Source organism: Oncorhynchus mykiss, chromosome 11 (genome assembly GCF_013265735.2).
Source record: "Oncorhynchus mykiss isolate Arlee chromosome 11, USDA_OmykA_1.1, whole genome shotgun sequence".
Classification (NCBI taxonomy): Eukaryota; Metazoa; Chordata; class Actinopteri; order Salmoniformes; family Salmonidae; genus Oncorhynchus; species Oncorhynchus mykiss.
The window spans coordinates 47,015,832-47,137,727 of record NC_048575.1 but is presented as its reverse complement, the minus strand read 5'-3'; the positions used below and the strand labels follow the sequence as shown (position 1 = coordinate 47,137,727).

Genomic DNA, 121,896 nt, shown 5'->3' with positions numbered 1-121,896 from the left:
AAAGACCAGATATGTGCAATATACGACTGATTGTTGTCCTATGGACAGAGTCTCCCACCTCAGCTGTAGATCTCTGCAGTTCATCCAGAGTGATCATGGGCCTCTTGGCTGCATCTCTGGTCAGGCTTCTCCTTGTATGAGCTGAAAGTTTAGAGGGACGGCCAGGTCTTGGTAGATTTGCAGTGGTCTGATACTCCTTCCATTTCAATATTATCGCTTGCACAGTGCTCCTTGGAATGTTTAAAGCTTGGGAAATCTTTTTGTATCCAAATCCGGCTTTAAAGTTATTCACAACAGTATCTCGGACCTGCCTGGTGTGTTCCTTGTTCTTCATGATGCTCTCTGCGCTTTTGACGGACCTCTGAGGCTATCACAGTGCAGGTGCATTTATACGGAGACTTGATTACACACAGGTGGATTGTATTTATCATCATTAGTCATTTAGGTCAACATTGGATCATTAAGAGATCCTCACTGAACTTCTTGAGAGAGTTAGCTGCACTGAAAGTAAAGGGGCTGAATAATTTTGCACGCCCAATTTTTCAGTTTTTGATTTGTTAAAAAAGTTTGAAATATCCAATAAATTTCGTTCCACTTCATGATTGTGTCCCACTTGTTGTTGATTCTTCACAAAAAAATAGTTTTATATCTTTATGTTTGAAGCCTGAAATGTGGCAAAAGGTCGCAAAGTTCAAGGGGGCCGAATACTTTCGCAAGGCACTGTACTTAGGTTGGAGTCATTAAAACTATTTTTTTCAACCACTCCACAAATTTATTGTTAACAAACTATTGTTTTGGCAAGTCAGTTAGCACATCTATTTGTGCATGACACAAGTAATTTGTCCAACAATTGCTTACAAACAGATTATTTCCCTGTATCACAATTCTAGTGGGTCAGAAGTTTACATAAACTAAGTTGACTGTGCCTTTTAAACAGCTTGGAAAATTCCAGAAAATGTCATTGCTTGAGAAACTTCTGATAGGCCAATTGACACAATTTTAGTCAATTGGAGGTGTACCTGTGGATGTATTTCAAGGTCTACCTTCAAACTCAGTGCCTCTTTGCTTGACATCATTGGAAAATCTAAAGAAATCAGCCAAGATCTCAGAAAATAAATGATAGACCTCCACAAGTCTGGTTCATCCTTGGGAGCAATTTCCAAACGCCTGAAGGTACCACGTTCATCTGTACAAACAATAGTACACAAGTATAAACACCATGGGACCAAGCAGCCGTCATACCGCTCAGGAAGGAGACACGTTCTGTCTTCTAGAGATGAACGTACTTTGGTGCGAAAAGTGAAAATCAATCCCAGAACAACAGCAAAGGACTTGTGAAGATGCTGGAGGAAACGGGTACAAAAGTATCTATATCCACAGTAAAGCCAGTCCTATATCAACATAACCTGAAAGGCCGTTTAGCAAGGAAGAGGCCACTGCTACAAAACCTCCATAAAAAAGCCAGACTACTGTTTGCAACTGCACATGGGGACAAAGATCATACTTTTTGGAGAAATGTCTTCTGGTCTGATGAAACAAAATAGAACTGCCATAATGACCATCGTTATGTTTGGAGGAGAAAGGGGGAGGCTTGCAAGCCAAAGAACACTATTCCAACCATGAAGCACGCAGCATCATGTTGTGGGGGTGCTTTGCTGCAGGAGGGACTGGTGCATTTACAAAATAGATGGTATCATGAGAAGAACAATTATGTGGATATATTGAAGCAACATCTCAAGACATCAGTCAGGAAGTTAAAGCTTGGTCACAAATCGATCATCTAAATGGAAAATGACGCCAAGCATACTTCCAATGTTGTGGCAAAATGTCTCAAGGACAACAAAGTGAAGGTATTGGAGTGGCCATCACAAAGCCCTGACCTCAATCCTATAGAAAGTTTGTGGGCAGAACTGAAAAAGCGTGTGCGAGTAAGGAGGCCTATAAACCTGACTCAGTTACACCAGCTCTGTCAGGAGGAATGGGCAAAAATTCACCCAATTTATTGTGGGAAGTTTGTGGAAGGCTCCCTGAAACGTTTGACCCAAGTTAAACAATTTAAAGGCAATGCTACGAAATACTAATTGAGTGTATATAAACTTCTGACCCACTGGGAATGTAATGAAAGAAATAAAAGCTGAAATAAATAATTCTCTCTATTATTCTGACATTTCACATTCTTAAAATAAAGTGGTGATCCTAACTGACCTAAGAAAGGGATTTCTTACCAGGATTAAATGTCAGGAATTGTGAAAAACTGAGTTTAAATATATTTGGCTAAGGTGTATGTAAACTTCCGTCTTCAACTGTACATAGACGTACAGAGACCCATTATCAGCAACCATCATCCCCGTGTTCCAATAGCACGTTGTGTTAGCTAATCCAAGTTTATCATTTTAAAAGGCTAATTGATTATTAGAAAACACTTTTGCAATTATGTTAGCAAAGCTGAAAAATGTTGTCCTGATTTAGGAAAGCAATAAAACTGGCCTTCTTTAGACTAGTTGAGTATCTAGAATATCAGCATTTGTGGGTTTGATTACAGGCTCAAATGTCCAGAAACAAAGAACTTTCTTCTGATACTCGTCTGTTTATTCTTGATCTGAGAAATGAAGGCTATTCCATGCGAGAAATTGCTAAGAAACTGAAGATCTCGTACAACGATGTGTACTACTCCCTTCACAGAACAGCCAGCGCAAACTGGCTCTAACCAGAATAGAAAGAGGAGTGGGAGGCCCTGGTGCACAACTGAGCAAGAGGACAAATACATTCGAGTGTCTAGACCAAAAGGATGTTATTATAATATTTTTTTACTTACATGTTTTGCTAAAATAAAGGTTTAAGGAAATACAGCCATGCACCACAGTACTAGAAGACAAAACAGTTAAATCAAGCCAGATGGTATTGTAAGTATAAATCAAATCTTCCATTATTTTAATTTTAAAAAGCATGAAAAGGTAGTGTAATGGGATAATATCTTACTGTGGTGTGCGAAGAATCCAATACTTGTATGCGGTACAAATCAAATGATTGTGGAAGCATGTCCTCTAAGAGTATGAATTAGTCTGTTTAAGGAAGTTACTGTAGTTTGAAGTACAATACCAACATACAGTGCCTTGCGAAAGTATTCGGCCCCCTTGAACTTTGCGACCTTTTGCCACATTTCAGGCTTCAAACATAAAGATATAAAACTGTATTTTTTTTGTGAAGAATCAACAACAAGTGGGACACAATCATGAAGTGGAACGACATTTATTGGATATTTCAAACTTTTTTAACAAATCAAAAACTGAAAAATTGGGCGTGCAAAATTATTCAGCCCCCTTAAGTTAATACTTTGTAGCGCCACCTTTTGCTGCGATTACAGCTGTAAGTCGCTTGGGGTATGTCTCTCAGTTTTGCACATCGAGAGACTGACATTTTTTCCCATTCCTCCTTGCAAAACAGCTCGAGCTCAGTGAGGTTGGATGGAGAGCATTTGTGAACAGCAGTTTTCAGTTCTTTCCACAGATTCTCGATTGGATTCAGGTCTGGACTTTGACTTGGCCATTCTAACACCTGGATATGTTTATTTTTGAACCATTCCAATGTAGATTTTGCTTTATATTTTGGATCATTGTCTTGTTGGAAGACAAATCTCTGTCCCAGTCTCAGGTCTTTTGCAGACTCCATCAGGTTTTCTTCCAGAATGGTCCTGTATTTGGCTCCATCCATCTTCCCATCAATTTTAACCATCTTCCCTGTCCCTGCTGAAGAAAAGCAGGCCCAAACCATGATGCTGCCACCACCATGTTTGACAGTGGGGATGGTGTGTTCAGCTGTGTTGCTTTTACGCCAAACATAACGTTTTGCATTGTTGCCAAAACGTTACATTTTGGTTTCATCTGACCAGAGCACCTTCTTCCACATGTTTGGTGTGTCTCCCAGGTGGCTTGTGGCAAACTTTAAACAACACTTTTTATGGATATCTTTAAGAAATGGCTTTCTTCTTGCCACTCTTCCATAAAGGCCAGATTTGTGCAATATACGACTGATTGTTGTCCTATGGACAGAGTCTCCCACCTCAGCTGTAGATCTCTGCAGTTCATCCAGAGTGATCATGGGCCTCTTGGCTGCATCTCTGATCAGTCTTCTCCTTGTATGAGCTGAAAGTTTAGAGGGACAGCCAGGTCTTGGTAGATTTGCAGTGGTCTGATACTCCTTCCATTTCAATATTATCGCTTGCACAGTGCTCCTTGGGATGTTTAAAACTTGGGAAATCTTTTTGTATCCAAATCCGGCTTTAAACTTCTTCACAACAGTATCTCGGACCTGCCTGGTGTGTTCCTTGTTCTTCATGATGCTCTCTGCGCTTTTAACGGACCTCTGAGGCTATCACAGTGCAGGTGCATTTATACGGAGACTTGATTACACACAGGTGGATTGTATTTATCATCATTAGTCATTTAGGTCAACATTGGATCATTCAGAGATCCTCACTGAACTTCTGGAGAGAGTTTGCTGCACTGAAAGTAAAGGGGCTGAATAATTTTGCACGCCCAATTTTTCAGTTTTTGATTTGTTAAAAAAGTTTGAAATATCCAATAAATGTCGTTCCACTTCATGATTGTGTCCCACTTGTTGTTGATTCTTCACAAAAAAATACAGTTTTATATCTTTATGTTTGAAGCCTGAAATGTGGCAAAAGGTCGCAAAGTTCAAGGGGGCCGAATACTTTCGCAAGGCACTGTAGCTACTGCACTAGGTCAAAGCTGTGTGCTGGAAAACCTTGGTAGAGCATGGGTTTTTGTATATATATGTATTACTATGGGCTTATAAAGAAAAACAATAACTATTCTTTGTCCCGTAAAAGTGGGGTGGGGAGTACTCAGTAGGGTCTGTAGAATCTATATATGGTGTCAATTCACGAGGCTCTGAATAATACAGAGTATTGCGGGACTTTTTCTGTGGTCAAACAGCTTAAAACGGGGTGCCTGGACACTATATGATACAAATATAATTAGAAATGATTGATTTTGTGTCCATAAAACCAGAGTCCAGTCTACTCACTAGAGTCCCTAGAAAACAAAAACAGGTGAGTTTGAACAAAAGGTTAGGTCATAGGAAGCTTTATGGTGACAGTTGAACAGTGAGACACAGAACCATGGACAGTTAACATTTTAGAATGTTATGTTGTCGGCCTTTCTCCAAATATGTGGCCCAAAAGCATATTAATATGATGTTATATTTTAGTTATTGCAAGACCACACACTGGTTAAGAGAAAATATGACTTTCTGTCTTAAATAAACTGGGATGGAAAATAGTCAGTTGGGGGTTCTACTAACCAAATATGTTCAGTTTTTCAGGTGGGGTTGTGTAGAACAGCCTGCTGGGCAGAGTAAAAGTCCAGCAACACTCCATTGTTATTCAGAGCCCCATGAAATGACACCATACATGGATTCCGCAGACCCTACTGAGTATTCCCTACAATACCTTTACTGCGGCACCTAGTATAGTTTTTGCTCTATAAGCCAATATGTATTCCATATACAGTGCCTTGAGAAAGTACATTGCACCCCTTGACTTTTTCCTCATTTTGTTGTGTTACAGCCTGAATATTTTTATTTTATGCCACTGATCTACATGCACATCATACCCCACAATGACAAAGTAGAACATTTATAACAACTGTAACATTAAAGTATTCAACCCCTTTGTTATGGCAAGCCTTAATATGTTCAGTTGTAAAAATGTGCTTAATAAGTCATAATAAGTTGCGTGGACTCGGTATGTAAGGCCTGTTCAATGCTGTTCTGACCAATCGGAATCCATGCTTGAAGAATGTTTTAATGATTTTGATGTTCTGGGATGCCTCTGCTCTGAGAATAACATTGACTTGAACACTGACACAGTGACAGATTCCGCTTTCAAAACAACTGGGAACTCCCCAAAAAATATGAGGTCAAATCATGACATCAGTGATCTTCAGGTCGGTAAAATCAGAGCTCTTAAAAAGAGGCCCGAGTTCCCGAGTTGGATGATCGTTCAAATAGATTTTTCCCATTCGGAGTGTATTTTTTCCCCGAGTTCCCAGTTGTTTTGAACGCACTGAAGTCGGAGATTTGAGTTTCCAGTTGTTTTGAACACGGCAAAAGTTAAATCAGGAAGTGTCTAGGGGACGATTAAAACCTATCCAAACCAAAAAACGTGGATAGAAGGCAGCAATCGCGCAAAACTGAAAGCACCAACCACCACATTTAACCACATCAAGGTGACTAGGAATATGCTTGAGTACAAAAATTCCAGTTATGCCCTCCATAAGGAAATCAGCCAGGCAAAAAGTCAACTGGAAAGTGGAGTCGGAATTCACAATTCAACAGCTTTGATATGAGACGTATGTGGCAGGAGAAACCAGCCACATCCTGGACACCAACGTCTTGCTCCTGGACAAGCTAAACACCTTCTTCACCCGCTTCGAGGGAAACACATTGCCCACGACGCGGGCCAGCGCCGCATCATGAAGTGTTTTGAGAGGCTAGTTAAAGAGCATATCACCTCCACCTTACCCAACACCCTAGCACCACTGCAATTTGCAAACTGCCCCAATAGGTCCACGGGTGACGCAATCGCCATCGCAATGCCCTATCCCATCTGGACAAGAGGAATACCTATGTAAGAATTCTGTACATTGACTACATCTCAGCCTTCAACACCATAGTGCCCTCCAAGCTCATCATTAAGCTCAGGGCCCTGGGTCTGAACCCGCCCTATGCAACTGGGTCCTGGACTTCCTGACGGGCTGTCTCCAGGTGATGAAGGTAGGCAACAACACCTCCACTACGCTGATCCTCAACACATGGGCCCCACAAGGGTGCGTACTCAGCCCCATTCTGTATTCCCTGTTCACCCACGACTGTGTGGCCAACTCAATCAGATGACAAGTGGTAGACCTGATTACCAACAACGACAAGACAGCCTACAAGGAGAAGGGGAGGGCCCTGGTGGAGTGGTACAAGGAAAATAGCCACTCCCTCAACGTTAACATAACGAAGGAGCTGATCGTGGGCATTCAGGAGACAGCAAAAGGAGCACACCCCCATCCACAAAAGCTTCAAGTTCCTCGGTGTACACATCACTGACAATCTGAAATGGTCCAACCACACAGTGTGGTGATGAAGGCGCAACAGCTTGTTTGGCTTGGCCCCTAAGACCCTCATAAACTTTACAGATGCACCATTGAGAGCATCCTGTCAGGCTGTATCACCGTCTGGTACTGCAACTGCACCGTCTGCAGCCGCATGGCTCTCCAGAGGGTGGTGCGGTCTGCCCAACGCATTTACTAGGGGCACACTGCCTACCCTCCAGGACACCTACAGCATCCGATGTCACAGGAAGGCCAAGGAGATCATCAAGGACCCCAGCAACCTGAGCAACGGCCTGTTTAACCCGTTACCATTCAGAAAGCAAGGTCAGTACAGGTGCATCAAAGCTGGGACCGAGACACTGAAAAAACAGCTTCCATCTCAAGGCCATCAGACTTATATTTTTGTCACCTCTAACAGGCCTCCGCCCAGTACCCTGCCCTGAACTTTAGTCACTGTCACTATCCGGCTACCACAGTTACTCAAACCTGCATCTTAGAGGCTGCTGCCCTATGTCCATAGACATGGAACACTGGCCACTTTAATAATGTTTACATACGGTTTTGCCCACTTCATATGAATGTACTGTATTTCTTCATTCCATTCTTTAACTTTTTAGATTTGTGTGTATTGTGTCGACCCTCTCACTCTGTCTGCCAAATTCTTTCTCTTTGCTCTTGTTTTCCTTAATAGGATGTCGGTGGGTGGAGCCGGGAGGGTCGTCAGTGAAAAGGGACACACCTGGGCTCGGGTGTGTCCCAGGATAAATGCACCTCTTCCCCATCAATTGAGGAGACTTTCTCCACGCAGATACAGATTTTGGTTGTGGTATTTTTGTGGCTGTTTCTTGGTTGTTTGCGTTGGCACCTTTCAACACCCCTCATTATCACACTTATGCACGCAACCACTCACTTACACTACTGATTACTGACTACACACCATTGTTAATTATATTTAGTTATTCCTTATCTCCACGTTGTCTCCTTGTTTGTTATGCGCCTTGAGCGGGTTCTTGACAGTATTGTTGTGTATTGTTAAGAGATTACAGCACCGTAACACAAGCACTTCGATACTCCCGCAATCTGCTAAATATGTATATGCAACCAACATTTGATTTGATTTTGTGTGCAATAATAGTGGTTAACATGACTTTTTTTAATGATTAACCCATCTCTGTACCCCACAGATACAATTATCTGTCAGGTCTCTCAGTCGAGTAGTGAATTTCAAGCACAGATTCAACCACAAAGACCATAATGTAATGAGGTTTTTGTTGTATCATTTGAAATGTTTGCAGGGATCATTCGAGCTTTGACCATCTTGTGTCCTGCTCACAACATAACTATTTTAATATGGTTTATTTTTCTGAATTATGATGATTAAAAAAGTCACCTCTGTGCATCCTTGGTGTACCTGGCAGACCCACTACTATAAATGTTTCAAATACAAACGTTTTGTATATTTTTTTAGATAGCAGACTCATTCAAATGGAAATTATGGTTGAATATTTTTCACTTGTGGATAGGTTTTTAATTTTGTACAATGGACTTTTGTCGCCGTTAGATTGTTACAATGCATTTGTTGCTTACTGAACAGTCAATGAACACATTTTCTGAAAATGTTAAATAATCACACGTTTTTATTGAGGAAGTGTATGACAAAGATTACAAAAAAGAAATAATTGTAATACCATAGTCAAATTTGTTTTGGGAATTGTGGAGGAAGTAGTTTTGTCCGTCCTCTGGGATGTCTGGTATTTGTAGTCCTTTGTGGGTCAATGCCACAGAGGTAGAGGACTCTAGGGCCCAAAAGCCTTTTTTAGCAAGGGCAGTGCAACTGAGGACTTCCACCATTTTGAAGTAGTCAACTGGGTGAGACTTCCTATGGGTTAAGGAAGGATCACATAATTCCATCCAGGTCATCAGGAGGGATCAGCCAATGAATTATACTAGTCAGAAAACATTCCATAGCTGCAGGTGGCAGTAAATCTGGCTTTATACCCATTTAAACAACACACCATAGGTGGCAGTATGCAACCTTTAAGTTTGTTTACCAACTCATAGGAGTAGAAGATAATGGACTACTTCAAAATGGAGATGGCCATGATTTCAGGTGCCATAATGGGACATACAGTGCCTTGCGAAAGTATTCGGCCCCCTTGAACTTTGCGACCTTTTGCCACATTTCAGGCTTCAAACATAAAGATATAAAACTGTATTTTTTGTGAAGAATCAACAACAAGTGGGACACAATCATGAAGTGGAACGACATTTATTGGATATTTCAAACTTTTTTAACAAATCAAATTGGGCGTGCAAAATTATTCAGCCCCTTTACTTTCAGTGCAGCAAACTCTCTCCAGAAGTTCAGTGAGGATCTCTGAATGATCCAATGTTGACCTAAATGACTAATGACGATAAATACAATCCACCTGTGTGTAATCAAGTCTCCGTATAAATGCACCTGCACTGTGATAGTCTCAGAGGTCCGTTAAAAGCGCAGAGAGCATCATGAAGAACAAGGAACACACCAGGCAGGTCCGAGATACTGTTGTGAAGACGTTTAAAGCCGGATTTGGATACAAATAGATTTCCCAAGCTTTAAACATCCCAAGGAGCACTGTGCAAGCGATAATATTGAAATGGAAGGAGTATCAGAACACTGCAAATCTACCAAGACCTGGCCGTCCCTCTAAACTTTCAGCTCATACAAGGAGAAGACTGATCAGAGATGCAGCCAAGAGGCCCATGATCACTCTGGATGAACTGCAGAGATCTACAGCTGAGGTGGGAGACTCTGTCCATAGGACAACAATTAGTCGTATATTGCACAAATCTGGCCTTTATGGAAGAGTGGCAAGAAGAAAGCCATTTCTTAAAGATATCCATAAAAAGTGTTGTTTAAAGTTTGCCACAAGCCACCTGGGAGACACACCAAACATGTGGAAGAAGGTGCTCTGGTCAGATGAAACCAAAATTGAACTTTTTGGCAACAATGCAAAACGTTATGTTTGGCATAAAAGCAACACAGCTCATCACCCTAAACACACCATCCCCACTGTCAAACATGGTGGTGGCAGCACCATGGTTTGGGCCTGCTTTTCTTCAGCAGGGACAGGGAAGATGGTTAAAATTGATGGGAAGATGGATGGAGCCAAATACAGGACCATTCTGGAAGAAAACCTGATGGAGTCTGCAAAAGACCTGAGACTGGGACGGAGATTTGTCTTCCAACAAGACAATGATCCAAAACATAAAGCAAAATCTACAATGGAATGGTTCAAAAATAAACATATCCAGGTGTTAGAATGGCCAAGTCAAAGTCCAGACCTGAATCCAATCGAGAATCTGTGGAAAGAACTGAAAACTGCTGTTCACAAATGCTCTCCATCCAACCTCACTGAGCTCGAGCTGTTTTGCAAGGAGGAATGGGAAAAAATGTCAGTCTCTCGATGTGCAAAACTGATAGAGACATACCCCAAGCGACTTACAGCTGTAATCGCAGCAAAAGGTGGCGCTACAAAGTATTAACTTAAGGGGGCTGAATAATTTTGCACGCCCAATTTTTCAGTTTTTGATTTGTTAAAAAAGTTTGAAATATCCAATAAATGTCGTTCCACTTCATGATTGTGTCCCACTTGTTGTTGATTCTTCACAAAAAAATACAGTTTTATATCTTTATGTTTGAAGCCTGAAATGTGGCAAAAGGTCGCAAAGTTCAAGGGGGCCGAATACTTTATAACAATGTTGCTGTCTCTGTCCTACCAGAGTGACAGAGTAACACAGACGAGAATATTGTTGAGTTGGTCTCCGTTTTGGGCTCACACGCCACACTTGGGTCAGGGAGGAGGGTACTGGGTTTGAGTTGTCATAGTAATGCAGGGCTTGGATTCAGATGATCCTGACCACAGGGAAGTACTTGTGAGCAGAGAAATCAAACTCTGGTAGTACCTAGAGATGGGGAATACCATTTTCCTTATCACCAAACAACAATAATGCCCCAGAAATGTTTAAAATTCCCCAAATACTTTGTTTACGTTTTGCTCAGTGCATTATGATGTGTTGTTACCTTTGTCTCCTTGTGCCCCCCGGCAAGTAGCTTCATGACCACAATGTTGGGTTTGGCAACTTTTAAGATCCGATTCACCTGCAACAATCAGCAAATTAAAAGAGGCAATTCAGACCCACAAACAGGAGGCACAATCTATTGTACTACTGCTGGGTTTACTGACCTCTGGGTCGGGGGTGGGGACGTTCTCCAGGATGAGTTTGGCTTGCTGGAAGTGTTTGCTGGCCGCCATGTAGAGGTCAGCTGACTTGGGAGGAGGACTGTACTTCTTCAGATCGGACATCTCCTACAGCCGACACACACGGAGAGAAATAGGTCACGTTACAAATTATATATTTTTTTATATCTCCACTATAACATGTAATTCCTGATATTCGTTGCAGCGTGTCTTTAATTATGTTGACCTGGAATGCACCGCAGACACATGAAAATGCAAGCGCACAATCCTAGCTAGCGATGGTTGGTGACACACTACGTTACCTTGAACTGGATGTAATGGACTGGCGGTGGCGTGACCACGCTGTTGAAGGGGGCAAAGCGGTGCTCGTAGCGCACCTGCTCGCTGTCCAACTCAAACTGCGGCTTCCGCACCTTCCTGTCCATATCCAGGGCGATCATAGTCTGCACCAGAGACAGGAATTCAGTGTGTGTGTGTGTTTATGCTGTCTGGATAGAAAACGGGACTACAACTGAGCCAGGGCAGAGGACGCATAACATGTGTAGGACAAGTTTGTGTGTGTGCGCACACTTACCTTGTACATGCCAGCACACATGTTTTGGTAGGCTTGGCTCATGGTGATTTCTCTGCTGAGGGGGCGAGCTGCAGGCGCAAACACATTCTTATTGAGGTTAAGTTATGGATGGGGGCGGGCGGTGTACTCCCAGATGTATTCAGTGCAATGCAAATAAATGTACGACTTGATCCTGACCCCCTTGGCCTTTCTTCTTCTTCTTGGTTTTCTTGCTGCTGCGTCCTTTCTGCTGCTCCTCCAGGAGGCGCTCCTCAGCCACCTGAGAGCTGTCCGCCCGACTCAGAGTGGACATGAGCCACGCGTACAGGAACTCTGACAGATACCTACACACACACACACACACACACACACACACACCTCTCTCAGTCAAGTGTACACATGGAACACGCCCTTTGGAACACACCTGGGCGCCCACTCCTCACCAGTAGATGTAGTAGTACTCGTGCATGCTGTAGAGTTCCAGCTCGAAGCCGCTGAGCAGGTACTGGATCATGATGCGCAGGTTGTGGTAGAGGATCCAGGTGCCCAGGCAGGCCAGGTGCTGTCTCTGGGGCTCCAGCTTCATCAGCAGGCTGTGCAGCGCCGCGTCCACCTTCTCTGCCTGCAGGGGGCGCCGCCGCATCAGTCCCATAAGTCAACCGCAGGAGAACAGCGACATGCAGTCAAGCGCGCGCTCACTCACACACACACATTTTATGATCACTCACGTCACTAAACAGCAACGCGTACACAAACGCTGGCTCTCGCTCTCTCTCACACACACACACACACACACACACACACACACACACACACACACACCTCATCCTGCAGTGTGGCAAACTCCTCCAGGATGTGGCCTAGTTTGTCTCTCTGCCGAGCGCGGTTGTGTCCGTGGATTTGGATGAGACTGCAAAAGGGCTGCAGGGAAACCGAACAAGGTCGTTTCAGTCCATTGTTTGGAGAAAAAAAAAGAAGTGTAAGCCTATAATAGCTTCAGAATATGTTTAAAACTATCACGTTGATCTATGAATTTTGAGTGGTTACATTTTCCCCCAGCTCCACCCCTCAACTTCATAGCTAACCAAGTGGCAGGGGTGCCGTTTGGTCTGGGGGGGAAAAAAACACACAAATGAAGGATTGTGGCATTAATATAGAGAAAAGAGGTCTTGGAACGCAGCCAGGTGACTTACCCTTGAGCAGTGTGTGACAAAGGAGTCAATGTAGTCCTTGGCCTGGTGGTTATTATGCAGGCAGCACCTGCAGTGGCAACGCATGGATCAGTCAGGTCTAGAGATAGAGCTTGAACACAAACTCATAGGCCCTGTTCGAATACCTCAGACATACATATCCTTCCTTCCTTTGAGGTGTTTTGATAGGTGAAAGCAACATTGCGACCATTTTAAACACCACTCCAACCAATTCAGATCTCTTATGACTTCAAGGAAGGTAGGAAGGACGCATTTCTAAAGCATTTGAAGGTTGGGGTTCATAGAAAGAAACGCTCCCAATCCTCAATGACTTACTTGGAGGAGAGCACCGGCGGGCTGACAAAGTACCTCAGAGCGTCTTTGATCATGTCCTGCATTGGTTGGGTCCCAAACACTTTCTTATTATCTATCAGGAACGTTGTCTAGAGACAGGGAGGGGATTCATCAGAACAGGACCAATCAGAGGAGAGAATTGTCCAGATGCACCAATCACGAGGGAGAATGTTGCTTACCTGCAGCAGAGACCTGGAGAGGACGCAAGGGGACTGCTCACTGAACTCGCAGAAAAAGTCCTGAAAGCAGAACGTTAAAACATTACTATAAACCTTTAGCACATGTTCTAACAGGCAGACCATTACAGAAGTACTGTCAGAATGTAGTATTCTAATTATTATTGTAGTATTTACAGACGTAGTACCAGAATTCCATGTAGGTTAGTTGTGTTGATGACCTCGCACACAGTCTTGATGCGGTCGATGAGCTTGCTGAAGTAGTTGACCATCTCCTCCCTCTTGAGGATCTTGGCATAGCGGGGGAAGGTGGGGGGCAGAAGTCTCTGGTTCACCAGCGGTTCAAACCCCATCATGATCGGTTGATCTGGAACGCGGGGGGGGGGTGGGTGGGGGGCTCAATTGTGGTCAGAGGTTCTCCAACGAGTGTAACATTGCCTCTTACGGTAGTGACGGACACATTGGGCCTAGGTGCCATAGTGGAGTGTGTGTGCGCGTGTTACCTCCTTTAGTAGTATCGTTCTGGTACTGAATGCCATGCTCGATGCTAGAGTGGAGGGCTGGGAGGAGATCTGCTGCCTGCTGCATGAGTTTCTGGGCTTCGCTCACTGAGCTGGTCTGACAGAGCCAACATGACATCACACGCATCAGTCAACCAATTACACGTCCAATCAAAAATCAAATCGGCTTACCGGTATGCACATGATCCTCTTTCTTAGTGAAGCTGAGCTAAATGTGTGTGTTACCTCTTTCTTAGTGAAGCTAAGCTAAATGTGTGTGTTACCTCTTTCTTAGTGAAGCTAAGCTAAATGTGTGTGTTACCTCTTTCTTAGTGAAGCTAAGCTAAATGTGTGTGTTACCTCTTTCTTGGTGAAGCTAAGCTAAATGTGTGTGTTACCTCTTTCTTAGTGAAGGCGATCAGCGCTGTCAGTAGAAGACGTGTAAACTTGATCCTACTGAAAAGTGCTATCCATTGCTGATGCTGAGAAAGGCATAGGAAAAGGTTAAGTCACACACGCGCGCACACACGCAATCGCAAAAACACACAATATATCTTTGTCGACCCTGGGGACACACAGATTTAGCTCTGTCGTACAATGTTCATTCCTTTTATTTTGAGAAGCGGCTGCACATTCCAGGCTTGTCTCACTGAAAGGCTGCCTCACTCTTAGCTCTGGTGGACTGGGCATGGCAGAAGGCATGGGATATATGCCGAAGCCCAAATCAACCCCTAGACGCTACACTACACCCTATGCACGCTGAAATTATTTGATAGGTGTATAGATAAGGCTATAAGTTTCCCTCTGATAAACTAGGTGGGATTTTGACCATATTGCTTAGACCTATCAAAAGCCTCTTAGATCAACAGTACATAAGGCATGAGGGTTAGGGGTCGATTTAAAGCCATTAGACGGGAGAGACGATAAGGTGGACTGGTGGATATATCCATAGGGAGAGAGTGACAGTCTTACTTCCAACTCCACCCCTGGGTTCCGCTGCTCGCCCTGGCGACTGCGTGTGCTCTACCGGAGAGAAAGAGAGGGAATGAGAGGGAGAGGGAAAGGAGAGAGAGACAGAGAGGAAGAGGAGATAACTTGTGATGGATGAGCTGTGCAGCTCTGTTGGTGGTACTGTACACACTTGTGGTCATTGAAAGTTAAGGATGAGCGATATTATTCAGTAACGCGTTTGGCCATTCTGCCAGAGTGTAGTCGTGTTGTGTTGTCAGTTCACGGGAAGAAAGTAGTGTGAAAGTACTGTACCTTAACTCTCCTCTGTAACTCTTCCTCCACATCCTTTAGCATACCTGTCGGTAGAAGGTTCATTTGGTACACACACACACATTACGACATATATATATTGTATACCACCAATGCCATACATGAACCACAACACTGACTAAGCCCGTCGCATGAACATCACCTGTAACCCGTAAATCTGTCACATTGTTGGCCATCTTGAAGCCATACGTCATGGCCTGGAAATCCTCCTGGAGACAGAACACAGAACAGGATCGTGAATATTACACCTAGAACCAAACAAGGCGTTGTTTCGGGTCAGAAGACGTAGGAGGGAACAGCGGGTTGCAAAACTCCGGGAACTTTCAATAAATTCCCTTCTGATTCCAGGAAACCTCCAACCAGGACTTCTGGAAAACCAGGGAATTTATTGAACGTTCCTGGGAATTTTGCAAGCCTAACTGTGTCCCATAGACAGGATTATAGGAGATAGAGAGACAGTGTGCGTTATCCTAGTCCCAGATCGGTTGGTGCCGTTTTGCCAATTTTTATGGCCATTGGCGTGACTGTGTGTGTGCAAAAGCCCAAAGGGATCAAGTGGCTTACCTCCTCGAACACTGCGGCTTTGTTGACTTTCTCGCGGGCGATGTCACACACCTTGAGGATGCCCAGAGCGAAGGCCTTGAGGGCCGGGTCCTCGATGAGGTCGGGGTTGTGGACGTACAGGCAGGTGAACACTGTCTGGGCTAGGGAGTGACCCTCCAGCCAGGTGATCTACACACACACACACATTTTGATTGGTAATTAATTATGCATCCTTTGCTGATTCAGTTTGGTATTGATAAGGCAATAAAACTGACCAAGCAGCAGAAACAGGTGTCCATGATCCCAATCAGCTCTGGAAGACTGAGGTCCCTCACTCTGATGGAACCATCCTAGAGACAAGACAGGATGAGAGAGAGGATACGAAAGGGAGGGGGTTAGAGTCTTTGTGGACTACAATGCACCTCACTAAAGGTTCAACATAACACCACCGTTTTCATTTCACAGTCCGAAACTCTAGGAATCAGAGCCATACCTTGACTGCCTGTTCAAAGCTGAGGACTTTCCTGTTGACCTGGTTGCCAATCATCCCGGCGTCCATCTTGGGGTCCATCATCTCAATGGCGGACATAGCCTCAAACAGGCCAAACCTGCTGAAAAACGTGCCATTAGAAAGACCTAAAGTGTGTGTGTTGTCTAGTGATAGATACCCAGTATTCATTAATGAGACAGACTGCAAGCAATGAAGTATTTCACTAATGGTTGATTAGAACAGTGTCTGAAACAAACAAACACTCATACTCACAATTTGTCATGGAGCAACTCCCCAAGGCTGAGCTCTGTAAATACAGAGAACAAATGCAAATGTACTCAGTCATCTGAACTATAGGGATGAAAGCCAGAGCAGTATTTGTGTTACAGTAGTACAGTGTAACACCAGTCTGTACTGTCTGAAGAGGTACACAGGAACAAAGGGTGAATCTTAACTTCTACTTAAATTGAATTTTGAATTAGTCATGCATTGATGTCAGTGGGGTCAGCAGGGCATCTTAACCCGTGCCATCCAGCTTGCATTTCAGACTGGTGGCACCAAATTCCCACAGAGCTGAAAACACTGGGTATACATTAGGAATTGCTGTACTGTACAGGCCTTTATTTTACTGGTTGTGTGATTTACACCAATCTTTTGATGAGAAACCCAATTTACCAGGTATTTCAGAACTGTCTAACAAACAAATGAGGGGCAAGTATCAAAAGCCCCCAATAACTGACATCACTAGCACATCCTGAAATACGGTGTTAAAGCATGTAACACACACACACACACACACACACACACACCTTGTACCTTTGCATGCCTCTTTGAAGTCATGTGTAATGTCCACCCAGTTTGCATTGTTCCTCATCTTCTCTGGGACACCCAGTCCCCATCCCACATCATCATCCTCAACTGATGACTTCATCACCATGGTTAAAGCTGAAAGTAAACCCAGTAGATGTACATGACTCACTTCTCTTCTGACTTCAGTGTGGATGTTCAATAGGCCAGATAGTTCCACTCTGGTCTAGGAAATTGGCTGTGTTCTAGTGACAGATACCCAGTGGAACTGTGTTCTACTGACAGATACCCAGTGGAACTGTGTTCTAGTGACAGATACCCAGTGATAGCATTTAACAATTAGATTGTATTATTTCCTGGGCACTGCTCGACAATGCAAACAACGCATTCGTTATCAGAACCGTCCACAGGTCACAGATATACCCTCTGATGTGGTAAAAGCGTTGTCAAACAGGCACAAACACAGGTAGGTAAATAAGTAGCACGGCCGGTTCTAGCTCTTGATCATGTCTCTCAGTTCGATGACATTACACATAAGTCCCTGGATGAAGGAGTCTTCTGTAGGGGGGAGTTTTGTTAAGAGCCGCGACCCTCGGTCTGAACACTAACACTCATTGGTTTTGGAAGCATAAGGACCTTATCTTTCATAAAATGTTAAATTGATACACACCTTTTATAGGGTTAGGGTTCCCACACAGCCATATTTCCATATCACAACACTTGTTTACTGAAAAGACAGAGTGGACTACCTGTGCTATCTAAATCTCGTGTGTAAACGGAAGACCAACGCCACAAACGTGTTGTCACTAAAAAAAATACTGTCGGCTGCAACTGTGTTAAAACAGTGTGTATTTTCCATTTGTGAAATGATTTTGATGGGATATGAAAGTAGAGGGATTTATGTTTCTAGAACACGGCCTCCAGAGCCAATTCAGCCTTAAAACAAAACACGTAAGGTCCTTGGACTAAGGAATAACGTTAGGCTCCTTTAGTCCAAGATTGGGCTAGGTGGGTTCGTGTTAGACGGATATACATACTGTACAATCTCTGTTTAGAAACTGGCCTATATGCCAGAAAGCAAGTTATGTTAAGTTATGACATACTGTAAATAGCGTAACCTTATACCTGTGTCAAAGCAAATCTGAAGGCAACTATTAATGTATGACAGAGCTATTTTGGGGATTGAGGCTGGTCTGAAACTTCAACTAATAGGCCTCATAATTGAAGAGTAGGATGGTGTGTGAGAAATACACTAACACTTGTTAGGGTGTAATATCCACTTTACCAAACAGACAGGTCAAAGAAAGATCAGACTCCTTGAGGGATTAACATGCTGATGTGTAGAGTGTCTAAGCAGCTTGAGTTAATGCCTAAAATGGCCTTAATTGTGGGCGCTAGTGCAACGGAAACATTCTGAGACAGGGATCCAAGTGTCTGTCACTAGGGTCCAAGGCGAGGGGACTCAGCAGGCAATCCTTTTTCAAGTCTATGCTGACTGTCAGGTTAACCAACAGATCCGACCCGCTTGCTTACAGCTGCACTAGGGTTGGACAGGCTTCCTGTGTAGAGTACGACACCATGGAGCTTGCGTGAGATATGGCTTGGACAACGAATTGTCCCATTATCCCAACTGTTACACAGATGATTGAAAGACTGCTAGTTTTTCTGGAAAACTGTCCTTTTTGTCTCATGCTAGGTAGCAGAAGCCACACAGACATTTTGAAATGGCAGTGTCAGCCAATTAGCTCCTTTGTTGATCAACGCAACTTGCCATTCCATAACGGTAGTGATGTTCCGTTTGATATCGGAGCTCCGAGGCACACGTCGAAATCATTAAGCAGTCTGCTGACGTTATTCTGATAAAGTGAAACATACGTCATCATTTATGTACAAAGCTTTGTTTGATCACATGCTTTTTCAAAACGTGTTGCAAAATGCGAGATCCCACTGATTTGGCTGTGGTTCCAGTGCTTTCTTCGATTCCAAGCTACTTTCAAGTGTAGACCTCTACTGGACACTGTACTTACAAATATAGTATAGGATTTTGTACAGAAAGTTTCAACTGACCAGTAGGTAGAGTAGGGAACAATGGACCATTCAGGGACGTGAGGTTATGAGGTCGAATCCCTTTGAAGGCACACTATTTTGACAATTGTTTTATGTGAAACCAACTGTGAACTCAGATTTGTTTTTACTCCAACTGGGAAAATTTGTTTTCAACAGTCATCCAACTCGGAATTCCAAGTTGGGAACTCTGGCCTCTTTCTAGAGCTCCGACTTTACGACCAGAAGATCACTGACAACATGATACGACCTCGTTTTTTTCCTGAGTTTCCAGTTGTCTTGAAAGCACCATCAATGGAGAGGGATGATATGCTTACTAGCCTCATTCCATGAATATGCATAGCAATCGAGACAACTCTGGAATGTCACGTGTCATACTTATATCCATATATGTGTAACAACATAAGCATTAGAAACTTTGATCAAATAAACCTCACGTAGCAAATAAGCCATACATTTTTGTTGTTGACCAAATTCGACATTCTTATTGACCGCCATACAAAAACTCATTGCTTGGTGGGTGAAAAAAACACTACCTGCTGGAAGGAGACAGATTTCCCCCAAGTTGGGCCTCTCTCTTCCTCTCCAAGTTGATATAAAAACTAGCAGTCAATCAATCTTCTCGGTGTAACAGTAGGGATAATGGGACAATTCAGAGTGCAACACATTTCTCATTCCTAGATTGAGGTACATTTTCCGAGCCATATCTCCTGCCTGCTCAGTGGTCATTATCTACGCACAGGAAGCCTGTCTGGCCATAGTAGCGCAGCTGTAAGCAAGCGGGTCGGATCTGCTGGCTAACTATCAGGTCTATGAAGGTTTCATTCAATAAGATAACTAGCTAATTTGTAATGAAACACCGAGTTTGCTGTCTTTTCACGAGCTAGTCATTGTTAGAAGCTAATAGCTATGATAAATATATATAAACCCCGCCTATTTCTACAAATAATATTCTTAATGTGATGTTAAACCTTAACCAAACTGCTATCCTTGTGCCTAACCTTAAATTAAACCCAAAAAGCACATATTTTTGTTTCATTTCATTTTTACGATGAAGCCAATTTGACTTTATGACTGTGGTAACTAGTGGAATCCATAAACCAGACAAGCGGGCTAATAATGTCGGTGACGCTAACTAGCTAGCTTGGACTCTGTATCAACAAAAATGTTTCATCATGCATATCACACAATTAAAATATAATATATATTACGTAATTGCATGAAACATATTGCCAATTTTAACAATATTTGGCGTGATCTTTGATCACACATACCTTGCTAACTGCTAGCGTTACTAGCTAGTTGTCCGAGGCTCAGGAAGAAGAAGCACAAATATGACGTTAAGCGTTACATTGCACGTTGGGACATGTAGTCACAAAACATAGCTATGCAAATCCTTGGAGGGTCTTTCTGGGTCAGTAGGTGCTGGTTTCAGGTCAGTTTTATTTTTTTTACATTTCTTGGTTCTAGGTCAGTGTGGGGGGGTTTTGCCCTATATGTTATTGCTACATTATGTCTGATCTTTGATCCGCGTTTACAGTATGCGTTCATTCTGAGATGCTCGGTCGCATATTTTCGCGTCACATCTCAAAACTAAATTTGCATTCTCGCGTTATTCATGGACCCTGGCAGTTCTTCTTGACAGTTCTCCAAACCAGTAGGGGGTTTGTACATCGGGTCATCGTTTCAGGCAACACACTTACATCTAGGGATTGCCTCGTCCTAATGGGACAACACTAACTTTCCATATACCTAGGTTCGTAAAATGTTTATGTTTGAATATTTTTTAGCATATTAGTGCACGTCTCTGACATTATTTCCAAATGGCTAGCTAAGTTAGCAGGAACGCTAGCTAGCTACGCTAACGTTAGCTAGGAAACCGAATGGACATTGAGCAGGTGCAGTGGGGGCTGTGATGTCCTTATTACCCGCCAGCCAGTTATTTCGTAAACCAGTCGGTCACTGCTAGTTAGCTAGCTAGCCGTTGTGCTAACTCTAGTGATGTTGTTGTCAATGAAGATCTGAATAAGTGCATTTTGCAACAACACATTTGGCAGATCGCCAGTCTGGCCAGATGACGTTTAACGTTAGCTACATTGATTAGGCCCGTCTACAGCAGTTGGGGCATTTAGCTATTCACACGTTGATGTGAACGTTAGCTAGCTGAAGATAGCTAGCTGAACGTTAGCTAGCTGAAGATGCTTGCTGCAAAGGCAAATAACTGACAACAGGGCAGACTAGCCCAGGTCGACTGAGTGAAGAACAGGATTCTCTCGGTTTTTCATTTCAGTCCCCATGGCTAACAACAACTGTCTGTTACATGTAGGTTCACTAGTTACATCTTTGTTGAATTTTTCAAATGTGAATTATGGCCTCCAATTTTATATCCAGGAATGATGCTTACAGTATAGGCTACACACTGTTTTAAATCATCAATGACATAATGAATGGTAATAACTCATTAATGACCCAGGTCAAATGTCTGCATACATTTGTCTTCTCTCTTTACTAGTTTTTTTTCTCCTATTGGCTTGCAATGCTTTTGGTCTGATTTCCTTAGCTAAGTAGCTTAATGACATAGTTAGTCGCAGCTCTTTCGTTTCCTGACACTGGAGCCCGTTAATTCTACTGGACACCCTTTTGTTTTGGTTAAACAAGTTGAGCTTGATGGACAGCATGACCGGCCCTATTTTGTTACATTGGATTTATCGATACGGGTTGTTCATTTAGTACCATCTCTCTGCATGTTGCTGATCTCATCTTGCCACAGGATATAATAGAAATGATAGACTGGGATTTACAGGGGTGAACATTAAAGTCCAGACAGGGAATGACAACTGTGTTGCATTGCTGATTCTTGCTTTTCTTTATTTGCAGTTGATGTGAAATGTTGACGTGTGTGAGAAAAAATGAATAAGCCCAAAATGACCACTGAGAAAGGGTGAGTAACCATTGTCTCGGACACACACACAGTTCTTTCTGTCAGATTACTCTCTCATACACTGCCCCTTGCCCTCATATTATACACTGTAGTTTGCTCAATGTCTTGTGACATTGAGCAAACCTAGTGGTTAGAGTGTTGGACTAGTAACCGAAAGGTTGCAAGATCGAATCCCCGAGCTGACAAGGTACAAATCTGTCGTTCGGCCACTGAACAAGGCAGTTAACCCACTGTTCCTAGGCCGTCATTGAAAATAAGAATTTGTTCTCAACTGACTTGCCTAGTTAAATAAAGTACAAAAGATCAGTCTAAGGACAACACAACCACAGGTCATTAAACCAGCCAGGGCCAGTCATGATGCCATTGTGACCCTGGCTATTTTAGGTTCCTCTGTAAAACACTCACTGCTGGGGTCAATAACTGTTTGGGGCCTGTAATAACTAGCCTTTTGTTACTTTAGCATTAGTCTTACATTATTCTTGCATAGTGTTTGAAGGTGATTCTAACATGTATTGACTCGGGTGTGAATACTTATGTAAATTACATATTTCTGTATTTTATTTCAATAAATTAGCAAACATTTCTTAAGACATGTTTTCACTTTGCCATTATGGGTCGTTGTGTGTAGATGGGTGAGAAATACATCTATTTAATCCATTTTTACTTCAGGCAGTAACACAAACAAATGTGGAATAAGGGAAGGGGTATGACTCATTCCTGAAGGCAATGTACAGTATGTGAGATTTCAGTATTTCATTTTCAATAAATTAGCAAACATATTTTTAAAGCATTTTTTCACTTTGTCATTATGCGGTATTGTGTGTAGATGCGTGGGGGAAAAAGTCAATTGAATCAATTTAGAATTCAGGCTGTAACACAACAAAATGTGGAATAAGTCTAGGGGTATGAATACTTTCTGAAGGCACTGTATGTGTGTGGAAAACATTTCATCACAAGTAAGACATTTAACTTTAGTATAGTCCATGTGTAACTCCACTCACTACATGTAGCTGTATAGTCTGTTGGTTTTCTTGGTCTTGGTTAGCTTAATTTTCCTGGTCAGTACTATAGCTAGCTAGCACTCAGTGTGTGTGCATTGAGTTTGTGCAAAAAAGGGTCAACACAGGGTCCTGTTGGATCCAGACTTGGTTTATTGGTACCACTTGCCGTGCGGTAGCAGAGCGTGCTGTATTGTGGGGGGTTATTGCCAAGGCAACCAAAGACTTGTTTGCTACAACACCTTGCTTGTTTCAGCAAGGAGAAACAAAGTTTCATCACATTTTTAAGAGTCCATTTTACCACAGAAATGGACTCAACTGCACAAAGTCCGGCCATTCCATCTTCAGTCCGCTGTCACGCAACAGCGAAAATAATTTCTTATTGGACGAGTCCAGGTACTCTCCACTTTCTGTCCTTTTTCTTCCATTTCTTCCTGATTCCTGGGTATACGTTAAATACACTTTTTCAAACTGTTATGACTTTTATTTTATTTTCATGACATCCATAACTACACGGTTATGCAGTAATTGTGCCAGCCCCAGACCTAATATTTAAATGGCGTAGGCAGCTCAATTTATAGGCTAACTTTTGATAAACTCTGGGCTTGGTAGATTGTTTGACTTTCTTAGTGTGACTGTCTCTGCTGTTTAGTCTAGCTAATATGTCTGTGAGAATGTAAGTGCATGAAGGCGTGTGTGTGCATTTTGTCTTTTTGTGTTGTTTGAGCAGTATCTCACTCAGTTGCTCTTAGTGTATTTTGGTCTGTTTGTCTCTTTTTTCCCTCTCTCCCTTGGTCTCTCACTGTCTTTATAAGGGCATATGAAAGACATTTGGTCTATTTCTACATTTAGATTCTCTCTCGCATGGCTGTGACCTTTGGCCTCACTGCCCCACATCAGCGTAATATAACCAGAGCATAGTTTTGTTCATTAGGGCGCACTATGGAAAATTATTTTAAAATGTTTCACAACAGAAAGGGAAAATAAGCATTTCTTATTGGACGAGTCCAGGTAGTCGCTCTCTGTTTCTGTCCTTTTTTCCCCCTCTGTCTGGTGCCTAATGATCACGACCCTGGAGACTATTTGCTTTATGAGAGCATGACCTGATGCCAAGGTATATGTTAAGTATTAAACCTCTGTCTCTCTCTCCCAGCGTTCCCAGTAACTCCAGGGTGCTGATGTTGTTGGGCCAGCTGGAGAGGCTGAACAGGGAGGCCATGCTGGCGGACGCTGAGATTGGCAGGCAGATCACTGCCAAAATCCTCCACCTCATCCAGACTCAGGGTGAGAAGAGTACTAGCATATACTGGGTTACACAATGACCATATATTTGCTTGAACCATTCTGGAAAGGCCAATAGGAAAATAATAGCCTACAGTGCATTCGGAATTTATTCAGATCCCTTGACTTTTTCCACATTTTGTTCCGTTACAGCCTTATTCTAAAATGGATTACATTGTGTGTTTTTTTACTCATCAATCTACACACAACACATAATGACAAAGACAAAAAACGTTTTTTAGAAATGTGTCCAAATGTATTAAAAATTAACAACTGTAATATTACATTTACATTAGTATTCAGACCCTTTACTCAGTACTTTGTTGAAGCAGCCTTTGGCAGCGATTACAGCCTCAAGTTTTCTTGGGTATGACGCTACAAGCTTGGCACAGCTATATTTGGGGGGTTTCTCCCATTCATCTCTACAGATCCTCTCAAGCTCTGTCAGGTTGGATGGGGATCGTCGCTGCACAGCTATTTTCAGGTCTCTCCAGAGATGTTTGATCAGTGTTCAAGTCTGAGTTTATAGAAGCAGGTACCCACGTGCCATCTCCTCATTGGTTATACCCACGTGGGTGATTGAAAGATGAACTGTTATGCCGGTTGGCATCTACACTTTAACCAGACAATCACCATATAACTTCAAAGATGAAAAAGCCTGGACGGAGGAGAGATGACTAGAAACTATTCGGGTTGACCGTTTTATGTGTGGATTAATTGGTGGAGCAGAGGACCTTGTGCATTTCAGGTAAAATAACAACTCAATGTTTATATCCCAGGACAAATTAGCTAGCATCAGCAAGCTAGCTAAAAAGGAGAAATTAGCTAGCAAGTGTAAGCTAACTAGCTAAATTGCCATACATGTTTAATGCTTTTCGACCTGTCCCCAAATTAATGTAATTGGTTCAGAGTTTGTTTTGATATTTTAACCTGCGTGTCGTGATCGCTTTTGGTGTAGGGGGACAAAACAAATTTGTGCACGATGGCGCACGCGCGCAGCCGGTTTGGGTTCCGTGTTACGCTGAATAATTGCTGGCAGTACAGTCTTATCATAGCTGCACCCTATCACATCTGTATCATAGACATCTTACGCATGTCTTTGTTGAGGCACTTGTGTTGTGTCTCTGTTCAACATCTCCAGGCTTCTCCTCAAAGAATGTAAGAGTGGAGCTGCGCCACCTTGTGGATTGGCTGCGACACTCATTTAAGGCCAGGCATCACACCCTAATAGGGTATTTATTTTGCTCTAGATTGCAGGATATGGCCTCCACCCTTCCCGCCGTACTCAGCAGCACCGTCTTGTTTAAAAATGGAGACCCCTGATCTGTGGAGAACCCTGATCTCTACCCTCATATAGCATTGCCTTCTTTGTGGTTGCATTAATATTTCACCTGCACCAAACCTCTACCTCCAATCCAGCTCAAGCGGCATCTTTTGAGTATTGTGTCCGTAGCGTCCTGCTTTGTTTGTCTGAGGAAGGGGGAGTTCGATAGTGTTTCGGACAAAAGATGACATTCATGATTATTTGGCGCCAAGTTGTGTGGAGGATGGATGTTTTTTTTTTCAGGTTTAGTTCAACCATTTTTCAGTACTCGTAACCATGTAGGCATAGAAGTGTTATCGGTACACAGCTCTAGTGGGTTTAGAGTTCTCTTTGTGCTGAATTTTCTTGACCTCCAGATTTGTTTGAACTTTGAAGGTTGTTCGGGCTTTCTTGACCCTAGTGCAGATGTCTATGCGTGTACCCCTACTGTAGGTATAATGCAATGGTGCTCCCTAGGTATGTAAAACTGTGTGTAAATCCAAGTATTGCTACTTGATTGTTTTGGACTGCCTTTGCTGAGTTGATGGGAAAGAGCTGTCTTGCAGTTAAACAGTCCGACTTGCTTCTGTCCCTTTTTTTCTTCTTCTTGTACCCTGTGTGTGTGTGTGTGTGTGTGTGTGTGTGTGTGTGTGTGTGTGTGTTATAAAACCGCCAGATCATCGGCAAAGTCGAGGTCTTTTAGAGTTTAATACAAGGTCCATCGTATTTAGGGCCGGGAACCTCACGCTACAATATTATCATGATACTTAGGTGCTCATACGATATGTATTGCGATTCTACATGTATCACGATCAGTGGTGGAAAAGGTACTCAATTGTCATAGTTGAGTAGAAGTAAAGATAGGCAAATATAAAAAAAATACTCCAGTAAAAGTGAGACTCAGTAAAATACTACTACTACTTGAGTGAAAGTTTTAACATATTTGGTTTTAAATGTACTTCGTACAGTGTTGGAAAAACAACTCAATTGTCATACTTGAGTAAAATGTAAAAGCAAACGCTATACATAAAATTCCTTATATTAAGCAGACATGACGGCACGATTTTCTTGTTCTTTTAATTTTGTTCTTTTAATTTACTTTTAAAAACTACCTAAAGGAACGATTCACCCATTTTGAATGTTGTATTGTTTTTTGTGCATCTCTGATTGATGTTCTATTGATTGTTGGCATTTTCATGTGTATCTGAGCTATTCACTTTTAAAGCAGGCAGAAATACATCTGGTATGATGACTTTTGCATCATACCGTTTCTGCCTGCTTGAACGGCATTAGCTCAGATGCACATGAAATTACCCCCCGGGAATCGATAGAACATCGCTCAGAGATCCACAAAATAACATTCAAAATGGGTGAGTCTTTCCTTTTTTAAGTAGAACTTCAAAGTATTTTTACTTAGATATGTTACACTACTGATTTACAATTCTGTATGTATTGCGATTCTATACTGCGTTTTTATTGCGATTCTATGTTCCAAACATATTGCTCACTGTGTCTGCTGCAGAAACGAGGGAGCATGAGAGAACTATTTTTGATCAGTCATGGAAATTAAAGTGCTGAAACTTGTCTCGACATTTAAAAAGGAAGATGGAGAACAAGTTATAGGAAAAATACTGCCGTTTTGGTGTAGCTACAGCTAATGTTAATTACCTAGCAAATGTTAAAAAATATATACAGTACCAGTCAAAAGTTTGGACACACCTAGTCATTCAAGGGTTTTTCTTTATTTTTTTAAACTATTTTCTACATTGTAGAATAATAGTGAAGACATCAAAACTATGAAATAACACATGGAATCATGTAGTAACCAAAAATGTGTTAATTAAACAAGTCAAAATATATTTTATATTTGAGATTCTTCAAAGGTGCTACCCTTTGCCTTGATGACAGCTGTGCACACTGTTGGCATTCTCTCAACCAGCTTCATGAGGTAATCACCTGGAATGCATTTCAATTAACAGGTTTGCCTTGTTAAAAGTTCATTTGTGGAATTTCTTTCCTTAATGCGTTTGAGCCAATCAGTTGTGTTGTGACAAGGTAGGGGTGGTATACAGAAGATAGCTCTATTTGGTGAAATGCCAAGTCCATATTATGTCAAGAACAACTCAAATAAGCAAAGAGAAATGACAGTCAATCATTACTTTAAGACATGAAGGTCAGTCAATGCGGAAAATTTCAGGACACGTGTGGCTTCGTTCCCAGAACCAATGGGAAACCGAAAACGTACGTTCCCACAACTTCTAAGAAACCAAATGTGCTAGCTGGGCTGTCACTAAGTTCATTAGTCAGCAATGTGATACTGTGTGTTCAGACACATTTTTAAATGTATTTTATGCTATTGAGATAACTGGCATAGTTAGATATTCAAATGTCAGAGAGACTCGCATGACATACTTCTGTTGTAGGCACTCGCATATGCATCTGTTGTGATGACACGGGTCAGTGGTGGACCCATGGTGCTAGGTTTGCTGCGCTAGAGCAAAGTCCACGGAGATTTTGAAAATGGAAACAAGTGAACTGGACATCAACATTGATTGAAGAACACGTCAAGATCAGCATTCAGACACAAACATATTGGTTTGTCACTCCAAGCTTCAGATTGCTGATCTGAGCTAGGTAAGTAACTAACTTGACTAGATCGTTCTTTGTTCTAAGCTCATAGCCTGTTAGCAAATCTTGACTTTTAGCATTACACCAGTTTAAAAAAAATAAAAAATTAAAATTTCATGGGCAGGACATACTTTCCAATGTCTGATATTGGCAATATAGGTCATTGATCTGCTCTTTTGGATTCATTAGAGATCATCACATTATACATTTGGTTGTTGCTCAAATAGGTTTTCACCCACAAACACAGTATGTTTTTATTATGGAAATCCAGTTTTCTAGAGAGGAAATGTTGTCTCAAAGCAGTGGTGCAGGCTGAAATGTGAGCTATCTCTCGCTCTCTCTCTCTCTCTCTCTCTCTCTCTCTCGGTGGAACGTCCCTCTTGCAGGGATATCAACTCTATGGTACTCCTAAACCCTGCACTCACGGCACACTACAGCTCTAATCGGGCTCGGCCTCCGGCCACACCCTGTCACAGCCAGCCCCACTTGGGAGACGTCCACACAGTCCTCATATACAGTCCCCAATAGGAGAGAGGGAGGAAGAGAATGACTGCTGCAGTATCAGACGCACGGACGCAACAGGCCAACTGCCTCCTCTGTCTTTCTCTCCGCGCCTGGGCCTCGTGCTTGCTGTCTGTATAGGCGGGCACCTGGCTGGAACGCAGCCTGGTCTGCCCCGTCCATCTGTATGTCTGGGCTGCTTGAATGCTGAGTAGGTGGAGTGAAGAGGGGAGGCTGGGTAGTGTAGTAACCTTCTAGGATTGGTCACACGTCACAGTGCCTTAAGAGTGCAAGGGGAGGTGCTACGAGCTGTGTCCTGGTCTGGTGGTTGGGCTTGGGGGCGATTAGCATCAGTGTACTCCAGGCTGTATGGGGGGGATCCTTGAAAAAGAAAATAGAGCCGCACTCTAGGAGCTCAGATGCAGTAATTGAATAACCTAATAACCAGCGTTTTCACAGACACGCTGTCTTCATCGGGGTATAATGACAAACACTGCAGGTCACTAGTTTATATAGTTTCAAAGGACACACACAGGTGTCCGTAATCATGGACGGGTGTGGCTGGATATCATTGGTTCATTTACAGATCTAAATAGAAGACCGAAGGGAGCTAGAGTCTTTAAATTAAAGATCCAGGCAGCCTCTCCTAGGGAGGGTGACATGTTCGATGCCGATATAACGTAGGGACTAAATAGTGGTTTGCTTCCAAAAAGTGGGCCTCAACTGGTTACGTCGAGTTTTTGCACATAATTGTGCTACGATGCTCAGAGATTCGTACTTTTAATTCATGCTTTGTTTTACCCACAATTTTTAAAAATAAAATGAATAACTGCCTTAGTGGAGCGCGTGATAACACTTTTGATTGGGATTTGTTTCCCTGTATGGGAGTGTTTGAAGGATCTACATTTGTAAGTGCCATTGCATCCAGTAGAGGCGTAAATAGACGTTGTGTGGGGGTATTTTGAGGTGGTAAATCAGAGTTTGCTAATTGATCTCTGATTTTTCTGCCCCGCGAGAATACGACCAAAGGAGCTTCCGAAAACACATTACTGTCATCGGATCTTAGGATGTGCCAATGTTTGTGAACGATTCCCTTAATTTGTTCCGAGCACTTTGAATAGCGGGTAGTTAGAACGCAAGAATGTGTCTTTTTGCGAGACTGACCTTGACTGTTGATTTTGTCTCCCCACACCAGATGCACTGAGAACACGCAGGTTGAAACTCTGGACCAATTAGATTAATTTGAGGACAGGTCGAAAAGCATTTATTGCTGTTGCTAGCTAATTTGTCCTGGGATATATACATTGGGTTGTTATTTTACCTGAAATGCACAAGGTCCTCTACTCCAACAATTAATCCACAGATAAAACGGTCAACCGAGTTTGTTCTATTAATCTCTCCTCCTTCAGGCTTCTTCTTCTTTGGACGTTATATAGCAGTTGGCAACCAACTTTAAGGTGCATTAGCTCAACCGACTGGACTGGAGGGGGAACCACAGTTCATCTTTCAATCACTCACGTGGGTATATGTTCCTAAAAACCAATAAGCAGATGGGAGAGGCATGACTTGCAGTCCGTCGAGCTTCACAAATAGAACCAATTTAGAACCAAATAGAACCAACTATTTTAGCGCCTGGCCATGCAAACGCTCGCGAGCAGTGTGGGTGCAATGATTGAATAACATGTATGTCTGGTCAGCATGTTAGGGTCAGGTTGCAGAAGAAAATGGTCCATGGCTTCAACACCGCCCTCGTGTGGAACATTTGTGTATAACGACTCAACATCAAAAGTAACTAACAAAGTATTCTCAGGGAGAGGATCAAGAGACTCAATATTAGAGACCGTACTGCTGCTGTCTTTTACAAAGGACTGGCGCTGTTCTGCGAGTGATCTAATAAGTCAACGAAAGTCGATAAAGGGTCCGTTACTCCATCAATGCCCGCTACAATAGGGCGCCCCGGAGGTTTTGTAACATTCTTGTGTAATTTCGGGAAAGTATAGAAAGTAACAATTTTAGGGTGTTGAATAGCCAAAAAGTGTATTTTTGGGGGGGTGATTTGACCAGAACTTAAATACCCACCTAGGATAGTAAAGATAGTGTTCTGAAATTGGGAAGTGGGGTCACTTCTGAGTTTCTTTAAAAAAAAAAGTATTGTCAAGCTGACACTCATTTACATACTGGAGGACGAGTACTACTGTACTGCAGTGCCATGCAGCAACTGTAGTGCAGATCTACTACAGGTAGCTAGCTACTTTGAGCGGTTTGTGAAGTTACTGTCTAAAGGAACAAAGGTTTCTCTGGACTCTGTATATCTCGTACTGGCAAAACTAAAACCGCTACTCTACAAATAAAATAAAGTTGCCAAAAGTTGAACTGGTTTCTGAAGACAGTGTTTACGGTTCACCTTAAAAGTAAATAAATTGTGTAAAGCCCACTGTATTCTATTTTGCTTTAGAATAATACCTCATTAACCAATAAAAACCCTTGTATTGGGTAGTGCTTGTGTAGATAACACAACATGGGTACCATAATACTGGGTAGTTGTTGCCCTTAAACACAGGCCCGTGAGCAACTGCGGCCACTCATGAGTTCAGATTTTGAACATTGCAGTATGCCAGTGGAAGGGAGGACTGTAAGCAGGTGACCCAACTGTGGTTTGTGACTACTCTGTCCCATTGTAGCCAATTCAGTTGCAGTCATTCTGTTACAGATTTTTTGTTGTTGACATTCTGTTACGGAATGACACGTTTTAAAAGACTTAAATCATAAACTAAATTGTTATCAGTAAAAACAATGACATTATTGGTAGGTCTACCTTGTTACTTCTGTGACCTTTCATTATCCTCCCTCATGAATGAGAGAAATTAGAAAATATCTTCAATGTAAGTGTTTTTGTAACAGAATGGCAAGACAATACTTTTTAAACTTACAGAAGGCATATGATTTCTGCAACATTCAATGTAAATGTTGATATTAGTTGGCAAGGATCTTAACTTCAGCTTGATTGTGTTTTGAATACTTTTTCTGGTAGATCTGGTAGATTCTGGTTTTCTAAGAGCCCCTTTTCCGTCTGCTTGACCAGAAATCAAAGCATTTGCTTATTCCAAATTTTAGGATGAAAAATAGTTGAAAAAATGTATATATTCCTTTATTCCTCAAACATATAGACTCTTAGCTTTCATTTGACACCAAATTTGACAGGCTCTCTATGAACTTCACATGTTGGTGCTCCATGGGTCCTTCTACATGGAAATGGACCAAACTTATGTTGTTTTGGTTTTGAGGGTCAACGGTGAGCCATTGTTTTGTTTTCGAGGAGCTTTAAAAAGTCCGGTGTGATAGAAATGTTTTTCGAGTTCACTTTTCGCACAGCCACTGAGAGTCGAGTTGTGCTCGTGCGTTTGAACTCGCTAGCTGCTCCAGTGCCGAAACCTGATTTTTGCAAAGTGTGTTTTATTTATGAGCCTATAAATGTTTCACACATTCCATTTCCATATTCCCATTCATCCCGGTGTTCATTAGGTCTGCTCAATCAAACACTCCATCAAACCTCTACTGGCCTGGGTGGTGTGGCTAGCATCCACACCAGCAATATGTCTCTATTTCATGGGATACGAGCTGCCCTGGGTGCTGCTGACTTGAGTTATATTTTGTTTGCTTTCCTGGACTTTGTTATTTCTGTTAGTTTCTACTAGGGCCCTCAAACTCAACTCTGGCCCTCTCAGCGAGCTCCGCTGCATGTTTTCGTTGTTCCCCTCTCATCAGGAACCGATTTAGACCTAGGGACACCAGGTGGGTGGAATTAACGACAAGGTAAAACAAAAAAAAACAGCAGGCCCCCGGACCTCGTCGTGTTGGTGTTTGAGTTTGCTCTATGTTGGTTTTTAGTGCTCTTTTTGTGCGCGTGTGTAAGAGCGACAGATTGATGTGGTCATTTTCTGTGATGGGCAAGTCCCCTTGGTGTTTTTACTAATTGTTGAGGTGCTGTCGTGGGAAGTTTGCGGGGTTTCTGCGTCCATCCATGTGGTAAAGACTGTTTCAGAGAGAACCTGTGGCAGGCAGTGGTGTATTTTTGACTTCAACGTATCATACGGGAGGAACATTTTGCCTCTTTCTAATAATTGGGAAATATATCCGCCCTGTCTCTCCTGTAAATTACACCCCTGAGGATAACACTAAAAGGAGAGAAACGAGAGGTAGTAATGGGGGTTGGGGTCAGACAGAGGGGGGCAGAGCCCTCTTTCTCAAAAAGTATGTTTCACTCTACAGCAGCAGCAAATGGATTTCACAATTTCTGTAAATGGAGAGCTGCAGGGCTCATGTTTTGAAACGTTTAATGTACTGTACATGCTATTTATATTTGCTTATATAGTACTCACTTTCACTTTAAAATCAGGAATTCTGCTATTTGGTTAAGAAATGGCATGGTAAAAATGACAACAATATAACTAGGCTAGTCATTACTAACAGTAGCCTATTAACAATAACACAGCGAAGGGAAACGTCATGTAACTTAAGTCCCTCTGTGTTTCAGAGAAGACACGGAAGGAGATCATGTCCAAGGGCTCCAGTGGCATGGAGGTCATCCTGGCAACCTTAGAGGTGAGTTCACATCCCGTTCCACTATGGTGTTTAATATAGTCTCAGAAATCGAGCACACATGTCGCTTGGGTTGCGTTTGCACAGGCAGCCTAATTCTGAACTGTTGGTCTTTTGACTAATCAGATCAGCTCTTTTGCCATTAATTAGGCAAAACATCAGAATTGGGCTGCCTGTTTTTAAATGATATATATTTTTTTATAACGCCACATTCTGCTAATGTACGATACTGAAACATCATAAGCAGAGGGCATAAGGAGACAAACGAGAGACAAAAGGAATATCGTTGAGTAGCCATTTCTCACTATCGTGCCGACCCAAACCAATCTGAGCTGGCTCTGATATTTTTAGCAGGGTTCCAGCAACTGTGGTGGATGTGTAACCGGGCTGGAACAGTACGGTACGCTCAGCTCTGCTCGGCTCAGTAGTGTGAAAGGGGTACAGCTTACTTATAACAAGGACTATCAACGTCATGGTGTCCTAAAAGTATTGGAAATAATAGTCCTCACCGAGATACATGGCACACACTTGGTTTCGGCAATGGCTTTTATATCTCGCCATCTAGTTATTCTTCCCGTGTACTTATAAATCATTTGATGACAGACCAATCGCTTGCCTCGAAGCGAGCATAGAAGGCATTTAGCTTGTCTGGTAGGCTCGTGTCACTGGGCAGCTCGTGGCTGGGTTTCCCCTTTGTAATCTGTGATAGTTTGCAAGCCCTGCCAAATCCGACGAGCTTTAGAGCCGGTGTAGTAGCATTCGATCTTAGCCTTGTATTGACGCTAGTTCCTGTTTGATTGTTCGTCCGAGGGCGTAGGGGGATTTCTTATAAGCGTCCGGGTTAGTGTCCCGCTCCTTGAAAGCGCTAGCTCTAGCCTTTAGCTCAATGCAGATGTTGCCTGTAATCCAGTGGTCACCAACCTTTTCTGAGTCAAGATCACTTTCTGAGTCAAAAAGCAGACCGAGGGCTTACAGGGCTTACAAAAACGTAAGCCTATGCAACATTAACCAATTAAAAACACTTTTGTAGCAATGAGGTTTGTGCAGTAGGTTGTAAGCCCAATACATTATTACTGCATATTGGCTATACTTGAATTGCCCTGCCAATGTTGTTCTTCTCAGACCATTTTGAAATAAATTTTCTACATTTTAGGTATATGACCACACTGGTAATATAGAATTTGTTGTATTACTTGTGAGGAACAGCTAAGTGAGCATTTATTTTTTATTTTTTACTGGACTGGTAGCCTGCATCTGATGTTCAGTCTGAGGGGAGGGAGGGAGCGTCGGTGAGGCTGCCTCATACCCAACTCTGGTTGTACCGTGAGTGGAGGGATAACACGCATGGCTTATAAAACAGTGCTGAATAACAACTTAAACATGACCTTACTCATAAAAACAGCAGCTTTTTGCTGATTCGTTGAGTCTCTCTCTAGTCATCGTTTTACATTTTTTTTTGCAATCTTATATTATCAACTTTCCTGTGTGTTTGAGGCTTCTTTTCACAGTCTATGGCGTGAGGAAACAGTGCAGAAACGTTGATCTGAACAATCTGATTGGCCAGCGGTAGGCCTATAAGTGCACTTGATTTGCTCTTGGGGCCTGTCAGGTAGCCAGAGTTCTACCTTCAAAATGGGAACACTTTGCCTTCCCGGCGCTAGGGCTGCTGAATCAAGTGCACCTACCACCAACAGCGCAAATCAAATAAAAACATTTCGAACGCAAGGCTTTCTCGTTTTTTTTTTTTTACCGAAATGTTTGGTGATCAACTAGGAATGGCTTGGAGATCAACCAGTCGATCACGATTGACCGGTTGGTGTCCACAGCTGTACTCCATTGGTTCTGGTTGGGATATGTACTTACGGTCACTGTGGGGACGTCGTCGTCGATGCATGCACTTATTAATGAAGCCGATGACTGATGTAGTAAACTCCTCAATGCCGTCGGATGAATCCCGGAACGCTTTCCAGTCGTGTTAGCAAAACAGTCCTTTAGCTTAGCATGCGCTTCATCGGACTACTTCTGAAATGAGCGTGTCACTGATACTTCCTGTTTTGATTTTCTGCTTATAAGCAAAAATCCGGAAGATGGAGTAATGGTCAGATTTTCCTGATGGATGGCGAGAGTGAGCTTTGTATGGATGGCGAGAGTGAGCTTTGTATGCATCTCTGTGTGTGGAGTAAAGGTGATCTGGATTTTTTTCCCCCCTCTAGTTGCACAGGTGACATGCTGGTAGAAATTTGGTCAAACGGATTTCAGTTTTTCCTGCCTTAAAATCTATGTGCATGAATGGCTGTTTGTTTTTTCTTAGGGTTGCAAAATAGGGAATATTACTGGTAACTTTCAAAGTTTACCAGTATACCAGAATTATGGTAACTTTCAAGGATTTTATGGAATTTATCACATGACATATAGTGGCCTTTTTGGGTACTTCACATTGTCATGTGTCTAATTCTCTGGCCCTCTGTGTGGCCTTATCACATGTAAAATATATATACAATAAAAAATAGAATGACAAAACTCTAAAGCATAATCCTAAATATAACCCATCAACTTAGTGTTTATAATGAGGGTTTCGGCATGAAATATTATTTCTATTTTTACACCCTTTTATTTATTTTATATGTCTTTGTTGTTAGAGGGTTTCCCAAAAACACATTTTAGTTTTTGCCCTAGCACTACACAGCTGATTCAAATGATCAACTAATATTCAAGCTTTGATCATTTGAATCAGCTGTGTAGTGTTAGGGCAAAAAACTAAATGTGCACTCCTTGGGCTCCCCAGGACCGAGTTTGGGAAACACTGTTGTAATTGTTTTGCCACCAAAATGGGGACCGTTATCAAAAAAGAAAATAAATGTAAGATTTGCAGAGTTAATAAGAAATAATGCCATTGTTGATTATATGCTTCTTTTTCTTTTTTCATTAACAAGGTTATTTTCTCTAAAACCATATGGTCTGTTCACTAGAAACTCATGGACAATATGGACACATATATAAAGAAAATATACTTTAATAACTTGTATATACTTTAATAAAAATGTAATCATATAAAGTATAAATTACCAAAGTTACCATAGATTACCTGTGGTCCTCTGTAGCTCAGTTGGTAGAGCATTGCGCTTGCAATGCCAGGATTGTAGATTCGATTCCTATGTAAAATGTATGCATTTATGACTGTATGTCGCTTTGCATAAAATCATATGTTAAATGGCATATATTATTATTATTATTATTATTATAATGACCAAAATTACCAATGTTACCGGTAGTTTTGCAGCCCTAGTCTGTCTATGTGTGTGCACACATGTACGAATGTGTTTGTCATTGCTTACATGTTATTTTGTGTTGGTAATACCCAGCATGCTCTCTGTTTTTGATAGAACACACAGGATCTGCAAACTATCCTGAACATTCTGTACATTCTGAATGAGCTGTTAACTGTGGGTAAGTGGTAACCGCTCTTTAACTGCATAATGGGAACTAACAGTTTCCTGTTTGACAGTGTCTTGCTCTCTGATTTGATGAGTGTCAGATAGTCTTGGGTGGAAACAGTGCTTTGATTGGGTAGATGGTGTGACTGAAGTGGTGGTTTGTTAGGCTGTGTTTACACAGGCTGCCCAATTCTGATATTTTTCGACCAATCGGATCAGCTCTGAAAAATATCTGATGTGAAAAGATCGAATGTGATTGGTCAGAAGACGAATTAGTGGAATAAAATATCAGAATTGGGCTGCCAGTGTAAAACTGTGGCGATTGATTGACTTGTGGAAACTGAGATGGTTATTTGTGTGTGTGTGTGTGTGTGTGTGTGTGTGTGTGTGTGTGTGTGTGTGTGTCCCAGGTGGGGGGCGCAGGGTTGGTGTGTTTGTGTCCAAGGGGGGCACAGGCATCCTGCTGCAGCTGGTCCTCAGTGGCAGTAAAGAGTCTCCCCCCAGCGAGGAGCTCATGCTGCAGCTCCACTCACTCCTGGCCAAGGTTGGACCAAAAGGTACACACTCACACACACACACACACTGTATGGGTACTCTACCGCTGTAACAAGAGCCCTAACATAGTCATTCAAACTTCTACCATAAACCATAATCCCTACCACAAACAGACAAATTCTCGCATGCACACTCCCTCTGTCTCTCTTTCTCCAGACAGGAAGTTTGGTGTGAAAGCCCGTCTGAACGGAGCTCTGAACGTCACTGTGAACCTGCTCAAACAGAACCTGCAGAACCACAAGCTGCTGCTGCCCTGCTTGCAGGTTCTACGGGTCTACTCCTCCAACTGTAAGTGTTGCACATACCTTTGGTCATGGTGTGTGTGTGTGTGTGTATTTCCTTTTTATTTATATATTTCCTTTTTATATTTATAAAGTTATATATAGATAGATAGATATATATATATATATATATATATATATATATATATATATATATATATATATATATATATATATATATATATATATATATATATATATATATCATATATACACACACAGCGGGGCAAAAAAGTATTTAGTCAGCCACCAATTGTGCAAGTTCTCCCACTTAAAAATATGAGAGAGGCCTGTAATTTTCATCATAGGTTCACTTCAACTATGACAGACAAAATGAAAGAAAAAAATAATCCAGAAAATCATATTGTAGGATTTTTAATGAATTTATTTGCAAATTTTGGTCACCTACAAACAAGCAAGATTTCTGGTTCTCATAGACCTGTAACTTCTTCTTTAAGAGGCTCCTCTGTCCTCCACTCGTTACCTTTATTAATGGCACCTGTTTGAACTTGTTATCAGTATAAAAGACACCTGTCCACAACCTCAAACAGTCACACTCCAAACTCCACTATGGCCAAGACCAAGGGACACCAGCTGTCAAAGGACACCAGAAACAAAATTGTAGACCTGCACCAGGCTGGGAAGACTGAATCTGCAATAGGTAAGCAACTTGGTTTGACAAAATCAACTGTGGGAGCAATTATTAGGAAATGGAAGACATACAAGACCACTGATAATCTCCCTCGATCTGGGGCTCCACGCAAGATCTCATCCCGTGGGGTCAAAATGATCACAAGAACGGTGAGCAAAAATACCAGAACCACACGGGGGGACCTGGTGAATGACCTGCAGAGAGCTGGGACCAAAGTAACAAAGCCTACCATCAGTAACACACTACGCCGCCAGGGACTCAAATCCTGCAGTGCCAGACGTGTCCCCCTGCTTACGCCAGTACATGTCCAGGCCCGTCTGAAGTTTGCTAGAGAGCATTTGGATGATCCAGAAGAAGATTGGGAGAATGTCATATGGTCAGATGAAACCAAACTATAACTTTTTGGTAAAAACTCAACTCGTCGTGTTTGGAGGACAAAGAATGCTGAGTTGCATCCAAAGAACACCATACCTACTGTGAAGCATGGGGGTGGAAACATCATGCTTCGGGGCTGTTTTTCCGCAAAGGGACCAGGACGACTGATCCGTGTAAAGGAAAGAATGAATGGGGCCATGTATCGTGAGATTTTGAGTGAAAACCTCCTTCCATCAGCAAGGGCATTGAAGATGTAACGTGTCTTAGTCTTTCAGCATGACAATGATCCCAAACACACCGCCCGGGCAACGAAGGAGTGGCTTCGTAAGAAGCATTTCAAGGTCCTGGAGTGGCCTAGCCAGTCTCCAGATCTCAACCCCATAGAAAATCTTTGGAGGGAGTTGAAAATCCGTGTTGCCCAGCAACAGCCCCAAAACATCACTGCTCTAGAGGAGATCTGCATGGAGGAATGGGCCAAAATACCAGCAACAGTGTGTGAAAACCTTGTGAAGACTTACAGAAAACATTTGACCTCTGTCATTGCCAACAAAGGGTATATAACAACAGAAACTTTTGTTATTGACCAAATACTAATTTTCCACCATAATTTGCAAATCAATTCATAAAGAATCCTACAATGTGATTTTCTAGATTTTTTTTCTCATTTTGTCTGTCATGGTTGAAGTGTACCTATGATGAAAATTACAGGCCTCTCTCATTTTTTTAAGTGGGAGAACTTGCACAATTGGTGGCTGACTAAATACTTTTTTGTTCCTAATTTTGGTATAAATAAAAAAAAAAGAGGCAATCTTAGGCACTAGATTGCAGGAAATGTCAGTTATAGGTGTTAATAAACACAACAATATCTAAATCCAAACGGGGGGCACTGCTTGATGTTGCCATAGGAACCATAAATCTGACTGAGAGTTACTAACCTACTGTAGCCAACTCCTATATGGTGTTATTGTGGAGGGCACTGAGGTTCAGTTTGTTTGTCTTCAGCTGTGAATGCTGTGTCCCTGGGGAAGAATGGAGTTCTGGAGCTCATGTTCAAAATCATCGGACCCTACAGCAAAAAGAACACCAGTCTGCTGAAGTAAGTGTGTGTGTGTGTGTGTGTGTGTGTGTGTGTGGGGGGGGGGGGGGGGGGGGGGGGGGGGCTGTTTTTGACCCCTTTCTCTGGATGTCTTTTACTTAACAGAGTATCCCTGGACACACTGGGGGCCTTGCTCAAATCCAGTAAGTACTTTTTTTTCACCCTCTCTCTACAGTGTCTAAGGACAATGTCATGGTTTTTCAGTAACAGTGCTATTGTCTATGCCGATTACCAACCAGTGTGTCCTTCCCTCCCTCCCCCACTCGCTCGCTCACTCTATCCACCCCTTCATCCTTCCCTTCCTCTCTCCATCACCCTCCCAATCCCTCTTTCTCCCTCCTCTCCGTCCATCCAACCCTCCCTCCCTCAGAGACGAATGCCCGGCGGGCGGTGGACCGGGCCCATGTGCCCGTCCTGCTGTACATCTACCAGGACTGGCACCGCAACGACACGCGCCACCGCCACATGTTGATCCGCAAGGGCGTCCTGGGCTGCCTGAAGAACATCACCAACATCAAGCTGGGCCGCAAGGCCTTCATCGACGCAGACGGGATGAGGATCCTCTACAACACCTCTACTGTGAGTACGGTGACAAAACTCCCAAAAAGTAGTGCCGGAGACTGGTGTAGCAGTCTAAGTTCGCGACTCTGGACCACATACTCCTGGCGACGGGGGTTCGAGCCCCTTCCCCCCCCCCCCTCTGTCTATGCACCTAGCCTTAATCCCAACTCTCTCCTCACAACACCCTCACCTCGAGTCTCACCTTTTACATTACACCAACACGGATGGTAAATGATGAATCTGATGACGGTGTGGATGACGATCAGTAGTAATGATGGTGATGTGTTGTTAGGAGTGCCTTCCAGTGAGGACTCTGGACCCTCTGATCAACACCTCCAGCCTTATCATGAGGAAGTGCTTCCCCAAGAACCGCCTCCCTCTGCCCACCATCAAGAGTGTCTTCCACCACCAGCTGCCTCACGTTCCGGCAGGAGGGCCCGTCGCTCAGCTCTACAACCAGCCCCTGGGGGGTGAGGCTCACATGCATACTATACTCACAATGCTTGCGGAGCCACTTAGATCACCCCAATGGTCATTGCACACAGTTTACTCACACGCTCCACCACAGATGTCCCTTTCAGGAAGACCCATATACCAGTTCTACACCAAAGCCCCCATAGGGTAAGACTTGTCACAATAAGTAGTAGCCTAACCGCTACGGAGTCACACTCCTCAGTCTAGTATCACACTACTAACACAGTAGAATACAGTCTCCTCTAACATTAAGGAACTCTTAACTCAAGAACTTTCACTCTTACTCTTCATTGATGTCACCTCACTCTTTAAGCCATGTGTCCAGCTGCCCAATCAAGATGCCAGATGTTCTCTCTCTCTATCTCTCTCCTCATCTCATTTCTGTCTGCTTATTCTCACAGTTGCCTGCAGGGTCGTTCCATCTCAAAAAGCACAAGAAAGAGGATTTTGTCACACTGTATACTGGCCTTTGTGGTGGGAGTGGTGTGTGAAGGATCCACGGGTGACTTTTGACATTTGGGGGGGGGGGGGTTCCTCATGTTTTGCTCATTGGTCGGAGGAAGTTTGGTCCAGATAGTTTTATAGGTTACTATATTTATTGAATCCTGTAAATTCAAAGGGCTAATTTGGGTGCAGTCAATTAGCTTAGTTTCTCAGAGATCAAATTATATTTCAACAAAATAATGTTGCAGGAATCTTTATCTTATATGTTGCTGTGGAAACCATTTCAGAACAATCTGAGATGGTGGGAGGGGGGCAAGGCTTGCTGAAATGATATGGAACGACACTGCAATCACCTCTCCTCTCATCTAGTGCACAATCCAACCAACCAATCTTGGCTGAGTTTTGCTAAAATCAGATCATATTTAGCATTGGGATCATTTAACATTGGATTTAAGATTATTTTAGTGTTAAAGATAAAAAAATAAAAATATTTTTTTTATATTTTTTGGAAACTCTCCCTTGACCCTGTAACCAGTCCGGTTACGCCTTGATCTTGTAAACTGAAATTATAATTCCAATTTCAATTGTCCTCAATGCTTCTCTGAGAAGAATGTCAGTTTACTTCCTGGATTCATTGAATCCCAGATTTACTGAATACTGAATAGAACTGGAATTGAGCCCAATCTTGCCTTTGTCCCCGTGTGTGGTTGCCAGTGGATGACGTGGTGGACGAGAGCGACGATAACGATGACGTTGAGACCGAGAACGACACAGAGAACGAGGAGGAGGATAAGGACCACCACGCCAGGGTACAGGAACCATGACCGCAGCCTTTTTCATTTAAACCACACCTTGTTTGACTGACCGCAAAATGACCACAGGACAGGTGACACTGCAGTGACCAGACCAACAGTGTGACCGCAACCACTACTGACCACCACCACTGTTGCTCCCTGTCCACATTCTCTCTGAAGTTAGAGTGAAAACATTTGGATACACTTTTTTCCCCCACTGGGATCCAGCTCCTGCTTATTTAGGGGTCTGATGACGTGTTCTCCCCTTGCAGAATGACGACATAGAAACGGACATCAATAAACTGCGACCCAAAGAGACCAATAGCAGGCCGTTTGAGGAGCTGAAGATCTATGAGAGATTCTTTCTGGAGCTCTCTGAGGATTTCCAGGTAATGCAGGACAGACACCCTTTTGTGTCTTTAGTTGAATCTTCAACATCAAAAAATCAGATCAATATTGTAACATTCCATTTTAAAACCAGTGATTCCCCTATTCATTGCCGCCAATCCAAAATATATTATTTAAAATATATATATATATACAGTACCAGTCAAAAGTTTGGACACACCTACTCATTCCAGGTTTTTTATTTCTTTTTTACTATTTTCTACTTTGTAAAATAATAGTTTGTTTGAGTCACTCAGGCATAAGCCATGTCAAAAAGTGTAGAATTGCAGGAAATTATCTTTAAAACAGCAGAATATTGTCTGCGGCCAAGACGATTTTCTCAAAAATGTTCACCATTGGCCAAGCCCACTACCACGCCCCCCCATGCTAGCTTTGCCACCGCTGCTGAAAAAACCCTAGAGGAAACACTGTAAAACATACAGATGTGTGTTTTTCACGAGGGGACCACAATGCTAAGTGATCAGAAAGCTGCCTGTCGTCCTAAAGTTAAATCTCCTTTGTGTGTCTGCAGAGATTTAACTTTAATAACCCAAAGAGCGGTGTAACAGCCACCCCGGCAGCTCCAAAGTCTCAACGCCCCATCATCGTTCCCACCGCCCAGGCCTTGCCCCCGAAATACCCAACTGCCGCCCCCCTCCAGGAGGAGTGCCACCTGGCCAAAGGTGAACAACCCCACCCTGAAGCATCTCCTCTGGCCCCAGCCCCCACCCCGGCCCCAGTCCATACCCTGGACACCATCAATATCACCAAGGATCACGATGGCTGCTGTGACCACAGCCAAGTCCGACCACAGCCAGGGCTAGAGCAGGAGCTTGTACAGGGGATGGAGCGGGTGGCCCTGGAGGGGACTGGGCCTCAAGGCGGGGCAGGGGGTGGAGGAGGAGGGGTCAACAGGCACTATAGGCAACCTCCCCTGCTGGCTGGGGGTGTGGCTGCCCGGCAAGGGGGCGGGGCAGAAGAGACGTTAGCAGAGGAGTGGGCAGAGGAGGAGGGAGGCGAGGGGGCGGTGCTGGAGGTGCCGGACACAGCGTTGCTCCTGCCGCTCCACGACCCTGACCTGTACGTGGAGATGGTGAAGAGCACACGCTCTGTGCCACAGTACTCAGAGGTGGCCTACCCAGACTACTTTGGCCACGTTGCGCCCACCTTCCGAGAACACATCCTGGAGAGGGTCTATGGCGTGCAGAGGTGAGACCCCTAGACGCTGATCTAGGTACGACAGCAGTGTGTCTCTTTTGCACTCCCTCTCCCCCTTGTTTGAGATTAAGAGAACTGGACCAGTAGCTAGAATCAGTCAAATCACTCAATGTCTCCTTGTGCCACCTATTTCCACTGAAAATGACTTATTTCCGGTAGTCGGGTGGCTCAAAGTAGTGTGGAGTCAAAGTGAAGGGTTGGTGTGTTCTGTTAGTGCTCTCCCCTGCTGCCGCTGTGTGATGATGATGTCACTCAGTCCTCTGCCCCCCTACAGGACTAAGATCTTCCAGGACATTGAGAGGCTGATCCACCCCAATGACATCCTTGATAAAGTGGTCTACGACTTGGACATACAGAGGTGAGCGTCATCATCTTCAGTCCAGGAAACTTGGTGTGGGTGTCTGTGTGTCTCACGGTGTGGGTGTCTGTTGGTCTCACGGTGTGGGTGTCTGTTGTTTCAGTTGCCCGGTGATTGATGACGGTGAATCTCTGAAGTTCAACTCTCAGTTTGAGTCTGGCAACCTGAGGAAGGCTATTCAAGCCAGAAAGTGAGTATTGTGTCCCATTGTTACGTAAACTGGGAACAATATCAAAATAAATGCATTTTTTCAAGTATTTGTTAAATTCAACTTTGTCTCCCGTGCCCACATGTGTGGCCCGTTTTGGTTTGCCTAAAGGTTGAGCTGATGTGATCTGTGTGTGTTCCAGGTTTGAGTACGACTTGGTCCTAAACTCCGACATCAACAGTAACCACTACCACCAGTGGTTCTACTTTGAGGTGAGCGGCATGCGCGTGGGAGCCCCCTATCGCTTCAACATCATCAACTGTGAAAAGTCCAACAGCCAGTTCAACTACGGTGAGCGACTGACTGCCTTGGTCATTTTTTTGTTGCATTATTTAGCCTTTGATGTGTGGCAAAGCTAGAAATGCTAATTAGATAGAAATGCTAATTCAGTATGTGGTGTGTGTATATAATTAACCTCTCTTTAGTAAATTGACTGCATGTACTGTTTTGCAGGTATGCAGGTGCTGATGTACTCTGTTCAGGAGGCCATTAGTGGCAGGCCCCGTTGGGTTCGCACCGGAACGGACATCTGTTACTACAAGTAGGTGTGATTGTCCTACTTTACCCCTAGAGCAGAGTCGGTATGACACAGCCCACCAGACAAGCAGTGCACCTGTCACGAGAAACGAGCCCCGTTCCAAAACTTCTAAAATGCATCCTTCCGTCTGGGCCTGTTCCTTGAAGTAACTACCGATCTAAATTGGTTGTAATAGGGAAGGTAACCTTGCTTTCTCTTATCCAATAACTTCCCAATCTGTGTTTACCCCAAGCAATCGAGGAAGGAAGGAAGGAAGGTATTTGAACAGGGCCATCAAATAGCTTACTTGTTGGTCACTTTGGTAGGTCCTGGTGTCATGAGTGTAAACTTTGTTCGCTGGTTTCTGTTTGTCATTCTCTCTAGCATTTGTGAGATTTTCAACCTCCTTTTACCCAGAAACCACTTCTCCAGGAGCTCGATAGCGGCAGGCGGTCAGAAGGGGAAGTCCTACTACACAATGACGTTCAGCATGACCTTCAACCACAAGGACGACGTCTGCTACTTCGCTTACCATTACCCCTACACCTACTCTACTCTGAAGGTACTATACACTGAGTGTACAAAACATTAAGGACACCTGCTATTTCCATGACATAGACTGACCAGGTGAATCCAGGTAAAAGCTATGATCTCTTATTGACGTCATTTGTTGAATCCATTTAAATGACTATCGATGAAGGGGAGAAGACGGGTTAAAGAAGGACTTTTAAGCCTTGAGACAATTGAGACATTGATTGTGTATGTGTGCCATTCAGAGGGTGAATAGGCAAGACAAAATATTTAAGTGCCTTTGAACGGGGGTATGGTAGTAGGTGCCAGGCGCACCAGTTTGTGTCAAGAACTGCAATGCTGCTGGATTTTTCACGCTCAACAGTTTCCTGTGTGTATCAAGAATGGTCCGGCACCTAAAGGACATCTAGTCAACTTGACACAATTGTGGGAAGCATTGGAGTCAACATGGGCCAGCATCCCTGTGGAATTCTTTCAACACCTTGTAGAGTCCATGCCTGTTCTGAGGGCAAAAGGGGGGGGGGGTGCAACTCAATATTAGGAAGATGTTCCTAATGTTTGTTATACTCAGTGGCCGTAGCTTGCTATATAAAGCAGGCAGACAGGCATTGATGCATTCAGTTACTGTTCGATTGAACGTTAGAATGGGCAAAACGAGTGACCTAAGCGACTTTGAGCGTGGTATGATTGTCTATGCCAGGCACGCCGGTTCTAGGTATTACCGGGAATGGTGCAAGAAACAAAAAACATCCAGGCCTGTGGGCAAAAACAGCTCGTTGATGAGAGGTTGAAGGAGAATGGCAGGAATCGTGCAAGCTAACAGGCGGGCCACAAACACGCGCAAGTCGTCAATCCTTGTCATGGATGGGCTATTGCAGCAGACGACCACACCGGGTTCCACTCCTATCAGCTCAAAACAAGAAGTAGCGGCTCCAGTGAGCACACAATCACCGGACAATTGAGGAGTGGAAAAACATTGCCTGGTCCGACAAATCCCGGTTCCTGTTGCGTCATGCTGATGGCAGAGTCAAGATTTGACATAAACAGCATGAGTCCATGGATCCATTCTTCCTGGTGTACCACCAATCTGCAGCAACTGCGTGATGCTATCGCGCTAGCATGGACCAACATCCATGTGTAACGTTTCCAACTTGTAGAAACCATGCCCTTATAAATTCAGGCTGTTCAGGAGGCAAAGGGGGGTCCGACCCGGTACTAGATGGGTGTACCTAATAAACTGGCTGATGAGTGTATATCACTAGCCCTATACCTACTCTACTCTAAAGGTAATATATTTCTACACCTACTCTACAGGTATAAAAGATAACTAAACTCTGGAGAAACTGTTTCACAGTTTTGGAGATTGAACATGTTAATTAGTTGCGGTGCAGTGGCTTGCGAATTGGCATTTTCTCTATTTGGTGCCTTACAACCTGAAATTAAAATTGATTGTTGGGAGGTTTGTACATTTAGATTTACACAACCTGCCTACCACTTTGAAGATGCAAAATGTTTGTTTTTTTGTGAAACAAACAAGAAATAAAAACAGAACTTGAGAGTGCATAACTATTCACCCCCACTCCCCAAAGTCAATACTTTGTAGAGCCACCTTTTGCAGCAATTACAGCTGCAAGTCTCTTGGGGTATGTCTCTATAAGCTTGGCACATCTAGCCACTGGGATTTTTGATAATTCTTCAAGGCAAAACTGCTCCATCAAGTTGGATGGGTTCCGCTGGTGTGCAGCAATATTTAAGTCATACCACACATTCTCAATTGTATTGAGGTCTGGGTTTTGACTAGGCCATTCCAAGACATTTAAATGTTTCCCCTTAAACCACTCAAGCGTTGTTTTAGCAGTATGCTTAGGGTCATTGCCCTGCTGGAAGGTGAACCTCCATCCCAGTCTCAAATCTCTGGAAGACTGAAACAGGTTTCCCTTAAAAATGTCCCTGTATTTAGTGCCATCCATTAATCCTTCAATTCTGACCAGTTTCCCAGTCCCTGTCAATGAAAAATAGTGTTCTCGGGGTATTGAGTGTTCTCGGGATGGCGTTCTCGGGGTGATGAGAGGTGTTGGATTTGCACCAGACATAGCGTTTTCCTTGATGGCCAAAAAGCTAAATTTTCTTCCATATGTTTGGGGAGTCTCCCACATGCCTTTTGGCAATGTTTGCTTATTTTTTCTTTAAGCAATGGCTTTTTCTGGCCACTCTTCCGTAAAGCCCAGCTCTGTGGAGTGTACGGCTTAAAGTGGTCCTATGGACACATACTCCAATGGGATGTAAAAAGTTTCTGATATTTTTTTATAACCCAACCCTGATCTGTACTTCTCCACAACTTTGTCCCTGACCTGTTTGGAGAGCTCCTTGGTCTTCATGGTGCTGCTTGCTTGGTGGTGCCTCTTGCTTAGTGGTGTTGCAGACTCTGGGCTCTTTCAGAACAGGTGTGTACAGTCGTGGCCAAAAGATTAGAGAATTTCCACAAAGTTTGCTGCTTCATTGCGTTTAGATATGTTTGTCAGATGTTACTTTGGAATACTGAAGTATACTGAAGTATAATTACAAGCATTTCATAAGTGTTAAATGCTTTTATTGACAATTACACGAAGTTGATGCCAAAAGTCAATATTTGCGGTATTTGCAGTGTTGACCCTTCTTTTTCAAGACCTCTGCAATCCTCCCTGGCATGCTGTCAATTAACTTCTGGGCCACATCCTGACTGATGGCAGCCCATGCTTGCATAATCAATGCTTGGAGTTTGTCAGAATTTGTGGGTTTTTGTTTGTCCACCTGCCTCTTGAGGATTGACCTCAAGTTCTCAATGGGATTAAGGTCTGAGGAGTTTCCTGGCCATGGACCCAAAATATTGATGTTTTGTTCCCCAAGCCACTTAGTTATCACTTTTGCCTTATGGCAAGGTGCTCCATCATGCTGGAAAAGGCACTGTTTGTCACCAAACTGTTCCTGGGTGGTTGGGAGAAGTTGCTCTCAGAGGATGTGTTGGCACCATTTCTTATTCATGGCTGTGTTCTTAGGCAAAATTGTGAGTGAGCCCACTCCCTTGTCTGAGAAGCAACCCCACACATGAATGGTGTCAGGATGCTTTACTGTTGGCATGACACAGGACTGATGGTAGCGCTCACCTTGTCTTCTCCGGGCAAGCTTTTTTCTGGATGCCTCAAACAATTCGGAAAGGAGACTCATCAGAGAAAATGACTTTACCCCAGTCCTCAGCAGTCCAATCCCTGTACCTTTTACAGAATTTCAGTCTGTCCCTGATGTTTTTCCTGGAGAGAAGTGGCTTCTTTGCTGCCCTTCTTGACACCAGGCCATCCTCCAGAAGTCTTCGCCTCACTGTGTGTGCAGATGCACTCACACCTGCCTGCTGCCATTCCTGAGCAAGCTCTGAACTGGTGGTGCCCCGATCCCGCTGCTGAATCAACTTTAGGAGACGGTCCTGGCGCTTGCTGGACTTTCTTGGACGCTCTGAAGCCTTCACAACAATTGAACCACTCTCCTTGAAGTTCTTGATGGTCCGATAAATGGTTGATTTTGGTGCAATCTTACTGGCAGCAATATCCTTGCCTGTGAATGCCTTTTTGTGCAAAGCAATGATGACGGCACATGTTTCCTTGCTGGTAACCATGGTTGACAGAGGAAGAACAATGATTCCAAGCACCACCCTCCTTTTGAAGCTTCCAGTCTGTTATTCGAACTCAATCAGCATGACAGAGTGATCTCCAACCTTGTCCTCGTCAATACTCACACCTGTGTTAAAGAGAGATTCACTGACATCATGTCAGCTGGTCCTTTTGTGGCAGAGCTGAAATGCAGTGGAAATGTTTTTTGGGGGATTCAGTTCATTTGCATGGCAAAGAGGGACTTTGCAATTCATCTGATCACTCTTCATAACATTCTGGAGTATATGCAAATTGCCATCATACAAACTGAGGCAGCAGACTTTGTGAAAATTAATATTTGTGTCATTCTCAACTTTTAGCCACGTGTGTGTGTGGTGTGTGTGTGTGTGTGTGTGTGTGTGTGTATGTATATATAGATATACTGAGATCATGTGACACTTAGATTGCACACAGGTGGACTTTATTTAACTAATTATGTGACTTCTGAAGGTAATTGGTTGCACCAGATCTTATTTAGGGGCTTCATTGCAAAAGGGGTGAATACATATGCACGCACCACTTCTCAGTTATTTTTTTAATTTCACTTCACCAATTTTGACTATTTTGTGCATGTCCATTACATGAAATCCAAATAAAAATCCATTTAAATTACAGGTTGTAATGCAACAAAATAGTAAAAAACGCCACGGGGTGAATGCTTTTGCAAGGCACCGTACTACTCTACTAGCCCAACGTAGGTCCACTGTTGTGTAAAGCCTCCTTATTAGCTGTGTTCCTGCCCAGATGCACCTTCAGAAGCTGGAGGCGCTGCGGACCCCTCAGATCTACATGCGCCAGGACATCCTGTGTGAGACTCTTGGTGGTAATAGCTGCCCCCTCCTCACCATCACCGCCATGCCCGAGTCCACCAGCAACGACCAGATCTGCCAGTTCAGTGAGTACTGACTGACTACTGTGGTGGGGACTGACCTAGAATGACTTAAATATATCACTGTCTCTCTGTCACATTACTGTCTCATCCTTCTTTTGGGGGTGTTGCTGAGTGTATTTTTATGTGATTTGTGTGTGTCCAGGGAACCGTCCTCTGGTGTTCCTGTCATCGCGAGTGCACCCAGGGGAGACCAACGCCAGCTGGGTGATGAAGGGCACCCTGGAGTTCCTGATGGGTAGCAGCCCCCTGGCACACAGTCTCAGGGAGGCCTACATCTTCAAGATAGTCCCCATGCTCAACCCTGACGGAGTGGTCAACGGAAAGTAAGTGTACACACACACACACACACAACTAGAATGTGCGTATGAACGTGTGCGTATGAACGTGTGCACATACTTGGCATGGACACACACAAACTGAATACTACAGTGCCTTCAGAAAGTATTCACACCTCTTGACCTTTTCCAAGTTTTGTTGTTACAAAGTGGGGTTAAAATTGATTGAATTGTCATTTTTGGTCGACGATCTACACAAAATAATCTTATGTCAAAGTGGAAGAAAAATGTGAATATTTGTGAGAGTAAAAAAGAAGAAAAATAGAACACTAATATATCTTGATTAGATACGTATTCAACCCCTTGAGACATTTTAGAATCACCTTTGGCAGAGATTACATCTGTGAGTCTTTCTGGGTAAGTCTCTACGAGCTCTCCAAATCTGGATTGTGCAACGTTTGCCCATTTATTATTTTCTAAATTCTTCACGCTCTGTTAAATTGGTTGTTGATCATTGCTAGTTAACCATTTTCAGGTCTTGCCATAGATTTTCAAGCAGATTTAAGTCAAAACTGTAACTCGCCCACTCAGGAACATTCACTGTCTTCTGAGTAAGCAACTCCAGTTTAGATTTGGCATTGTGTTTTAGGTTATTATTCCTGCTGAAGGTGAATTCAGTTTTCTCCTATCACAGTCATCAAACTCTGTTACTGTCTTAGTCACCATTGGCCTCGTGGTAAAATCCCTGAGCGCTCTCCTTCCTCTCCAGCAACTGAGTTAGGAAGGACGCCTGTATCTTTGTAGTGACTGGGTGTATTGATACACCATCCAAAGTGTAATAAGTAACTTCACCATGCTCAAAGGGATATTCAATGTCATCTTTTTGTTTTTGTTCTTATTTACCAATAGATGCATTTCTTTGTGAGGTATTGGAAAACCTCCCTGGTCTTTACGGTAGAATGTGTGTTTGAAATTCACTGCTCGACCGAGGGACCTTACATATAATTGTATGTGTGGGGTACAGAGATGAGGTAGTCACTAAAAATGAATGTTTGACACTGTTATTGCGCACAGCATGAGTCCATGCAACTTATTATGTGACTTGCACATTTTCTACTCCCAAACTTATTTAGACTTGCCATGATAAAGCGGTTGGATACTTTAAAAATGTCAGCTTTTCATTTGTAATTAACATTGACAATATGGGGTATTGTGTGTAGGCCAGTGACAAGAAATCTCAATTAAATCCATTTTAAATTCATGCTGTAACACAACAAAAATGTGGAAAAAGTCAAAGGGTGTGAATACTTTCTGAAGGCCCTGTATATATCAACAACTCTGTTTCTCCCTCCAGTCATCGCTGCTCTCTGAGTGGGGAGGATCTGAACCGACAGTGGCAGAGCCCCAGCCCTGAGCTGCATCCTACCATTTACCACACCAAGAGCCTGCTGCAGTACCTCGCCGCCATCCAGAGGGCGCCACTGGTGAGCCCAACCACGCTTACGTACCGTAACCGCCATATGCGTGCTGTAGCCCACGATACCCTTACAGCCGCTGGTCGCACGTGGCTAACTCGGTCATGCTCACCCTTAGCCATAACCTTAACCTTGTCACTTTCCCTAACGGTCGTGGCGGTAGAGCCAGACTGACGAAGTTCGACTGTCTTCATAAATTCAGTTGTCCACTGTTGGTGACTTGAGTCCTCTCCCTTACCTCCCTCTGGTGTGTAGGTGTTCTGTGACTACCACGGTCACTCCCGGAAGAAGAACGTGTTCATGTACGGTTGTAGTTTGAAGGAGACCGTATGGCAGACCAACATCAGCGCCACATCCTGTGAGCTACACGAGGACCTTGGCTACAGGGTGAGAGACACATATACAGTACACATACAGTACACATACAGTACACTCACGCATATACTGAACAAAAATGTAAACGCAACTGATTTTACGGAGTTACAAGTTCATGTAAGGAAATCAATTGAAATAACTTCACTAGGCCCTAATCTATGGATTTCACCTGACTGGAAATACAGATGTGTTGGTCACAGATACCTTAAAATGAAAAGGTAGGGGCGTGGATCAGAAAACCAGCCAGTATCTTGTGTGACCACCATTTCCATTGTCTGCTGTGCATTATCATGCTGAAACATGAGGTGGGTGATGGCGTCGGATGAATGGCACGACAATGGACCTCAGGATCTCGTCATGGTATCTCTGTGCATTCAAATTATCATCGATAAAATGCAATTGTGTTCACTGTCTGTAGCTTAATCCTGCCCATACCATAGTCACACCGCCATCATGTTCACAACGTGGATATCAGCAAACTGCTCGCCCACACAACGCCATACACGTGGTCTACTGTCGTGAGGACAGTTGGACGTACTGCCAATTCTCTAAAACGACGTTGGAGGGGGCTTATGGTCGAGAAATTAACATTACATTTTCTGTAAACACCTCTGGTGGACATTCCTGCGGTCAACATGCCAATTGTACGTTTCCTCAAAATTTGAGACGTGGTATTGTGTTGTGTGACAAAACTGCACATTTTAGAGTGGCCTTTTATTGTCCCCAGCACAAGGTGCACCTGTGTAATGATCATGCTGTTTAATCTTTTTCAGATAATCTCCTATCCACCCATAGCGTATCCTCTCTCCGACACAAACGAGCCCTCACTGGCTGTTGTCTATAGGTGTTGCACTCCAACTCTTCTCCCCTTCTCCCTCCCTCAGACTCTGCCTAAGATCCTGTCCCAGACGGCGCCGGCCTTCAGCATGGCCAGCTGCAGCTTTGTGGTGGAGCGCTCCAAGGAGGCCACGGCCCGTGTGGTGGTGTGGAGGGAGATCGGAGTTCAGCGGAGCTACACCATGGAGAGCACACTCTGTGGCTGTGACCAGGGCAAATACAAGGTGAGGGTGTATCCCAGCAATGACAAATGCAAGGGGGGTGGGTGTGTGTGTGTGTGCTAGAGAGTGTGTGTGTCGATACAGCCTGGTGTGTGTGTGTGTGTGTGGACCAACAACCAGCAGGGGGAGCCATAGTCCTGTAAATCATACTGTTAGTGACTCAAAGCTGTTAGTGTGTGTGTGTGCGCGCTCCATGATGACTGAGTTAATGTTCGGTCTATGAGTGTCCAGTGAGTGCAGAAACCTCTGTCAGCTCCTCTCCCCCTCTCAGCACTGGGGTTGCCAATGTCAACATCTGCAGAGCCCAGGAGCAGGCTAGGGTTGCCTGTTTTGCATGGTCCCTCTCCTTCCATCCCTGCTGATTAAGTTATGCATGTGGAGGGGGAAAGTGTTTGGACAGATGTTCAGGGATCGTATTTAGTTGAGGTTCTATTTCCCATGGTCCCGCCAAGCCAGTGTCCTCTTTTCAGTTCTGCTCCGAGTCTTAACACACTGCAACAGAATCCTGTTTCTGCTACAGACGTTTTACTGGAAGCCCGCTGTAGACTTGAGAGCCTGCCCGTGGGACTAGCAGTGTGTGTGTGATCATAATTAGGTTGGTGCTTATAGTTGGCCTGTTTCACACATGCACAGGTCTGTATCACAAGCATGTGTAAATTGGGAATGTGTTTTTTTGCATCTCCCAACTCTCCCGGAGAGTGGCGTCATGGCCAGGGTCAGCCATTATCAACGGTGACCTTGAATCAATTAGGGTTAAGTGCCTTTGCTCAAGGGCACATTTGACCGATTTTTCACCTTGTCGCTTTAACCACTAGGCTACCTGCTGTGTGTGTTTGTGCGTGTGTAGTGTTAATTGTGTGTGCTTGTCTACACGCATGGGTGTATATACAATGTGTTTGCACAGTAAGTGTTAATAATGTGTGTGTCCAGGGGCTCCAGATAGGCACCAGGGAGCTGGAGGAGATGGGAGCCCAGTTCTGTGTGGCTCTGCTCAGGCTGAAGAGACTGACCTCGCCCCTGGAGCTGCGGAACCACGCCCACCTTCTGGACGTGGAGAGTGACCTGATCGAGACCCGTTGCAAAGTCTCCAGGTCAGACACATGCACACACCGAGGTTATTATAGTAAACAGGAACTGACATTGGAAATCTATACTGAAACCATTATCTTTGAATGCGAAACAAACTAATATCAAATAAAACTCATCATAAATTACGTTTTAGTTTTTTTCTTCTTGGGGTAAAAATCAAATGGGGTTTTCGATCTTTTGAATCTGGTGGGTAAATGCTTCCCGTAGATGCTGATGTTTCAAACAGGCTCAGCTTGTGCGTCACTATCAATAGTTATCACTAGCTAACAGGGATGAAATCCGAGGGCGAGCGCGGGGCGTGACTGGGCCAAGCTAGAGCAGCTTGTGAAGTTACTGGAGCCGTTCGCAATCCACACCGACCATCGTCAAACTGACAGCCAGTCGCTGTCTGATGTGGTGCTCTGCTCTCTCAACCTTGAGGCACACTTGCAGTCAACTAGTGTTGCAAAACAGTTGGGACAGGTCCTCCTGAAGTCACTGTGTGAGCGCTTCGCATGCATACTGAATCCTCTGGCAGCCAACTTCCATCCAACCCCTGCAGCAGCTTGCCTGATGGACCCAAGTCTCTGGCACTTTGCCAACAGAAATGGAGCCACTGATGAGGGAAGCAGTCTTTTGTACTTCAGCAAATAGGACAGTACAGCCGTGGAGCAGCACAGACCCCCGAACGATGCCTGCACGTTGAATCCAGCAAGCATCTCGACCACAGTTCTTCAGAAATATAGGTTCCTCGCAGTGAAGATTCTGTCTGAGGTCACTGTGCAGCCGGAGCGTCAACCTGGCAGGGCATTAAGCGGCCTGTGTGAGCTGCAGAAATACCTGGAAGAGGTAAAGGGGGGGGGCATGTTTACAGAGTCACCTCTCCAGTTCTGCCAGGCAAGGATGGCTGTTTATCCAAAGCTGTGCCCTGTGGCACTGGGTCTGTTTTCTGCCCCTACATCCCAAGCGTTAGACGAGAGAATATTCAGCGTGTCATCAGGCTTGAGAAACCGAATGACAACCTCCTCTGGAACGCAGAGTCTTCTTGAAGATGAACCACAAATGATTGATCGATTGAACTGATAGATTTGCTTATGCTTTTTGCTGTCGTTGCAGTTATTTCTTTTTTTATATATATATTTTTATTTATTTATTTTTACTCCAAAAACAAACTTATACGAACAACAACTTACAGAAACACTCCAACAATGACTACATTTCCTCTGCCCTGACCCTTGTGGTCACAGCTGTTTTTATTTACCCTATTTTCTTGCACCAGTCTAGGCGCTTATCCTTGAAGTTACGTTAAGATGTATAATTTAAACCTAACCAAACCTACGTCCTGGCCATGGAGTTGTATAGAGTCCTCTAGTGGCCAAAAGACTTTGTTAGCATCTGCAGCACCATTGAGGACTTTAGACATTTTGACTTAGTCAACTGGGAGGGACTTTCAACTTCATTGGCTGATCCCTCCCAATGACCCGGGTTGGCATGGCCTGATGGCCCGGTTGGAGTCGTGACAGCCGAGTCATCGGGATGGATAAACCAATGATTTGTACTCATGAAGATGAAAATGTACTCTTTCAAGATGGAGATGGCCTCAATGGTGCTGCCCACGCTCTCACAGACGCCATCATGATACAGAGATGTCATGTCTACCCAAGTCTATGGTCCTGGCCTTATGTATTACTGCCCCCCAGTGGCAAGGAGTGACATCCCCCAAAAAACAAACTATGCATACAACACACATGTCTTCTAGCCTCTCATGCATAGGCTACATTTATCCCTAACTCTAAAACTGAAACTAAATAATATAAAAATGAAATGGAAGTATTTATCAAACTGAAACAAAATAAAAAAAATAGTAAATCAATTTACTATTTCAAATAAATCGAACAACTAATAGAAATAAAAAATAGTATTCAATCACAAGCTGTAATAACCTTTGTACACACACGCGTGCGTGCACACACACACACACACTCATACTCTCCAACCTTCTAACCATACATGATCCACTAGTTGAATTGCCAGTTGCAGTGTGGCCAGCACTCAGGGCAGTAGTGTAGCTGCATTGTTCATTATCATCATCTTTAGCATCCTCATGGCCTGTCAATGTGGCTCCTTCGAACAAATGTCTTCTCCTCGTGTCTTGATTTATCCATGTATAATTGATGTATTTATTTATTGAAACCCATCAAGCAGCCAGGTTAGAGACCTCGGGGCTTGGCTATAGGATCATAACAGTTTTTATGATTTTATGCTTTTTATCATTTAATATTTAATCATCAGACCCATGATATCATAATAAGAAGAAGATTGGAATTGTGTGTGTGTGTGTGTGTGTGTGCGCGCGCGCACACATACACATGCTGCGTGTGTCTGTGGCCTTTGTGTGCTGTGTGTGGGGCTAGTCCAGAGTGAGTGAGTGTGGCCCTTGCAATATTTCTCTAATGGACTGTAATGGCTCAAGCTCTCTCACTCTGGGATCTTAACACTCCTCTCTAGACAGCACTCTGTCCATCCAGCCCATTACACAATTACACCCCGTCACACCCTCCTCCTAATCCACTTTACCTCTCTCTGGGGCGGGGTGGGGGGGAGCAGGGGTCAATATCTGAACCCCCTCATCCACTGTCTCCATGGGATCCTCTTTCAAAGCCCTCACACCATTAAAAACCATTAAAAACCACTAAAACCACTAAACCTCAGACGTTTAACCATTAAACCACTAAACTGACGCATAAAAAGAGAAAACGATTAGTGTTTTAATGGGATTTTTGTTGTTGGGTTAGTATACTTTTTATTGCCTGTCACTAGTTTTATCGTTCTGAATTCCTTTCTGAAATCATTTATATTTCATTTCTGTCCAGACCCAGGTTCACATCTATTTTTCTTGTTGCTTTCAAGTACTTAGATTTTTTTTAAATTGAGCCTGCCTAGAATAATGGACTGACTGTTTGTGTTGTTGTCCAGCAGCAGCCCGAGTACGTACGTGCTGGAGGACGAAGAGCACTCCTTCATGGAGGAGGTGGACTACAGCGCAGAGAGTGGCGATGAACCCGACAACGACCCCGACGCCGCAGACCCCCACGATAACCGCCTCTCCGACTCCGAGTCCAACAACCACAGAGACTCACTCACCTAGCTCAAACTCCCTGACCACTACTTAACCACTCTTCACCCTGTCCCTTTTGTGACCCTAGCTCGAGGAATTTCTCCTGACCATGTTGTGACCTACCTACAAAAAACTCAGGGCTAGGAGCCAAAGTTTTTTTCTCCCCCTGGTCAGGACAAGTGTTCAGGAAAAACTCCTGTCTCTACAGCATAGTCCAAGCCACAAACTCTTGTTGCCTCCTAGATGAAACAGACCTTAATTTCCTTCCCCTCCTACCCCCGCCTCCCAGATATCCCCCATTTTGCTCTGACCTCACTCCTCCCCCCCTGGCCTTGGTGCATTATGGATATCACATCCATACTTATCTGCCTTGCATATCTCAAACAGATATAGATAGAATGGTCAGAAGTGTTGTACAACGAATAGACACATTAGACAAATAATATACGTTAACACAATGGTTTTGGTGCAATGTCCCCATTTGTCATGAAAACGACACAGGTGTTACACACAGAGAATCTATAAATCTCTATTTACATAATGTGTGTCTATATGTAATTATATCGTTACACACAAGTTGAAACGGAATGTACACCTTGGTCGTATTTACACAAAGACTGCAGTACTACCCAATGACCAACTAGTAACCGTAACGCACAATAAGCATAACCAGGAAGTTAGCAAGCCAAGTAGAACCATTTGCACATGTAGCAAATCCACATACATACGCATGAACCCCGAGGTACAGGAGAGAACAATCCTCAGCTAAAAGGTCAGAAAGCCGATGTTGTGTATCTATGTTGCGGTGCTGAGAAGGACATGTATTTCTCCAGTCTGTCTGTAAGCTTAGTTGGTTTGCCCGTACACTGCAACAATACTCCCATTTTTAGAAAGGTTGCTGCTGTTTGAGAGAAGCATAAGATATTTGTTTGTGTTTTTTTTCTCCTAGATGTAGGTATTACATTTCGGTTGCGTATGTACAGTCAGCGCATGGCTATTTTAATGTTATTTTTGTAATTTATTTAGTTATTTTATTTGTGAGATGTGGCCCCCCCCGTATGTATATGAGGAAGTATGTGTGTGTGTGTTTTTGCTAGATGGAAATGCTAGTCTACCATAGAGCAGCCAAACGCTCAAGGCGTTTGTGAGAGTAGTAAAAAAGCAACCTGGGCGAAACCTTTTTAATTGGATTGTAACACACATAAGTTGAAGCTTGCTATGAAATCATGGGAAATAAACGTGAATGTGAAAATGTCTGTGGATCGTTTGGCTGTGTATCATTATCCGTTTAGCCAATCTCAGTTTTTCTGTGGTCTGGGGATATTGTTTTGAAGGATGTGTGTGGTTGAATGTGTTTTTGAATTTGTAGTGTTTTTAGGTGTTTGTTTCCTCTGAGTGCAAGTGATGTGTGTGTCCTCCACTATAATGCCCCTCTGACTATACAGTGCATTCAGAAAGTATTCAGACTCTTTCACTTGTTCCACATTTTATGTTACAGGCTTATTCTAAAATTGATTAAATCGTTTTTTTCCCCATAATCTACACACAATACCTCATAATGATGAAGCAAAAACTGGTTTTTAGACATTTTTGCAAATGCATTAAAAATAAAGAACTGAAATAACATTTACATAAGTACTTTTTTTTTAAAAATGTTTTACATCAGTACTTAAAAAATATATATTTTACCCCCTTTTCTCTCCAATTTCGTGGTATCCAATTGTTAGTAATTACTATCTTGTCTCATCGCTACAACTCCCTTACGGGCACGGGAGAGACAAAGGTCGAAAGCCATGCGTCCTCCGAAACCCAACCAAGCCGCACTGCTTCCTAACACAGCGCGCCTCCAACCCTTCGGAAGCCAGCCGCACCAATGTGTCGGAGGAAACACCGTGCACCTGGCTACCTTGGTTAGCGCGCACTGCGCCCGGCAGGAGTCGCTGGTGCGAGATGAGACAAGGATATCCCTACCGGCCAAACCCTCCCTAAACCGGACGACGCTAGGCCAACGGTGCGTCGCCCCACGGACCTCCCGGTCGCGGCCGGCTGCACTCAGTACTTTTTTTTGAAGCACCTTTGCCAGTGATTACAGCCTTGAGTCTTCTTGGTATGACGCTACAAGCTTGGCACACCTGTATTTGGGGACTTTCTCCCATTCTTCTCTGCACATCCTCTCAAGCTCTGTCAAATTTCTAAACCTGTTTTTGCTTTGTCATTATGTGGTATTGTGTGTAGATTGATGAGGAAATGTTTATATTTAATCCATTTTAGAGTAAGGTTGTAACGTAACAGCATGTGGAAAAGGGGAAGGAGTCTGAATACTTTCTGAATGCACTGCGTCTGCCAATCTAAGGTCCGACAAAGCCTTGTGGAGGCGGTCAAAATTCATCCACACCTGTAGAGGGTTTAGCATCTCCAAACCAACACCCCACAGGCACCATGACATTGGACACAGGGAAACCTATGTCTGGAGGACATGCATTCACTCTCTTTCTGTCATCTCCCTGGCTCACTATGCCGTTGATGGGCAGAGTGACAGCGGAGGAGAAGAGGGAAGCTGCAGGACACTGAGAGAGCCTTGTTGTGGTAGGAGAAGGGAGTAGTGTGGGAGAATGTCAATCTGAGATGCAGAGCGTCAAACAGGCCTCTTTCCCTTTTCAGCCCCACGCCTCACTTCCTGTCTCTGACTGCCCTCTCCTGTGTCAATCAGTGCAGCGAACAAAAGACAAAAATATCTTCTCCGCCCCAAACCTATTACCGTTCCTGCTCCTCTCTTAATCTGAGGAAAGGGGGAGGAGGGGGGCATTCAGCTGCTCCCGAAGATCACAATGTTTATCATAGACCCTAATTAGACCCACAACCAGTGTAAGCCGCACACACTCACACACACGCAAATCACTCAGGCGCCATGCACGACTTTGTCTCACACGGTCTCTGATTAGACTAAACTGAGGCCCTCACTTTGCACCGGTAATTAACATAAGTGTCCCCTCTGCTCTACTTTCCTATTTTTCTCCATCTAGAAATATGGTGGCCTGGTGAATGGTTCCTCAGCTAAGTCAACTAAAGCTATTAAAAAAAAAAAAAAAACAGACATACTCACATGGGCGTAATTGGTTATTTGGAAAGCGGCGCTGTCTTCCACCTCACGTTGCCATGGTAACTAGACTTATTTTCTTGAAGCAGCTCTTTTTTCCCCATCCGTCGTGTAATTCATTCAGCCTCCTCGAAATTGTTTCTTTTTTTCCCCCTCCATCTACATTTGACATTTGAGTCATTTAGCAGATGCTCTTATCCAGAGAGACTGGCAGTGCATACATTTTCATACCTTATTTTGTACATTCTTTTCTCCGGATCTATTCTACATTCCCTTCTCCTATAGCCAGTGGCCTTACCAGCCTGATGACAGATGGGACGGTAAAGAACAATAACACACACACACACTGACATATTGTAGTATTTTTGTGCCTTAGCTTAAAACTCACGAGACAACAGATTACCCAGGGGCTGGTTATTTATTGTGCAGTCTTTCCAGTGTCTAGGATACCCAAACCCTCACATACTAGTACAAAGAAAACCTTGAGCGTACCACAGAGTGAGAGGAAAGGCAACACGGATGTTTGTGGTGGGAGAGTCCGTGATAGACATTATCTGACGACTGACCGGCTAGTCCTGTGTCAGCGTGTCCTGGCCAGGTCGACTGGGATGTCGATAGACGCCATCTGAGTTAAAAGCAATAACCTTCAGGTTAAAGTAGGACTGAGAGTAACAGAGATCAGCTCTCTCTCTCACACTCACTCCAGGGTTCTACTCATCTTGTTTTTTCATTGGTGGCACTGGTGCTATCAACTTTGTCAGTTGGTGTCACCAGCATATGATTTGATCTCACCTATTTTTTTAAAATATTTTTTTAAAATAATTGATAATGACCTGGCCTGCATTCCATACAGAACCTGGCTCATAATGACAAGCCATCATTTGAAATGGCATCGCTTTGTGTTCTTACATTGATTTGGAGAGATTTACTGTGACGGAAAATAAAAGAGATGTAAAATAAAGTCCTAAATGTATTTTTTGCAAATTTCAAAGTGCCATGTGTTCTATTCTGCGAATAGAACACACACACACATGTAAGCAAAGTATGCATTACCACTTTACGAATAATACATTTTTAATAGGCCTACCCAATTACCATTCACATTATTTTTACATTCTAAAATATGTCAGAATAATGTGGGCATTGCCTGACTAAATAGGCCAAATGCTCCCGACACAAATGTGGTGTTTGTCCATGCCTGTCCATGTGGTAGCTAGTCAGTCTCGCCGTTTTAGATGTTGAAGAGTTATTGAGGGGTTACTGTATCATGTTTTAAAACGAGAAAGCGACCAAAAAACGGGTTCCTTTGTAAAGGAATGCTTTGAATGGAAAACCACGTTGAAGCCAACGTTCATGCTGTCTTGTTCATAATAACCTCACGTGGTTTTACCACAACAAGCACAACAGAGGCCATGGGAAGCAAACGAAAGCACTTACATCTCTCATAAAAACATATCACTTTACATCTCTCATAAAAACATATCACTTTACATCTCTCATAAAAACATATCACATCTCTCATAAAAACATATCACTTACATCTCTCATAAAAACATATCACATCTCTCATAAAAACATATCACTTTACATCTCTCATAAAAACATATCACATCTCTCATAAAAACATATCACATCTCTCATAAAAACATATCACTTTACATCTCTCATAAAAACATATCACTTACATCTCTCATAAAAACATATCACTTTACATCTCTCATAAAAACATATCACATCTCTCATAAAAACATATCACATCTCTCAAAAACATATCACTTACATCTCTCATAAAAACATATCACATCTCTCATAAAAACATATCACATCTCTCAAAAACATATCACTTTACATCTCTCATAAAAACATATCACATCTCTCATAAAAACATATCACATCTCTCATAAAAACATATCACTTACATCTCATAAAAACATATCACTTACATCTCTCATAAAGTCATAGCACTTACATCTCTCATAAAAACATATCACTTACATCTCTCATAAAGACATAGCACTTACATCTCTCATAAAAACATATCACATCACTCATAAAAACATATCACTTTACATCTCTCATAAAGACATAGCACTTACATCTCTCATAAAAACATAGCACTTACATCTCTCATAAAAACATATCACTTACATCTCTCATAAAAACATAGCACTTACATCTCTCATAAAAACACATCACTTTACATCTCTCATAAAAACATATCACTTACATCTCTCATAAAGATATAGCACTTACATCTCTCATAAAAACATATCACATCTCTCATAAAAACATATCACTTACATCTCTCATAAAAACATATCACTTACATCTCTCATAAAAACATATCACTTACATCTCTCATAAAAACATATCACTTACATTTCTAATAAAAACATATCACTTACATCTCTCATAAAAACATATCACTTACATCTCTCATAAAAACTGATCAGAAATGATAGATAATTGTATTGGAGCAGTAGAACTTATGAATCGGCTAACATAACTTCAATGACTTTTCAAGGACCAAATGTCTTGATTTTCAAGGTAGGCTATTCCATGATGACTGAATTGGTCGTTGCAAATATTCAACCAAAGACTTTGAGCTTTTTAAATACCTGGTGTGCATACCCATTCTTGCCTTGGCATTTACTGGTAGATATCATAACTTGGAACATCTGACCAGTGAATAACAGGTGAGGTAAGAAGAGCATAGCTGTTGGAAGAGTGACGGGTGATAGACATATGTCAAAGTAAGGAATTACAGGTTAACGGAGCTGTCAATCAAACAGCTATTTACTTCAATCACAAGTCACAACAATCAGAGCCCTTGTTTGAGCTTAACATTCTTGTCTGAAAGGTCCTTCCAGCTAGGAGGTAATTTAGGTTCTGGTTTTGAGGGATCAGAGACTGAGGCCCATACACACATTTTCCGGCAAAAAAAACCTATTCAGCCCATCAATTGCAACCTTGCGCAGACACGCCCCATGATTAAGCCAGCTAGAGCCAATGAGAAGACTTGTTTGTTTTTACTGTGAGCTGAGTGAGCGGTCCTGATAGAGGCGTTGTTATTGGTGCTAATATTTCATAGGGCTTCCAGACATTGAGTTGTGACAGGAAGCCCCGGAGGGACCTGTCATAACATCACTAATCTCCCACAAGCCTCTGCTCCCCTCGAGGGTATCCAAGTGTGGTGTCCTCACTGTTAGATATCACAGTATTGGGTTTGGAATGTAAAAAGTCAAAGTGTTGAGGGATACACAGGCGTGTTTACCTGAGAGAGATTTTTTATTTTTGACAAATACTGCAGTCTCTGCTGTTGTTTACAAAAAATACAATAAACTTGGTCAGGCCATATACAGTGCCTTCAGAAAGTATTCATACCCCTTGACTTATTCCACATTTTGTTGTGTTACAGCCTGAATTCAAAATGGAGGAACTCAATTTTGTTCTCACACTCATCTACACACAGTACCCCATAAGGACAAAGTGAAAACATGTTTTTAGACATTTTTGCAAATGTATTGAAAATAAAATACAGAATACAGAAATATCTAAATTACAAAAGTATTCACACACCTGAGTCAAAACATGTTAGAATCACCTTGTCGGTGATTACAGCTGTGAGTCTTTCCGGGTAAGTTGTACAATAAATGCACATTATTCCTTTTTAAATTCTTCAAGCTCTGTCAAGTTGGCTGTTGATCATTACTAGACAGCCATTTTCAAGTCTTGTCATAGATTTTCAAGCCGATTTAAGTCAAAACTGTAACTAGGCCACTCAGGAACATTCAATGTTGTCTTGGGAACTAACTCCAGTGTGTATTTGGCCTTTTGTTTTAGTTTATTGTTCTTCTGAAAGGTGAATTTGTATCCCAGTGTCTGTTGGAAAACAGACTGATTTGCCTTTATTCCAATTGTTTTATCCTAAAAAACTCCATAGTCCTTCCCGATGACAAGCATATCCATAACATGATGCAGCTCCACCATGCTTGAAAATATGAACAGTGGTACTCAGTGATGTGTTGGATTTGCTCCAAACATAATGCTTTGTATTCAGGACATAAAGTTAATTTCTTTGCCAAATTTTTTGCAGTTTTACTTTAGTGCCTTATTGCAAACAGGATACATGTTTGTAAAATGTGTTTTCTGTACAGACTTCCTTCTTTTCACTTTGTCATTTTGGTTAGTATTGTGGAGTAACTACAATGTTGTGGATCCATCCTCAGTTTTCTCCTATCACAGTCATTAAACTCAGTAACTGTTTAAAAGTCACCATTGGCCTCATGGTGAAATCCCTGAGAGGTGTCCATCCTCTCCCACAACTGAGTTAGGAAGGATGCCTGTATCTTTGTAGTGACTGTGTATTTATACACCATTCAAAGTGTAATTAATAACTTCACCATGCTCAAAGGGACATTCAATGTCTGCTTTTCTTTTTTTACCCATCTACCAATAAGTGCCCTTCTTTGCGAGGTATTGGGAAACCTCTCTGGTCTTTGTGGTTGAATCTGTGTTTGAAATTCACTGCTCGACTGAGGGACCTTACATATAATTGTATGTGTGGGGTACAGAGATGAGGTAGTCATTCAAAAATCATGTTAAATACTATTATAGTCCATGCAACTTATAATGTGACTTGTTAAGCAGATGTTTACTCCTGAATTTATTTAGGGATGTATACTTATTGACTCAAAACATTTCAGCTTTTCAATTTGAATTAATTTGAAACAAAACAAAAACACGTTTGACTATATGGGGTATTGTGTGTAGGTCAGTGACACAACAGCTACATGTAATTAACTTTAAATTCAGGCTGTAACACATCAAAATGTAGAAAATGTCAAGGGGTGTGAATACTTTCTGAGGGCACTGTATAATAAATCAAGGTCATGACCTCAAAAATACATTTCTGGTCACTGTGACCTTGACCTTCTGCCAAGGACATATTGCTTTACACATTTTGAGTAGGTCCAATGGCCTTACTTTTTTGTGCCAAATATGATCGAAATAGCTTCTGTAAATACCGAGATACAGTACATCATCCTTTAAAAACAAGAAATGGACAGTGACGGGGGTAAGGGGGGGATAGCTAGTCATTTTATGCGTCATCATTGCATGCGATCATCATTCTCAAAGCCGCTGTTTACTTCCAAGATCACTTTAGCACTGCCCTAATAACCCGATTCAAATTCGACACAAACCTTCAAATAAGTATCTAATGACACATTATATAAACTCTGTTTTTTTTTACATTTTAGAGGCGATATGATGATAAGTTGGACAGATCGAGTGAAAAAAAGCAATTTTCCCACACGTGATCTCTCCTTCTCACTATCACGCATTAGTTTCGCTTCCCCACCCGCCATTTTTAAAAAGACCCGACGGGGCTCATTGCCTGCTTGAATTATGCAGAAACGGCAGCGTGGGCGTCATGTAATTGATTTTGTTGGAAAGGGGAGACTTTGGCATTGTATTGACATTACAGTTGATCTGGAAGTATTACTTTTTAGATTAGAATGCCCTACTTATATTTCATCAAACTCACAAACTCGTAAGCTATTTTCTGTAATTGGCTCGCCATTAACTTGTAAATAATGAACTTGAGGTGAATTTATTTTCCTGTAATAATGAAGACAAATGATCTAAAGTGAAGATGTTGTCAGCTATATGATATGGTCATTATTTGAACTGGCTAGCCAGCTATCTTAACATTAGCTATCTAGCTAACAAGCTAGAAACAAACCAAAGCATTGTTTAGAAAGTTGCCTTTATTAAATACACTAGTCATGCTATTTTGGACCAGCAGACTGCTGATGTCATGTAGCCTGTAGTTTTTGTGTTTATACTTTTTCATAACGACAACGATAAGTTTGATGTCGGACGACAATAGAATGTTCCTGATGTCACTGATACAACTGTCGTTAGACGTAGTATAAACCAGCCTTTAGTCTTTACATCTTGGTTGTTTAGTACATGTCCTCACATGTGATGCCTTAAAGAGATGGGTGGAGCTAAGGCTTAAGAGGGTGTGAATGACGCTGAATGGGAGTGGACAAAGAAGAGCTCTCCAGTAGTTTTAACAAAACATTCAAAGGCCATTTTCTCAAAAGTGAGGTTACAAGTTTATCAACTTTCAAAGCAGAATTACTTTCCCATTGTTCTTTCCCATAGCTCCGAGTCTCTACTTTTATCCAATGTAAAAAACACTATTTCAAATTTTGCTACATCAGACCAAATCGAGCCGTTCGGTCACATTTGTTCAATTTGTTTCCGGTGATTAAATGTTCAGTAATTATTACATATTTTAGTGGTTCCTAGGCCATATAGGCAAATTTAAGATATTTCAGCATAATCAATATTTAATCCATTCCTTAATTTTACTGATAATCTGAAGAAATTAGTCATTCTGTCACATTGTCGCATAGAGATATATAGAGATCGCAGCCAAATCAGTGTTGTGTGCTTGTTTATGAATTAACACGAGGGATTAATTTGATATCTGACCCCAAGTCAGCACGAAAAGTGTGGTTATATTTTGATCACACAACTGAGATCCTCTTGTACCTGACCATGGATCAGTGTTAAGTGTGTGGGTTTTAATTAAGCTTCTTTCTCCCAGGGCAGCAGTGGTTAGGTGGTTTTCCAGTGTGCAGCCTTCTTTAGCTTGGCATCCATCTTCTGTCTGCTTCTTCACAGAAGTCCAGTTGACCACATGATCCAATTTCAGATGATGGAATTAAACCGTAAAATGACAGTGAAGAGGGTTACAGACGGGGGGCTTGTGGTCTGAGGGGCTTCATCGCTTGTTGGACTAGTCAGACAATGCTGACACGGCAACAGAGGTTGATGGACTTTCCACTATTTTCACTTGTTGTAAACAAAAAATGTCAGCCACACTACGAAGCAAGGTGGAGTAAATTCGATTTTCAATTCAATCAAGCTTTATTTAAAACAATGGGCAATTTTCCATTCAGGAAGTACATTTCTATTGAATAAATTGACAACAATTGACCCCAGCTCTGTCATCAACGAGTGAATCTAGCTTCACTGCACATCATTTACAGGCTAGTTTATGTACTCCTCTAAACAACAGCAAAAACAACAACAACGGTAACACTTCATTTGTATAGTCCATCTGTAGATGCTCTACAGACAGTAACATTTCAACTAACTATCTACTAACCCTAACCCTAACTCTAACCCTAACCTTTACCTTTACCCTATCCCTTATTCTAAACCTAACCCTAACCGTAACCTTAGCAAGCAGTTGCTTATCAACAAATAGTTGATAGCATGGAAAATCCTATCCAAATAAAGTGTGACCATAACACCCTCTATAGTTGAACTGGTGTGTTAAAAATGGAGGAATACTCAGAGGGAGAGTCCTCGAGCAACTGAAGCACTACTCGGCTGAAAAATTCAACTAAATCATTTTTTAATTCCTCTTTTTTGTGGGCTCTCATTCACAATGTACCTGACCCTGTTACACACATACACACTATGTACATGAAACACATTTAACGTTAAACCACCTTTCACTTCCATTGAGTGCTTTAAATGGATGGCGGTCAACCCAAGCTGTGAACCAAATCAACAATTCTACTGGGAATGAAACCACCCAAACAAAATCACAGTTAGTCCGAAACCACAACTCCACTGGTCATGGACCACATCAACCCCTCTCTCCTTGCCTCTCCCTGGCAGTATTAAAGGGGCAGGGCAATCAAAAACGGGATTTTCCTGTGTTTTATATACACTGAGTGTACAAGCCATTAGGAACACCTACACTTTCCATGACATAGACTAACCAGGTGAATCCAGGTGAAAGCTATGATCCCTTATTGATGTCACCTGAAACAGTAAATCCGAGAATGAATGGCCAAGACAAAGTATTTAAGTGCCTTTGAACGTTGTATGGTGGTAGGTGTGTCAAGAATGGTCCACCACCCAATGGACATCCAGCCAACTTGACACAACTCTGGGAAGCATTGGAGTCAACATGTGCCAGCATCCCTGTGGAATGCTTTTGGCACCTTATAGAGTCCATGCCCTAACAAATTGAGGCTGTTCTGAGGGAAAGGGGGGGGGTGGGGTGCTACTCAACATTAGGAAGTTGTTACTAATGTTTTGTACACTCGGTGTATATTTCCACACTATGCGGTTGGAATAATAGTGTGAAATTGTGAAAATTATGATAATGCACTAACAATGTAAGAGCTGTTTGAAAAGACCACCTGAAATTTCAGCTTGTTTGGCTGGGTGGGGTTTTTGATCCGCCTGGTGACATCACCAGGCAGTATAAGTTAATAGACCAATAACAAAGAGAGTTTGCCCTTCTCTCTGACAATAACAGCAAGTTTTCAGGTTACACGTCCCTCCCTCCCAGCCTCCAATTATAGGCCCCTCTCTCAGACCACTCTCAGACACTCCTAGCACAATTCTTGGTTGAGAAATTGCATGTAGCTAAGAAGCTACCTTTGTTTCTTTTTGACCATTTGAATTGAAAACAATAACAGTAAGGTACTTAATTGTTACCTAGAAATGATTTTATATTGAGAAAAAAAACAGCTGCATTGAACCTTTAAGTGTGTGTGTGTGTGTGTTTGTGTGTCATTGTGTGTGTGTGTGTGTGTGTGTGTGTGTGTGTGTGTGTGCGTTCGATCTTGTGTGTGTGCGTGCGTGCATGCGTGTGTGTGTGTGTGTGAGTTTTTGTAATTGCATCATTGATTGTCCTGGATATGTTTTTGCGAAGCATTTAGCAATCTGGCAATTAGTTACTGCTTAATGTACAATGTCAAAACGTCTCTATCGACCAGGTTATTGATCAGTCGACTCATTATGTTCCTGGCACGGGCCAGTCATAACCAGTGTCTTTCCTTCTTTGTCTGTCTAGTATTACTCATTTTCACTGTGTGTCCAATGTCGGTCTATATTATCATCCTCTCCTTTCCTCTTGTCTTCTTGTTCTCGCTGTGGTGATTTCATGTTCTCCTTTTCTATGATCTTTTTAGCAAATCGATGCAATAAAAGGGATTTCATCTTTACAGTGCAGAAATTGATACATAGTATTTATTTGTATTATTATATTTATTCTGTTTTATTTAAACAAGAATACAATATAATACAATACAAAGGCAATGCGAATGGCCGCTCGAGACGCCGAGAGGGCGAAGTTGCCGTCGCCGGCCCAAAGGGATTGTTTCCGAGGGTGGGAAGCACCAAGCACCGCACAGCTGGAGCTTTTGATTTTCTCCGTTTCAGCTTCCGGGTTCCTAAGAGAGTGATAGCACAAGACTTGAAAAACAAAATGAAACACAAAACATGACGATTCCCAATCTTAGCCTGACTCTATACCTTCGGTATACTGTTCTGCTGGGGTCCACAAAAATGAAGGCCCTACAAAACCTACTCATGCTTTCACCCAGTCTTCCCTGTTAGGCCACAGGTTACAAAAGGTGTTCTAACGCCATATAATTTTCACTTCGCAGCCCATCTCCTTCTTCCGCCATGGCCACCCGATATACACGTGTGGTGGCCTTAATCACTTTACCTCATCTTGAGGCAAAATCAGCACTGTATACCCGTTTCAACATCAACGCCTTCCCAGCAATGCTAACAAGATAACCCTTGCTACCATTAACACTGCCCATGATGCATACTTCAAAATACCCCTCATTTGCGCCGTAGTCCAGTTCCATGCTGTTACTATAGCCTCCTTCACCACTACTACAGTACTACTCCTTCAATTACGGACCCTAACAGCGACTGCCGTGAGAATAGCTATTTCATTGCATCTGCCTCCAAAATCCTGATCTTCTGTTGCCTGCTACAGTCGGTATCTGTAGATAATACTTCCCTGCGCTCAGGTTAGGTGCTCATCTCTCATGCCAAGGCCGATCTACACCCTTTGTGAACACCCTCGACGATTGTAAACTTTGGTTCCCAACGGTTGATAAGCAGCAACCTTCTGACACTTCCCTGTTACCGTCGCTCGGTCCCACAGCTGGAGGTTAGGAATGAGGAAGAGGTTAGTGGCGTTGGAAGGGTATCCAACCTTACAAAACTCTTGAGTCACATGTTTCTTACAGTTTTTTTTTTTTTTTTACAATCGCTAGGACCCATTTCTCAATACTTAGGTCATTTTTTCTAAACTCTTCACACGGTGAGCAGAACAGCAGTCTATGTGGGCTAAACTGTGGATCGTTTTTCATTGCTTTGGCTTTGGCACAAAATGCATTCAATGACTACATCTTTCAAATGTCATGAATTATTTTCTCACTCAGACGCAACCACCACCAAATCTCTATGTACCTACAGGCCAATTTGCACATGTTTACACACTCTTTTCAAAACGGTTACATTTAAGTTCAAAACCTAACATAAAATTGAATAAGACAGCAATTTGATACATTTCTACAGTAATACCGTATTGAAACATATTCCAAATGTAAAACATGAAATACTATCACAACAATTAGACCAACCACAGCTGATTCCCATTGTAGCTGAACACCTACCCAGGTGTTAATCTTTCAATTTCATTACCATCTATACAAAAGGGGACATTTTAGGAATAATGCTGCACTGCAACGTTTTCATGGATCCAGCCAGAGATAGAGAAGTGGCTGATAGAGGAAGAAGAGTGGCTGGGAGAGGGAGAGGAGTACGTATGTGTGTTGGAAGAAGACTGAGAGGAAGATCAAAAGCTGCTGTCTCAGATGAGATTAGGGCTACTATAATTGATAATGTAATAAATCACGGTCTATCAATGAGAGAGAGGCTGGTCTGAGAGTGCAGCCAAATCTGCAACGCTCAACAGTGGCATCTGTTGTGAGAAATTTCCAGGCAAAACAACAGGTAAGATGTGCAATTCTGCAAGGACATCTGACTAAACTGCACATTGCAGATGTAAATTGAGCAAAGCCTCCAAACCCATTTGTGTGTAATTGTTTTTGTATTTCTGCGTAGGACCCAACGGTTACCTCCCACAGGCGGGAGAGGTAGGATTTTCACTGCTGTGCAGGAAACTGCAATCATTGATATGGTCATCAGAAACAATGGCATAAAACTCAGAGATTCGGGAAAGAGTGTTGGCAGACAACATTACATTACAAGTCAGGATGAAGCAGTTGTACACTGTCCCCTTTGAGAGGAACTCTGAACGAGTCAAGCAACTCAGGAACCAATATGTCCAGGTAAGATGACTATAAAATACAGAACTGGTTTTGAACAAAACCGAACAGGGCAGAGGCACACAACGGCATGTTTTAAGGTACAATGTAAACAACCGTAATAGCCTAACTCTTATGTTGCCTTGTGGATTTATTTTAGAGAGTCATGGAGATTGAAACCAGGCAAACACCCCACATATTCATCTTTATGGATGAGGCTGGTTTCAACTTGACCAAAACACGGCTGCGAGGAAGGAATGTGGTTGGGAAACGAGCCACAGTGGATGTCCCGGGCCAGAGGGGTGCCAACATCACAATGTATGCAGCAATATCCTCTGATGGATGGCTTGTTACACAAACCGCTAATTGGGCCATACAACACCGAGCGTCTCATTACATTCCTAGATGACCTCTATGGAAGGGTTGTGCCAGGTGAGGAAAGGGTTGCGGTGAGGTGAAATCGGCCAACGTTTGTAATTGTATGGGACAATGTGGTATTGCACCACTCCCATGCAGTCAGAGTGGTTTGCAGCCCATTCCAGGATGGAATCACTTTTCCTCCCACTATTCTTTCCTAGGTGTGTTGCCCAAGATGACACAAGATGTGATGTGGATGAGAACCTGTGGCCAAATGCAGAAGACAGGGTTGACTAGCATTGCTACTGTCTCTGTAACGGTAGATGGTGTGTGTATACAAATTATTGTATTTTTTGAATCACTCAATGCCAAAAAATGACAAACATATTGCATCATGACTGATTCATTCCTGTAACATACACTGCAGTGAATTCTAAACAGTAGAGAGGTGTCTTTCTTGTTTTGTAATGTTACAAAATAAAACATTGTGTAATTCTACCTGTTGTTAATCTATGAGCCTCACAAATCTCCGCCCCAGTCATATTCAATTCTGCTTTCCCAATTCCCTGCCAGAATCAGTAGTTAGTCACTATTGCTAGTCCACTTATGTTATAGACATACTAAAACGTGCTCAAGTCAATTAGTCAGTTTACAACAATCCCTCATCTGGAACAGTGATCACTCATGTTCCACGCCGCCTGGATAACACATTGACTTGAACAGGGAAGAGAGAGATTACATGTTTAATAATTTCACATCACCCTCCATGAGATTAGGGCAAGGACTGTCCATTCGTTCTGTTCCATGCCAATGGGATGCTAGTCTCCATGCCAGTCTCCCTCATCCTCGGGTGTCAAAGCAAGACGCAGAATACGAGCCCTGTAATTCATTGTACTGTATCATCCAGAAAGCTAGATGTATTGATGAGCTTTAACATTGGGATTCTGAGACATGGTGAAACAAACATCCCCATCTATCAGCTAGTCTAGTGGGTTCTCTAATACCTCCCTCTCGGAGGACACTAAAAGTTAAGGTTTCCTGGGTCCCTAGACTTAATGGAATCGTACACATTTTTGTTATTAGATTCAGAAACCACCTGGAGGATGAGCAGTGCACCCTCCCCTCACTGTGTGCTCTCTCTCTCCTTTTTGCCTTTCCGAATCCTCATTAGAGCTATTGATAAATTATCCAGCCCAAATTTAGAATGACAGTCCTTAGCGCTTCACGTTGAGTCTATCACTTGAATTCAAGACCCTCAACTTAGCACACACCGACACTGGCAGAATGTACATTTACAGACAGGGGAAAATATACAGTATGTACTACTTACAGTGCATTCGGAAAGTATTCAGACCCCTTGACTTTTTCAAAATGTTGTTACATTACAGCCTTGTTCTAAAATGGATGAAATTACATTTTTTTCCCTCATCAATCGATACATAATACCCCATAATGACGAAGCGAAAACAGGTTTTTAGAAATGTTTGCATATATATTCAAAATAAAAATAAGAAATACCTTAAGTATTCAGACCCTTTGCTAAGCGACATGAACTTGTGCTCAGGTGCATCCTGTTTCCATTGATCATCCTTTCCTCCTAGGTTCCTGCCTTTCCAGGGAGTGTTTCCTAGCCACAGTGCTTCTACATCTGTATTGCTTGCTCTTTGGGGTTTTTGGCTGGGTTTCTGTATAGCACTTTGTGACATAGGCTGATGCAAAAAGAGTTTTATACATACATTTGATTGAGCTGATTGATTGATCCTTGTTTGGAGTCCACCTGTGGTAAATTCAATTAATTGAAGGCGAGAGGAGATAGATTCTCTTAACCCTCCTAAAATCACATTCACATCCTAACAAAAATGCTTTCATCATTTTTCATATTATATGCATAATGTATTAGATGAAAACTTGAGAGATAAAGGGAATATTCTTTCCAAGTAACAGTATTTCGTCTATACAATTTTTAATGACATCACAAAATGAAAAGCAATATTACATTTGTTTTCCATAGCTCCCCACTGACCTTTCCCCACATTCTTATGTTAGAATTATTGTTCCATTATCCACTTTTGACCGTGAGAAAGAATTCCCCCTTCTCATGTAATTTACAACAGGGTGTGAACTGCCAAACCGGCCCAGTTCCCTCCTCCCCGTTTCTGTGCGTGAGAGAAGGACTGGTTACTGTCAATCATTGCCAAGCTGATCTGACCCATTGTGATCCTCACAGGACAGTCATGGAACCAACCTCTTTCCTTATTGCTACTGCTAATACACTCAAATCATGTTCAAACAATGTTTGAATATCTTTTTGCTTTTCTATCCAACGATGAGGATCTCCTCCAGAACTTGGAGGCAACCTTTTATCCCCATCCACATTCCCACTCACTGACAATGTTTGATCTTGAAGCACAGATATTCTCAGATATCTCCTATTCTTTCTTTGTCCCATTGCATGGACTACTTCTCTACAACCTTTCGTACTAGTACACAAGCATGTCAATTTATCCATATACACACACTCTACTGCCTCATGTCCACCGTGGCTGGGACTTTCGTCCCTCTTACGGATCTCGCAGGGGAACACCCCCACTATGGAGCTATCCTAACGGAACCTACCCTACACCATAGATCTCCCTATGGATCTTGGGACCTATCCTTATGGAACCAACCCTACACTATATATTTATTTATGGATCTTGGGACCTATTCTTACGGAACCTACTCTACACTATAGATTTACCTATGGCTCTCGGAACCTATCCTTACGGAACCAATCCTACACCATAGATTTATGACCGGTCGTATCACAATGGGACTACTGAAAAAACTCAGGCTTTCTAAGTCTGTATCCTATAATTGTTTCAGCCTACGACTCATCTCCCCAAGATGTCAGAATGGAGTGGTAACAGGTGTAGGAACTGTGTCTACCTTGTTTTTGGTGGAGGTTCCTGTTTCACTGATTTGGACTCTCTAGTTCGACTGTAAATCGTGGTGAATCCTGTCGACAACGCCAACTGTTGGGTTATGAAGAAACAGAGTAAAACTCACGGACAACTAGTAAAGCTCAAACCGAGTTTATTCCCCCACTGGGTCAAACAGCTGCAAAGACATGTTTACACAAGCACATATATTTATACCCTCCTACTAGGTGGAGTCCACTCCTTGCACCTTTAGACAGCCAATGCATCTCTGTTGCTAGGCAGGAACTTAAGGGGTGACTGTTCCTTCTCACTTCATCTGACCTGACCTTCAGCCCGAATTCCTCACTCCTCCCTAGTCCACGACCGTCCTACCTCATCAGTGACTGAAACCAGATGGTTAACTTTCTCCTCTCTCCATTGAAACATGAGATTGAACAATATTATGTTTTAACAGAATGTAATCTCTCTGCACTCCCGCTTCTTCACTCTAACTTTCCATACCTCCATTGACACCAACATATACATGCATTAAACATGTACAGTAATCAATAAGTTCTAGTCTGGTAACATGAATGTGTATATTTCAAGCTAGAATCCAACAATATAAAGCGATCTGTAATGACGCTTTAGTCCGCAACGCTATAAACAAGCTGTAAAATGCCGGGGAAAGACGTCACTCCAATGTATATGGGATATCTTTGGTTTGTCTCTATGACATTCGGAGACTGCGATATAACCTTCTATAGCCGAGGAGATAAAACATTGACTTTACTTGGGAAGTAATGTGTGATTCTGTCACTATCAATTGACATTCAACATTTCAGCATGCTATTAAACAACATTCTAACTCTAAATCAGTCAGGGGCAAGCCAGGTAGCCTAAGAATGAACGAAAATGAATTATTTAGGCCATATATTTTTTATTTCAAGGCTATAGCCTGCCATTTAAAAAATCAATTGTGAAGCATTTGTGACATGCTACAGGCTGGCAGGAATGCTCTGCATTTTAACGACACAACAACAACAATACTTCAACTACATGTCTATAAATTCCACATTTAGGCTGATAATAAAATGAAATTTAAAACATTATTACTCAGAATTAAATAATAAGGAAACGAAAAATGCCTATACAGTCATTCTACAATGCCTTTGAATTCACTTTTAGAAACACAAGTTTGGCCAGTCTTTGGTTTGAGGATCATGTGGTGAGCTATGCGTGCCTAGTTTGTAAATTTAGCCTAGCAGTTCCTCTTATATTCCCATGCCCTAATCACAGTCAACACAAATCAATTGTTTAACCACAAAATGTAAGGAATAAAAGAGAATAAAAGAGAAAATAATAGTTTCCCAAATAATAAAAAGTTACAAGTGCGTAACGGCCTACCTGATGATATGCAGCTGCTGTTTTACAAACTCATGTCTTTTTCTCGAATTCATTGATGGTCAGATACTTCAGTTGTAACTGGTTCTGTTGACCTACAGTTTTACAGCTGATAGACGACTGTAGCTCTGTTCCAAACCTAGACTATCCTCTCTTAAAACAATAGCCTGTATAGAAATCAAAACCTCTCTGGTGTTGCAGCATGCGCTCATACTTTGTCATGCTCTATTGTGGTATTAAAAAAAGAGTCTACTTGTCTACAGTCAGGTAAAATGACGTAGAATTGCATGAAATGCATTTATAAAAGGCTACAGTATTTTCTCCCTGGCAGCAAAAAATGCTAGATTCATGCAATGATTTTATTATAATGGTTGTCTTTTCATTGCTACCTTTGTCCGCGGTGGTCTGCGAATTGACAACCTTCTGGCTACTTTGCCATGTAATGCTTACAAAACAAACATTCTCTAAAACGGCATCTAAGGCTCGGCTCAGAACTAGGAGTAAGGTTAAACGGTAGGCATGTTCTATGCTATCAACAAGCCTTTCTCAACGGCTGGCCATGCCTTCCTCCTGGCTACTCCAACCTCGGCCAACAGCTCCGCCCCCCCCCCCCCCCCCCCCCCCGCAGCTACTCGCCCAAGCCTCTCCAGGTTCTCCTTTACCCAAATCCAGATAGCAGATGTTCTGAAAGAGCTGCAAAACCTGGACCCGTACAAATCAGCTGGGCTTGACAATCTGGACCCTCTATTTCTGAAACTATCCGCCGCCATTGTCGCAACCCCTATTATCAGCCTGTTCAACCTCTCTTTCATATCGTCTGAGATCCCCAAGGATTGGAAAGCTGCCGCAGTCACCCCCCTCTTCAAAGGGGGAGACACCCTGGACCCAAACTGTTACAGACCTATATCCATCCTGCCCTGCCTATCTAAGGTCTTCGAAAGCCAAGTCAACAAACAGGTCACTGACCATCTCAAATCCCACAGTACCTTCTCCGCTGTGCAATCTGGTTTCCGAGCCGGTCACAGGTGCACCTCAGCCACGCTCAAGGTCCTAAACGATATCATAACCGCCATCGATAAAAGACAGTACTGTGCAGCCGTCTTCATCGACCTTGCCAAGGCTTTCGACTCTGTCAATCACCATATTCTTATCGGCAGACTCAGTAGCCTCGGTTTTTCTGATGACTGCCTTGCCTGGTTCACCAACTACTTTGCAGACAGAGTTCAGTGTGTCAAATCGGAGGGCATGCTGTCCGGTCCTCTGGCAGTCTCTATGGGGGGCCACAGGGTTCAATTCTCGGGCCTTTTCTCTGTATATATCAATGATGTTGCTCTTGCTGCGGGCGATTCCCTGATCCACCTCTACGCAGACGACACCATTCTGTATACTTCCGGCCCGTCCTTGGACACTGTGCTATCTAACCTCCAAACGAGCTTCAATACCATACAACACTCCTTCCGTGGCCTCCAACTGCTCTTAAATGCTAGTAAAACCAAATGCATGCTTTTCAACCGTTCGCTGCCTGCACCCGCACGCCCGACTAGCATCACCACCCTGGATGGTTCCGACCTAGAATATGTGGACATCTATAAGTACCTAGGTGTCTGGCTAGACTGTAAACTCTCCTTCCAGACTCATATCAAACATCTCCAATCTAAAATCAAATCTAGAATCGGCTTTCTATTCCGCAACAAAGCCTCCTTCACTCACGCCGCCAAACTTACCCTAGTAAAACTGACTATCCTACCGATCCTCGACTTCGGTGATGTCATCTACAAAATAGCTTCCAATACTCAGCAAACTGGATGCAGTTTATCACCGTGCCATCCACTTTGTTACTAAAGCACCTTATGCCACCTGTATGCTCTAGTCGGCTGGCCCTCGCTACATATTCGTCGCCAGACCCACTGGCTCCAGGTCATCTACAAGTCCATGCTAGGTAAAGCTCCGCCTTATCTCAGTTCACTGGTCACGATGGCAACACCCACCCGTAGCACGCGCTCCAGCAGGTGTATCTCACTGATCATCCCTAAAGCCAACACCTCATTTGGCCGCCTTTCGTTCCAGTTCTCTGCTGCCTGTGACTGGAACGAATTGCAAAAATCGCTGAAGTTGGAGACTTTTATCTCCCTCACCAACTTCAAACATCTGCTATCTGAGCAGCTAACCGATCGCTGCAGCTGTACATAGTCTATCGGTAAATAGCCCACCCAATTTTACCTACCTCACCCCCATACTGTTTATATTTATTTACTTTTCTGCTCTTTTGCACACCAATATCTCTACCTGTACATGACCATCTGATAATTTATCACTCCAGTGTTAATCTGCAAAATTGTAATTATTCGCCTACCTCCTCATGCCTTTTGCACATAATGTATATAGACTCTCTTTTTTTCTACTGTGTTATTGACTTGTTAATTGTTTACTTCATGTGTAACTCTGTGTTGTCTGTTCACACTGTTATGCTTTATCTTGGCCAGGTCGCAGTTGCAAATGAGAACTTGCTCTCAACTAGCCTACCTGGTTAAATAAAGGTGAAATAAAAAAAATATCCACTTTAATTATTATTTGGGGTATAGGGGAGGGAGGGTCTCTTGTTTGGTCTTTAAGCGTTCAGGGATAGTCCGGTGAAAATCTATTTTACTGAAGGGAGAGCCATCCATTTTCATTTTAGAGAGGTCCAATTTTCTCCAGGTGTCCCTCATTATAAGTAGCGAATTATCCTTGACCACGCCCACAAATTGGAGAAAACAAACATTCTTTCCCATTGACCCCAATTGTAAAAGAGCCAACTTCATTGTCGATCTTTTGTTACACCGAAATATCAGCAAAATGACGAAAAGCTACTGTGTTGTTCAATGTACATGTAAACAAGTAAAAGAATCCAGACATAATGCTCCCACGTAGGGAAATAGAGCCTGCAAAAAGATCCCTGAGGCTACAGGCTATTCAGTGTGGGAGAACGGGAAAATGTTGGGAGCCGGGGCACAAGTAGGCTACATGTAGCTACAGTGTGTATGTGGAAAAATGTAATCACAGGTAAGACATTTACCTTGTTTAGTATAGTCCATTTTTAACTCTGCTCATTACTTGTAGCTTTTAGTCCGTTTGTTTGAGCTGTTGGTCTCGACTAGCTTAGTGTTCTGGTTGGTAGCTAGCTTGCACTCACTCACGTTGCTAACGTTAGTGCCATCATGAAAAGGGGCATGAGGGAAGCCCTACAACATTATGTTTTTCTATGTAGTGAGAACGCTTGGGAGCAGGCATGTTGAAAAAGTCCTCTTGACATGAAAATTGCATTTGAAAAAGCAAAAGTTTTTTTTCTTCCCACAGAGACCTGGATGGCAAGACAAATCAACGTTATGTGTTCGTAAAAGAAAGGGTCTGATATCGAACTCTTTATTCAGACCATTAGGAGACATGGTGGATAAATGGTGAATCCACATGTTCTCAGTAATAGATTATCAGAATAACCCCCCTCCAGGAGCCTTAACATGTTTGATACCAGTTTTCTCAGAGAGCTGATGTTGTGACGAGCCTCCATGAAATGCACAGCCACAGGGTCTCTCTGATCGGGAGTCCTGATATAGTAATTATTATTAATGAGTCCTGTCTAGGGACTTGGGGATGGTATTTGTCTCATTTTAAAGCCACATTCTGTAAGATTTGTCGTTTTTTTTAAGTATTGGAATATGATGTGTTAGTTGACAACTAAATTAGATATCAATCAAATAATTGGATGTTGATTTGATGTTGATGTCAGATTTTTGCTTGATGGGAGAGTACTGCGGCATGGACCTTGATTTGATCTCTTCTCTTAAACTGCACTGACCAACACCACTTAAACCAGGTGTCTGTGTTTTTTTACTTTACAGTTATGATTAAGAATTGCATTATAGGTGTGTGTGTGTGTACGTGTGTGCATGAGCATGAGAGAGCCTACACAATGTGTATTTGTATTGAAATCAGTAGTAACAGTAGATATATTTCCTTGTTGAAATCAATTGTGCATACTTGATTTTTCCAGAACAATGAAGCCTTACTACAATATAATTAAAGATCACCATGGCAACTAGAGTCTATATCTGTACGATAATATGAGAGGGTACATGTGGAGGTGTCACAGGATAATTGATGAGTCATGTGATTTGGATTCCGTGTATTTAATCCTCCCTGTTTTTGCGTTCTAGGCGGCTGCCCACTGGAAGTGGACGCAGCCTCTTGGGCTGCACCACTTCCTGTGCCCCTTAGTTAGTTTTCTTTGTTTTGGTTTGTATGATCATTTTAACTAGCATGGATTTAGAGTAAAAAGTAAAGTCAATTATATTTATGGAAACAAAGCAATTGAATGGAAATGAGAAACTGGAATGTGTTTGAAATAGAAACATGGAAACCATGTCTTCATTGTTTTTTTTATATCCCTGTCTGCCTCTGCTTCACTGCTTGCTCAACCTAGACCTAGAACCTGTCACCTTCCATCTTTTGACAGAGGCAGTGTTGACATCTGTCCATATCAATGCTGATTACCAAAGGTTCTGACTTTGCAACAGGCTGTCTGGCAAGAACAGCACATGCTTCTCAGTCCAGGACTTTTATTTTTCTACATCACCACCACACATAGTATTAACACACACACGCTTCAGTTGCTCAGGAATCAACTTGTGTTTTTTCTTGGATCCATGCACAATGTTCCTAGAGGAAACAGGAAACTTGGTCGTCAGCCAAAACTTGCGTCTTCATCTTGGAACGACATAAACATTCTGAGCTAGAGTGGGTGGGTACAATGTCCATGTGTGCCTACAAGCATGCTTATTGGCTGGAAGGAATAGCCATTTTTTTAAAACCTGTCCCTGGATTTCTTGTGGAAATCCACACCTGAAAACTGTGCTGTGAAATCTGTTATGAATGTATTGTAATGTTTTTCAAATTGTATAACTGCCTTCATTTTCCTGGACCCCAGGAAGAGAAGCTGCTTCCTTGGCAGCAGCTAATGGGGATCTATAATAAGTACAGATAGAAATACCTCAACGGGGGACTTAGTCTTTAAGAGAAGGGACCAGACAGGATCAAGTCCAGTCCTTGTGTGCGTCTGGCCAAACTAACAGGGCAGCTGATAGCCAGTGTCACTTTAGACGACCATGGGGGCCAGGAGGGTGCCAGCTCTGGTGCATGTAACGGGCTTAGGGGCCACCCCGTGAGGAGTGTGCACAGAGATGCCAAGCCGTCTTGGGCGGCCCCATGGAAGTCCACGGGGGTGGTGGAGGATCCTCTAACAGCTGGTGCAGGGCCGAGGGCACTGAATACAATGCCAGTGGCTGGCCAAAGCTGAAGGACGTGGCTCTCCTACTGCGGTGGAGGAATGTGGCATGTCGGCCACAACTGTTGGATGATGGTTTCCATGGTGGAGCAAGTTGGGACCACTGGGCGAGGCTCATCAGGGATTCGAAGGCAGGGGCCGGCTGGGCCCCAGAGACGAGGTCAGGTGGTTCCCCAGGTGACAAAGGCTCTAGCCGTGGAGGCCTAGAGTGGTGACGGTCAGGAGAGAAGCGGCAGTAATAGGCCACGAGAGCCTAGAGTACGCCCTCCCGATTTTATTCCTGCTCATGATGTAGGTCCTCGTATTCCCTCTGCAGCTCCAAACAGGAGGCCTGGATTAGGGCTTGTAGTCTCTTAGATGAGAGTGGTGTGTAAGTTCTCTCGGCTCATCTTCTTCAGGTACAGTAACTCTCCTTCTTGGTCAAATAGCCCTTACACAGCCTGAAGGTGTGTTGGGTCATTGTCCTGTTGAAAAATAAATGGTAGTTTCACTACGAGCAAACCAGATGGGATTGTGTATCGCTGCAGAATGCTTTGTTAGCCATGCTGGTTAAATGTGTCTTGAAATCTAAATAAATCACAGACAGTGTCACCAGCAAAGCACCCCCACACCATCACACCTCCTCCTCCATGCTCCACGGTAGGAACCACACATGCGGAGATCATTCGTTCCCCTACTCTGTGTCTCACAAAGACATAGTTGTTGGAACCAAAAATCTCACATGGAACCAAGTTACTCATCAGACCAAAGGACAGATTTCCACCGGTCTAATGTCCATTGCTCGTGTTTTTGGCCCAAGCAAGTCTCTTCTTCTCATCGGTATCCTTTAGACCAGTGGAAATCTGTCCTTTGGCGCTTGATGGTTTTTGCGACTGCACTTGAAGAAACTTTATTGAACTTTTCCGGGTTGACTGACTTTCACGTCTGAAAGTAATGATGGGCTGTCGTTTCTCTTTACTTATTTGAGCTGTTCTTGCCATAATATGAACTTTTACCAAATAGGGCTATCTTCTGTATACCGCCCCTATCTTGTCAAAACACAACGGATTTGCTCAAACGCATTAAGAAGGAAATGAATTCCACTATTTAACTTTAACAAGGCCCAGCTGTTGATTGAAATGCATTCCATTCGACTACATCATGAAGCTGTTTGAGTTAATGCCAAGAATGTGCAAAGCTGTCATCAAGGCAAAGGGTGGCTACTTTGAAGAATCTCGTGTATATGGCTTTGTGTGGCGGTGTGGGCTGAGGTGGGTGGTGACTCAACATCATAACTGTGGCAGGACATAATCCGCCTTGTAGGATCATGAAAAAATGGCTAGCTGGAGCTCATCTGAGTTGGCTTTGGATGCTCTCTGAAGGTTCTGACTTGCTACAGGCTGTCCGGCAAGAACAGTATGGATGCTTCTCAGTCCAGGACTTTTACTCATCTTCACCATCACCACACATAGTATTAACCCCCACACACTCTCCAGTTACTCAGGAATCGACTTTTGTTTATTTCTTTGGATGCCCCGACAATGTTCCTAGAGTAAACATTCAACTTGGTCGTCAGTCAAAACTTGCGTCTTCTTCTTGGAATCACATAAACACTCTGGGCGGGTGCAATATCCATGTGTGCATCCAAGCGCGATGACCGGCTAGAAAGAAGGACCATTTTTTTGCGGTCACCTATTCACATTTCGCTACCCCTCTCCACAAACATGCACTTTTTGCTTTCTGTTGAAGTGTTCTTGGCTTTCTCTGTACAATGTGGGATGAAGCGCAGTCTGCAACACACGCATGTACACATGTACACACACACACACACACACGCACACAGCGTTGGGAATGATGTCATGTTCCAGGTGCAGCTTTAGGGGGGATTAGGACGTAAATAGAGGTTGCATTGCGTTAATACCAACAATTAGAGCACATCATTATCGGTTTCTTCTCTGACTAGGATCTAGGTTGAAATTGTTTCATCGTGTTTATGCCTGTTATCTGTAATGACACATTTCCTCCAGGATGTTTCCAACTTTTAATATTCTCATTATTTTATGCAACTGCATCTGCTTTTTCCAGGATGTCTTTGAGATATCTCAAGTATCTCTGAATTTCACTGTAAGGTTACTTGAATTTGGGATAAGAACAAACTAAGATTTGATGACAAATGAAAAAGTGAAATATTTGACTACATATGGATGAGTGGTGAATTGGTCACACTTACTCGTATGAGCAAGGGAACCATAATTCTATGAATGATAGTTAAAGATTGTGGAACAATTTCATAGCAGTTGAGTTTTCACTTCAACCAACAGATGGCGTCTCTAACTTCCTCTCAACACAAAAGGTGCTTTTTGTTCTAGTGCCTTCTCCCAACACAAGTACGCACAAGCACGTGTAAGCACACACACACACACACACACACACACACACACACACACACACACACACACACACTTTCTCTAGTCTGAAAAGCATCAAACAAATGTTTCCATGGTGATGCTGTGAACATTCATTAAGCCATCTCTCTTGAGCTCCAGTCAAACTGCCTTCATTAGCATTGGAGGCACCACATCTGCTAGGACACACATACACGAGCGCCCGCGAGCACACACGCACACGTACAGACAAACGTACACACTACGCACATCATCTCAATGGACAGGCACAGAGGTACAGGGGTGCTCTGTAGAAGAGAGGTTGTATGGGGACATGAGGTCCTCGAACTTCCCACTTTTCCTCCTCTCCCTCCACTTTGTCCTTCTGCTTTCTTTCCACTCCACCTACACTGTAAAAACAAAGTCCAATTTGACTGGCATGAAATTCTCCTTTCATGCCAGTCGACTGGTTTCATGCCAATTCTAATGGTTTTCAATCTGCAGTGGTTCGATTTCTCAATGCAAATTGTTTAACAAACATCCATCTGTAATAATAGGCTTTAATCTGTTACATTCACTGGTAAAACTCTACTTTTGACCACTAAGATATGTTATATTACACAATTCTGTGACTGCGAATGGGGGTCTTCAAGAGCTCTTGACAGGGGTTTGATGGTCCTTGGAAATGAAAAGCTTTGGAACCGCTTCTCTAATCCAATGCTTTCTGAGTTGAAAAAAAAACAGTTGCAGGTTTTTTTAAGTTGGCTCAACTTCACAACTTTTTTTTGTATACAGTGGATAGAAGCCCCCTTCAAGGACCATCCTAGTTCTCTGGCCGTATTCAGCCAGATTACAGCAGATACTGTACACTGCTGAATGGGAGTCAGGTGAAGTATGTCTGAATAAGTGTGTGGAGCTATTATGGTGAATAATTATTTGGGTGTGGAGGATTGGCCATAGAGATATATCAGTATGGGGACCGTGTGTGCTGACTATTTACTTGTTTGAGTGATGTCCTATATACACAGACCGCTTTTCCTCTGTGTCTCTCTGTGACATTGATTTGCATTTATGGCCTCTCCCTCTGCCTCACTCCACTGTGCACTGATTAAAGGTCTTCTTTATGAGGGCAGACTGCTGAGTCCAGAGTTCCAGTGCTTTGCACATCATAGAGAATTATACTGTCCCTCCCTCTTGCCCTTACACACAGCACATGGACTCGTCTGCACCTACGCGCACACAGGCACACATGCAGCACACACACCGGCACATGGAGAGAGTTGACCCTTCATACGTTTTCTCGTTTCATTTTGGTCAAAGGTTTTGTTTCAATGTAAATTATTTTTATAAAAGACGACAGAGCTACTTATTTAAAAGAAAGTGGATTAGCTCAACTGTTTCTTAATTGCGTGAGGGATTTAGAAGCTGTCTCGAAACTTCATCCGCACATGGTCAGAACCCCATTGTGATTACTGTAATTGGGTTGGCTCATGTGTATGTGAGAGCACAGGATCTAGAGGCTGGTCACACGTTAATAACAAGCTATAGCCAAAGCCTTCATTAGCCCTTTATAAGGCCAATATACAGTGGGTATTATAAGTATTAACCCCCCTTAGTTAAAAAAACAAACATTTTGTTGCATTACAATGGAAATAGATTTCATTGTGATATTTTGTCATTGCTCTACACAACTTACTCCATAATGTCAAAGTCAAAAGAACATTTGACACACCCCCTTTACTCAGGAAAGCCTAAATTAGTTCAGGAGTAAAACGTGGCACAACAAATCACACAATATGTTACATGGATTTACTCTGTGTGAATACCCCTTCCTCTGCACCTCATACAGACATCTGTAAGGTCCACCCGTCAAGTATTGCGTTTCATTCTACACAGATCAGGAAGCTGTTCGAAAGCCTCATAAAGAAGGGCAGTGATTGGTAGATGTGTAGCAATAACAAATCAGACACTGAATATCTCTTTATTGAGCATGGTCAAGTTAATAATTAGGCTGTAGATTATGTATTAAACCACCCAGACTCTTCAAATATAGAGTTGTCGTTCTGAACTGAGCTGCAGGACAGGAAGGAAACCACTCAGGGATGACACCACGAGGCCATTTGCGAGTTTACCGGCAGTGATGGGAGAAAACTGAAGGTGGATCAACAATATTGTAGTGACTCGACAATAATGACCTAAATGGGTGAAAATAAAAATGAAAAATATACAGAATACAAATATTCCGAAACATGCATCCTGTATACAACAAGGCACTGAAGTAACACTGAAATAAAAAAAACACAGCAAAGGAATACACTTTTTTGTCCTCAATGCAAAGCCTTATGTTTACCAAGATGACAGTTAGTGTTCCAGTTACAGTGTGGACTTAAATCTGCTTGACAATTGTTGTCGAGCCATGATCTCCAACACCTTGACAGCCTGAAGAATTTTGAAAATAATAATGGGTAAATATTGCCCAATCCAGGTGTGCAAAGCTCTAGGGGAGGACATTCCAACCCAAGTTAAACACGTGTAAATGGAACGTAATTCCCTTTTTATGCACTTTTCTCTTTATCCGTATTCTGACCTTGAACTTAAGCATGAGAATATCATGCTTTTCACCCCGCTATTCATTTGGGGTGGAGATCGAATAAATGAAGGTGTGGTGGAGGTCTGTCTACAAATTCTGATCTTGACTTAATTCCCTAATAATTCCACCACCTTTATGCACCAGGAAACCCTGAATAAGGTCTAGGGAACCTTCTGGTTCCAAGTGGAAAAAGTGTCCACTTTGAATCAAACCACCGCTTTCTTTTGTGCGTAAAGGCTCTCCAAACCTGTTTTTATGATTCAGAAATACTTCCCTAAACCTAAATAATCTACAAGATCAGAGTATTTTTAAATCTACGAATTGGTGCTGAAATGGAGACAAATATGCACATATTTAGATGGCCTTTTTTTTATTGACCCCTAATATTCTGAACCCGTTCTCTTGATATATTCTAGAGTCTGTCGACCAAAATTCAAACTTAAAGGTTCACCGTATTTAAAGGGATGGCTTAAGATACATGTACTGAAACCGCTATTGAATGAAAACTCCAGGGGAAAATCTGTTGGACAGCAAGTGGGAGGGTTGTCAGTGGCTGAATTATATTTATTCATAGCAATCAGGGTAGCCACAACTGCAGAGACTGTTACGTGACTGAATAAGGTACATTTTAATACCAAATACCGAGAAGTGAGTAGGAAAGGTGTAAATTCCTGAGTCTGAATCGGCCCTTTAGAAATTTACACAGCTGTAATTGCTCCAAAGGTGTTTCTAACATGCGTTGATTCAGGGGGGTGAATGCTTATCCAATCAAGGTATATTAGTGCTTTATTTTTTTTTTATCTTTAAACTTCCACTTTGACATTAGAGTATTTTGTGTAGACTGTTGAAGAAAAAAAAAGAAAGACAATTAAATCCATTCTAATCCCACTTTGTAACACAATAAAAAAGTGAAGAAATCTAAGAGTGGTGAATGCTTATGATTGGTCCTGTACATACTTCTCAAATCATTTGTAAGCAAATGTCACAGTATAAAGGGTTATATAAAGCCTGTGCCACAGCTTATAAACGTATGCCTATGCATCACGCTCTAGATGTAAGGACCTGTTATATCAATCACATTTACTGTGACATTACAACTGATTTGTGAAGCATCTACGTAGGCTTGTAAAGGCCACACATTTATAGACATAAGTTACAGCTCTTTTAAAGTGTGATCTATAGGCTACTGTACGCAAACACTCCAACGCACACTCATCGCACTAACACTCCCTTATTCACACAGAGAACACCAGATCTGCCCAGGATGACGTAAGACATAACACTTTTATTAATGATACCGTGTCACAACAGACTGGTCCGTTCATCGAGAAAAGCTGGTCACATTAGTATTACACACGTTCTGAGAAACTCCAGTCACAGCACTGAGACTAAAGCCATCAGAGCCACATGGGTCGTATACACACACGCCTCTCACTGACCCATCAGGGATGCCACAGTTGGACAGTGTAACAGCTGGGAGAGAACGAGAAAGAAAGAAAGAAAGAAAGAAAGAAAGAAAGAAAGAAAGAAAGAAAGAAAGAAAGAAAGAGAAAGAAAGAGAAAGTGAAGTTACATCGAGAGAGGAGAGGTTTGTAACTACACAGCAGGTCACTTGTTAAGGGTTGTGATTGTCAGTCCTTTTTGAGGTGTCCATTTGTCTTTAGCAAAGAGAACGATAGCACTGCGATTGGTGCCGCCCATTGCCTAGAGCCTATCGGTAGGCAGAAATGTTGAACCTCCAACAGAAAGGATTCTGGGAAGGCTCCATAATTAGTCACAGTAGCTTGACCAGGATGTAGAGTAAACTCAGACTGGGTCCATGGTGATGGAAGAGAGCCACATAGAAACGTCTTCCAGTGCAGTCCTCTGATAGACAATTCACTTACTCAGTCCTCTGATAGACAATTCATTTACTCAGTCCTCTGATAGACAATTCACTTACTCGCCCACCACTGCCATGTCCCACTTTAGCCAATTCATGTAGGCTATAAGCGCTTTAAGAGTGGTTTCTTAGTTCCGATGGACACCGAGTGCTCTTTCTCACAGGGGCAGTTATTTCACTGCCAACTACTCTCGCACTGAAGGCTGTTGCACACAATGTTGCTTCGTATTGCACAGCGTTATTGTGTAAACAATATTGAATACCTGTGAAGCATTTTCTACTTGCTCTCGCACAGAAAGACATCCATTCTCTTTGTGGAACGGATGGTACATTATTGGATCTAATGTTTATTTCAAGAGGCAGGCAGGAAAATGCAACAAAGAGCATGTGCAAGGACCCAAACAGACACACACAGTCTACGTCTGCAATGACACCCTATTCCCTGTATAGTGCACTACTTTTGACCACAGCCCAATGTGGGCCCAAGTATTGCACTCTTTCGGAGGCACACGCACATAATACTGTCAGCATAATCAATTAGATCACTTTAGATTGGAGTCAGGCCCCGATTCAGACCACATAATTGACTTAGACCTCAGAAACGTTGTCTCATAAAAAATGTATAATTTTTTAATAAAATAATAATTAAGAACACAAATATCAATACCATCAAGTACTGAGGATATGACCAAACCAGTCACATGCAATCAGTTACAGAAGCATATGACAATATCATGATACTCAAACAGTCTTGTATGAAGTTATTACATCTCAGTAAGTCTGTTTATTGTGTGTCTATGATAATGCAGGCGTTTGATCTTGAAAGTCTAGGTGAGCCTACAGTTGACCTTGAATGTGTAAGAGAAGGTTTTGTGGGTGGTGTGTCTGTGTCTGTGTCTGTGTGTGTGGTTGAGGAACCCACCACAGGAATGCGAGGTGTGTGAAGCAAACAGCTGTGGGTTCGAAAACCGACAAGACCGCACTATGATGGATGTTATCTCACTATTTCCCCGCAGACATTCAGGCCTCCTCCCTCCCTCCCTCCCTCTCGCTCTCTCTCTCTCTCGCTCTCTCTCCACTCCTCTCTATCTCATCGTCTTTCTCTCCTCCACTTCCTCATCTCCTTTCCCTCTCTCCCATTAAACAATACGTCTTAAATGTCTGAGGGGGAGACTGTGCTAATGGCCAACATTAGCTCCTTAATGAAATATACATTACACCATTACTGACTAGGGCTGGGGCTCCGTCGCTAAAGCACTGTGGGGCTAAAATAATAAAACATGCAGAATTCAATTTCCTGCAGAAGCCTTTTGAGTGTGTGTGTGTGTAGTAGTAGGGGGTGGGGGATATGTGTGTGTGCCAGGACTCTACCACAGTTGACCCAACCACGCCTAAACGGAGATCCTCGCCACTGACCATGAACGGGCGATCTAACACAGATCCTGCTCATACTCTCTGTCTCAGGATCGTCCGAGAATGTTGGACACGTACATCGATAAATTACATGACATCAGCACTTGACATGGGAATTAAAACATCTTCATCCCCCAAAATGTATCAAATACCCTCTTTCGTGTACATAGTCACAGACAATGACAACAGACAGACAGCTGAAGAGCACCCACTGGTGAACAGCCACAAATCTCCCTTTTATGTTTACTTTCAGCATTGCTTCAGTTATACAATAGCATGTCATTTGTTGCTGCTCGTCGGCATGAGGGGCAATACTATATCTTGTTATGTCTTGTTATGTCATGACTTGTTGACATGAGGGGAAAGTAACAGTCTGGTTGCTTCCATGTCTCCTTCCACGGAGCAACGCATCTCAACTCTTTGCAGGACATTGCGGGGTCCGATGTCTGGTCCTCTATGTACAGAGAAGAAACAGCCTATCTGCAGTGGAGGCACCTCTTCTCGACCTCAGGGGTTTTATTTACAGAAGGATGGCGTTTGCAGAAACCAATTGGGGAAAAAACCCACCGCCTGCTCGTATAGAGCCCTCAGCCATTTACTGTAGACTACTTACTTAGCCACAGTTTAAAATCCTTTGTGCCGATGGGAGAAGCCTTCCCACTGCAAACCATTCTTAAAGTATCTTGAGCAGGAAGAAGGTGGTAGGTTAAGAGATGCATGAAAGAGTAGAAGTAGGCAGAAAGTAAGAGAGAGATAGAGAGAGCGAGAGGAGAGGGGAGGGCACAAGGGAACAGTTGGGGAATCTTCTGATTGCCTTAAAGAGTTTGATCGTAGCTTAAAACACACTCAAGGACAGGTGCATCAATAGACACACACGTACAGGCACACACTCATTCTCTCTTGTATTGTACAGCCACGTGCATGTACGCATACGCACACACGCACACCCGCTCAGCCCAGGATGTCCAGGTAGACAGGAGAGGCTTTGGCTAGGTTTAGCAGTAGGCTGTGGATCTCCTTGATGTGGTGTCTCATGTGGGGCTCTCTCTGCCAGCACCCCAGCATCAGGTCGTACACCTCTTTGGGACAGGTGCGAGGCCGCTGCAGGACACGCCCCTGTGTAATGCACTCAATCACCTGTGTGTGTGTGTGTGGGGGGGGGGGGGGGGCAGATAAACAGGATTAGTGTCAGAATGCCAGCCGATATGCCAGATTTAATTGTCTTTGCGTTTCTTACTCTCCAATCCTCTCCAGACCTACACATGTGCCTTGGAGCTATAGGCTTAGGCTAAAGCTTTGGAAAACTTTACCAAAGTAGAGGATGTGAGGGTTTAGAATAAGATTCCAGCTAGGGAGGTTGGAGCTAGCCTGGTAGTCTGTTCTGCTTTCTTGCCACCTCCTCATGGAATTGTTATAAGGAGGTGGCAAGAAAGCAGAATCAGACTGGCACCCAGGCTAGGATGGCGGTAGAGTATGGTCAAAGGGTCAGGGTTAAGGTTCGGTGAGAGGTGAGACTGACCTCGTTGTTGGAGAGCTGGTACCAGGGCTGTTTGCCGTAGGTGAAGATCTCCCAGAGGACCACACCCAGACTCCACACGTCACTCTCTGTGGTGAACTTCCTGTACATGATGCTCTCTGGAGGCATCCAGCGGATGGGCAGCATGGTGTGACCGCCCACCTACACCAACACCAACACAAACAGTCAGCCTGGAAACTGTTCTGCTGTACACACCTTTTCTTTGAATGATACATAAATGTGAAGTTGTTTGCTGTGAAACTACTTATTTGGTCATTAATTAAATGGTCAAATGAAATGGTCAAATGGTCATTAAACATTAATGACCTGCAAATTACATGTTTATTTCCTTGGAATTCATTGAATCAAGTGCAACTAGACTTCATTTGGTACCAAGTCACCAGTTGTGATGAATTCTTTAAAGTATACTGAACAAAAATATAAACGCAACATGTAAAGTGTTGATCCCAAGATAATCCCAAAATAAATCATTCACCTCACAGGTGTGGCATATCAAGAAGCTTATTAAACAGCATGATCATTACACAGGTGCACCTTGTGCTGGGGACAATAAAAGGCCACTCTAATGATGTCAACATTGTGAGGGTAGGGTTATCGTATGGGCAGGCATACGAACAACGACCACAATTGCATTTTATCAATGGCAATTTGAATGCACAGAGATACCGTGATGAGATCCTGAGGCCTATTGTTGTGCCATTCATCCACCGCCATCACCTCATGTTTCAGCATGATAATGCATGGCCCCATGTCACGAGGATCTGTACACAATTCCTGGAAGCAAAAATTTGTCCCAGTTCTTTCATGGCCTCCATACTCAACAAACATGTCACCCGTTGAGCATGTTTGGGATGCTCTGAATCGACGTGTACGACAGTGTATTCCAGATCCCGACAACATCCAGCAACTTTACACAGCTATTGAAGAAGAGTGGAACAACATTCTGCAGTCCACAATCAACCTGATCAACTCTATGCGAAGGAGATGTGCCGCGCAGCATGAGGCAAATGGTGATCACACTGACTGGTTTAATAGCATTACCCGTAATCATCATCATCATTGTAGCAAGTCTACATGAAAATGGCTAAAAAGCAACAAATCTGAAGTTTCGTAATGGCCTAGTCAAAGTCCAGACCTAATCCAAATTGAGATGTTGTGGCAGGACTTGAAACAAGAATTTCATGCTTGAAAACCCACAAATTCCGCTGATCCCTCCCCAGTGACGTGAGAGACTAATCAACAACTACAGGAAGTGTTTGGTTGGAGTCATTGCAGCTAAAGGTGGCACAGCTAGTTTTTAAGTGTAAGGGGGAAATTACTTTTTCACACAGGGGCATTGGGTGTTGCATAACTTGGTTTATTAAATAAATGAAAGAAGTATGTCATTGTTGTGTTATTTGTTCACTCAGGTTCCATTTCTCTAATATTAGGTTTTGGTTGAAGATCTGATAACAGTAGCGCCCCTTAGAAAGGGGGCAAATACTTTCTCACAGCACTGTATGAGTGAAGTTGTCCTAATACTTTTAAAACCAGGGGATTTTGTACAAAAAGTGCTTTAATTTCTAAACGGTTCACCAGATATGGATGAAAATACCCTGAAATTAAAGCTGACAGTCTGCTCTTTAACCTCATAGTCATTGTTACTGTCCCAATACTTTTGGAGCTCACTATATATACTGTATATATATATACTGTTCTGAGCACTAAAAGGTTGAAGTCTAGTTTGTTTAATGTCTTGCTGTGGCAAGGCACATGGTTAATGTAACAAACAGGTAATCATCTAACAATGACCCATGTAATAAAATACATTTCTGAAATGCAGTGCATTCGGAAAGTATTCAGACCCATTCACTTACAGTGCCTTGCGAAAGTATTCGGCCCCCTTGAACTTTGCGACCTTTTGCCATATTTCAGGCTTCAAACATAAAGATATAAAACTGTATTTTTTGTGAAGAATCAACAACAAGTGGGACACAATCATGAAGTGGAACGACATTTATTGGATATTTCAAACTTTTTTAACAAATCAAAAACTGAAAAATTGGGCGTGCAAAATTATTCATCCCCTTTACTTTCAGTGCAGCAAACTCTCTCCAGAAGTTCAGTGAGGATCTCTGAATGATCCAATGTTGACCTAAATGACTAATGATGACAAATACAATCCACCTGTGTGTAATCAAGTCTCCGTATAAATGCACCTGCACTGTGATAGTCTCAGAGGTCCGTTAAAAGCGCAGAGAGCATCATGAAGAACAAGGAACACACCAGGCAGGTCCGAGATACTGTTGTGAAGAAGTTTAAAGCCGGATTTGGATACAAAAAGATTTCCCAAGCTTTAAACATCCCAAGGAGCACTGTGCAAGCGATAATATTGAAATGGAAGGAGTATCAGACCACTGCACATCTACCAAGACCTGGCCGTCCCTCTAAACTTTCAGCTCATACAAGGAGAAGACTGATCAGAGATGCAGCCAAGAGGCCCATGATCACTCTGAATGAACTGCAGAGATCTACAGCTGAGGTGGGAGACTCTGTCCATAGGACAACAATCAGTCGTATATTGCACAAATCTGGCCTTTATGGAAGAGTGGCAAGAAGAAAGCCATTTCTTAAAGATATCCATAAAAAGTGTTGTTTAAAGTTTGCCACAAGCCACCTGGGAGGCACACCAAACATGTGGAAGAAGGTGCTCTGGTCAGATGAAACCAAAATTGAACTTTTTGGCAACAATGCAAAACGTTATGTTTGGCGTAAAAGCAACACAGCTCATCACTCTGAACACACCATCCCCACTGTCAAACATGGTGGTGGCAGCATCATGGTTTGGGCCTGCTTTTCTTCAGCAGGGACAGGGAAGATGGTTAAAATTGATGGGAAGATGGATGGAGCCAAATACAGGACCATTCTGGAAGAAAACCTGATGGAGTCTGCAAAAGACCTGAGACTGGGACGGAGATTTGTCTTCCAACAAGACAATGATCCAAAACATAAAGCAAAATCTACAATGGAATGGTTCAAAAATAAACATATCCAGGTGTTAGAATGGCCAAGTCAAAGTCCAGACCTGAATCCAATCGAGAATCTGTGGAAAGAACTGAAAACTGCTGTTCACAAATGCTCTCCATCCAACCTCACTGAGCTCGAGCTGTTTTGCAATTAGGAATGGGAAAAATGTCAGTCTCTCGATGTGCAAAACTGATAGAGACATACCCCAAGCGACTTACAGCTGTAATCGCAGCAAAAGGTGGCGCAACAAAGTATTAACTTAAGGGGGCTGAATAATTTTGCACGCCCAATTTTTCCGTTTTTGATTTGTTAAAAAAGTTTGAAATATCCAATAAATGTCGTTCCACTTCATGATTGTGTCCCACTTGTTGTTGATTCTTCACAAAAAAATACAGTTTTATATCTTTGTTTGAAGCCTGAAATGTGGCAAAAGGTTGCAAAGTTCAAGGGGGCCGAATACTTTCGCAAGGCACTGTAAGTTACAGCCTTATACTATAATAGATTAAATAATTTTTTCCCCTCATCAATCTACACACAATACCTCATTTACATAAGTATTCAGACCCTTTACTTAATACTTTGTTGAAGCATGTTTAGCAGCCATTACAGCCTCAAATCTTCTTGGGTATGATACTACAAACGTGGCACACCTGTATTTGGGCAGTTTCTCCCATTGTTCTCTGCAGATCCTCTCAAGCTCTGTCAGGTTGGATGGGGAGTGTCGCCGAACAGCTATTTTCAGGTCGTTCAGGTCTCTCCAGAGATGGTCAATCTGGTTCAAGTCCGCGCTCTTGCTGGGCCACCCAAGGACATTCAGAGACTTGTCCCGAAGAAACTCCTGCGTTGTCTTGGTTGTGTGCTTAGCATTGTTGTCCTGTTGGAAGGTGAACCTTCGCCCCAGGCTGAGGTCCTGAGCGCTCTGGACCAGGTTATCATCAAGGATCTCTCTGTACATTGCTCTGTTCAACTTTACCCCCGATCCTGACTAGTCTCTCAGTCACTGCTGCTGAAAAACCTCCCCACAGCATGATGCTGCCACCACCATGTTTCACCGTAGGGATGGTATTGGTCAGGTGATGAGCGGTGCCTGGTTACTTCCAGACGTGATGCTTGGCATTCATCAGACCAGTAAATATCGTTCTATATCGTGGAGCTCCGCCCCCATAGGGGAGCTCTGCACCTAGTGGTTTTAGGCGGAGCGCAACGCTCCAAAATGTACTCCCTGCCGAACCTAACACTTCCCACCTAATGAAAAGGTCTGGCCCAGCAATGGCGGCGATGAAGTCCCACAGTACCGTAACACAATGTGTCACAATATACTGCGTCCTCAGTACAAATCCTCCCTACTCAGCCTGGAGACACTGTCAATGGCTAGTGGGCAGATAACAGAATATGAGCCATACTAATCTGAACCAGCAGGTAGATGCTTAAGTATTCTGTCAATATGTCACGCCCTGACCATAGAAAGCTTTTTATTCTCTGTTGGTTAGGTCGGGGTGTGACTAGGGTGGGTCATCTAGGTGATTTATATTTCTATGTTGGCCTGGTATGGATCCCAATCAGAGGCAGCTGTTTATCGTTGTATCTGATTGGGGATCATATTTAGGCAGCCATTTCTCCAATGTGTTTTGTGGGATCTTGTCTATGGATAGTTGCCTGTTAGCACTATTGTTAGCTTCACGGTTCGGTTGAGATTTATTGTTTTGTTTTGCTGTGAGTTTCACTTAGTAATTAAAAGATGTGGAACCCAGATCACGCTGCGCTTTGGTCCACTTATTATAACGAACGTGATAGAAGATCCCACCAACAACGGAACACGCAGCATGCCCGGGAGGTAATGGCATCCTGGTCTTTGGAGGAGATTAGGGAGAGAACATCCTGGACTTGAGACGACATAATGGCAGGAGAGAAGAACCTGCCATGGAAGCAGGGGAAGCAGCGAAGGAGGTACAGCGACAAAGTCGGGGAGGAAGGCCACAAAAACCCCAAGAACAAGAGAGATGGGAGTTGTTGAGTTGGTGGAGGATGCACCGATTTGGACTAAAGGAACGTGTTGTCAGCTTGGTGCCACCTGAGTCAGCTCCAGGTACTCGTCATAAGAAGTGTGTTAAAGTTCCGGTACCATTGATGCTGGCTATACGCACCAGGTCTTCAGTGCGTCTCCACAGCCCTGTGCGTCCTGTGCCTGCGCCTCTCACTCTCCCTCAAGTGCGTGTCATATTACACTTCCTAAAGCTTCCACTAGATGTCAACAATCTTTAGAACCTTGTTTCAAGCTTCTACTGTGAAGTGGGAGGGAATGAGAGCTGATTGAGTAATGGGTCTGCCAGAAGGTCATGTGCTCAGTCAGGCGCTTGCCCTGTAAGAGTTAGCTCCGTTCCCTTTCATTTCTAAAGACAAAGGAATTCTCCAGTTGAAACATTATTGAAGATTTATGATAAAAACATGCTAAAGATTGATTATATACATCGTTTGACATGTTTCTACAAACTGTAATATCACTTTTTTGGCTTTGTCTGGATTACTATACTAAATGCGCGTTCAAAAAGGAGATATTTGGACATAAATTATGGATATCATAAACTAACATTTATTGTGGAACTGGGATTCCTGTGAGTGCATTCTGATGAAGATCATCAAAGGTAAGTGAATATTTATAATGCTATTTCTGACTTTTGTTGACTCCATAACATGGCGGGTATCTGTATTGCTTGTTTTGGTCTCTGAGCGCTGTACTCAGATTATTCCATGGTGTGCTTTTTCCGTAAAGCTTTTTTGAAATCTGACAGCGGTTGCATTAAGGAAAAGTATATATTTAATTCCATGCATAACAGTTGTATTTTCATCAACATTATGATGAGTATTTCTGTAAATTGATGTAGCTCTCTGCATTTTCAACTGATTTTTTGGAGGTAAAACATAACGCGCCAATGTAAACAGAGATTTTGGGATATAAATAGGAACTTTATCGAACAAAACATACATGTATTGTGCAACATGAAGACCTATGAGTGCCATCTGATGAAGATCACTAAAGGTTAGTTATTCATTTTATCTCTATTTCTGCTTTTTGTGACTCCTCTCTTTGGCTGGAAAAATGGCTGTATTTTTTGTGACTAGGTACTGACCTAACATAATCGCATGGTATGCTTTTCTCGTAAAGCCTTTTTGAAATTGGACACTGTGGTGGGATTAACAAGTTTGTCTTTAAAATGGTGTATAATACATGTATGTTTGATGAATTTAGCGTCCCACGTACCCTAGAGAGGTTAAAGAAAGGAGGGCGCAGCACAGGCATTAGTGGGATTGGTGAGGCCGCTCCTGGTGTGCTGTGACCCTAAGCACACAAAACAAAAGTTGTGTGTGTCCATAGCTACCATAGAGAAGCAGCGACACTGAGCTCTTAAAAGAGAAACACCGGTGTGCTCATTGAGATGGACGACGTTGAGAAATGGAATTCGATGGCGGGTTCATCCTGAGTCTGTCGCTTCTTCAGTCCAGTCAAAGTTACTGAAGATAATGGGAGGGTGATTGAGGGGAAGCATCCCCTAACATAGGGACACCTGTACTACCATTGGCTGCAGGTGTGTGCATAAGTTTCTCTCAGGCTATTCGCTGCCTAGGCAGAAGGGTAAACCACTAGGAGCAGAGCTCCCATATGGGTGGAGCTCCACGATATAGAACAGGATGCACCAGAGCTCAATTACAAGTCTCATAGCAAAGGGTTTGAATACCTACGTATTTAAGGTATTATGTTATTTATACCTTAAAAAAATATCTAAATACCTGTTTTCGCATTGTCATTATGGGGTATTGTTTGTAGATTGATGAGGAAAACATTTAATTTAATGTATTTAGAATAAGACTAAAGTAACAAATGTGCAAAAAGTGAAGGGGTCTGAATACTTTCTGAATGGACTGTATGTCCCTGTCCCTCATGTGCAGTTACTCCCACTGTGCTTCAGTACAGGTGGACTTATTAATGCTTAGGACTGTAGCTACAGTACAGTCATATCGTCCCAGACACTGCACGATACAGGAAGCTGTTGTTGGCCACCACTGTCTGCTGCCCACTCAGCCCTGCGTGGTCTCTTCTTCTCTCCTATCCGTCAGAGTAGCCTTTACTTTATCAGTCCATTAAAGCCAAGAGATAGTCATCACCGGTATGTGTGTTTGTTTGTGTAAACCAATCTGGCTCCATCTCTAGTCCGCCTTCTCAAAGGCTCCTGACGCCTCCTCACCAAATAACTCACTGTAAGTGTTTTCACATAACTAAAACCCCACTTGAGTTTCCAAGTACAGTATGTATGTTGCGATGGATTCATGGTCAAGAACAGTGTGGGGTTGAGGGCGAAGCCAACATCTAGTGAGTGTATGTATTTATCGTTGTTTATTTTATCACATTGTAAAACGTGGAGTGGTTTGAAATATTAATGCTGTGCTCCTGATCTTAGTGACTGCAACTTTTTTACAGTTTCCTAGCAGCACTGTATGTTAGAGTGTGTTTGTGTGTGTTTCTGGGGTTGGAACAGGTTCAGGAAACAGAACCAAAAACTGGAAAATATTTTTACAAAGAATTGAGGAACAGAATCAGAACCGGGAACGAAAGTGATCTATAATGTTCTGGAACAGAAAAGTTATTTTAAAAGCATGGGAAGCGGTTAATAATGTTATTTTACATTCCTGGCCTTTTTTTTCCCAGTCCCACCAAAAAAATGTAACAAAGCACCCATATGCAAAGCCCTCAGTCTGTCAGTCAGAAACTTAATCCAGTGTCTGCCTGCCAGCTGAAAATTCTGTGTAGACTACGAGTTCTAATTCTGTGGGCCTAAATAAGATAATACATGTCACAACAAAACAAGATGCCCAGTACCTCAAGCCAAGCCTCCTCCTACACCCTCCTACAACCTCTCCCCACCTGCAAAATTTTGGTCAGATCTTGCACCCTACACTTGTCTGTCCAATGTATGTAAATAGCTTGCCGCTTCATAGCAAACTGATTTATCCTCACTGATTGGTGAATTAATTTCATGTCGAGCTAAATGTAAAACAATGTACATTTATTTCAGAGGTTAAAAAGGAACAGAAAGGAATAACTTAAACCGCTTCTTTTTTGGAGTTTGAATCTAATAACTTTTTGCTGTTTTGCTATTTGCTATTTTGCTGGTCAGAACAGTGGAATGTAACGAAAAAATATTGGTTTGGTTCAGAACGAAATGCGTCCTCAGTATGTACATGAGTGTGTGTGTGTGCTTGTTTGTGTTTATGTCTGTGTGTGCGTTTGAGTGTTTCATTGTCAGGAAGCCCTTTATTAATTGTTCTTAACATCCTGGGTTCATCAAAAATGAAGAGAAGCAGTTTTACTGGCATGTTCAGACAGAGGGCCCAATGGTTTTTATAGCTCAATATTCTGAGTTGAGGAAATTCTCTCTCTCTCTCTCACTCTCTCTCATAAATAACTAACCCACTGCTAGTCTGGGCAAGAAGACCTCAAAGAAGAAGTAAAAATTACGAATTGTGAGGCGGGTTTGAAAGAGAGGGTTTGAAAGAGCGCTTATGGGAGGCTTTAGGCTGGCTGCTCCCCCTCCTTTTTTAAGGGGGTACATCAGCTTTAATATTGCAGATAGATTGTAACTTCCATCAATGTAATTGTCTGCATCACTTCCAATACCCCATATATATTTTTTTAAATATATACAGTACCAGTCAAAAGTTTGGACACACCTACTCATTCAAGGGTTTTTCTTTATTTTTACTATTTTCTGCATTGTAAAATAATAGTGAAGACATTAAAACTAGGAAATAACATACATTAACCAAACATGTGTTTCCAACAGTATTGAAGGAGTTCCTGCATATGCTGAGCACTTGTTGGCTGCTTTTTCTTCACTCTGTGGTCCAACGCATCCCAAACCATCTCAATTGGGTTGAGGTCGGTGGATTGTGGAGGCTAGGATATCTGATGCAGCACTCCATCACTCTCCTTCTTGGTCAAATAGCCCTTACACAGCCTGTAGGTGTGTTGGGTCATTGTCCTGCTGAAAAACAAATGATGCTCTCACTAAGCACAAACCACATGGGATGGCGTATTGTTGCAGAATGCTGTGGTAGCCATGCTGGTTAAGTGGGCCTTGAAATCTAAACGAATCACTCAGTGTCACCATCAAAGCACGCTCCCACCATCACATCACCTCCATGCTTCACGGTGGGAACCACACATGGAGAGATCACCCGTTCACCTACTCCGTGTCTCACAAAGACACGGTGGTTGGAACCAAAAAAAATTGCAAATCTGGACTCATCAGACCAAAGGACAGATTTCTCTTCTTCATATTGGTGTCCTTTAGTAGTGGTTTCTTTGCAGCAATTCGACCATGAAGCTGTGATTCACGCAGTCTCCTCTGAACAATTGATGTTGAGATGTGTCTGTTACTTGAACTATGTGTTACTTGAACTATGTGATTTTTTTTTTGAGGTCATTGTGTTTTCCAATGCTTTTCTATGGGAATCCTGATTTATTAGGGCCCAGATTCTAGTTCCTATGGCTTCCACTAGATGTCAACAGTCTTTAGAAATTGGTCGATGTTTTTCTTTTGAGAAATTAATAAGTAGTTCTGTCCTTTGTACGTGTCACTCTGAAGGGCTCTAGTATTTTGGTGCGTGTGAACAGGAGCGCGCTCGTGTTATTTTTCTTCGGTATTGGAAACTGTTTATCCCGTCTTAGATTTGATCGATTATTTAAATTTTAGGATACCTGAGGTTGGATTAGGAACGTTGTTTGAAATGTTTGGACCAAGTTTACAGGTAACTTATTAGATACTTTGTAGTCATGTTGGCGAGTTGGAACCGATGTATTTCTGAATCAAACGCGCCAAATAAATGGACATTTTGGAGATATAAAGAAGGAATTTATCAAACAAAACGACCACTCATTGTGTCACTGAGGCATTTGGGATTGCAAAAAGAAGATCTTCAAAGGTAAGGCATTTATTACATCGTTATTTCTGACATTTGTGTCGCAACAAAAGGCTAAGCTTGTGAGCCAATATCTTTATTTCATTTCATTTGCGATTTTCATGAATAGTTAACGTTGCGTTATGGTAATGAGCTTGAGGCTATGATTACGCTCCCGGATACGGGATTGCTCGTCGCTAGAGGTTAAAAATACCTAAAGTTGTATTACAAAAGTAGTCTGAAATATTTTGGCAAAGTTTATATGCAACTTTTGAAATATTTTGTAGTTACGTTGTGCATTTTGGAAGCAGTTTTTTTCTTGATCAAACGCGCTCTATAAATGGACATTTTGAGTATTTGTGGATGGAATTAGTCGAAAAAAAAGGACCAATTGTGATGTTTATGGGACATATTGGAGTGCCAACAAAAGAAGCTCGTCAAGGGTAATGCATGTTTTATATTTTATTTCAGAATTTTGTGTAGCGCCTGCAGGTTTGAAATATGCTACCCTCTTTATTGACATTGTGCTATCATCAGATAATAGCTTCTTAATGCTTTCGCCGAAAAGCTTTTTAAAATCTGACATGTTGTCTGGATTCACAACGAGTGTAGCTTTAATTGAATATCTTATATGTGTGATTTAATGAATGTTTGATTTTATATCATTATTTGAATTTGCCGCACTGCATTTTCCCTGTTTTTTTCCAAGTGGGACGCAAGCGTCTCCTACAACATAAGAAGTTAAGAAAATGTCTGTGAGTATAACAGAACTGATATGGCAGGCGAAAACCCGAGGAGAATCCATCCAGATATTTTTTTTTTTAGGTCATGGTCCATTCAAATGCTTGTCTATGGGATATTCAATGGAATTCCTTCCTCTATGACTTCCACTAGATGTCAACAGTCTTTAGAAAGGGTTTCAGGCTTGTTCTTTTAAAAATGAGTTAGTAGTTGTAGTTTTTCAAGGTGGTACTCATTTTGACTGTAGTCTTGTGGATGAGGGTGCACACTTCGTTATTTATCTCCGGTATTGAACATACTACATTCCTTCTTAAATTGTATATTTTATTTACATATTAGGGTACCTGAGGATTGATTAGAAATGTTGTTTGACTTGTTTGGACGAAGTTTATTGGTAACTTTTGGGATTCCTTTGTCTGCGTGTTGAAGGGGTTGATTACTGAATCAAACGCGCCAACTAAACTGACTTTTTTGGGATATAAAGAAGGACTTTATCGAACAAAACAACAATTTGTTGTGTAGCTGGGACCCTTGGGATTGCAAACAGAGGAAGATCTTCAAAGGTAAATTATTTATTTCATCGCTATTTCTGATTTTTGTGACGCCTCTGTGGTTTGTATAATGTGTTTAATGCTGATGTATACGGGGCGCTGTCCTCAGAAAATTGCATGGTATGCTTTCGCCGTAAAGCCTTTTTGAAATCTGACAAAGCGGTTGGATTAACAAGAAGGTAAGCTTTTAAACGATGCAAGACACTTGTATATTCATGAGTGTTTAATATTACGATTTTTGTATTTTGAATTTCGCTCTCTGCACTATCACCAGATGTTGTCGAGGTGGGTCGCTAGCGGCACGCCGAGCCCAAAGAGGCTTTGGATTGCTGTACAAAAGCTAATTTTTTAACCACTCCACAAATATTTTGTTAGCAAATTATAGTTTTGGCAAGTTGGTTAGGACATCTACTTTGTACATGACACAAGTAATTTTTCCAACAATTGTTTACAGACAGATTATTTCAATTATAATTCACTGTATCACAATTCCAGAGGGTCAGAAGTTTACATACACTAAGTTGACTGTGCCTTTACACAGCTTGGAAAATGCCAGAAAATTATGTCATGGTTTTAGAAGCTTCTGAAAGGCTAATTGACATAATTTGAGTCAATTGGAGGTGTACCTGTGGATGTATTTCAAGGCATAACTTCAAACTCTTTGCTTGACATCATGGGAAAATCAAAAGAACTCAGCCAAGACCTCAGAAAAATATGGTAGACCTCCACAAGTCTGGTTCCAAATTTCCAAATGCCTGAAGGTACCATGTTCATCTGTCCAAACAATAGTACGCAAGTATAAACACCATGAGACCACGCAGCTGTCATACTGATCAGGAATGAGACGCATTTTGTCTCCTAGAGATGAACGTACTTTGGTGCGAATCAATCCCAGAACAACAGCAAAGGACCTTGTGAAGATGCTGGAGGAACCAGGTACTAAAGTATCTCTATCCACAGTAAAACAAGTATTTTATCGACATAACCTGAAAACCACCATAAAAAAAGCCAGACTACTGTTTGCAACTGCACATGGGGACAGATATCGTACCTTTTGGAGAAATGTCCTCTGGTCTACAAAAATAGAATTGTTTGGCCATAATGACCATCGTTTGGAGGAAAAAGGGGGAGGCTTGCAAGCCGAAGAACACCATCCCAGCCGTGAAGCACGTGGGAGGCAGGATCATGTTGTGCGGGTGCTTTGCTGCAGGAGGGACTGGTGCACTTCACAAAATAGATGGCACCATGAGGATCGAAAATTATATGGATATATTGAAGCAACATCTCAAGACATCAGTCAGGAAGTAAAAGCTTGGTCACAAATTGGTCTTCCAAATGGACAATGACCCCAAGCATACTTCCAAAGTTGTAGCAAAATGGCTTAACCTCTAGCGTCGAGCAATCCCGTATCCAGGAGCGTAATCATAGCCTCAAGCTCATTACCATAACGCAACGTTTCCTATTCATGAAAATCGCAAATGAAATGAAATAAATATATTGAAACACAAGCTTAGCCTTTTGTTAACAACACTGTCATCTCAGACTTTCAAAATATGCTTTAACCAAAGCTACACAAGCATTTGTGTAAGAGTATTGATAGCCTAGCATAGCATTAAGCCTAGCATTCAGCAGGCAACATTTTCACAAAAACAAGAAAAGCATTCAAATAAAATCATTTACCTTTGAAGAACTTCGATGTTTTCAATGACGAGACTCTCAGTTAGATAGCAAATGTTCATTTTTCCCAAAAATATTATTTGTGTAAGAGAAATAACACTTACAACGCCAAACTTTTTTCCAAATTAGCTCCATAATATCGACAGAAACATGGCAAACGTTGTTTAGAATCAATCCTCAAGGTGTTTTTCACAATTCTATTCGATGAAAAATAATTCCTGGCAGTCGGTTTCTCATCAGAGCCAAACGGAAAAATACTGCAGCTGGAGATTATGCAATAATTGCGACGGAGGACACCAAGCGAGCACCTGGTAAATGTAGTCTCTTATGGTCAATCTTCCAATGATATGCCTACAAATACGTCACAATGCTGCAGACACCTTGGGGAAAACGTGGCCATGAGGCGGTTTCAAAAAATGCGGCACTTCCTGATTGTATTTTTATCTGGGGTTTTTTGTAGCATCAGTTCTGTGGCACTCACAGACAATATCTTTGCAGTTTTGGAAACGTCAGTGTCTTTTCTTTCCAAAGCTGTCAATTATATGCATAGTCAAGCATCTTTTCGTGACAAAATATCTTGTTTAAAACGGGAACGTTTTTTCATCCAAAAATTAAAAGAGCGCCCCTTATATCGAAGAAGTTAAGGACATCAAAGTCAAGGTATTGGAGTGGCCATCACAAAGCCCTGACCTCAATCCTGTAGAAAAGTTGTGGGCAGAAATGAAAAAGCATGTGCAAGCAAGGAGGCCTACAAACCTGACCGTACACCAGCTCTGTCAGGAGGAATAGGCCAAAATTCCCCAAACTTTTTGTGGGGAGCTTGTGGAAGGCGAACCAAAATGTTTGACCCAAGTTAAACAATTTAAAGGCAATGCTACCAAATACTAATTGAGTGTATGTAAACTTCTGACCCACTGGGAATGTGATGAAAGAAATAAAAGCTGAAATAAATAATTCTCTATTATTATTATTCTGACATTTCACATTCTTAAAATAAAGTGGTGATCCTAATCCTAATTGACCTAAAACAGGGGATTTTTACTAGGATTAAATGTCAGGAATTGTGAAAAACTGAGTTAAAATGTATTTGGCTAAGGTGTATTTAAACTTCTGACTTCACCTCTATATATACATACATAAACATACGTACACACAAAAATACATACATACATGCATACATACATATTATGGTGGAAAATTGCAAGATTATATTATAATACTTTTACTGCATCAAATGGTTGTTTTATGCAACAGAATCGAGTATTCTTAACTATTGTATGTGTGTCCTACTGAGGATGGGCCTCTGGGAGATAACACTGACAGGAGAATTACGATGTCTTTTGGGTGATAAACTCCTAAACAGCATTCCAGAGCATGAGTTAGTGTTTCTGTTCTATACGGGGCCAGACACTGGTCTCTATACAATGAAAACTGTTGACACAGCAGATGCTGTCTGCTATGTATTATAGGTATCTTTCATACCAATCTTAACCTTGTGACCCATTCTATATATCTGTTGTTCGTCATGTAGGTTGAAAGGGGGTGTATCTTGGCTATAAAATACCTTTGTACTTTTTTCTCTGGGCTCTCAACGAATCATCTGAGCGTGAATCGTCAACCAGCCATTACCAGCCATCATTATTGTAGAGCATTTTATATGTGTGCGTTGTATTGACTTGCTCCCTTATTAATAAGTAATTAAAGATTTTGTTTAAGTGTAACTCTGACTTGTGTGATAAGTTTGTCAACTCCTCATTTGATGGTAAAGAAATTAACCACCACATTTGGCGACGAGGATGGGATGTTAATCTTCACTTGGTGACCGCTCCTGACAACCTGGGTAAATCATGCACAAGGAATCCCTCAAACTTGGAATCTCAGGGAGACCACACTTCGGGAACGAAGCAGATGGACCCACCTTTAATCTGAGAGGCAGCGAGCCGAGTGGACACCACATCTCGAACTTAGCTTAAAAAATAAAATAAAGTGGTGAGCAAAACACGCAAAGTCAGATTCAGAGGAGAGTAATCGGAGAGTTTGTGGACTCAAAGATACTCTGCCACTGGTCGGTTGCGGGCAACCAAGAGCCGTCCTGACACTGAATTGGTGTGGTCTGTAAGGGTGAGGAGCCAGGGTGACTGTGGGTTCTGTGTGAAACACGGTACCTGTTGAAACCCTATTGGAAGAAGGACCTCATTCTGAAAAGTGTCTGTGTGACCTTCTAAGTGATCCTCAGAAGTGGTGAATTCCAATTATTTTAAATGTGCTAGCCAGGTATGCCCTGGGTTTGGTAATTTAGCGTTAAATATCTAGAATCTGTGTGAACTAGTTTTGGCCATTTAATATTAAAACATCTGGAATCTGTGTGAACTAGTTAAGACCATTCATGACAGTTTAATAAAGTAGGTTGCACCTGTAATTGTTTTAAACCTGTACCCTATTTTAGAAGTATTGAAAGAGATAAACGTATGAGTTGCATTATCCTAGGAACTAATCATGAGATAGAAATAAGAAAATATTCCTACAGGTTAAAATATTGTTGAAAAACAATGAATTCATTAGGTATGTTTGAGAACAGCATTATGTGACTGTGATTTGAGAGTTGTGTGAATATGGAAATGAGTCTTAATCTAACGTTTGGATAGTAACTTATAGAAATATGCTTAATCAGATGATTGAAATTTGGATAACAGACATTGATATAACTTTATCTTGGTTCTGTTCCTTCACTGCCTATCATAGAATATCATGGGGGTGGTATTGAGAACGGGATGATATTTCAGAAAGCAGCGGAAGGTCTATAGTTCCTGAGAGGCTTGATTTTGCCGTGGTCTCTGGGAGGTTAGAGAACCGCTGAGGATCCCATGACGGGCTGGTCATTGTCCGGGAAACAAAAGTAATTTTTTTGGGTTCTGCTGAGAGTATATTTTCTTGCATTTTATATGGATTCTGTGAATATATGAAAATAGGATCAATTGTATGTGTGTATAGTCGATTACTAGAGATTTGATAAAGTAATACTGGGAATATAATTATATACAATTTAAACCACCCATACGTAGACGTACGTAGGTTTTGAGTTGGTATCTTTAATGGTTAATTTGATAAAGATGAGGTTTAAGCATTATTAAACGGTCTACAATGTATTGGCAATTGTCTCAGAAACTGATTGGTGTGTCCACTTTTGGTTAACTTACCCTAACGATGTAACTATAAAACGCTTATTGGATTTTCTACGTCCGGGTGCTACATTTGAAATACAACTGCCCTTAAGGCCTGAAAATGTGTTTAAATGTTTCTACCTAGTATGAGAGGAGTTGCTGGGTTTATTGAATAAACCTTTTTCCATAAAGTTAGAGTGAATTAAGATGGAATCTCAACGTAATTTATAATGTCGTACAAAGCCTAGGGTATCCATCAAACAAATGATCATTGCGTGATTAATGTGATGTAGTAAAGTAATTTAAATACGTTGCATGAGAAAACAATCTACCTTTATTTAAAGCGCAAGATTTGTTTCCTCGTCAATGAATGTCAATTTAACTCTTTGCTAATCTATTCCTTTGGCATGTGAGAATCTCGCCGGAGAAACGCTTGGACCTTAAATTAAGGCTATTTTCTGGGAATTGTGACGTTATTATGTGCCTGATTGTACGACTACGGACAATTGTAAATTGGGTTATTTGCCGTGTTTCTTTGTAATTTCTAGAAATCTTTGTCATTTCAAAAAAATGTAAAGGTTCTAGATTTGGGGTGGCAGGTTATTAAAGCGTTAGACCAGTAACCAAAAGGTTGCAAGATTGAATCACTGAGCTGACAAGGTAAAAAATATGTTGTTCTGCCCCTGAACAAGGCAGTTAACCCACAAGGCCATCATTGAAAATAAGAATTGGTTCTTAACTGACTTGCTTAGTTAAATAAAGGTAAACATAACATTTCAATAGCATTGGGTCTATGGTATTGACTAAAATCTGGGTTTCTGATTGAATTTGCCTGGAAAGATACGGCCACCAGTGTTTGCTTAAGATATAAGCTGAACGTTTTAACAGCTTGCTTTGTTCAAATTGAAAGACTAATTCATTCAACTTAAACAGAGAGGTGATTTCGATGTAATACGTTGTCTGTTGCCTAAATGGTCTGCTGGAATAACATATTGAGAATTGAGTTGTATTTAAATAACTGAATCAAAGAAGAGACAGTTACCTAAATCTAATGAATTCAAACAATGGTGGATAGATAATTGCGATAGAGTTGTGCCCAACAATTTTTAAAAATGTTATTCTTATATATTGACTGATGTATTTTATACATTTGGCGCATTACATGTTATTTTTAAGTCTTGGAGATTTCATAAATGTGAAGCTGAAAGAGAAGAGAAAGTTGTCAAGTTTGTTTTTAATCTTATGATAGAGGTAAGCGCAGAACATTGTTTGAGTAGGAGGATGCAGAGGACAATCTCCAAACACCCCACAGGGCCGAAAGAGTGGGATGCCTTGTCAGGACCCGGAGAAGGCGAGTGGGAAAGCTGCTGTTACCGTCAATACTACTCACCAACGTGCAATTATTGGACAATAAATTAGACGAGGTACGATCACAAATATCCTACCAACTGGACATCAAAACTGTAATATCATATGTTTCACGGAATCGTGGCTGAATGCGACATGGCTATTCAGCTAGCGGGATATACGCGGGACCGGCAAGATAAAACAGCACACTCCAAGACGAGCGGGGGTGGGGGGGATGGAATTGAATCATACTACACCGGATCTGACGCTCGTCTTATGTGGCAGGGCTTGCAAACTATTACAGACTACAAAGGGAAGCACAGCCGCGAGCTGCCCAGTGACACGAGCCTACCAGAGGGGCTAAATCACTTCTATGCTCGCTTCGAGGCAAGCAACACTGAGGCATGCATGAGAACATCAGCTGTTCCGGATGACTGTGTGATCACGCTCTCCGTAGCCGACGTGAGTAAGACCTTTAAACAGGTCAACATACACAAGGCTGTGGGGCCAGACGGATTACCAGGATGTGTGCTCCGGGCATGTGCTGACCAACTGGCAGGTGTCTTCACTGATATTTTCAACATGTCCCTGATTGAGTCTGTAATACCAACATGTTTCAAGCAGACCACCATAGTCCCTGTGCCTAAGAACACAAAGACAACCTGCCTAAATGACTACAGACCCGTAGCACTCACGTCCGTAGCCATGAAGTGCTTTGAAAGGTTGGTAATGTCTCACATCAACACCATTATCCCAGAAACCCTAGACCCACTCCAATTTGCATACCGCCCAAAGAGATCCACAGATGATGCAATCTCTATTGCACTCCACAATGCACTTTTCCACCTGGACTAAAGGAACACTTATGTGAGAATGCTATTCATTGACTACAGCTCAGCGTTCAAGACCATAGTGCCCTCAAAGCTCATCACTAAGGTAAGGATCCTGGGACTAAACACCTCCCTCTGCAACTGGATCCTGGACTTCCCGAAGGGCAACACATCTGCCACACACATCTTTCATTAAATTGTCTAATATTGTAAGAAACACTTATTTAAAGAGTTTGCATGACCTATGACCTCTGTCAATGACTTTCCATTGTGGTTTGATCACCCTCATTGGAAAGCCATTTGGTTAATGATTTTAAGGTAATTTGTAATACTGATTTAAAGGTCATTTGTAATATTGATAATTATGATGAAGTTTATAGTTCTTAGCCATATTTGGGATTTGGATCAATGGGAAAAAGGATCTATTTTCCTACGACCGTATGGATACATTTATTTTTTCTTTATGGAGTTCTTAAGAGTAGTGATTTTAATTCGATTTAGTTTTTTGAAATGTTGTTTTATTTTTTGACCTGTAGTGCGTTTTTTTTTACACGTTACTCACATAGGGAGTTATGTGTCAAAATGGGGGAGGTAACAGCCCTCTGAGGTTTCGGATTAAAGTTGACATATCTTGAGTGATGTGTATGGAGTGATATGTGAAGGAGTGTATTGTTGTGTTGTTTGTTCTGTTCTATTCCCGATGGGTCATAGGTCTAATTTCCTGATCCTGTGGCTCTGCGATAGAGTTAATGGTGTGATGGGGAGTATAAGCCAATTTGAAAGAACAGTTTCAATAGAATGTGTTGTTATTCTCTTTGACATATGTTTAGACATTTGTATTAAGAATAATTGGTCAAAGTAATCATTTATCATATAGTTAATGAACTGAACTAAACTGTTGTTCTGATCTGTTCTCTTGAGGTTATCATGAAAAGTGACATCAGACGGTATCTTAATGTATAGAAGAGATAATTGGACCGAACGGTGTGTGTACCTCAAACCTCCCTCTAACTGGCTGAAGAATAGCAACAAAGGCGTTCAATACGGCCCTGTCCGCACCACTTCTACTGAGAGAAATGAGTCCGAGCCAGCAACCGGTGCACAGCATCTGATCAAAGCTATCAACTGCTTTTCTCTCATGTCTTTTCTCAGGAGTGTGAGAGGAGTCCACGTGGAGTGAGCATGGGGAGAAATATGTTCCAAACTTCTCTTATGTTACTAGTATACTGGTTGACGAATGGACAAATAATGGGTGGTAAAGGTGATGACGGTTCAGGTGAAACATTGAAATTGGGACATTATCATGGCCATCCACTTTGAACTGTAAAGCTATCTGAAGAAGACAAAAAGGACGCCAGAAGAATCAGTGCCTGAAGGGGGGGGGGGGGGGGGGGGGGGGGGGGGGGTCAACTGTGCCCAAAATTGTTTTAGACTTTGGGGTATCAGGTTGATTGTAGAGGTCTACACACAACATGGCGGATATTTCTTTGGCTGGTTTGGTCTCTGAGCGCTGTACTCAGATTATTGCATGGTGTGCTTTTTCCGTAAAGTTTTTTTGAAATCTGACACAGCGGTTGCATTAAGGACAAGTTTATCTAAAGTTCCATGTGTAAGAGTTGTATCTTTTATCAATGTTTATTATGAGTATTTCTGTGAATTGATGTGGCTCTCTGCAAAATCATTGCATGTTTTGGAACTACTGAACATAACACCCCAATGTAAAATGAGATTTTTGGATATAAATGTGCACTTTATCGAACAAAACATACATGTATTGTGTAACATGAAGTCCTATGAGTGTCATCTGATGAAGATCATCAAAGGTTGTGATTAATTTGATCTATATTTCTGCTTTTTGTGACTCCTCTCTTTGACTGGAAAAATGGCTGTGTTTTTCTGTGACTTGGTGGTGACCTAACATAATCGTTTGTGGTGCTTTCGCTGTAAAGCCTTTTTGAAATAAGACACTGTGGCTGGATTAACGAGAATTGTATATTTAAAATGGTGTAAAATACTTGTATGCTTGAGGAATTTTAATTATGAGATTTTTGTTGTTTTGAATTTGGCGCCCTGCACTTTCACTGGCTGTTGGCGGGGTGGGACGCTACTGTCCCGAATATCCCAGGTTAATGTTTCTGTTCTATACAGGGCCAGACACTGGTCTCTACACAATGAAACAGCAGATACTGTCTGCTATGTATTATAGGTATCTTTCATACCAATCTTAACCTTGTGTCCCATTCTATATATCTGTTGTTCATCATGTAGGATGAAAGGGGTGTATCTTGGCTATAAAATACCTTTGTACTTTTGTCTCGGGGCTCTCAACGAATCATCTGAGCGTGAATCGTCAACCAGCCATCGATTCACTTTATATGTGTGTGTTGTATTGACCTGCTCCCTTATTAATAAGTGATTAAAGATTTAGTTTAAGTGTAACTCTGACTAGTGTGATAAGTTTGTCTCTCCTCCTTTGATAGTAAAGAAATTAACCACCACAACATATATACATATATACATATATAAACACATTTTAAAAATATATATATTTTCCTTTATTACCTTCTAACCCAACCACCCTTATCCTAATTGGAGTAAACTAGTGAACAACACTTAGGCTTCTACTTCCAACTTATACATACTATATACATTTTACGGACACAACGTATTTTACAATAGTTATATTTTGTTTGTTCTTACTCCTGTCCTTCCTCTATCCTCAACCTCTCCTATCTATTTCTTTCACAAAAGTTCTGAACCTATATATGTTTTATGGGCATAGTATGTTTTACATTAGTTATCTTGTTACTAGTTGTTATTATTCCCAAACTTCAGCTCCATTCAACTCCTCCCATCTATCTCTTAACACCATCCATATTGGCTTTATATATTCTTCAACTGTGCTGTGATGTTTCACAGAAGTTCTGAACCTTTCTATTCTCAGAATTTCTACAGATTGTAAATGAAAAATAAATGTTTTTGCTTAAAGTATTATTATAATATTGATTGATTGACTATGACTTTTCAGATCACCCTGTAGTGCTATCTGCAGAGTTAGCTCCAGGTAAATGTTGCAATTCTTCAGCCATTGCTGGACCTGTGACCAAAACTCCCCCTCATTTTTCCAGTAGACTGAATTGCGTAGCCTTGTGTTTCTACAGAGATTGTTATTCCACTGGGAATCACTGTGTTTCTTATCCCCAGGAGTGAGCATAGCGAGCCTAGTCTGTCGGTCTGTAATTAAAAAGCATACAGATTTGTGTGGTTACACTGATTAAAGAGAAATGATAAAAGAGGCTGATCTTTACGTACAATTCGGCTCCTTTTTTTCTGAGTATGTTGGTGCGTCTGAATTGCACTAGTGAATAGGGTACCATTTCAGATGCAGCCACTGTCAGGCATAATCTCTAGACAGGAAGCCACTTGTGCTGGTCCACCTTCTGATCTCTCCTATGACATCATTGTTCATCATTCTTTCACCCAACTATAGGGGGAGAGAGCAGCTCTCAGTCTATTTCTCAGCATCTATCATTGGCTCCTTTCTTTTTTCATTTCTTTCTCTCCACACTCGGTCCCTTCTCTCAACCTCTTCATTCTGAAGCCTCTCTTCTCTTTTCTCCCGTACCCCTCCTCTCTTGCATCTATATTTGTGTGGATTTCTTTGACTCACTCTCCATTTCGCCTCCCGCCCTCTCTCCTCATCTCTCTCTCCCTCTCTCTCTTTCCCTCCTTTTCTGCCTCTCTCGTTCTCTGTAGTATCGGAGCTGCATACTAATAGAGTTCTTTAATTACTTTTTTTCATAGGGACTGTCTGATATAACTTAAGCTGTGCTGCCCTTGCACATTGCTATGGCGAAACTCCAGTGGTTAATTGTACTAAGAGGAGGCGTGTGTGTGTGTGTGTGTGTGTGTGTGTGTGTGTGGAGAGGGGAATAAAAGTTGAGAGAGAGACAGACAGACAGACTGACTGACTGACTGAGACGGGGTGAGAGAGCTAGAGGAATGAAGAGATGGAGTAAGATCCAAACACAGAGACACTATTTGAGCTAAGGGTGGGTGTCGTTTAGGGCCCTTTTATGCTCCTGTCAATCATATTAATCCCTGGCAGAGCACAGACAGACAGGGCTCTCAGCTCTCAGCTCTCAGCTGTCCATCCGTCTGTCTGTCAGGGATATCTCCAACGCCACTAGGGGCGATAAAGTCCTTGACCACTGTTATTCTACTCACAACTAAGGATACAAATCAAAATCAAATCAAATCAAATTTTATTTGTCACATACACATGGTTAGCAGATGTTAATGCGAGTGTAGCGAAATGCTTGTGCTTCTAGTTCCGACAATGCAGTAATAACCAACAAATAATCTAGCTAACAATTCCAAAACTACTACCTTATAGACACAAGTGTAAGGGGATAAAGAATATGTACATAAAGATATATGAATGAGTGATGGTACAGAGCGGCATAGGCAAGATACAGTATATGGTATTGAGTGCAGGGTTGAGATGAGATGAGATGAGATGAGTATGTAAACAAAGTGGCATAGTTAAAGATGCAGTAGATGATATAGAGTACAGTATGAGATGAATAATGTAAACATTATATTAAGTAGCATTGCTTAAAGTGGCTAGTGATATATTTTACATAATTTCCCATCAATTCCCATAATTATTATTATTTTTTTTTAAATTTACCCCTTTTTCGTGGTATCCAATTGTTGTAGTAGCTACTATCTTGTCTCATTGCTACAACTCCCGTACGGGCTCGGGAGAGACGAATGTCAGGTTGAATGTCCGATACACAACCCAACCAGCCGTACTGCTTCTTAACACAGCGCGCATCCAACCCGGAAGCCAGCCGCACCAATGTGTCTGAGGCTACACCGTGCACCTGGCAACCTTGGCTAGCGCCCACTGCGCCCGGCCCGCTACAGGAGTCTCTGGTGCGCGATGAGACAAGGAGATCCCTACCGACCAATCCCTCCCTAACCCGGACGACGCTAGGCCAATTGTGCGTCGCCCCACGGACCTCCCGGTCGCGGCCGGTTACGACAGAACCTGGGCGCGAACCTAGGGACTCTGATGGCACAGCTGGCGCTGCAGTACAGCACCCTTAACCACTGCACCACCCGGGAGGCCCAATTCCCATTATTAAAGTGGCTGGAGTTGAGTCAGTGTGTTGGCAGTAGCCACTCAATGTTAGTGGTGGCTGTTTAACAGTCTGATGGCCTTGAGATAGAAGCTGTTTTTCAGTCTCTCGGTCACAGCTTTGATGCACCTGTACTGACCTCGCCTTCTGGATGATAGCGGGGTGAACAGGGAGTGGCTCGGGTGGTTGTTGTCCTTGATGATCTTTATGGCCTTCCTGTGACATCGGGTGGTGTGGGTGTCCTGGAGGGCAGGTAGTTTGCCCCCGGTGATGCGTTGTGCAGACCTCACTACCCTCTGGAGAGCCTTACGGTTGTGGGTGGAGCAGTTGCCGTACCAGGCGGGGATACAGCCCGACAGGATGCTCTCGATTGTGCATCTGTAGAAGTTTGTGAGTGCTTTTGGTGACAAGCCAAATTTCTTCAGCCTCCTGAGGTTGAAGATGCGCTGCTGCGCCTTCTTCACAATGCTGTCTGTGTGGGTGGACCAATTCAGTTTGTCTGTGATGTGTACGCCGAGGAACTTAAAACTTACTACCCTCTCCACTACTGTTCCATCGATGTGGATAGGGGGGTGTTCCCTCTGCTGTTTCCTGAAGTCCACAATCATCTCCTTAGTTTTGTTGACGTTGAGTGTGAGGTTATTTTCCTGACACCACACTCCGAGGGCCCTCACCTCCTCCCTGTAGGCCGTCTCGTCGTTGTTGGTAATCAAGCCTACCACTGTTGTGTCGTCCGCAAACTTGATGATTGAGTTGGAGGCATGCGTGGCCACGCAGTCGTGGGTGAACAGGGAGTACAGGAGAGGGCTCAGAACGCACCCTTGTGGGGCCCCAGTGTTGAGGATCAGCGGGGTGGAGATGTTGTTGCCTACCCTCACCACCTGGGGGCGGCCCGTCAGGAAGTCCAGTACCCAGTTGCACAGGGCGGGGCCGAGACCCAGGGTCTCGAGCTTGATGACGAGCTTGGAGGACACTATGGTGTTAAATGCCGAGCTGTAGTCGATGAACAGCATTCTCACATAGGTATTCCTCTTGTCCAGATGGGTTAGGGCAGTGTGCAGTGTGGTTGAGATTGCATCGTCTGTGGACCTATTTGGGCGGTAAGCAAATTGGAGTGGGTCTAGGGTGTCAGGTAGGGTGGAGGTGATATGGTCCTTGACTATTCTCTCAAAGCACTTCATGATGACGGAAGTGAGTGCTACGGGGCGGTAGTCGTTTAGCTCAGTTACCTTAGCTTTCTTGGGAACAGGAACAATGGTGGCCCTCTTGAAGCATGTGGGAACAACAGACTGGGATAGGGATTGATTGAATATGTCCGTAAACACACCAGCCAGCTGGTCTGCGCATGCTCTGAGGGCGCGGCTGGGGTTGCCGTCTGGTTCTGCAGCCTTGCGAGGGTTGACACGTTTAAATGTTTTCCTCACGTCGGCTGCAGTGAAGGAGAGTCCGCATGTTTTGGTTGCGGGCCGTGTCAGTGGCACTGTATTGTCCTCAAAGCGGGCAAAAAAGTTATTTAGTCTGCCTGTGAGCAAGACATCCTGGTCCGTGACAGGGCTGGTTTTCTTTTTGTAATCCATGATTGACTGTAGACCCTGCCACATACCTGTTGTGTCTGAGCCGTTGAATTGAGATTCTACTTTGTCTCTATACTGACGCTTAGCTTGTTTGATTGCCTTCCGGAGGGAATAGTTACACTATTTGTATTTGGTCATGTTTCCGGTCACCTTGCCCTGATTAAAAGCAGTGGTTCGCGCTTTCAGTTTCACGCGAATGCTGCCATCAATCCACGGTTTCTGGTTTGGGAATGTTTTAATCGTTGCTATGGGAACGACATCTTCAACGCACGTTCTAATGAACTCGCTCACCGAATCAGCGTATTCGTCAATGTTGTTGTCTGACGCAATATGAAACATATCCCAGTCCACGTGATGGAAGCAGTCTTGGAGTGTGGAATCAGATTGGTCGGACCAGCGTTGAACAGACCTCAGCGTGGGAGCTTCTTGTTTTAGTTTCTGTCTGTAGGCAGGGATCAACAAAATGGAGTCGTGGTCAGCTTTTCCGAAAGGAGGGCGGGGCAGGGCCTTATATGCGTCGTGGAAGTTAGAATAGCAATGATCCAAGGTTTTTCCAGCCCTGGTTGCGCAATCGATATGCTGATACAATTTAGGGAGTCTTGTTTTCAGATTAGCCTTGTTAAAATCCCCAGCTACAATGAGGAGGCCCTCCCTCGTCCGCCGTTCGGCAAATCCGTACTCCTGTTTCCAGTTTACAAACAGAAACTCAAACATTTGAGAAATGGTCACCAGAATGAGAGATTATGCTACAGGACTGCATTGCTAGCACTGATTGGAATGTGTTTCGACACTCCGACGATAACGTTGACGAGTTAACCACCTCCATCTCCGGCTTCATTCGAAAATGCATTCGATGAGGGGTCACTGCTTCGGCCGAGGACTGGAATATGTACAAGAAGTTCCGCTTTGACCTCTGCAGAGTCATCAAACGAGCAAAAGGATAATATAGGAATAAGGACTCATATTACACAGGCTCTGCCGCCTGCCGCATGTGGTGCGGACTACAGTCGATTACGGATTACAAAGGAAGACCCAACCGTGATCTGCCCCATAATGCCTCTCTACCAGACGAACCCAATACACGCTTTGACAACAATAACATCGTGCCGGGTGTGAGAGCCGTCACCGACCCAGAGGATTGGGTGATCTCGCTCTCTGAGGCCGACTTGAGAAAGGTCTTTAAACAGGTCAACATCCGCAAGGCCGCTGGGCCCGACGGGTTTCCAGGGTGCGTTCTCAGAGCATGCGCAGAACAGCTGGCAGGCATATTGAAGGTCATTTTCAAACTCTTCTTGTCCCAGTCTGTAATCCCCACATGTTTTAAGATGACTACCATCATTTCTGTCCCCAAGAACTCTAAGGCGTCATCCGACAATGACTACCGCCCTGTAGCACTCACTTCTGTAATCATGAAGTGCTTTGAGAGGCTGGTTATGGCACACATTAACTCCACCATCACAGACACCATAGACCCACTCTATACCGCCCCAACAGATCCATAGATGACGTAATCTCAATTGCACTGCCCTCACCCACCTAGATAAGAGGAATACCTATATGAGAATGCTGTTCATGGACTACAGCTCAGGGTTCAACACCATTGTCACCTCCAAACATGTCTCCAAACTTAGGACTCTGGGTCTGAATACCTCCCTCTGCACCTGGATCCTGGACTTCCTGACCGGCCAACCCCAGGTGGTAAGGGTAGGCAAAATACCTCCGCCACGCTGACCCGCAACACATGTGCCCCACAGGGGTGTGTTCTTAGTCCCCACTTGTACTCCCTGTTCACCGATGATTGCGTGCCAAGCATGACTCCAACACCATCATCAAGTTTGCTGATGACACGATGGTGGTAGGCCTGATCACCGGTGACAATTGATCAGCCTACAGGGAGGAAGTCTGTGACCTGGCAGTGTGGTGCCAGAGCAACGGCCTCTCCCTCAATGTCAGTAAGTTTGGCATGGGCCCTCAAATCCTCAAAAGGTTCTACAGCTGTACCATTGATAGCATCTTGACTGGCTGCATCACTGCCTGGTATGGCAATAGCACCAACCTCGATCGCATGGAGCTAAAGAGGGTGGTGAGGACAACCAAGTATATCACTAGGGCCATGCTTCCTGCCATCCAGGGCATCTATATTAGGTGGTGTGGAAGGAAGACCCGGAAAGTGTATAAGACTCCAACCACCTAAGACATAGACTATTCTCTCTGCTTCTGCATGGCAGGTGGTACCGGTGCATCAAGTCTGACACCAACAGGCTCTTGAACAGCTTCTATTCCAAAACAATACGACTGATAAATAGCTAACAAAATCAGAATTAACCTTGTATCCTCATTGACCTTTATATTTCAACTGTTTGTCACTATGCACACTCACAGGGCCCTACACACTCACACACACTAACTCCATCATCTGCTCACTCACACATAATATGTACATACTGTACATTTATATTGACTACACACACACCCCCTCACATACAAGCTGCTGCTTCTCTGTTTATCTTAAATCCTGTTGCCTAATCCCCTTACCCTTATACATATCTACCTCCATCACTCCAGTATCCCTGCACATTGTAATTATGGTACTGCAACTGACCCTGTACATAGTATGCTTATTTACTTACACACTTATTGTTTTCTTCATATTTCTTCTTATTTCTTGTGTGTTTTTTTCCTAGTATTACATTGTTATTGATTATTGCATTGTTGGGTTTTGAGTTTGCAAAAAAGGTAGTTAACTGTACTTGAGCATGTGACATAAAAAACTTGAAACTTGAATGTGCTCGAATACTAGTTTTTATTGTAACAGTTCTGAAGAGGACGAAGATTCTATAGCCTGCTGATCATGCCCATGCAGGGAGAGAGAGGGAGAACCATGCAAAGGGAGGTAGTACAAGGCCAAGAAAAAAGAGGGCGACACATACACTTACCCTGTAGTAGTCCGTGCTGTACACGTCTCGGGACATGCCGAAGTCACCGATCTTCACCAGCAGGTTCTCTCCCACCAGACAGTTACGTGTGGCCAGGTCTCGGTGGACAAAGTGCTGGGAGGCCAGGTAGACCATGCCTGCAGCGATCTGCTGGGCGATGTGCAGCATCTGGGACTGGGTCAGCTCCACGGGTCGGTTTGTCGGACCGTCACCCATCATCACAGAGTCGGGACCGTGAGCCCTTCAGGAGGAGAGGAGGGGAGAAAAAAATCAATTGAAATGACAAATCAGTACCAGAAATGTGACATCCCCTGTCTTTCTTAGAACTTAGTGATAGCGTGGTTGTCCTATTGCTATTTTGCATACAACTTTCCCACGACTTTCTAGGAATGGTGCAGGATAGTTGCTTGGCTTTGGAACATTCTTAGCATATGTAGCCCTTTCCTGCAGTCAATGGCTACTGTCATTACACACCTGGCTAAAAACTTACAGTAGCTATGTTTACTTTGACACATGCTGGAAACAGAAGATACTCTACAGGAATGATGGGGTCCATCCAAATCATCTTGGCTCCTGGACTCTGTCCAAGCATTTCAAGGCTCCGTTGAGACAATTAGTTATCAATGACACAAGATCAACTCTGTTAATCCCTACCATTGTGACACTAAGTTGTCATAATGCTGCATCAAATGTGCATTATCCCAGGGGCGTTGGCAGACACAATGTAAGTAACTTAGTTTATGTCCCCCTAACTGCCCTGAATACCTCTGTTGATCCTACAGCTATTGTATGCAGTAACCATGTGCCTATGAACCAGTTACACTGTCAGCACTGAGGCGGAGTGCCTTAGTAGGAAGTCCACTGTGTGCAGCTCACTGTGCACTATCAGCTCCAATGTACATAACATGAGCAAGTCTACTTCTGACAAACTTCCCAGTAAAGCATTAAAAACAACCAAGCAACCCAGAAAAGTGCTAAAAATAGCCCATATGAACATATGTAGACTAAGAAACAAGGTGCCTGAAGTCAATCACTTGCCTTTAACAGATGATGTTCATATTCGAACAATCTCTGAAGCACACTTAGATAATACCTTTGATGATACAGTGGTAGCAATACATGGTTATGCCTTCTACCGAAAAGACAGAAATGTCAATGGGTGCGTTGTTGAGGTCTATATTAAAAACTACATCCCTGTAAAGCTTAGAGAAAATCCCATGTTAAATACTGTTGAAGTAATATGGCTATCTGCCTCACCTAAAGCCCATTCTGGTGGGAACTGCTATAGACCACCAAGTGATACAAGTCAGTATCTGGATAATATGTGTAAAATGCTTGATAATGTATCTGATATCAACAGAGAATTATATTTTCTGGGTGATTTAAATATTGATGTCACGGATCCCTCCGGAACTTTCATTACGCACACCTGTCCCCTATTCCCACTGATTAGTACTTGTATAAGTGTGCCCTTTGGTTTCCATTGTCGATTTTTGTTACTATGTCTATTGGTGAGTGTGTGTACCTGCACTGTGTATTTTGGCTTTTGTGCCATTGTGGATTGCACAGATGATTACGGGTCTTGTCCCGTGTGTTAATCATTGTGCACGTGTGTTATTTATTCTTCGTTTGGGCTCTTTCGTTTAAGTTTCTACCTTGTGTTTTGTATAGTGTTTGTTTGGACTTCGTCCCCGTGCCTTTACACGGCACACCGTAATTTGGGTTTAATAAAAAAAACTATTACGCATTCCTGCGCCTGTCTCCCGAATCATTCATACCAACATGACAATTAACTGGCTTTCATCAAGCTGCCCACTGAAGAAAAAATGTCAAACTGTGAGCAGTGCCTGCAACCTGGTTCAGGTTGTCAGTCAACCTACTAGGGTAGTTACAAACAGCACAGGAATGAAATCCTCATCTTTACTAATGCTGCAGAAATCTGCTTTAAAGTAGTATCCAAATCCATTGAATGTATTGATCACAACATAGTAGCCATATCTAGGAAAACTAAAGTTCCAAAGGCTGGGCCTGATATAGTTGATAAGAGGTCATACAATAAGTTTTGCAATGATTCTTATGTTGAATATGTAAAGAATATTTGCTGGTCTGTGGTGTGTAATGAGGAGCAACCAGAAGCTGCACTTGACAGATTTATGAAATTCCATATTACAGTTACTAAAAAGCATGCAAACATTAAGAACATGACTGTAAAAACTGTTAAATCCTCTTGGATTGAAGAGGAATTTAAAAATATTATAGTTGAGAGGGAAGAGGCAAAAGGTATGGCAAATAAGTCTGGCAGCCCAACCGACTGGAAAACGTAGTGCAAATTGAGAAATAATGTCACTAAACTAAATAAAAAATAAACGAAAATAAATGATGTAAAGAATGATAAAGAAAGATAGTAAAAAGCTTTGGAGCACCTTAAATGAAATGCTGATTCATTCATTGAATCAGATGGCTCATTTATCACAAAACCCACTGATATTGCTAACTACTTTAATGATTTTTTTCATTGGCAAGATTAGCAAACTT

At 42.5% G+C, this 121,896-nt stretch overlaps 3 protein-coding genes across 11 annotated transcripts in view; 1 reads left to right on the top strand and 2 right to left on the bottom strand.

Annotated features, from left to right (window-relative positions):
- Positions 1-10,749: 10,749 nt before the first annotated feature.
- Positions 10,750-20,751, bottom strand: LOC110535033 (N-alpha-acetyltransferase 35, NatC auxiliary subunit). 4 transcript variants are annotated; one of them, XM_036935585.1, is made up of 23 exons: positions 20,598-20,751; positions 17,269-17,397; positions 16,726-16,759; positions 16,456-16,573; positions 16,238-16,312; positions 15,984-16,151; positions 15,562-15,628; positions 15,402-15,445; positions 15,111-15,161; positions 14,537-14,620; positions 14,142-14,256; positions 13,827-14,005; positions 13,642-13,701; positions 13,445-13,551; positions 13,112-13,178; positions 12,741-12,839; positions 12,362-12,540; positions 12,117-12,262; positions 11,940-12,007; positions 11,668-11,808; positions 11,351-11,473; positions 11,188-11,265; positions 10,751-11,069 (listed from the first exon to the last, which is right to left on the bottom strand). In XM_036935585.1, the coding sequence occupies exons 2-23, from the start codon at positions 17,387-17,389 to the stop codon at positions 11,010-11,012; spliced, it is 2,184 nt and encodes a 727-aa protein (XP_036791480.1). In that variant the 5' UTR covers positions 17,390-17,397; positions 20,598-20,751; the 3' UTR covers positions 10,751-11,009. The 4 variants fall into 4 exon arrangements, with proteins under 4 accessions (XP_036791482.1, XP_036791484.1, XP_036791480.1 ...); XM_036935586.1 differs by having other exon boundaries at positions 16,456-16,570; XM_036935587.1 differs by lacking the exon at positions 20,598-20,751 and having other exon boundaries at positions 10,750-11,069; positions 17,262-17,397.
- On the top strand, positions 20,055-58,656 carry LOC110535779 (cytosolic carboxypeptidase 1). Of its 5 annotated transcripts, none has more exons than XM_036935581.1 (26): positions 20,055-20,131; positions 22,201-22,264; positions 24,416-24,546; positions 33,510-33,577; positions 36,958-37,021; positions 37,419-37,565; positions 37,720-37,851; positions 39,874-39,967; positions 40,073-40,110; positions 40,338-40,546; positions 40,821-40,998; positions 42,161-42,255; positions 42,513-42,629; positions 43,160-43,836; positions 44,102-44,203; positions 44,307-44,393; positions 44,554-44,702; positions 44,865-44,952; positions 45,346-45,490; positions 49,884-50,034; positions 50,174-50,354; positions 51,661-51,790; positions 52,037-52,168; positions 53,041-53,217; positions 54,145-54,305; positions 57,259-58,656. In XM_036935581.1, exons 2-26 carry the CDS (start codon positions 22,233-22,235, stop codon positions 57,428-57,430), a joined length of 3,657 nt encoding a protein of 1,218 aa, XP_036791476.1. In that variant the 5' UTR covers positions 20,055-20,131; positions 22,201-22,232; the 3' UTR covers positions 57,431-58,656. The 5 variants fall into 5 exon arrangements, with proteins under 5 accessions (XP_036791476.1, XP_036791479.1, XP_036791475.1 ...); XM_036935580.1 differs by lacking the exon at positions 20,055-20,131 and adding an exon at positions 20,850-21,079; XM_036935583.1 differs by lacking the exon at positions 20,055-20,131 and adding an exon at positions 20,855-21,079 and having other exon boundaries at positions 44,120-44,203.
- A 30,438-nt stretch (positions 58,657-89,094) lies between these two features.
- Positions 89,095-121,896, bottom strand: part of LOC110535778 (BDNF/NT-3 growth factors receptor) — an 88,624-nt gene continuing 55,822 nt past the window's right edge. Inside the window, exons 16-18 of one of the 2 annotated variants that reach the window (XM_036935577.1) lie at positions 119,356-119,602; positions 91,420-91,578; positions 89,095-91,037 (exon numbers count right to left, since the gene is read on the bottom strand). In XM_036935577.1, coding sequence (XP_036791472.1) covers positions 90,852-91,037; positions 91,420-91,578; positions 119,356-119,602 — 592 coding nt within the window. In that variant the 3' untranslated portion in view covers positions 89,095-90,851. The remainder of the gene's footprint in view (positions 91,038-91,419; positions 91,579-119,355; positions 119,603-121,896) is intronic. The other variant, XM_036935579.1, reaches the window with a different exon arrangement.

Excerpts from the sequence above, each read along its gene's own strand:
- LOC110535033 (XM_036935585.1), bottom strand. The coding sequence starts at position 17,389 with ATGGTGATGAAGTCATCAGTTGAGGATGATGATGTGGGATGGGGACTG. Across the intron at positions 16,313-16,455 it reads GCTTTGAACAGGCAGTCAAG|GATGGTTCCATCAGAGTGAG; the intron begins GTATGGCTCTGA and ends TCTTGTCTCTAG. Across the intron at positions 14,006-14,141 it reads GAACGATACTACTAAAGGAG|ATCAACCGATCATGATGGGG; the intron begins GTAACACGCGCA and ends CCCGCGTTCCAG.
- LOC110535779 (XM_036935581.1), top strand. The coding sequence starts at position 22,233 with ATGAATAAGCCCAAAATGACCACTGAGAAAGG. Across the intron at positions 42,256-42,512 it reads ATAAGGACCACCACGCCAGG|AATGACGACATAGAAACGGA; the intron begins GTACAGGAACCA and ends CTCCCCTTGCAG. Across the intron at positions 45,491-49,883 it reads ACACCTACTCTACTCTGAAG|ATGCACCTTCAGAAGCTGGA; the intron begins GTACTATACACT and ends GTTCCTGCCCAG.